The sequence below is a fragment of the Telopea speciosissima genome, chromosome 9 (genome assembly GCF_018873765.1).
Source record: "Telopea speciosissima isolate NSW1024214 ecotype Mountain lineage chromosome 9, Tspe_v1, whole genome shotgun sequence".
Classification (NCBI taxonomy): domain Eukaryota; kingdom Viridiplantae; phylum Streptophyta; class Magnoliopsida; order Proteales; family Proteaceae; genus Telopea; species Telopea speciosissima.
The window spans coordinates 62646018-62790196 of NC_057924.1; the positions used below are offsets into that span (position 1 = coordinate 62646018).

At 38.3% G+C, this 144179-nt stretch overlaps 5 protein-coding genes across 6 annotated transcripts in view; 1 reads left to right on the forward strand and 4 right to left on the reverse strand.

Annotated features, from left to right (window-relative positions):
• Positions 1-14101: 14101 nt before the first annotated feature.
• Positions 14102-20402, reverse strand: LOC122640066 (glycine cleavage system H protein 2, mitochondrial-like). Its single transcript, XM_043833183.1, has 3 exons — positions 20256-20402; positions 15731-15990; positions 14102-14404 (listed from the first exon to the last, which is right to left on the reverse strand). Exons 1-3 carry the CDS (start codon positions 20329-20331, stop codon positions 14276-14278), a joined length of 465 nt encoding a protein of 154 aa, XP_043689118.1. The 5' UTR covers positions 20332-20402; the 3' UTR covers positions 14102-14275.
• A 3132-nt stretch (positions 20403-23534) lies between these two features.
• Positions 23535-29354, reverse strand: LOC122640065 (pentatricopeptide repeat-containing protein At2g35130). The gene is made up of 8 exons (XM_043833182.1): positions 29174-29354; positions 27959-28164; positions 27653-27885; positions 25870-26119; positions 24976-25121; positions 24685-24890; positions 24460-24584; positions 23535-24128 (listed from the first exon to the last, which is right to left on the reverse strand). Coding segments are annotated over exons 1-8 (1752 nt in total). The 5' UTR covers positions 29176-29354; the 3' UTR covers positions 23535-23544.
• Positions 29355-31563: 2209 nt separating this feature from the next.
• LOC122638570 (HEAT repeat-containing protein 6) lies at positions 31564-75732 on the reverse strand. 2 transcript variants are annotated; one of them, XM_043831428.1, is made up of 27 exons: positions 75475-75732; positions 75283-75375; positions 75006-75181; positions 74248-74521; positions 74108-74175; positions 73961-74030; positions 73522-73878; positions 73001-73080; positions 72810-72861; positions 70726-70879; positions 70498-70585; positions 68047-68149; positions 67879-67969; positions 57132-57229; positions 55915-56112; positions 55387-55638; positions 47897-47992; positions 47707-47801; positions 47543-47606; positions 47377-47467; positions 47213-47286; positions 45807-46079; positions 45632-45705; positions 42471-42577; positions 35069-35187; positions 34905-34982; positions 31564-32136 (listed from the first exon to the last, which is right to left on the reverse strand). In XM_043831428.1, exons 1-27 carry the CDS (start codon positions 75637-75639, stop codon positions 31906-31908), a joined length of 3621 nt encoding a protein of 1206 aa, XP_043687363.1. In that variant the 5' UTR covers positions 75640-75732; the 3' UTR covers positions 31564-31905. The 2 variants fall into 2 exon arrangements, 1 of the variants encoding a protein (XP_043687363.1); XR_006329480.1 differs by lacking the exons at positions 31564-32136; positions 34905-34982 and having other exon boundaries at positions 45637-45705.
• Positions 75733-98028: 22296 nt separating this feature from the next.
• On the reverse strand, positions 98029-112315 carry LOC122638571 (transmembrane protein 120 homolog). Its single transcript, XM_043831429.1, has 10 exons — positions 111963-112315; positions 111747-111825; positions 111551-111645; positions 106474-106578; positions 106284-106363; positions 99829-99919; positions 99647-99754; positions 99257-99343; positions 98799-98867; positions 98029-98665 (listed from the first exon to the last, which is right to left on the reverse strand). The coding sequence occupies exons 1-10, from the start codon at positions 112197-112199 to the stop codon at positions 98519-98521; spliced, it is 1098 nt and encodes a 365-aa protein (XP_043687364.1). The 5' UTR covers positions 112200-112315; the 3' UTR covers positions 98029-98518.
• Positions 112316-139035: 26720 nt separating this feature from the next.
• The window catches only part of LOC122639604 (myosin-11-like), an 11097-nt gene continuing 5953 nt past the window's right edge, over positions 139036-144179 (forward strand). The window contains exons 1-3 of the mRNA XM_043832480.1: positions 139036-139098; positions 141587-141727; positions 144133-144179. The exon at positions 144133-144179 is cut by the window's right edge and continues 3232 nt beyond it. Of these exons, the coding sequence (XP_043688415.1) occupies positions 141647-141727; positions 144133-144179 (128 nt within the window). The 5' untranslated portion in view covers positions 139036-139098; positions 141587-141646. The remainder of the gene's footprint in view (positions 139099-141586; positions 141728-144132) is intronic.

Below are 144179 nucleotides of genomic sequence, written 5' to 3' on the forward strand. Positions count from 1 at the left end.
TCATGTTCTCTATGCCACAGCGTAGGCTGCGTCCAGACACATGGGCCTACCATTCAGGGGAGCAGTGTGGTTATTGCACCTACCCCCATGTGTCTGGGCGCAACCTGTGCCCCCGGCACAAAGAACAATCTCCCGTAAAATAAATAGTTATGGTTGAGACAGACAAAACACAAAACAAATCGATTTTGGAACAGAGTAGAACAAAAAAGAGATTCAATATCACCCAAAGAAGAAGACTAGAAATATTTTATACATATTCCTAATGGCTCTACAACCCAAACATGCTTAAAAATAATACAAATTAATCTATAATTCCCCTTTTGGCATGCTTAAAAATAATACAAATTAATCTATAATTCCACCTTCGGCATGACCATCAATAGAATTAATAGAGTAACCAAAGAAAAAACAAAAGAAAACTCAAGTAAATCTATAACGAGGCATCTCTTGCATATCCCATCAAACATCTTCAATGATGAAAGGCAGGGGAGAAAACCAAATGGAGGATGCCCGAGATCAGGTGGCTTTCTTTGCTGACATATCTGCTACCACATGCACCTCCCGATAGCAATGGGATGATTTCCAAGAGATACTCTCAAGATAACTCTTGAAAAACATCCATTTTTGCATTAAAAACCAGGGAATAGAATGTGCCATAACCCAAGTTCCCATTGCACTCGAGTCCTATTCTACCCAGATCTTTGAGAAATTGTACTCCTTCGCAAGGCATAGACCTTCCAAGAGGGCAAAAAATTATGCTACAAAATTAGAAACAACACCAATGTAAGAAGAGAAACCATTTTTTAGACCCCATCGTAACTTCTAAAGGTCCCACCAGCTCCCATATGACCAAGATTACCAATCGAACTCCCATCAATATTAATCTTGATATAGCAAATCTCAGGTTCCTCCATAAAACTTCTCGGATACAAGGCAATTTCGGAGCAGTGGTACAAACTTCTCTTATGATGAGCTGCATGCACAATCTACTTTGAAGTCGCAAGTTTTTGAACAACACCTCCATGCATAAGTTGACGCTCCAGGACTCATCAACCATACAACCACCTTCTGCTGCGAATGTTGCCCAAGACGCACAACCCTCTTCCACCGGTTCACAGCCCTCTTCTAACCGTAGGGGGCGTGGGCGTGGAGGCCGTGAACGTCACAATTCGTTTCAAGGCTGATTTTTTTGTACCAATTATCTTGCCGATAACTATTTTTACTATAACACCAACACCCATAACCAAAAGTCACCACCACCACATTTCCCTCCACCATCCGCCTACCTCTCTCACCCATACCCCCATCTTCTTACCAGTCAGCTCGCCCCCCCCCCCCCCCCCACCACCACCACCACCACCACCACCACCACCTCCACCTTACCCAACCCAGCTGCAGACCTAGTACCCAGACACTATTGCTTCTCATCGTGTTAGACCTTCAATCATTGGCTGCTTTTGATACTTACAATGGTCTGAATCAATTGCAAGTTGTGAATGGTTAGGGTCTCCCAATTACACATTATTGGAAAATTTGGATCCCACTCTCCTAAATAAACCTTGAGTTGATTTTGATGATAACAAACACATGAGAGTGCTTAACATATCTCTTAGATTGTATATTGTAGCCTCAAGTAAAATGACAAGAATCAAGTGAAGGATGGACAATGAAAGCATGGAAAACATCACTTGAAGGCTAAGAGACATTACACATGAAGATTGAAGATTGAAGATTGAAGAACATCAGTTCAAGACAAAGCTCCATCAACAAATGAAAGAAGAAGACTTTGTACTTAGCCTAGAATATGTCACACTTGCATGTTGTAATTTGCATATATATCATAGTCTAGATAGACCTTAGGTAGTGACAAATGACCGACTAAAGTGACCCATACTTAGTGAATATAGGCTGGTGAAAAGGGATCCAAAGTCATATGGCTAAAATAAAGTCTAAGTGTTTGACGGTCGATCATGATGGTCGACCGGGAAAATAGACATGCAACGTCAAAAAGAATTTGCAAGGTGCGTCGATCATGATGGTCACAGGAAAATAGACATTTCAAAGAAAGAATTTGGATCGATACCGTCAAAGGTGACGGTCGACCAGATCCTAATGGTCACGACATGGTCGATCGGACATCAACCGACAGACCTCCAATGGCTCTTTACACCCAACGGTCATATCCGGCCTGTCGGTCGACCGTTAGAGTTAAATTATAGTTGTTAGAGAATTCTCTCCAACAAATTTTTAAGCCAAAAGTTGAGATTATAAAAGGCAATCTTAATTCTCCATTATGCCTATGAACTACCATCCAAACTAGAGCATTATTGTTTAGAGATCAAATCATCCAAAAGTGAATTTTGTCCTTGAACTCATATTAAACAAGGACTCAAGTATTCAAGTCTACAGACTCTCCAACTACTACATCAAAAGAAGAGTACCAAGGAGCTTAAAGTGGATTCATTCTCATATCATCATATTGCACTCACCACAAGGAATTAAGTGACATTCCTTGTTAAATAAATTTAAGTTTTAATTGTAATTGTTCATGCTCTTGAATTTGTGGAAACTCTAGATTGAGCACTATTGCATTGTCTTAGTCTAGACCGTACTTAGACTATTGCAAGGATTCTCTCATCCTTAAGAGATTGTATCGTACTAGTCTAGACCGTACTTAGGCTATTACAAGGACCTCTTATCCTTAGAAGATTGGATACTCTTATCCTTAAAAAATTGTAAAGGATCCTCTTATCCTTGAAAAAGAATTGTAAATGTGATATTTCTCCACCTATTGAATTGAAAGAGAAATAGAAGTGGAATTTTCTCAAGGTTGAGATTAGTGAATGTATGCTTGTTTAGGCAAACCAGTATAATTCTTGGTGTCTCTCTTATTTTATCACAATTGTCTATTTATAAATCGTGAATTACTTCATCGCAATTCCGCATCATAAATTGTAATTCACTAAGTAATTGAAAAATAGGCAAAATCCACTAGTAATAACCTATTCACCCCATCTAAGTTATTCCACACACATGTTGGTCATTCTTCTCTTTCTTCCCCACCCCACCCTTTTCTGTCATCTAATATTTTTAGAGTTCCTTCTCCCACAAAACTTTTACTTTCTGTTCAGCAATTTGCTATAGGTAACAACGTGTTTTTTGAATTCCGTGCTAGTAATTTTATTGTTAAGGATAAGTAGTCCAAGAATAACCTCTTGAGCGGACCGAGCAAGAATGGACTCTACACCCTATCAGTCAATCCTGCACCAACCACCTCCATTGTTGAACACACTTCCCTTGATGTGTGGCATCATCATCTTAGCCACCCCCACTCTCAAGTTCTTCGTTTTGTTTTAAACTCTAATAATTTACCTTGTAACTCTTTTAGTTCAACTAGGTTATGTACTGCCTATCAATTGGGCAAGGCTGATAGACTCACTTTGAAGTTCTCTTCTCTTACTAGGTCTAATCCACTAGATTTGATTTTTAGTGATGTCTAGGGACTGTCTCACATTGTTTCCTCTGAAGGACATCGTTATTTCGTTATTTGTGTTGACGATTGCACCAAATTTATTTGGTTTTATCCTTTAATTCAAAAGTCAGAGGTGTTTGAAACTTTTAGGCAGTTCCAATCCATAGTTGAACGTTTGTTTTCAAGGAAAATCAAATCAATCCAAACAAACTATGGATGAATATAGGACTTTACCCAACTTCTTTACCCCTCTTGGCATTCAAGATCGCCTCTCCAGTTCCCACACATGAGCAACAGGGGATAATTGAACACCTTCATCGACCCTAGTCAAAATTGGCATGAATGATTGCAAACAATTCTCCCACATTTACACCACCACCAAACTATCTGTTGCTGGGGGTGCACCACTTGCTGATTCAACCCAATACCGGTCCGTAGTTGAAGTCCTCCAATATGTGACTCAAACTCGCCCTGACGTTGCATACTCTGTCAACAAAGCATGGCAATTCATGCACGCCCCAACTAATGATCATTGACTGGTCTTCAGTGAAGCGAATTCTCATATATTTGAAGGGCACCTAGAATCATGGTCTTTTTATTCAAAACTGCACAACTATCACCTTACCTGACTTTAGTGATGCTGCCTGGGTTGGCAGTAGCAATGACATAAAATCTACAGGTGGATATACAAAGTTTCTTGGTCCCAATCTAAAATCGTGGAACTCAAAGAAACAACGAACCCATTGCTCATTCATCCACTAAAGTTAAGTACAAGGTCCTTGCAAATGCATGTTCTGAAATAACGTGGCTGCGCTCTCTACTTTACCGAACTTGGAATTGGAATTCTTGGGGCATCAATCTTGTGGTGTGATAATATTGGTGCCACCTATCTATCGGCAAACCCGGTCTTCCACGCTTGTACCATACACTAGAAAGAGACTTCCACTTTGTTCGCGATAAGGTTTTCAGGAAAGAAATTACGGTCCAATTTATTTCCACTAAAGATTGGCTTGCTGACATTTTTACCAAGGGACTCATCTACCAAATTCAATTTTATTGAGGACAAGTTGAAGATTTGCAGCTCCAAATCTTCCACTAGAGGGGGTGTATCAACACAAGATATCATCCAGCCTAGCATGCACACCTTATGCAATCTCAATAGTCACACCTTCGATACCATACACACTTCCATATCGTGAAGTTACCAATACTAAGCTCTCCTATCATGGAGTTACAAATGGTGGAAATATTGTCTTTCCTATTCTACACTGTGTATATTATATTTTTATATCAACTTTGGAGTTTCCTAAACCAAAGAGATCTCTTGTAATCTTCTATGACTTTCTATAAATATACAATAGGCTCTCGGTTGAGTATGCGGATTGATTCCTAAGCTAACAATGATCATTTTCCTTACGTTTTAGAGTGTTGTTTCGTATGTTAGTCTCGATGTTGGTTGGATGACGATAATGATGGTGCTCCAATTGTGGGTTATCCTAGCCTCCAGATGTTCATCCTCCGACAGATGAACTCGTTCTATTGTGTTGGGAGTAAGCTTTATTTTCGAGGCCACGGATGGTCTGAACCTGAACGCTACTACATTCCCTCATGCTGCACTCAGTTCTTTACAGGTGGAAAGCCCCATTTATCCTAGTTGGTAATCCCTCGGAGGATGCCGCAACTATTGTTATGGCCTCATCATTAATTTATTTTGTGTGTTTTATCATTTTATTATGAATAAAATTTTGTTTTGGAATACATAGGGCTGAATTCCACCTATAAGCAATCTGAGATTTTTAACTTAGGAATCAATCCACACTCTCCATAGAGAACTTATAGTATTTATATAGAATGATTGAAGATTAAAAGAGATCTCTCTAGTTTAGAAAACATTAGAGTTAATATGGAAATACAATAAACACAATGTAGAATAAGGAAAGAAAATATTAAAATATTGACAGCATTGGTAGCTCCAAGATAGGAAAGTTCAGGATTGGTAACTCCAGGATAGGAAGGTGTTGAGATTGGAAAGTGTGATCGTCTAGAACATGTGAGATTATGCATGCTAGGCTGGCTGATATCTTTTGTTGATACACCTTGTCAAGTGGAAGATTTGGAGCTATGAATCTTCAACTTGTCTTGGATGAAATTGAACCTGCCAGAAGAGAGTCCCGTGGGAAAAATGTCAACAAGCTGATCTTTGGTTGAAATAAAGTGGACTGTGATCTCCTTCTTCTTGGGAACAAAGTGAAAGTTGATTTCCACATATTTGGTGTGGGCGTGAAAGACGGGGCTCGCAGAGAGATAGCTAGGTGGCATTGATGTTTTGACACCATAGGATCGGTGCTCCTGAAACACTAATGCCAAGTTCAGTAAGTAGGGAACATAGCCATGTAAATTCAGAACACATGTCTACAATGGTTTTGTATTCAGTTTCAGTAGACGAACGGGCTTTGACCCATTTTTTCTTTGAATTTCAGCATATTAGGTTAGGGCCAAGAAAATTGCATATCGGGGCCTTTTTAAGCTTAAGTGAGCCTAATGTCCTGAGCTTTATTTCTATATTTTAATTAATCTTCTTCACCTGCACAAATCTGATTTATGTGATGGGAACTCAACATGATTAATTTAATTTAGGTTAAAAACATTGTCCTCCATTACTTAAATGGAATAACTACAAATAACTACTACTGTTAAGCAACCACTATAATGGTTTTTTTTTTAAACTCCAACAAGGAGAGAGAGAGAACTAGATATTGTTGAAAGTAAACATATTTCATTAACAATAAAATAAAATAAAAAAGTCATAAGAGTACATATTGGCCATTGGAAAAGATGACATGCATTGGGTATGTTTCAAATAATGTACTGCGAAATTCAACTGAGAAGAGGACAACGAAAAGCAGTTATGAGAAGCAAAAAAGGAAGAAAACATACTGTAAAATTCTATTCAATTCTACCTATACCTATGTGGAGACATGAGAAAGTATGGGAGATATCACAAGTTATCATGGTCTCCCGTTTTAATAATAATACTTATCACGCCCCAGATTAAATAAGCTTGTTTTTTTTTTTTTTTTTCTAAAGATCAACAAAAGTATATTAATAAAAGATAATGAATATAGAACAGGAGAATGAGAAAATTTAAAAAAAAAAAGTTCAACAAACACATTATTTGGTTAAAGATCTCAGGAACTATAACCACCAATAATGATTAATATAAGATAACATATTCATCAAAACCATATGTTTTGGTTGCCTGAACATAAAATATTATCTATCACGTTTAAATATCTTGAGTTACCAGCATCAACAATTATTTGTGCAAGCTTATTTACCTCTTATAGCATGAAAAGCAGCTTGTTAGTAACCTCTGTAGATTCTGCACAAGGTCATGGACCAATGACTTCCCCATAACTTCCTCCATCCACAATTTGTTGGATGGGAGATGAGGGTCTACGGTGCACCCCCTCACCCCCATCAGATGGTTGTGTTCTTATGCTCGAAACCGCTCCCCAAAATGTAATACAGGAGACCTTTCTCTGTGGGGGAGCATGGCCCCCGCGTATGCAGGGACAATGAGAGAACTGTAAGCTAGGCTGCACCCATCGATCATGTTTAGCAGCCACATTAAAGAGATCAAGAGAAGTGATGATAGGCACATGGAAGATACTACCTCCTTCCTCACATTGTTTTGGATCTCTGATTCTTCTACCCCTCACTACACCAACCATTCCTTCGAACCCATTTTATAAATTTGGTGACAAGGTCTTGTGTCCTTTTCTAGTGTAGAGTGGTGCCCCCTTTGACAGGTAAGAGCTTAGCAGTTACAAACCCAAGAGAGTCAGGTGATAGACACAACAAATCTTGAGGTTGTTGAACACCAGAACAATAATCAGTATCAGAAAAACAAGCGGTGAGGGCTAGGGCTGCAACAAGGTCGGGTTGGGCCGGGCTTTATAGAATCCTAGCCCAACCCTAAGTCCCCTTAGCTAGGCCCAGGCCCGATCCGACCTTGACACAAGACCAGAAAAATCCAACCCTGACCCACCCTCAGGGTCGGGCCAGGCTGACCCTGGTTGGCCGTAATCATGAGGAGGGGAAAGGAAATGCATGGGCTGGAATGGGCAGGCAAGAAAATTATCAATTTTACGTAAAATAACACTGTAATAAAATGTATTATATCACTTGTTGTCTTCATATATAATATATTATATAACAAAATGTGGATGACTTTTAAAGTTTATATATATATTATATCACTATATATTTTATAGTATAACTTAAAACAGGGTTGGGCCGGGTTGGGTTAGACTTAGCCCGAGGCCTCAACCCTGGCCCTACCCGACCCGACCCTGACTCAAGGCCAGAAATTTTCAGCCCTGACCCGCCCTCAGGGCCAAATATCTCAGCCCAAGCCCTGTTTGGGTTTAGGGTGGGTTTGGGCCGACAGGGTCAAACTTGCACCCCTAGTGAGGGCTTCTTGGAAATATAGGGAGAATTGGTGGCCGATTTGTGCCGTTCTCACACTATTGGCTAATGTTTATACCCTTTAAGGTAAATTACTCAATCATCACTTCAAAACCAGTTTCGAAGAAGATTATGTTACTGACAAGAATCATGCGGATACATTTTGGTCTTTTCCAATAACTGAGTCATTCCTTGAGAGAGATATTGAGACGGCGGCCATCTTGTTGTCATCATCGCCAAGGGTGACAAAATGTGTTGTCTACACCTAACCTTAAGAGGTACTCCAAGTCCAAACTGCATTTGAGGGACACAAGATGATCCAAATGGAGTCAGATTTAAGATATCTAGCATATATCCACTTAACCCAGATGCTATCATTCTTATTTACAATCTTCCAAATAAGGTTCAAAACACCGGTCTTGTTCACATCTTTCACTCTTCTCAGATCCAAACCCTCCTCTTTATTTGTGAAACAAACAGAAGCCCAACTAATAGTGTGCGAAAAGTTGTTGTCGATCACTACCTTTCCACATCACTTGGAGACCCCAGATTCTTACCAAATAATAGTTGTGGTCAGAATCCTTCCCCTTAAATGGTGTTGCTACAGGAGCTCGGGCAAAAGAAATGTTAGAAAGTCATGGCAGAAGGAATGAAGGCTCAACCTTATCAGCAGTTGATAAGAGTCCAAGATTAGATGATGGAGTTGCGACTCCCGTTAATCGATCCAACCTTATGAATCAAGAGAAGAGAAAAAAGTAGATCCGCCACCTTTTTCCAAAAACTTTTCATTGAAAAAATTTATATATTAAGATCCAAGTTTGACAATAAATTTACTGAGTTGCAGGATCCTTGCAAGTCGAGCAAATGCAATGAAATATAGACAAAGAAAGTTGGAGGAACTTGCTACACTTGAGCGAAAAGTGAAAGCTTTACAAGTAAGTTATAATTCTTGTCTAGGCACAAGAAACATGCGACGGGTTAGCATTCTTTTTTTTGACATTATTTTGTCAACTCTATTCTGTAGGAAGATGTGCCTAAGAAAATTCGCCTGGTCTCTATTCACAAACATAAAAACCGTCTACTCATGGCTAGAAATAACATCATCAAAAAGAGAATAGCCACTCTCACAAGAGAACAACTATTCATCGATGGTAAAAGTGTTTAACTCACTCATTCTCGGAAAATTATCTGCTCCATTTCCTGCCCGGTCTATTTCCCCAAGTCCCTCTAATTGGGGGGTTGGACCCTATCCGGGCAAGTTGTTGGGGCAAGGGGTAGGATGATCATTTCCACCCCATATTAGAGGAACTTGGGGAAATGAACCAGGCAGAGAAATGGAGCAGATAATGCTCTCTCTCTCTCTCTCTCATGTAACATAACATAGAAAATTGATGTAATCAATGACTTTTTTGTAGATGAAAATGTGAGGCTGGTGGTCCTCCAAAATCAGCAACAACAGCAACTGCAACAACTCCAAACAGCCTTCAAGGAACCAATAGATTTGGAGCTAAGACTATCATTGCCATAGTATGCACCATGATAACAACAACAAAAATGGTAGAATTTGGTCTTGGAGAAAGAGAAAATGAACCTTAGTTCCTTCAGAATAAATCACTTAATGTGATTAGATAATTGTTCTAAGTACTTATTTGGTGGTGGAGTTCAGTTGTATTCTTATTTTTGGGTACTTAATATGTTTTACTTATTGCATTATCGTATGAATCATTTAAATTAAAGACACAATGGTAGGGGATGTTTCAATTGATAAACCGAATGGGGAAGTGGTGATCACTCCGTCTAATGCATCCGATAGGGCTTTTGACGTCATGATGTCTTTTTGGAAACGGGAGAATTTTTCTTTAGCTTCTAAGAATCAAAACAGGATCTGGGTGATTCCTCTCATTTCTCCCTATAATCATAATGGGAAGAAGGTCAACTTTACATAAAGGTGATTAGTATTTTGGGTTTGATTGTCATTTGTTCCTCTTTGGATTGTCTCCCTTCAGCTTAACTAAGCTGTAGATTAGTCCGTTGTGTTGTGGAGCTTTCTCCTTATTTTCTTTTTTGTTCTTTTTTTTGTTTGTTCATCCAAAAAAAATAAATTTAAGACACAAAATGCATTCTATGCTTTATATTAGACATAATGGAAAAGCGATCTTTTCTTGTAAAGCCCCTTATTTTCCTGTACTTTGTTGAATATATTTGTTTTCCATAAACAAAAAAAAGAAACTTTTTTTTTGGGGGTCAGGTATTCCTCCATGGCTTGACCAAGCAAATTTGCTATTTGGTTAGTGTATCCATGGCAGGGGGAGGAGGGTTGGCACCTTCGTTTTGTACCCCATGCGTTGGTGGAGGATTTTAGGGTGGCTAGATGTCCATTTTCTTCCATGGAGATGGGAATGAAGAGATGGAGATGTGCACTGGTTGGGCATTTCATCAGTAGCAGGCCCCTTTTCCAGTGGTGAAAGCTGGACTCTCGCTAGTGAAACAATGGAAGGTGCATGGAGTATTGGAGTTTTTTCTGTTGGATAATGGCTGCATTGTCTTTATATTCTAGGAGTAGGAGGACAAGAGATGGGTGCTTGAGAATGGTACTTGGGCATTTGCTCGCAAGCCAATCATTCTTAGGCAGTGGGAGAAGAATGTACAGGTCTAGAAGGTCGATCTGTCATCCATTCATGTTTGGATTTCACTGCCAGGACTACCATTTCACCTGTGGAGTGGAGAAGGTTGATGTTTTTTGAAAATAAATTAAGAATATAGAACTTATCTTAACCGCTACCCTTGAATGAAGTGACCACGTATAGTGGGAGAATTTGAAAGATGAACAAAATTTCTAACACTTGATGGGGGCAAAGTCATGCCACTGGTCACTCTCCTCGTTAAGATCGTAGTCACATCCCCTATGGTATAGTACGTGTTATTGTGAATCCATCTCTAAGATGAAATAGCCTCTTAGGCCTTCCAATATCTAGCTGTTACAATCACTTACTGGGCCACATGGGGACACACTCTGGGTGTGCTTAATCACCCTAAGAATGCAACAAAGAGAAATCCCAAAAAAATTAAAAAAAAATCTCAAAACAATAAGCAATTGGTCAAAACCAGAGGAAGAAAGTAAAAGAGTACAAGAGAGAGGTAATAGAAAACTTAGAATTATATTTTTAAGATTTCAAAATGTCCTCTATAAAAATAGAGGAGAGATGCCCCCTTGAAAACACACATGCAAAAGAATCCAAAATATATGTATCTCAAAGAAATAAGACACAAAAAACTAATTGTTAGCAACTTTCGAAGCATTTGGACGGCACGCAATGTAAGATCGCCAACTCTGGTGTTGCGCTCCCAAAAGCGGATTGGCTTCAAAGAAGGAATATTCAGGTTTCCCCATTCTAGTGCATCTATTGGACAGGTTTGGAATCCAAAAATCATCTCGTCTTTTTTAGTTTAGTTTTACACCTCAGATTTAGAGAATTATTCAGAGTCTCTGCTCCACAACCAATCAAACTCGCAGAAGCAATGCAGGAGGAGAAAGAGTTTGATGGAAACTTTATTGGATCCACTTACTTTCCTTAAAAACTGTGAGATTGACTTTCCTTTTCAAAGCTGCCAGCATCCAGAAGCGAAAAGAGTTTAATTTATCTCAAAGTCCAAAAGTAACCCACTTTCGGAACATAGCAAGACGGAAAGGAATTCGTGTCTGATTCGCTTACTAGGAAGGTTGGCATTTTGTTCCACAACCAATCAAAATCGAAAGAAGAGAAATTTAGGCTATTCTGCAACAAAATGAGGCCTAGACCTAGCATTTTCAGATACATTAAACTTGATATTCGAGACCAATGTAGGGCAACCACACTCATGGAGAAGGAATCTGGCTGGAATCTATTTCTGTTTAGGAGTTGGCAGGGAGTGAACGGGATCTTTATCCTCTCAATTACACTGTCCGTACTTGACGTCAAGTACATCTAACAGAGGAGGCAGAAATGACTATCCTACCCCCTGCCCGAACACACTGTCCGAGGTGAGATTCATGTGGGATCCACCTCCTTCTATTAAATGTACTTGACGTCAAGTATAGATGGTGTAATTGAGAGGATAAAAATTCAGAGTGAACGTCTTTTTCGTATTCTCTTGGGGTTGCCCGTTGTTCGTACATAGTCCTTTTTTTCTATTGTTGGTGGGTGCGGGATGATGCTTTCCATTGTATGTCTACTCATTTGCATATTCCCTCACCTCCATTTTCCCCTATTTTGACAATAAGTTGATATTATCTTTCAAAACAAATATTAACTGCTGGTATATATAAATATAATTAGAAACAATTATGAACATCCTATGAAATTTGTAGATGGTAAAAGTTTTCATGCACGGCTGTGCATGTGCACGATCTACATTAAATGCAGTAAGATTGGTATAAATGCCAATCTGAAATAACATAAAAACCTTTGCATCCCTCATTTGATGGAATTGATGGAAGAATCTTCTGTGTATGAATACCTTCCCCTTTATAGATTATAAGTTTTAGTAACGGTTAAAACACCGCCGCCAAAAGAATTAATTATTCTACTAAAGTAAATCAACCCAAGGTATTTGATCCGTACTTATATTCTTTTTGTACGTCTAACTACTCAGGGTGTGGGAGTGGGATTGTGTCTATCTCTCTCCTCCTCAAAACAAGGGACAGATGTGTCTTTTCATATGGGGAGGAGAGAGATAGACTCATGAGAGTGCTGACATAGGCCACACTCCTAGACAGAGAACTTTTTCCCCATTTTTTTTATGAGATCCTTTCGCCTGACTCGGTTCGTCCGTTTGCAGAAACATGGTAATAAGCATGGTATTAGTAATCGGTATTGATGTCAAGATCAGTCAATATCGGTTGGGATCGGATGCAAAGCTTGAAAATGTCACTTTTTTGGAATAGGATACGTACCAGCGTACCACCCCGTATCTATCCATAATTGACACAGTATCAACACATATCGGTCCAGATCAGCCTGCAAGGTTTTTGATGCTTTGATCTGGATCGGCGAAAATAGTGAATGGGTGACGTTCGTTCTGTCTGCCTTCAAATGAACAAGCATCAAACAAGGACGGCATATTCAATTACATTGAGTTACAGAGGCTCGCCATCATGGTGATATAATTCATCAGTGGAAGAGGGTTACCTACACCACCCGAGTGCAGTTTCAGGAGAATGAGGGAACCCCTTTTGGAATCTAACAATAGGAGGAGGAACAAAAATGACATATCACCACCCTTCATCAGTTACCTGAACTGCCTGATCATATCGAAATACTCCTTAAAGAACTGCAAGAAAGTGACGCAGGGCAAGAAGCAACCAGTGCATAGCTTCGATGCAATCTACTGATCAAGAAACTGAAACGATGTGGAAACTTAGGGCAAAGGAGCTTCTAATCAAAAACAGATATTCTTCACGAGTGACGGGGTCAAGGCCAGGATCAACTAACTTCCACAACTGATTATGATCTAAACATATCTAGGCAAGAATACCGGAAGATCAGATTTGAAATCATAGGAATCTAGAACACCATAAACTCTGATTCCTAAACCTGGATCTAATCTCTGAAAGCAAATGACAGCTAGCTCAAAACATGACTAGTGAAAGAAAGCCTCTAATGGAGTTTGCTTCAAAGTCTTAGCAAATGTCTCAAGCCTCAAGATAAGCAAATTAAAAGTAGCCTCCTTCAATATAAGAAATTGAGATTAGTTCTTAATGCACATCAGTTAATGCAGGTTAGAGAATGCAACACTTTATCAGCTGCAGATGATATCCAAAACTGTAACACATGGACTACACCCAAGAATATCTACATTCCTAAGAAAATGTATGGTCACACTGAAAACTAATTTGTTCACAACACAGTTAGCATGCGTCGAATGTACAAGCCAATCCACTGCATGACTTAATTACAACCTATAATTCGATGGACACAATCTTCTCTAGGAATCCCGATCTCGACCATGTGGACACAGAAAGCAATTCAAGGGGGCACCTCATATTTTAAAGTTGGCGGAAAGTGAAAGTAATGGCAGTAATTCTATTTACTCATCCACCCTATTAACCATGAAGGGTAAAACCAATCAAGAACAGAGGAAAAAAATGAACCACAAAATAATCTGGCAGTGAAGCTTGCCTGAAACACAAATCAAATTATTCTCAGCAAGATAGAAAATTCCAACTTAAGATCCCTACAATTCAATATATTAGAAACAAAAAAAAAAAATGACTTCTTCTGTTGGAGATTCGGAAATGAAGCAAAAAATTTGCACTTCGGTAGCTGGCTACCTTAATATCCGTTTCTTAACCAGTCAATGGGCAGCATCTTCTTCTTCACAGAACTTTGAGTACCCATTGGAGTCCATCAAGGAATCCAGTTCACCTGTGTTACTCAGCTCCACCTTCATAATCCATCCATTTTCATATGGGCTTGCATTAACCTAACCAAAATGTTTAATATCACAATTCATGTTAAACAAATATTAAAAAACCAAAAACCATAAAAAACAATGAAATAACCAAGCTTACAAGTGTGTTATAGAAACAGCCATCAAAATCCAGAAAACCTACTTTCATCTTGTTTTAAAGTAGAAAGTGAACAAAGAAGATGACTAAGGAGTTATTTGGCAAAGAACATGCATAGGTAACCACTGAAGTACTCATTTATAATTCCTGCTGCACCAGAAGCCCAGGGTTTGTCTAATTATGTCCAAAAAGGAATGGAATCCACTCTGAATCAACCTGACCATTGGCTACATCACCTTCAACCCTTACAAGTTAAAAGAGCAACCATAGTATATCTCACATCACAATTTACAACGCAGTCTTGCTTTCATGGTTGGCATAGTCCACCAGTTTCAGGTTTTAGTAGTTCACCACTCATTTTCCTATCTTTTTTTTTTTAAATAATCTCAGTGGTTCACAATTCATTATTCACAAATGGACCTGGTTCACTGGGGAGGAACATTATTTATTATTTTTTTTGGGGGATAAACAACAAGCAATATTTTATTGAATCTAAAGCAATAGGCATATCAAATTCAGATTGGATTTTCAAGATGTCCTATACTGATTTGTGATGTATAAAAAAACAACAAAAATTTAATATTAAGAAGTATATTCATCATCGTTTCAACATGCAAATTGCCTTCAAACTCCGACCTATACTTCAATATCTAAAATTCTACAGGCTAGAGAGACCGTGAGAACTGAAATTTATCCAATTCTTAGCAAACCAATATGCAGATTCACTAGATTTGGGATTATATTTTAGAACTTCATGTAGCATAGCATATATCATAATGACATTGTTCTTTCCAAATTCTTGTCATGTTGAACATGCAAATACACCAAGAGTGCTAGTTTCTATAAACACGTAGAGTTACAAGTGCTCTTTTTTGCATGGATTAAATCTGTTGTAGGCTGAAGATCTATGCTCAAAACAATAAAATGGCAGAAACGATCTGCCATGGCCTAATAAAAGACATGCATATGTAAATAATTTTCATAAGACCAAGATATAAATGTTAATCGGTGGTTTATAGTGGATTAAATCCGTAGCAATATTCAGCTTGTGACTGAAACAGAACCCAAATGGGATAATTCACAGTCGAACATTGTCAAACAAGCTAGGTTTCTTTGTATTTTATTTCTAACTACTGGAACGAGCATTGTACAGAACCTTCTCAGTAAGACCTAAAAGAACTCTGGACAGTAAGTATGTAATTACTATTACCATGCCAAAAATATTTAGTGAAATGACTCACCAAACCCGGAGAGCTGTTTAGCTCTTCGTTGACTTCAATCACTTTCCCTGAAACAGGAGAGTTAACATCACTAGTGGCCTTTACACTTTCAACTGCACCAAAGCTGTTTCCCTGTGATACAGAAGCTCCAACTTCAGGCAATTCAACATATACAACATCCCCTAAATGGTCCTGTGCATGGTCAGTTATTCCTATGGTAGCAGAAGTGCCTTCCACTTTGACCCACTCATGGGTGTCAGCATATTTCAGATCCTTGACAACTGCAAAAAGGGACAAAAGTCACTAATAGAATGAAAGCGATTTAGGATGAGTCAGTCCATCCGTAATCAAAAATAATTTCACTATATTTTGCTACCGAAATTAAAATTTTAAAATGCAATGCAGATGCCATACAAATGACAGGACTAAATTTGGCTTATTCAGTTGATGGACGGTCACATGGATAAACAAGGAGCCATATCATCATAGAATATCAGAATATCAGTGGGACGAAGAGAAAAATTAATCCGCAATGGCAAATAAAGATTGCCTCAATACAATTTTTTATTTTGATTCACAACTTTTCAGTGTTAGCTGCTTTTAGAATCAACTCTGAAGTCAGTCAAAGTTATACGTCCAGTTATATGACAAAGGTAAAGTATCTATAGTGATCCAAATGTTTCAGGTAAAAAAAGATCTGTAATTTTAAATAACATCATTTATATTATTTAAAACACTAGAAAATAAAACATAAGTAATTAGAGCCCCACCTTTCAAATTCCTGAAAAATTGAAATGTTTATAGACTATATATTATGATATCTGTTCTCACATGAATTATGTAACCAGTCAGAGATGAGAAAATTTATAAAATAGTTTTGTTTATACTAATAGCCAAAAACAAGATGCAGATCTGAAGGTGTATTCAATAAAGAAAAAGAAAGCTGCTGCCTAGTGGCCACGATTTTAGGCTGCTGCCTAAGCAGCCACGATTTTTGTCTTGGGTTGTCTGAGTTATTTTGTTTTAATTCCTTATGTCCTTGTATGAACCAGTTGGTTAAATTTAAGTAGTGGTCCAGTCCAATTGATCTAGTTGATGTTTTAGTTACTTTCTACTAGTAATTGTCAACAATTAGTTCACATCAGTTTAGAAACTGATTGTGCCTTCATGCCTTGTACTCCAAGCAAATGGGAACCAATTGGAAACTTCCTATTTGGGGAACCTTCTAATTTTGGTCCCTTGCTGCCTCTTTCCATTAATCTATAAAGCAACCCAAGAGGGCACTAGAGAGCCCACGATTTTACTTCAACCTATTGCTGCTGTTTGCATGTTTGCTTGCTCCCGATGGAGATTCCTTAGTGTGTGTGATCTGAGGAGGAAGGGGCTGGTGTTCGATCCGGTCAACTCCTTGCGGTGGGAAGCCCGGAGGCTGATACCAACTTATGTTCTTCATCCCTACGCTGCCCTAAAACTGTTAGAAGGTTGTCTTCAACAATCGGTCTTCACTGCTGCAAGTTCAGACCTAAGTTTTGGTTAGTTTCTAATTCTGTCCCTTTTAATTCCATCACCTCAACCCCCAGCCCAATCCCACCATTAACTTCCTCCCATCTTTTGATCGAGCTTCACCCCTAAACTGCTACCTAACAGCCTGACTTTCTTCTATTCTGTTTCACACCCTCATCCCATCAACCTTACTACAACCTGAGTATCTCTTAAGTGTGATTCATTTCCTGATTTAAGATCCTGTTCTGGGATTGTTTGAAGCTTTTAAATCCGTCCTACATTACAAGAGAACTGATGGAATGGGATATCCAGTAAAGTTGGTAGCACTTGTCTGAAAAAAAAAGAATCAAAATGGTGTCCGATATTGCCAAACTTTCAGGAATTGCATATTCTTCTTACAAGAATGTTCTGACAACGTTGCAGCCTGTCCCCCTTTTTTCTCTTCTCTGGTGTTGTGTCTGTGCAACTGAGCTATTATATTTCCAGTTTTCACAAACTTTTCTCTTACTAATTCATCAAACAAGGGCCCGGTCATTGATTTATTTTGAAGACAACTGCTTGCTCAGTTGGTGGTTGGTGCCTTGCCAGCAGAGTGTAGGCTCTCAGGAGGTCAAGGGTCCGATTCTTCTGTATTCACCTTGTGCCATAAGGCACACAACCCCCCCCCCTTCCCCCTTCTCTCTGTCTTGTAGCTGTAGTCAAAGTCTCATTGGGCAGTTAAATAGGATAGACTAAAAAAAATTTGACAGTTTTTTGGTCAAAATATATTCCCACCACAGAATGAAAGAAAAATACCCAAACAAAAAATATATTTTTGTCATTATATTTCTGTATGATATAGGATATTTCCTTCTAATATTATTGAATATTTGGCCATATCAATAATCTAGCTATGGAGTTCTTCAAACCAATTATTCCAAATTTAAGTTCTAAATGGAAGACCCATGAATTATAGTGGCTCAATTGGTGACATTGGAGGGTGTGTTAGGTTAACTTAACAAATGAAAGAAATGAGGTAACTAATACTCCTAATCATAGGAAATGCAAGACAAAAGGGAGATACATTATTATTATTATTATTTTGGATGAATTGGCATATATTCAAGAAGCGCAAAGAACATCCAGCCCCAAAGAGAAGAGGAAAAGAAATAGGGGGGGGGGGGGGGAGAGAAGAAAATACAAGCAAAAGCTGAAATACAGGGAAAGATGCACAACCCAAATCAAAGAGAATATCTAGGCATGGAACGGAGATCTAAAGATAAGTTCCAAGCAGACACAACATGATGATACTGCACAGAGGAGATAGACTGAGCGGACATCAGACGTGATGGATTCCAAGATCTGATTTTTGTATCTAGAGTTGTCTTTCCAAAACCTGATATTGTGTTGTTTCGAAGTGTGATAAACCGAAGCACCCAAAGCAAGCTTCCCAAGGGAGTCAATGCAAGATTTGCCATTAAAGTGGTCAAGAATCCACTTCTACTTGCTATCAAAGGGTTCAATGCTCCTAGGGTAAGGTCAGCAATGATGGCTAATATGAGACCAAATCCGCATGGGAAGGGGACACTCAAAAAAGAGGTGAGGAAGGTATTCTGGGGCATTTAACAAAGGAAGAAAAGGGGAGGGTATGTGTCTTCGGAAAAGCAAGACACGGGTGGGAAGGAAATGGGTCAAAGCACGCCAAACAATAAAACTATGCCTGAGGGTATGATCTTTAAAACAAACAATAGGGTGCTAAGGAACCTTTGGGGCCTGAGGGCAGATAAGGTTCCAAGTAGGAACGGAGGAGAAAAACCCATTTGAGGATTCTTTCCAAATAATTGTCGCTAGAACCACAAGGCCTCCGGGGGATTCCAGAGAGGATATTTCGAGCATCAATCAGACTGCGAGATGTATTAGGGTTAGGATCCCAATCAGCAACACGAAGGATGGATGAGACTTAGGCAAGCCGATTGCTTACGGAGTTATAAAAATTCTATCCCCATAAACATAGACAAGAACACCGGCCGGATGCCAATTATCAAGCCAAAAAAGGATGGATGATCAGTCATTAATGCGGGACTGAATAGAAGAGGACACAAGATGTCTGTGTTTCAAGATCTTTTTCCAGGTCCAAGATGAGTTTTGAAGAGGGGATACAAGATCCTATGTATTCCGTACTACCAATGCCCTCAAGCAATCTGATTGAAAGCCAGATATCATACTTACATGGTGACAAGCTTTCTGAAAAAAAGAGCTGAACACTTGATCCATAAATGTGTCTAATCTCTTCTTTTTTTCTTTTTTCTTTTTTTGGTGAGAAACTGTCTGAAAGAAAAATCACCATAACTTCATGTTTCAGAGCCTAAAGTATGTCCTTGCCCACATAAACTAAATACTTTATACTGCTGCAAGCAAGGTTTGCACACCCATAATCCTGAAGCAGTATTCTAATAAAAACTAAACGCAACATGAATAATATGATTCAGGATAAAAAATAATTATTGAAACATGATTTCAAAAACCTAATAAACATATTGATTACCATACCAACAACCAGCAACCAGAGTGTCATGGCGACTCAGTTGTCAGGAAAAGTTGGGGTAGGAGGACGAATCAATGAAAAGTTAATATACTCTTTAAAAAAATTATGCAATACATACATAAAGACACAGTACCTATATCAGAATTCCCTGAAGGAGGCTAAAGGGAAAACTAATCTACTCTTTCATAAAATTCCAAACTTGGATTAGTCAAGAATCCAGAGATAATTATACAATACCCTTTTCATAAATTTAAGATCTATACTGAAATTATCATGGATCGAAATTACAAAAACACCTGAACGAGATCTACATGTTTAGTCTTGTCTCTACCCTTCCTTTTCTAATGAGTGTTATTGTTTCAAAAGTACGAAGTTATATATACCAAATCTTAAAAAAAGACAAACAACTTCATTGGCTAGAAACAAAGCCTCTCAAACAGCTATCCTGAGAAAGGAGGAACCCTCGGGAGAAGGATAAATAAAGAAGCGGTTAAGGAAGAGATACCAAAGGTTAATTACCAGAAGCAAAGCCTCTATGACAAACGGAGAGCCTGAGATAAGAAGCAGCCCTTGAAGCCCATAACCTTGACGCCATGAGTGTCTCTGTTACTCTACTTTCCCCCTTCAGAGTATCACTCTCTGTCCAAGAAGTACCTCTCCCTCGTCTTAGGTTTTGCACCAAAATTTATTAATAAATAGGATAACGGCAATTTAAACGACATTAGTGACATTGACAAGTGCCCTCCAACCAACCCGGGAGTTGGTGGCTTGGACCACTTGGTACCTGCTTGCCCTTTTCTATTTGCTTTTAAGTTTTGGCCAATTCTGCACTGAGTACTGGGTGAGGGTGAAAGAGGGCCGGGTTTGGCCGGGTTGTTTAAAAACTTATCACAAGCCTGAATGTTCTTAGCTCAACCCAAGCCCAACCCAGCCTCAGGCCCAACCCTGTTGGGCTCAGCCCGGCCCTAATTGACCTTGATCGAGTGCCCTGATTGATCCTGGTTTTTGCTAGGGCATGGCTGACCCTGATTGACCAGTCTCATGTGATTGGTATTTTTTTGTTTCACATAGACTTTTCTTTAGGTTAAAAAACTTAGTCTAATCTTAAAATTTAAAATACTTTTGTTCAATAGATAATTAGCCTTTTCTTTGTTGGTAAACCAATAAATAATTAGATACTAAACAAAATTTGCAAAATAATCAATAAATTGTAAAACATAATCTAGCACAAGTTCGGGTTGGGCTTAGCCCGAGGTCTCAACACTGGCCTAGCCCAACCCTGACCCCTGGCTTGAAAATTTCAGCCCTAACCCGCCCTCAGGGTTGAAAAATCCAGCCCAGGGGCCCTGTTCAAGCTCAGGGTGGGCTCAACCCGAGAGAGCCAAACTTACACTCCTAGTGTTCGGACTAGTAATGCACTTACTGATCAAACCAATGGTTCTAAACCGGACCAGGTCTTGGAAGGTTCATGTTCAAATGCAACTCAGTCTTTAAGGGGCAGTTTAGTCATGTGTTATATTTTTGTCTTTTTTTTTTTATATAAATTTTTGTCTTATTTTATATCAGTTTTTATATTACTTAATGAATTGCACAAAAAACATATTATTTAATGAAGAATAATATACATATTAGAAACCTTTAAGCAATTTTGCCTAACTTATCAATAAGTTTCAATTTATTTGTTTATCCATGAAATTACTAAACTACTCTTAACTTTGTTTCATGTATGTGTATGGAGGGGGGTCACTACATGGCCCCTAAAGCAGTGTAGGGGCCAATAGAACGTACGCAGGGCATCCAACAAGGATAGGATTTTTCTTTTCACAGTGATGGGGTGGTTATTTTACCCTTCCTATGTCTAGGCACAAGTGCCACGCAGGCAGCCTTCTTTTTCCCTTAAACTTAATATGATATTACTCCCTTGCTAGATTGGAATTCCATGTTAACATAATATGTGCTATTCAATAATGTGATTCCACAGCTGCTTTTCATTCCAACGCCCCCCCCCCCCCCCCCTCCCCTAATTATTAAATTTGAGAAATTTGGAGTGAATTTCTTTGTAACTTTATATTAGTTAGCTTATTTGATATTGGTAATTTTGTATCTTATTAACAATTTATATATCTTGAAATTAAACAATAAATCATCCCCATCTATATTTTTTTTTGTAGCAATATATGTAACTAGAGATGGCAAATAGGTCAGGTTATCTCTCTCCATCCAGCTCTCTCTCAACCACCAAATCCTCTTTCATAGCTGTAGTTTTCTGTACCAGAGGCATTGGGAATTTGGTTAAGTAACTGTCTTGAGTACATGGAAGTAATATGCCGTATATCCAAAGTGGTAAAACAACAATGAAAGACAATATCATCTTGGGTCTTTTCAAATTCTTTTTTTTTTTTGAACGACCAAAATTTCCTCATGGAGGAATGCCTTCATCAATGACCATCATTGGACTTAGATGGGTGTGAGGGAATTATGAAGGGCATTTGTTAGAGTAATAATGACGCTAGATTCGTGGGTGTTTCTTTCACCGTAGACGAATAAAAACTTGCTTCCTTTTTAATATAAAAAAAAAAAAGAAAAAAGAAATTCCCTCACCATAGCCATTGATACTGTCAGATTAACATGAGAAGAGTAGTCTTTTTATTGGACTCGGCTCCTGTCCAGCACCCTGCCATGGCTGCATGTGCAGCGCCGGACACAGTGAGGCATGAAAAGACCACCTCATCCCTGCCCAAGCCCAAGCACCTTGCCTGAGCAGGGGTGAGGCGGTCTTTTCACGCCTCACCAAGTCCGGCGCTGCCCATGCAGCCCGGGCAGGGTGCTGGACAGAATCCTTTTGGCCTTTTTATTTTGGTAAAAAGTAGTCTAGATGTTATAAATTGAAATGGTGAAAAGGGCATGACCACATGAGTGCTTGAGTTGATTAATGGCTGTTATGGCTTTAAATAGAGTAAAATGACCAAAGAGGAGTCCTTTTACTGGCCCCCATTTAGTTGGGATGAGGTTTTGTTGAGTTGAATTGAGGATTAAGCACTTTATTAACTAATTTAGGTAACATGGTCCAGCCAACCCAGTCTGAGACCGACCCGGTTTGGCTTGGGCATCTTTGGAACCAGTGTACCTTATTTCAGTTCTCCCTATCTAGTGTTTCTACCAAAATTGCAGGTGATACTCTTATGAAGACAAATATTCCTTCAGGAGTAGGTGTGGGTTCAATATATTACTGTACAAGCTTAATGGCTTAGAATCCTCAGATCACATCATAAGTAGGAAGAAGGTCAAAGGTCAAAAATCCACCTAATTTGATGTCCATTAACAATCTAGAGCCTAGAGTCTAGACCAACCATGCAATCTTTGTCAAGGAGAGGCCAAATCAGGAAATGGGCCCGCCAGTGGGCTGGGTCCTTCCAATAGGCTTGTGGGCAACCTTTTATTGGGCTCTTCTGTTGGGTAAATGGGCTAGGACTGACCTCAATTGCCAAGAACATTCAAACTTTGATTTAGGTGTGAACTTGACTCTCAGTAACCCTTACCAACCTGATTTCATAAGCAAAGTCAGCATTGCTAGATTGGACTTTCTAATCTGAGGATCTCAGCTAAGGAAGCTAATTTCAATTAAATTATAGATTATCAGAATTAATTTGGGGTTAAAGACTTGCTGAACAGACTTATTTCCTTTAGATTGCCAAAGGGAGTTAAAAACCAACCTATGCTTCTTGGTAAGTAAGCTGGATTTGCAGGACTATGACCAGAGTATTATGACATACCTGTTTGAATGATAGAGCAGTATAACAGGAGAACCTCAGATAGGCAAAAGTGTCCTCATCTCCTTGTGCATTGTTCTAAGTACTGTCGTAACCTGTTCAATCTGATCCTCACTTGAACATGCTGAAAGGAGGACTTTGGCAGTTCCACCATCAGGGTAACAACCAGCATCAATCATTTCTTCAAAGATTTCCATGCATCTTAAATATAGTTTCTTTCTAGAGTAGGCTCCAAGCCTAGAAGTCCATGTGACAACATCAGGTTTTAAGTTTTTTGAGGGAAGTGATTGGAACAACTCTTCCATTCTATCAAAAAAGCCTGCCCGACCATAAATATTGATCAAGATGTTGTATGTGCTGATATCAGCTTCATATGGGCTCTTATCCATTGCACTTAATACTTCTTCCATTTTTTCAAATTGACCCATCCTTCCATATGTGTTGAGCATACTGTTCAAAACGAAGGTGTCTGGCTCGAGGCCAAATTTATGCATCTGGGTCACAATTGCCTCACATTTTGAGACGTTTCCTATTTTTGAGTATGCTGACAAAAGTAGCATGTGGGATTTCATAGTTGGAGTCATCCCCAGCTGTTTTAGTTCCTCAAATACAGCTTGTGCATCTAGAACAAAAAGAGAACAGGAATCAGAGTGTAAGAGACAGATCAAAGAATTCTAGATATGATATTTGCTAATGGTCTCTTTATTTCTAAGTCATTTAAATAAGAAGGAAATTTCTGGGAGTGAGAAAAGTGGATCAAGATGGACTGTGGATAATTTAGGAGAAAGAATGAGAAATTGTTTCTTTCTATTTTTTCATTTGAAACATAATGGCAATTTAAGGACCAATAGCACAAACTTGATCACAAGTTAGCAGTCTAATACTTTAATGCACGACAAGAATGTCGAGATATTCAAGTAACAAATAACTAGTTATCAAGCAGTCAAAATTACCCTCATGTAGACCAGCTCTCCCATACGCATCTACCATAATGTTATATGAAGCTCTATCTGGTTCACAACCCATGTGCTGCATGAGTGAGAATATCTCAGCAGCCCCAAATGGATAACCTGCACGACTGTTTGATTGACAAGATTAGGACAAGGAGCATAACTGGCAATGTTATTTAGCATGATTGTTCAACAGTGATAGAACATCACAATAGAAATGGTATTAACTTGTAGGCCTCCATTAGAGCATTGTAAGCATACACATCAGGCTCGTGCCCAGCTTCTTGCAACTCCTCAAATGCCTCTTCAGCTTTCTCACAAAGCCCTTCCCTTGCAAATGCATTTATGAGTGCAGTGTATGTGCAGATATTAGTCTTGCATTTTTTACTTCTCATTTCATGGAACACCTTTTCAGCCATAAAAGATCTACCTGCCTGCGACAATAGAGATGATACTTTAAAGTCTATCAAGGAGAAACCACAGCAACAAGATCAAAGAGAAAAAAAGAAAATGGACCACCTTTCCATATAAGTTGATCAACATCGTATATGTCTCTGTAGATGGCTGACAGTGATCTTTCTTCATCCTCTCAAAAATCTCCACTGCCTTTGGAGAATTCCTTCCCTTCACTAACCCATCAATATAAGCATTGTACACAACTGCACCTGTGAGAACCAAGGATCTTTCTTGATTAACTCATGACTTCACTAGTACATTGGAAGTTCACATATTTCCAATAAAACATAATAGATTCGTAATCAGGGGATAATACTAAGCATTTGCCTATCAAATATAATCACATTATAATCCTAGAATGCCACCATTAATATTACTTGTTCTGGTTTTATTAACCAAAGGTTGGTGATATGACCTGAGGATATTAAACATGCACCACAGCAGCAAGTCAAAAGAGCTCGACGTGTCTTTTTCATTATCTTTTCCTTATTTGGCAAGTACCATCCAAATTGCTGATGGGGAAACACTCATATCCTTGGCCTTCTTGATTTAAAATTACTGAAAATTCAGGGGCTTTTATTATGAGAAGAGTCCTACACATGATAGGTCATAGGGCTGATGTGGATAGACCCAGAAAAATATGGTCAATTCACAGGATGTCAGAAGGTCCGCATTGGTTCATGATGTAGCTAAAAGGACGAAGGCACCAACCCGCAAGTAGAGAAAGCATCTAAATGACAGTGTAGAGAACCTGTTTTGAGGATTTAATATTTACAATCTAAAAATTTATACATTCTGCCTGTATTCACAACAATAACAATAAAATAGTTTTGGCTTGAGTAAGTAATGATCCAAAAAGTATCTGGGAATCCCAGATTGCAATCAGATTACCAAAAGGATGAAAATTCAATTTACAAAATACCAGAGTCAGAAGAGAGTATAAGATAAGTGACATACTTAAAGGAAGGCCATATTTTCGCATCTCAGAAAAGACTGCCTCTGCCTTCTCCAGCAATCCAGATGTGCAGTAAGTCCATATTAGAAGAGCATAAGTATCTTCTGTAGGAACACATCGAGCTTCCAGAAGTCTTAAGTAAGCAGATTCTGCCTTCTTACACAGAGACTTCCGTCCATAAGCATCTATGAGTAAATTGTAACAAATGACATCAGGTTGGAAGGAACTCCTCTGAAGTATCCATTCACACACCTAAAAAATTGTTTTAAGATTTTACGGTCATGGATCTATAACATTAAATTTCATGTCAACCAAGTTCTGACAGTGTAACTGTATAATACAAGAATGCCTCTTGTATTCAATGCCAGAAGGATAATCAAATAGACTAGGATAACTATCAACATTGCCAAGGATAGAACTGAAGCTCCAAAAAGCTGTAATCAGATAGCATAATCATCACATAAAACTAAGGGAGCCAAGACCAAGAGGTCTCTAGTTCCATTTTCTTCCAATTTTTCTCTTCAGGGAGTGGTTTTGGTTACTTATGTCCATGAGAAGCCATTAGCTTTAAAGTTGTCCTTTTGTCAGTCATTTTAAAGTTGTCCCTTTGGCTCAAATCCACATTGAGCAGGCCTCCCATTCAATCAGTCAGACCATTTGCAGTACATTTCAGGTTGTTCAAGAGAATACAATAGACTGGAGTGTTATAGTCTTGTTGAAACCAGTGGTTTTAATGTTTCTGCTACTAAATCTATTTGCATGGCCCATTCAACAGTGGGTGATCTCCTAGCATCAGCACCATGGGTAATGCGATTTGATATATAATACTTAAACAGAGAGCTTGTACGTCCAGTTTTGAGAAAGTATATTTATCTGACATCCATGAAATTTTGTGTGCTCAATTAAGTTAACTATTAACACAAACACTAAGAAACACGAAGAAACAAAAACAGAGCAAAGATGACACAAAGATTTAATGTGGTTCACACACCAATATGATGTGCTACTTCCACGGGCGAAGCTGCAGATGATTCACTATGTAATGGAAGAAAAGTACAGTGGAGATCTATTAAGAACACCAAAAGTCAGCAGCAAAACTCTCCCCAAAAAACCCTAATTCGAAAACCCCAAAATCTCACTTGTTTCACTTGCTTACACAACAAGACAATAAAACAAATAAATACGAGGAATGCTCTATATACTCGGCTGGGCCACCACAGACTATGTTCAACAGAGTCAAATTACAGCGTCTGGGGACCGTGCTGGCAATATTGCACTAGATTTTGGAGCCTTTCCCCGAATCCGGTCCCAAGGATGACACTGTACCTGAGGATACGCAGCAGTTGGAAAGCCAGAAGCTATGGTTGCAGTACCCAAAACAAATAAATACTCCTCCAATTCAGGTCGAGCTCTCCACTACCATCACAGACCTCACAAAAAATCTCATTCGGTTCATCACAAAAAAATGTCGGAGCAGGGCAAACTTCGAAACGGGTATAAGAATTCGAGACACACATAACGTTTATGATTCATGAACTTTTGAAGTTGACGACGCAAAATAAAAACAAAATGAACAGGGAAACAATATATGCAGTTCTTGAATAAAAAAAGAGTAAGTCATAACCTTTGAATTCAAACAATTTAGGATGTTCAAAAAGATTCAAGCATTTACAGTTCAGAGGAATTCCCAGCAAATAAAACTAACTAGAAGATTACACTCAGGTGCAGGTTTTTATGTCACTAAAATTGGCAAGAAGATAATACAAGTTCAGAAATTCTTCTCACCAACACAATCGAATTCCATTGTTTATTGAGGCGAAGTTGAACAGCGACATTAATGAGGTCATCCCATGTGGTATGTGTAGGAGGAATATTATTGAGATAACCCCAAATTGCAGTAGCATCAATTTCCTTCTCTACTAAGTCCAAAATCTGTTGACCTGCGGGACTCATTACAGGGAAGACACCATCCACGAACCCAGAACCATACTTCCATCCCCGTCCCCTTAGAGCACCACCTACATGCCATTCCAATTCAAGGTGTTAAGCGTTTAAGTGGGGCACTTAGGATAGATATTAATCTATAATTACCCTTTCTCCTAGACAGCTTTTTGGGATTGAAGCTTCTCCATACACCACGCTTGTCAAGAAAAAGGCTATCACGATCACGTTGTTTCTCAGCATTCCCTCTCTTTGAATTCTTGGCAGTCCATCTAAAGCCATTATTACATGCAGAAGGAACAAGCCCACTTCTTGCTTCTATGAATGGCTGGATATATGCACACTCTACCATCAACCTACAACAATCAATGGAATTAATAATAAATAGGAGAGCTTTTCCAGCTAATTTCTGAACTACAAATTGACTCTTCAATTATACCTTTGCAATGTGTAATGTCATCAAGAGCAAAATAAATCACATCGATTATTTCTGAATACACTTTTTTTATCGGATAGGTAGGCCCCAAGGAGAGTTGACCTCATGACCTCATTCATAATTGTGAGGTATTGGTCCTTTGCCAACTGAGCCACCCCTTGGGCTGAATGAGTATTTTCAAACATAATGTTCCCCAATAATAGTAGCAATGCATTGTAAGCAATTAAATTCTGTTTTGCCATAAAACAAAAAATTCCTCATAATGTGTTTCTCCTTTTCACTTTGTTTCGTTAATAGTTCTAAAATAAAAGCTTTTCGAGTGAAGCCAAAGAAATATGTAAGTGTAATATGTAACAGCATATCACAAACACAGAATTTCTGCAATTAAACTTTAGCTACGAATTAATTTTAACAAAATATAATGTATCCACTTCCCACTTATACAAAAAAGCATCCACAATTAAGAAATAAAAACTTGCAGACTACCTTAGTCGGGAACTGCCTCAATCTCATATTACATCACTAATTAACTATGACAAGTTTAATTAGGGGGAGAGGTTAGATAATATTCAAAAATTCCTTGAACCATGAAATTGAAAATAAATAAGAATGTAGCTCTTCCATCATAAACTCCTTTCCCAAACCCTTACAGGAATCAATACAAATACTTAAGATAGAGCAATTGACTAAAGAAGCTATTGGAAGGGTATCTCAATTGCTTCTTTAATATGTTAACTTGTCTTGAACTATAAAGAAAACCCATTTCCTAAAACAGATAGCAATGCTCTTATGAAGAAAATGTAATAAAAATAAAATTTCAAGAGTTAGTTTACCCAACAAAAAACAGAACATGCAAAGGGAAGATACGAGAATGAGAAGATAATACATTACAAAACAGGAACTAGAGAGGAGTGAAAGGAAAACCTTACATGGATATACAGAGGATGAAATCTTCTTACTGACTTTGAAATCCTAACAGGGTATCTGGAGAAGTTTCATTAGAAGAGAAACAACAAAGTGCACCTGAACAATAGTAGTATAGAGGAACTATTCGTAGACCATACAAGCTTAGTTTGGGCCTTATCTTTGAAGATAACAGAGCGGGCAACTGAACCAGAGAACGTTAAAAAATCTAGACTTGTCTATTAGCAAAAATGTTTAAAACGCGGTTGCCATCTGTAGCCGTTTAAAACGCGTTTTGCCGTATGATTCGCAACAATACGGTAAAAGCGCATATGACAAAAATCCGTTTAAACACGTTCCCATTTTCGGCTTTCCCTTCCATTTCCCATTTTCCGTTGCTGGCCGTGCTCTGGAGAACAAATAGATCAAATAGAGAGAGGAGCAGAGGACGAAGGAAGTGAGGACATGCCCAACGGCGCCGGCGTCTAAAGTAGATTATTTCTAATCTATGTAGAATTAGATCTTTTTGAAGACTTAGGGATTACAAGTTGATTACCTTTGAAGATAAACGTGTTCTACTAGTGATATTTCAGTCATGTGGGTTATTAGATTAGCCATGAAGGCCCATGATAATGTTTGTGGTAACCTTCTCCACGTTATACTAATACTGCAAACTTATCAGAATTTTCCGAGGCATTTTAGGAAAAAAAGTTAACTTTCAAATATGATACTAGATGAAAAACCCCACCATACAGCTTATTATGGGAAAATAAGAAAAGTGTTGACCTCTCATATTGTACCAATACTTACCCGTGATGCTTCTACCTGTATCATCATTGAATAACTTTATATATATGTTCAAAGTGGCAAAAATAGGACTCAGATCCAGCTGATTCCAATCTGATTTGGTGGCTTCATTTCATTTTCATGGCATATTATGTCTTGTCTTTGTATATAAATAAAAATTATCTAAATTCATTACAGACATATTGTGTTGACAGGAAACCCCTATGCAAAGTGTAGATTAGGCATCAAAGAACACATATCTAGGTAGGGGTGCAAGTTTGGCCCTGTTGGTCCAAACCTGCCCTAGCTTGCCTTGAGCTCGAACAAGGTCTAGACTGAGATATTTGGCCCTAAGGGCGGGTGAAGGTTGGAAATTTCTAGCCCTGAGTCAAGGTAGGATCGGGTTAGGGTTGAGGTCTCGGGCTAAGCTTGGCCCGGCCCGATTCGACCCTAATTTAAGTTATACTATAAAACACATATTGATATAATATATACATTATAAACTTAAAATGTCACCTACATTTTTTTATATAATATATTATATATGAAGACAATAAGTGTTATAATACATTTTATTATATTGTTATTTTATGTAAAATTGATAATGTTTCTCTCAGTCCATTCCAGCCCATGCATTTCTTTCCCCCTCCCCATGATCATGGCCAATCAAGGTCAGCACGACTCGACCCTGAGGGCGGGTCAAGGTTGGATTTTTCTGGCCCTGAGTCAAAGTCGGGTCGGGCTTGGGCCCAGCTAAGAGGACTTAAGGTTGGGCTAGGGTTCTATAAAGCACGGCCCAACCCAACCCTATTGCAGCCCTAGATCCAGCTGCCAAAATAGGAAAAGTGCCTCAAGAAATGCATTCAAAGTGAAAGTATTACATGAGAAGGCACTAGATTCCACCTAAATGGCATTCTTGTAAATTATAAATCTTACCCAATTTTTAACTGATCCTAGTTTTCCTTCGACACCCCCCCCCCCCCCCCCCCCAAAAAACACAAAAAAAAAAACCAAAGAGTTTTCCTTCTCGCGTGGTGAAGGAGCCAAGGAGTGCCATCGTTACCATTGGATTGCATTAAGGTAGATAATTTTGACCTTTTAAATAGGGGAGGAGAGCAATGATGACACTAGGCTCCAATCATGGATTCACATCTTCCTTATCTACAGGTGAAGGAAAACTTAAAAGTTCTTTTTTAACCACTTCGTTTCTAGTTACAATTTGATATGTGACTATGTGAGATGGTGCAAAATCTTCTATCACATGAACCCACTTCCATCTACTCATGTGCTTCACATGGCAAATGGCGACAATCTAGATGTCACCAACTGTGGTAACCACCCAGATTCTCTTCAAAAGAGGATAAAATACATGGCCAGCTGAATGAATATGAAGATAGGTGAAGTTGATTTACCCGGAATCAGTAAAATGTTTTAATGATATATCACCTCAATTAAAAAGTAAAGGTACACACTAACGTTCACGCACATTGCTGTTTACATAATTTACACCGGTAGGACTGGAAGTCCACCTCCAGAAAAAATATATATTAAGTTGTTTGGACATGATACACAGTACAGCTCCACAGCTGATATACAAGAAACCAGCCCAACAGTCATTTTTGTTTTTTGCCCATATCTTAAAACCATGGGGACCTACTATCCAACTGCCTTCTCCAGTTGCAGTTGTATGCAGGCATTAGCGTTACCGCAGTGGTGAGAAAGGTGACATGCTCCACATCTGATCAAATACTAAGTACTCTTGTTTTGAAGGGTAAACCAGGAAAAACCACACTTCCTGAAACTTTGGTTCTCGGAATGTGAAATTCTGAATGTAGGATGAACCTTACCCCAGGCATTCCAATGAGAAATGGACTCTCAATAACATATAGCTGAGGATAGAAGATTGATGTGTGGAGGTCATTAGCAGAACAGTTGCACCAATAAACAGTAGAAGTGAATTTGGCCTGTGCTGCTAACTCAAGGCATGTGTACGGTTCATCAGATTCTCAAACTTCAGAGCTATTCCTCGGTAATGGTTACCCTCATAGACCTCAAGCAGTGCTCTTATTGCTCCAAATATCATCTCTTTCTTCTGCATGGATCCCTCCTTGTTCTCAGACAAAGAAGCTTCAACCACCCGTTGATTACTATTCTCCAGTGACGAGCACAGTGAAATCAGCCACTCCTCCAAAAAAGAGGCTTTCTATGGAGGGCAAAAAGACAATGAGCAAATATTTGGTTAATGTCAGCATGGAACAGAGAATACACTTGGCATATGAAGTCAAAATTAGGGATAAAATAATATTTAAAATTTTGTGATACTTTCTTTTTGAAGTTGTCCTAATTTGTCGTCTCAGTTGTTTATTGGTTATAATTTTTTGCCAAATATGTTTAGTTGCAGTTCCAGCCAGACTTGAGCCTGCCACAAGTCAAAGGTCTGCAGACTAATCCTGACTTGAGCCTGATTGGAACAGACCAAACTCCATCCACTAGACTTGCAGTGGGACAGGTTACCCATTTACCATGACCTATATAGTAAGTGTGTTTACAGAAAAATAAATCAATATTATAAAACTTCACAAATTACAGAATTCAATACAAAATTTAGCATATATATGATTATACATTAATAACATCTAAAAAAATATGATAAAAATCATGTAGTACATGAACAAATTGCAAAATATGCATATTGTATAATAAAAGTCTAGAATATCCAAGTTCAGTGTCTCTGGAAATTGCCAAATGATCTATATTTAAAAAGTAAAGGTACAAACAACAAATACATATAATTAATTCACAACCATAAATATCCATAGCTGTAGGTTGAGAAATTTAAATACGCGTATTATATGGCTTTGCAGATTTATTTAGTTTCCATGATATGTTATTTCCATTCCCTTATCTTTGATCCTCGTCATAGGCTAGATTTATTGGATCCATCCATAGGGTTGAGCCAAGTGCAAATCTTAAACTCCCACCCCAAGGTTGATACTAAATTAACTTGCAATTGTTATCATGTAGGGACTTACTTGATCATAAACAAATAACCATGATCTATGGACAGAGACAGACAGCATCATGTGTCAAACACAGAACATTCTGACTAACTTAAATCTGAAGATGGGAAGACCTATAGTAAATTAACAAATGAATGACTATTCTATGTGTGTGTGTGTGTGTGTGTGTGTGTGTGTGTGCGTGGATTAATTAACTATATGCATGTCTAGAAACATTTTAATTTGTTTCCAATCTTAAAGAATTGAAGTAATTTTTCAATAGTGAAATCAATGTAATTATTATGTATTGTAATATAAAGGTGCCATTTCAGGTAATAAATTAAAGGCTATGAATGCAACCAAGACAAGTGGGGACATTAATGCAGAAAGATTCTGAATTCTAAAATTAACAAGTTCAAACGAGAGCAAAACTAGGACTTTCATGTCTAAAAGACAGGAATGTGCCCAGAATTGCAGAGGGAGAGAGGGATTAGGTAACTACCTGGTCACCCGACAAACTTACTCACAATGGAGCAACCTTACTTGACTTCTTTTTATGTCTATCAAAACTAGGACTTTCATGTCTATTTGTTTATGACCAAGTAAGTCCCTACATAATAACAGCTGCTTATGTCTATCAAAACTAGGACTTTCATGTCTATTTAGTATCAACCTTGCAAGTCCCGCGACCACTTACTCACAATGGAGCAACCTTACTTGACTTCTTATTTATTTATTTATTTGTTTAATTGTTCAGATTTCATGTTTTAGATCAGTTGATTAAGATAAGCCACCAACCAGATCTTATAAAGATCCTTTTTTCTAGATCAACAGATTAAGGTCCGCCACCAATTGATCCTCTAAAGAACCATCACTGTTGTTATTTCCATCTAACTATGCTTCTTTCTTCATTATTAGTATTGTTTTTTCTGACAATAAAGCTAACCTGGCCTACTTGCTGAAACTTTGAAATGATGGGTTTCCAGTTTTGTAATGTCAACTTGTGGGGTTGTGTCTGTGTGTTGGTTCTTTAAGTTAAGGGTAGTATCGTCATTGTCTTTATTTATTATATTCTTAAGTTCTTAAGTAGGTTCTGGGGTGTGGACCCAGGTTTAGGTTGTAATTGCTTCATTGTTTGTTATAAATAGATCCCCCCACCCCATGGTTTGTGTATTCCGCTCATTACTCAAAACGTGGGATGTGTTCTCTCGTCTTTCATCTTCTTCTCTTCAACTTCTCTCTTCTCCTCTCTTCTCTTCTCACTTCCTCTTGTCCAGGTGCTGATTCAGGTTCTGTTATCGTCACAATGGGGAAAGGAACACAACTTGCTGCCAATGCATTTATGGTGCACTAACAAATGATTCACATAAACCAGGAAACCCAAAACATGTCAAAATGCCACTGCTCTAGAACAAATGACAAACCTCTGCAATTTTACGTAGTCAACTTTATTTGTTCCCCCCCCCCCCCCGCCCCAAAAAAAAAAAAGAGATGTTTGTCAACTTCAAAAGAGATAGCTGGTCGTAGTTGTTCGGAATAAACTGAAAGAATAATTTGCTGTGACATATGAATTCAAAATTTTAGATAATAAGAGGGTGGCTGCATTGAGGCACTTCAATACTGTGGAACGTTAAAAAAACAGTAAACATATTTTTTGGTTGACATTCACAAGCACTTTGGTGTTTCTTGGTTTTTACTATTTTACTGACAGATGGAGAAAGACTTGCCATTATTTACACATCATGAGTACATGATACTAACCTTAAGCTTATATATGAAGCAAAGTTTACACAAACAACTAGACAGGAAAATTCTTAAGGGTTGTCCAAACTCCAGATTCCATAAATATATTTTGAGAGGACAAGAAGAGAAGGTACTTTTAACAGGCTGTGCCTTACAGTTTACATCCAGATATCAGAGCATTATTATGCATATAGGCTTTGATTTTCAAATGCAAATATAGAATACTTACTTTGACAAGGAAGTCTCTAAGAGGTTGATGACAGAAGCAAGAAACAAGGCCCAGCACAAGCAAGGTGGTTGAGGTTAGCTGTAGAAGAAGATAAATTGGATACAAAGTTAAAAATTAATAAATCAACGTTATAGGTGGTTGTAACTAGCTTTCAGGAACCTGACCTGCTTCTCAAGTGCAGCTTTATATTTAAAACTTGATGGTGTTGAAATCAGGTCTGAACCTAGACCCTCAAGTGTATGCACCAGACCTTGAACAACATCAGTAAATGATGTCCCATAATCTGTAGAATGTAAGACCATGAGAACAAAGAAACAACATTATGATAGGTTTTCAAGGAAAAGTGAACCATGATTCAGGATTTCAAAATTGTTGCAAGGCAACTGATGCAATCTGCAAAAGCATGCATACGGAATTACAGATACTACATGATTTCTGCCAAGGTAATCAAAGAATATTTCTTCAGATGCAACTAGTGGAAGGCACAAATGTTAATTTTTTCACAAAACAAAGTCATAGGAGCATATGCATATCTCCTCCTCATCAGAAACAGTAAGTCAGTAACTGGCTAAATAACCAAGAAAATAAAGACAAAACCACAAGCTACCCAGGCCTGTACCAGCAGTCAGGTAGCCGAGAAACCTGCCATTTGTTACAACTTACAAGCATCTGCCCAGATTCATATTCTAAATATTTCTAGTTCTTGAATCAATGTGTTCATTCATGATCAGAAATCCACCAAGAATTTGGATATCAATCCAGAAGAGGCCCTTTAAAGGAGGAAAAGATGGGGCTAATAAATTTTAAACATCTTGAGGGTATGACCTTTACCAAAGCATCACCTAAGCACCCGGGCAGATTTCTTGAGGTCTAGGTGACTGTCACCTTAGTGGTATCAAACGCCTTAGTGGTATCTGTAAACAGCCTTGAGAATGAATGCTTGAATGATCAAAATCGATCATCCAGGCCCTTTATTTATAATAAACTGAATTACAACTAATCAAAGTAGGAATAGGAATGCCACCTCAGCCTAATCCTATTAGGAATTCCTAATCCAACTAGGAATACCAAAAATAGAGATCGGCTGAGGGAATAAACAGAAAATAAAAGAAAAAATAAAAGGAGGACAAAACATACTATAACTAGGACTAATTACCCCAATCGGGTAAGTAGCCTATTTCAACACTACCCCTCAAGTTGGAGCATAAATATCAACCATGCCCAACTTGACCAGAATAGGATGAAAAACCTTTCCACTTAAACCTTTAGTGAACACATCAGCAAGCTGGTCAACAGATTGTACAAAAGGAACACACACCAACTCGCCTTCCAACTTTTCTTTAATAAAATGCCTGTCAACCTCCACATGCTTGGTACGATCATGCTAAACAGGGTTGTGAGCAATGCTATTAACAGCCTTGTTGTCGCAATATAACATCATGGGAAGATGAACAGGAGTACCAATATCTTGTAATAAACCTTTGAGCCATAACATTTCACAAATACCTTGTGCTATAGCACGAAACTCAACTTCAGCACTAGACCTTGCCACTACGTTCTGCTTTTTACTACACCACGTAACAAGGTTGCCACCAACAAAAGAGCAATAGCCAGAAATGGACTTTCTATCAGAGGAACCAGCCCAATCTGCATTAGTATATGCTTCAACACGAAGATGACCATTCAGAGACAAAAGAATACCTTTTCCCAGTGCGGACTTTAAATACCAAAGAATCCGGATAACAGCATCCATGTGAGAGGAATGCGGATCATGCATGAACTGACTGATCATACTCACAAATATTGCTATGTCAAATCTTGTATGAGACAGATAAATGAGCTTACCAACCAATCTTTGATAACGACCTCTGTCGACAGGAGTTCCCTCCTTTTCTTTAAGTCTGGTAGTAGCATCCATAAGTGTATCAGAAGGATGACACCCTAGCATCCCAGCCTCTGTCAATAAATCTAGGATGTACTTCCTTTGAGAAAGAAAGATGCCTTTAGAAGACCGAGCAACTTCTATCCCTAGAAAGTACTTTAGTTTTCCCAGATCATTTATTTCAAATCCTTGCCCAAGGTAAGTCTTCAACTGGGTGATTTCATGATTGTCATTCCCGGTCACCACAATATCATCCACATAAACTATTAAGAGGGTTACCTTTTCACCATTTTTCTTGATAAGCAAGGTATGATCAGCATTGCTCTGCTTATAACCCTCAGAGGCCATTGCCTTGTGAAATCATCCAAACCAAGCACGGGGGGACTGTTTCAGCCCATATAAAACATGTTTCAATTTACAAACTTTCCCGCTAGTTTTATCATAAGAGAAACCAGGTGGAATGTCCATATACACTTCCTCGTCAATATCTCCATGGAGGAAGGCATTCTTCACATCTAATTGTTGTAACTCCCAGCCCAGATTCACTGCACAAGAAAGTAGCACTCTGACGGTGTTTAATTTCGCAACTGGTGCAAAAGTCTCCTGATAATCGATCCCATAGGTCTAAGTAAATCCCTTTGCAACCAAACGTGCTTTGTATCGATCCACAGTGTCATCTACCTTCTGTTTCACCACAAACACCCACTTACATCCAACTGGTTTCTTTCCTGGAGGAAGAACCACAAGTTCCCATGTATCATTCTTTTTTAAGGCTAGCATTTCTTCCATCATTACTGCTTTCCACTTTCCATCTGTAAAAGCTTCCTGCCAATTTTGGGGAATACGAACAGAAGAAAGAGAAGAGAAAAATGTACGAAATGATAGAGAAAGGGAGTCATAAAAGACTACATGAGAAATGGGGTACCGGGTACAAGCCCGAATACCTTTACGGTGAGCAATAGGTAAATCAGGAAAAGAAGGAGAAGATATGTTACCTGGAGATTGATCTGGTTCCAGGACCGACAACTGTGGTGGTGCTGGTGCTACAGTGGATGGGAACTGCTTGTATTTGAAAAGTCCCCTGTGATAGGTTTTGAGATTAGAGTCGTTAATTTTCTTCTGAAATTCCCTAATGGTTTGTTGGACTGGAGTCATCTCCCCCTGAAGGGAATTGTCACCAATAGGATTTTCAGCATCTCCTAAGTTCTCCCCCTGAGGAAAATCCTGTGGGGGACCATCAGAGGGAAGAGGGGTGGAAGTAACAGTCGGTTGAGGGGTGGGATAAACAGGTGGTTGGACCCGGGTCTTGGTTTGTACGGGAAGGTCCACCATCACATCTTCACTGAAAGTCTCCCCCTGAAGAGGTGTGGATTGATAATAGGAGAGAGTTTTATGAAAGATAACATCCATACTGGTGAAGGTACGACGTGTAGGAGGATGGTAACACTTATATCCTTTTTGGGAGGGAGAGTATCCCAAAACAATACAACGGACCCCACGGGGCTCGAGCTTGCCCGAAGATCGGGTATCACGAACATAACAGACACAGCCAAAAACTTTAGGTGGGACGACAAAGGAGGAAGAACCCTGCAATAAAGAAGCAAGGGTGGCAAAGTCAAGGACTCGAATAGGGAGCCTATTGATGAGGTAGGCAGCAATCAGGACAGCATCTCCCCAATATTGGGAAGGGACAGAATGGGCAAACATAAGAGCCCGAGTCACCTCAAGGAGGTGGCGGTTTTTCCTTTCAGCCACACCATTTTGGGCTGGGGTATCAACACAACTTGTTTTATGGAGTATACCATAGGCAACAAGGTATTGTTGGAACTGACCATCCATGTATTCTTTAACATTGTCACTTTGCAATATCTTGAGAGTAGCAGTGTATTGGGTTTGAATCATCTTATGAAAATTTTGAAAGAAAGAAAAAACTTCACTTTTGTTGTACATTAAATAAACCCATGTACTCCTCGAATAGCAATCAATGAAAGAAACAAACCAACGATGGCCTTTGAGAGATGGTTTCCAGCTAGGCCCCCAAACATCAGAATGAATAAGAGTAAAAGGAGAAGAACTTCTCTTATTAGAAATAGAGTAAGTAGAACGATGTTGTTTAGCCAAAACACAGGCCTCACCAAAAAAATCATCTTTATGACATTCTTTAGCTAATGCTGGAAATAAAAGAGATAATGTTCCTAAAGGGGAGTGACCTAGTCTGTTATGCCATTGTTGAAGTTCAGAAGAAACTAACGCGCTTTGATGTATGGGAAAAGACAAAGGTGGTGGTGAAGTAGGGCTCCCATTATCAAGTAGGTACAATCCACCATGCATCTTACCACATCCAATCGTCGCCCCCGTTGCCAGATCTTGAAACACACAGTGGGAAGGAAAAAAAGTTACTTTACAATTTAAATCACGGGTAAGACTACTGATGGAAAGAAGATTAGTGGTAAATTTAGGAATATGTAAAACAGAGGATAACTGTAAGCTAGTAGTACAACTGATAGAACCCTTCCCAGAGATAGAGGAGAGCGAGCCATCAGCCACCCGCACTTTATCTTTACCAGATGTAGGAGAGTAACGAGTAAAGAGGCTGGAGGATCCAGTCATATGATCAGTGGCACCGGAGTCTATGATCCAGGGAGAGGAGACTACCGATGCACAGTGACCAGCAAAAGAAATACCTGAGTGGGCTAAATGTGAACCTGGAGGAGTGGAAGAACTGGCAGGTGTTGATGTAGTAGAAGCAGCAAAAGGCTGTAACATATGATGGAAAGCCCGAAGTTCATCCTTGGATAGTCCAGTGTCAGTAGGAGGAGCAGGAGTGACAGCCTCAATATGATTAGCTTTGTTTTTCGATTTTCAAGCAGCACGTTTAGCCTCAAAGTCGGCTGGTTTGCCATGTATCTTCCAACAGGTGGCCTTAGTGTGCCACAACTTGCCACAATGCTCACATTTAACAGCTGTTTTCTCAGATTTAGAAGTATCAGCAATGCTAGGAGTAGAACCAGCCCCAGTGTGCAAGGCTGATCAATCAGGAAGAGTAGTGTTAAGCATAGCAGCTCTTCGGCGATCTTCACTATTAACCAAGGCATAGGACTGTTCCAATGTAGGGAAAGGATCTTTGCCAAGAATCTGAACCCTAATTGGGTCGTATTCCACATTAAGGCCAGCCAAAAAATCATACACCCTAATTTTATCGACATGCTTTCTGTAGGCAGCAATGTTAGTGGCATTAGTGGGGTGATAATCAGAGTAATGATCAAGTTCTTGCCAACACTTGCGGAGCTCAGCATAGTATTGAGGGATGGATAAATCATTATGCTTGGTGTCATGGATTTTCTTCCTTAATTCATAAACCTGAGCATCATTCCCTACCTATGAATAGGTGTCTCTGGCAGCCTTCCATATCTGGGCAGCAGTGTCTAGGAGAAGGTAGTCCGGTGCAATTGAAGGATGCATAGAATGAATAAGATATGACATGACCATGGAGTCAGTAGATAACCATTTAGTCTAGGCAGCTCCCTCTTCAGTAGGGATAGGAGTAGTGCCTGTAAGGTGTCCTGTGTAGCCATGGCCAGCAATCGTAAGGTAAGTGGATCTGGACCACATTAAATAATTTGTTCCATCTAGTTTGGTGGGAGAAGCAAAAGGAAGATACTCTGGTCGAGAAGATCCATCAGAGTCAGCTGAAGTGATGTCAGACATCATGTAAGTGTAGAAGATACGGGTTTTAGGATTCCCACAAATTTAGCCGTCAAAAATAGCTCAAACTAGGATCGAAATCTCTGCAGGTGGTAGGGAATATGTCTTCAAAAATTCAGAACCTTCTGATGATGGAAAAAGAAACCCTAAATTTGAAAAAATTTAGGAAAAGCTGAATGAAAATCAATTGCAGGTTTGAATCTGATGTAGTGGGATTCAAAGCTGCAATCTGAAAGTAAAGGAGGTGTAGATCAACAGAGACAGGGATCAATCTCCAAAGAAACACAGAAATCCAGCTTGAGAAGAAGCAGCTCGATCTGTTGGAGGAAACCTGCGGCAGATCTTATCACACCCAAGGTTGTATAGTCTTCAGTGAGGTGTCATTAAGGGCAGCAGCTAAACCTTCATTGGATCACCTCAAAGTTGCTGCCCTGAGTGAGATAGAGAGTCCAAGAGTGGTGGAGAAAACCAGAGGCCGAGAGAGTTTAGAGAGAGAGAAAACCTAAAAAAACTCGAGGGGCTGCTCTTTAGATCAAAGGAGGCTCTAATACCATGTAAACAGCCTTGAGAATGAATGCTTGAATGATCAAAATCGATCATCCAGGCCCTTTATTTAAAATAAACAGAATTACAACTAATCAAAGTAGGAATAGGAATGCCACCTCAGCCTAATCCTATTAAGAATTCCTAATCCAACTAGGAATACCAAAAATAGAGATCGGCTGAGGGAATAAACAGAAAAAAAGAGAAAATAAAAGGACAAAACATACTATTACTAGGACTAAATACCCCAATCGGGTAAGTAGCCTATTTCTACAGTATCAAACCAGGTTTAGCCCTTATTTACGTCAAATATCATTTAAGTAAATATTTTACACTTTTTATAATATTATTCATAAATAAGCAAATACCCCCTTATTTGAATCCAATAAAAATAGTTAATAAACAAATTTATGAATAAAAAGTCAACCCCAAAAGGGCAAAATGAGACCACGTTAAAGTTTAAAAGGTGGAATCTTCTTTAATTTTCTAGAATCCCTCATTCTTTGCCTTCACTGTTCAAACTCAACAAAGACCCACCCCTTCCCAATCAAACATACTAAGTATGAGGTCTGACCTCCAAAATCAAAGATTCAGAGCACCAGACAGCACTAGTTTGTCTTCTCCATTATTTTCACATCTCTCTTCAACTAACCAAGACCGAACCCTTCCCAATCAAACATGCTAAGTATGAGGTCCGACCTCCAAAATCAAAGATTCAGAGCACCAGCCAGCACTAGTTTGTCTTCTCCATTATTTTCGCATCTCTCTTCAACTAACCAAAACCCAAACTTCCTGAACCATAGAAAGAGAAGTCATAGTTTCTGATTCAAATGCTCAATGACATGGAGCAGCAGTCGTTCAGTAGTTCATGTCCCTACACTTGAAGGGTCAAAGTTACAGACATGCAAGCTTCTTCATATTGGCCATTGGCGGTCTACAGCACCCTGGAGATTCCTAATACTAAAGAGGCTTGACCGAAGTTGAGTTCCTTCTCTACTGATCTGTGTTGTGAACTAGTGAAGAAGAGCATCTTTTCTTCTTTCTTTTTCTTTTTTCAATCAGTCATAAGTTTAACTATATCTACTCAATTTTTTTTTCTTAACCAGATATCCAATATCCGGATGTCTTATCAGATATGGGTATGTTCAGATGTTTCATATCTGAAAAAATATTTGATCGGATATCAGATATCCAATTAAATAAACGGATCAAATATGGATATCTGAAATTAACCAATGTGTGATGAAGTGAACATGTCAACTGAAATTGAGCCCTAACGGAACTGCCATGTGGTGATGGTGCTAGATTGGCTTCTGCCCTCATCTGTGCCGGAAAAAACAACCCATTAAGGAAACTTTCACCTAAGGCAGGCAAAACAAACATCATATTGTAAAATAATGACATTGGGAAACAGGACCCAAACATTGCACTCTTACCCAATCTTGATGCTGGCACAGCCAACGCTGCAGCAGCATGTATCCTGATTTTAAAATTAGAAGAATCACGAAGAAGAAGTAGAAGAATACTGAAAACAGAAGGAGCCCTGCCATCAAAAGTTAAGATATAGATTAGTAACAAAAATTAGTCACATATTTGACTTTTACAGAGAAAGACAAGCATTTCATGCATGCACTTTGCAGACAAATGTGCATAGTTCTCTTGGCATCTAGATGACCCAGGGCATTGGAGGGGGCGTGGACGTCAAGGCGACACGAACAAGACGCCTAGGCAATGCTTGACAAGTATGCAAATGAACATGCGGTAATCATTTTCATGTATCTGTATGCCATTATTCCTGATTGCCATCAACTGAGAGAGAGAGAGAGAGAGAGTATAAGCCAGCTTTGATCCTGCCTGCCAGAAACCACCAAGGTTCTGGCACATTCACATGTCTTTTAGGTTCATAATTATGCTTTGGCTCTTCATAAATGGGAAACTTTTGTGTGAAATTTTATAGTGTAGTTTTTTAAATTTTTTAGTTGGAAAGGACAACTTTATTGAAAGAAGAAAGTGAATACAAAAATTATCCCAGTCCTGCTGCATAGAGCTGTAAACAAAGCTCCCAACAACATTGATTCTCAATACTTAGTCAACAGTTAAACCATCATAACTGAATTTCAGGCCTTCAGCAGCAAAAGACTCGAGAATATTTTGCCTTTATACTCTATGAAACTAAGTCAAATGTTGGCTCGAGATGCCACTACAGTTTTTAAGGATGGTCCCCCCGGAACGGAACAAAAAAAAGTACACCCCATCATGGTGAACCTCTCCTTGTGATCGGGATGAGATAGATGCCTTCCCCCCGGGGGGCAGATCGAATCGGAGTTTCCTTTTCGTATCTCTTTTCTCTTTAGATCACTGTTCGGGGTGAGTAGCAGAAAATATAAGAAAAAGCTTAATGGAAAGCTGTTCTCCGCACCCCAAAAGTCCACATCGGCAGGAGACAGCATGCACTCACTGATTGTATTTATATTATGCAAAAAGAAGTTCAGTAAAGACTAAAATATCTACTGATTCCAGTTTGAACTAGTTGTCCTGATTTTGATCATCAAAATTGTTTGGCAAAAAGCTACGAAAAATTATTAGGAAAATGAAAAAGAAAAAGTCATACCAATAAGAAAACTGATAATAAAAAAAAAAATCTGTCCGTAATCGATTGGTCAGGCTCGACTCTGACTCCCATTCAAATTTTGGCTCTAAAATACAGTGACGTGCTAGCACCATTTTAACCTCGTTCAATCAATTCTGGTTTGGTCCAATTATAAAACTATAGAAGCCAAATTTTTGGTCAATGAAATATTAAAATAAATGATGCCATCCCTAGTTTAGGGAATACTAAAATAAATGATGCCATCCTCAAGACCCAAAAAATTTGCCGCAAAGGGGTGGAATAAGATGTCCACAGTTTGGGTTCAGTAAAAGATTTGGGTAACTTGTGTAGGGCATGGAAAAAGTTACTAAATAGAAGAAATCAAAACAGATTAATGGTCAAAGTTTAGCACAACCCAAACCTGACCGAAGTGCCCAGGGGTTCAGCGAATGAAACTGGATGCTGACACAAAACCTACCAACTCACACCATTAGGGACAGGGTGAGTACTCCAGTCACTCATCTAACCTACACCAGTGCCTAGGGGTAAATAATACTAAAAAACCATGTATCATAGCTACAATACATTTGAGAAAGAATAAAAAAAATTCAGTACAATGGGTTAACCACGTATAATTAAATTACAGAATGTGTCAGTATCAACAAAAAAAAAAAAAATGTCTCCTGAATTAATTTCATTTTTTGGTTTTAGACTTTTAATCTATAGAAATTTACAAATTTGTACAAGCAAATAACAAATATTAGAAGTATGATTGTTACCCTGGTATATGAGTTTATTTTTATAAATTATTTACCAAAAGGAAAAGTTTATTGGTGGAATGCAGAAAGGTTAGAGCACAAGGTGCATAATCTAAAAGCAAGGGGTTTTCCCAGATTTCAGTTGCCCACATCATTAATGTGGATTTTTGTCACTTGAGTCCATATTTCTGATTCAAATCTTTGCATGTGTGTGTGTGTTTGTGTTTTGTGTGCATACATGTATAATACATATCCAAATAAATAAATATCTAATATACACCCAACCAACCAGGATTCCTAAAGAACGTCCATCAACATTCAAATTTCCCCTTCCAGTGGAGCCCACCACAATTGAACTACATCACTTCCGCCCAAGAATCGATCAGAGAATTCCAATCCCTAGTCACAGATGAAAACTGATCGTATGCTTCTAAATAAGCTATTTGCCACGGCTGCATGTGATATTGTAATTGTTATTTTATTAGCAACCCCGCGAACATCACTACATCAAACCATCAATCCTCCAACAATATTGCATTTTTTTTCCTCCTATCAGGACAATAATAATGCAGAAACAATGATTCAGTTTTTGTTCAACTTATCAAGGCCTTATAACACTAAATTGTTTTTTCCATAGTTCTAATTTGGACTCATCCTTGCTCTCTCGTTCATGATTCTGCAAATAGCAAATACAAAGGGGTAAGTTCCGAAAATGAATATCCATTTTAATAGCAAATTCCAGGGGGGTAAACAAGGGGTTCTTTTATGTAGTACTTCAATTGTTTTAGTAGGCAGACTGGTCATATTGTAGCTGGCTGATGATTTGTACTCTCTTTATCTCATTAAAAAAAGTTATTATTTGTCCCCAAAAAGAGAGAGGGGAGAGAGCGCAATTTATTAATCTATGTTTTATACGAGTTGAAATTTCTCATTCGAGCTTAATTATATTATTTTGAACAGTCCTCAAACTATTGATCCTTGAGCATATATTAGCCATAGCATTATTCAAATTTTCCCAAACATATACTTGCAATTCCTAACAGATATTTTGAGGCCCCCTTAAAGTTCAGTAGATTTTGCTTAACTTACATTTCATGGTCTCTGTCTTTACCTAATTATCAATACATCATTATCAAGGATATTAAATTTGCACCACGCATATCAAGAATAGAAACATACAAATGAAAATTCCATTTTGAATCTTAAGAGTATTCCAACCATGCAAGTAGATAAATTAATTTCTACTTACCAGACCATATCTTGCAGCCTCAATGTCTCATTCAGAAATAAATTGCTTAAAGCATGACAAACATTCCACTGTACCTGTTGAACATGTCATGAAGCCAAAATAGAATCCAATAAGTTTTTCAAACAAATATCATAGAGAGAAGTCAACATTGCAATGCAGCATGAGACAATAATACCTTCACATTTCCAGTTGTTACACAAGAAAGAAACGCCTGCACCATTCTCTCCAGCCAAAAGGAATCTCTCAGAGAAGCTGTCTCAATGATGCTTCTTGAAGTATGTGCACCGTGACTAGATTTAGAATCATTGTTTGCTGGCAACAATCCAATGTTGTGCATTGTTGGAGATACACCCATATGATCAACTGACTCATCATGAATACTAGATACACTTGTAAATTGGACAAATCTAGAAAGATTCCCAAGAGCCCTCACAGCATTTGATTTGACCTAATCATTTCATTGAACAAACAAGAGTTCATAAGCTACAACCAAAGGTACTTAATGAATTTTTCGTGAAGTACAGATGCCATTGACTTGGTGATGCTTTTCAATGAGGAAAAAAGTAATGTTACACAATAAAAAAATCAAAAGTAAATAAGCAAACAATACAGCCCCGAACTCAAAGAACCTAACAGCAATAGATAATAAAATTCAAAGAATTACTTCTTCAGATTTTTGTTTCATTGATGCCTAAGGATGAGGACTAATGTCATTGCCATTTCTTCGCAATGATAAGGAAAACTCAATCACATGCTGCTTCATAATTATGCTTAAATTAAAAAAACAATCAATTGATATAATTGGGAAGATGGAAGTATGACAACTGTCGTGCTAGACCATTGCTGCCACATGGCAGCCTGCCTAGCACTCAAATTTAGTGCACAGTTAGGCCCATACATCCCCTATCTACCTGTAATATTTCAGCCCAATCAGAGTTTCACGTGGAACAAAAGAGAGTGAAAAAAAAAAGTTAAAAGGTTGAAGGTAGGCATTAAACAGCAAGGAAAAAACCAACATAAGGGGGCCATAAGGTTGACATGTACCACAAAAATTGACACATGGCTAATCCGTTGAGACCCTACCTATCCAATGGCAGGAATTTGCCACATCATCACCCATGTGGCTGTGCAAAGCCAGCACAACCATACTGAAGAAAGCTAGGGTGAATTAAACGTTCCCTGCAAGCCCAACACTCAATATGAAATGTCCTTAAAAAACATGGCACCAAAGGCAGGAGACAGGAGAAAGTCTGGTAAGCAAAAGCCACTAATTAGGTTGTTAGCATGTGCTCATTTTATCTTGTTGGTGAGGTATGTTTATCGAGATAAGAAATGGATTTCTTTTGGGTTTGTTGGGCACACTTCTGCTGTTCTCTTGTTCTAATTATTGAGGTGGGACAGATGTGTGGATGGAGACTTATTTTTCTTTTTCTTTTTCTTTTTGTTTTTTTTTTTTGGGGGGGGGGGGACACTCTTCCCCTCCACCTGTATGTTTGAAACTTTTGTTGGTAATAAAGAAAAGAAAAAGAAATAACATGAGCTAATGACACAATTACGTTCCAGCAGTTAAGACCACTTTACCTTGTCACCATCTTTTGTTAACCTCAAAGCACACTCAGCCAAAAGCGCAATTGAGTGGGAATCAGTCTTTGGATCTACACTACAAAACAACGAAGAATCATGAAATCTAGATTATAGGATGCTAACTATGCACAATTTAAATGGTCTCAAACCCCTAAACCCACCTGCAGCTTGCCCCTCCAAGATTGAATCATTTGCTCTATGACGGAGAGAATCACAAATGTTAGCCAAAGCCCAAGAGGCTGTTATTCGCACCTGAAGCAACAAATAATCAAGGGAAATGCCTTCAATCTTCTACACTAAAATTCTTCAAAAGTTGACAAAACTTACCGAGACCAAGGGATCATGCGTGTTAAACTCAGCAGCATGTATAAACTTCTTGAGGATCTCTGGCCTACAATATTGAAATTACTCATAAATAATCTGATCCAAGTTTTTAAGTAAATGGAATGGCAAAACTTTCTGAGATCACACAAAAAGGACATCTGAATCACCTGTATGACATTTGTGGAAAACATGCCATGACACCAATGGCTCGACAAGCAACTGATCTGACTGAAGCAATCTCATCAGTTAAGGCTGCACTGATCTACAACCATTTTGCAGGAACCAAAAACATAACTCCTTTTATCCAGTAAACTAGAAAACAATAAACGAGCAAGTAAATGTTCTATCATGACTTACAGAAGAGGAAAGAACGTAATCCTGCTTTTCCTTTGTGAGAGAGAAGAAAATGGAGGAAGTTATACCCGCAAAACAAGTAAGTGATGCAGCTCTTACCTGCCAATAAAAAGTTAGAGAACCTCCACAAATGAAAAAGAATTGCCCAGCCTGCATCCAGTAGATCAAATAGAAGCTAGCCTTGCAATTCACATGCAATAAATGGTTTCGTCTGTTTTCAACTGAGAAAACACTTTATCAACAAAAGAATTTCAATCCCAGAAAACAGGGTGCAAGTGAATTGCATGTCTGCCAGTTATGGAAGAAATGGTAAGCAATTGCATGTAGTGGATGGAGAAAAAGAACAAACCAACTGGGTCTGATCAAATTCCACAAGATGCCACAAGAAATTTGGAAAACATTCGAAAACTTGAATGAGTTTAAGTTTAGCCAAATCAAATTAACAAGTAGACATGACTTTTCATGTCTGTAGGCATTAAACCATTCTTCATAACTAAAAACTATATTTTGATTCAAGCAGGCATAGATTATTTCAAATACCTAGGCAGCAGAAAACTAGTATCAAGCAGCATACACATGAACAAGATAAAGTGGGTTACATAGAAAGGAAATAATACTGCATACCCATAATGCATAAATGAATGAACGCAATATCATATTTACTAAAGCCATTCAAATAATGGAAGATGAAGAAATATAAATCAGTATCAGTCATTAAAGTATCCCCATCGATAAGACTGTTGATACACAGTTGTGTACACTTCCTAACAGCTCGAGCTTTTGGGATAATCAGCCGTAACATGGTGTTAGAGTTAGACTTTAGGTTATGTAAGAAAGAAGGAGAGAAGAAGAAGAAGGAGACAAGAAGGAAGAGAGGTGAAGAAATGGAAGAGAGAAGAAGAAGGAGACAAGAAGGAAGAGAGGAGAGACGAGACCGATTGTAATGTGTTGTGTTGGAGATTATTCTCTCCACACCTATATTACTCAAATAACAACTCTTAACATATTACATCCAACATCCCTAGGGAGGTAAAAGGTAAAAAGAAAAAAAAGAAGAAATTACATAATAAGGGAATTAGATAGAGTCCAGTACCTAAAGTACCCCTAGGGCATAAATTTTAATAACTCTAACACTCCCCCTCAAGCTGGAGAATAAGAATCATGCATTCCCAGCTTGCATAGGAGAGTACCAAACTGAAGAGAGGCAAGTGCCTTGGTGAAGATGTCTGCCAGTTGATCACCAGTCTTTAGAAAAGGAGTACAAATGCACCCAGAGTCTATCTTCTCCTTGATGAAGTGTCGATCAACTTCAATGTGCTTGGTTCTGTCACGTTGTACTGGATTGTGGGCAATACTGATAGCAGTCTTGTTGTCACAGTAGAGTCTCATAGGGCCTTCAGTGTCAAACCCCAGTTCCTGCACTAGTCTTTTCAACCATATGAGTTCACACACTCCATGAGCCATAGCTCTAAATTCTGCCTCGGCACTGGATCTAGCTATAACAGACTGTTTTTTGCTTCTCCATGTAACCAAGTTACCTCCCACAGAGGTACAATAGCCGGAGGTAGACCTCCTGTCTATGATGGATCCAGCCCAATCAGCACCAATAAAACCTTCCACTCTTAAGTGGTTGTGCCTGGCATACAACAGTCCTTTCCCTGGGCACGACTTCAAATATCTAAGAATGCGATACACAGCATCTAAATGGCCACTCTTGGGGGCATGCATAAATTAGCTCACTACTCTCATTGCATAGGAAATATCTGGGCATGTCATAGAAAGGTAAATAAGCTTCCCAAGTAGCCTCTGGTACTTTCCCTCATCAACTAAACAAGGACCACAATCTTCTCCTAGTTTGTGATTCTGCTCAATAGGAGAACTTGTTGGTTTGAAGCCAAACATCCCTGTCTCTATCAGCAAATCAAGCACAAACTTTCGTTGACATATGTTGATTCCTCTCTTGGTCCTTGATACTTCAATGCCTAAGAAATACTTCAAGGGACCCAGATCTTTGATTTCAAACTGTTTAGCCAAGTAGATTTTCAGTTTATTTATCTCAGCCATATCATCTCCAGTGACTACAATATCATCAACATAGACAATGAGGGCTGAGATGGTACCATTGCTCCACTTGGTAAAGAGAGTGTGATCAATTTGTCTCTGGGAATATCCATTCTTTAGCCTGTCGGAAGCGCTCAAACCATGCCTTTGGTGACTGTTTGAGTCCATATAGTGCCTTCTTAAGGACACACACCTTCCCTTCAGCTGAAGGTATTTCGAAGCCTGGTGGGGGTTGTATGTACACTTCCTCTTTCAAGTCACCATGAAGAAAGGCATTCTTCACATCTAACTGATATAATGGCCAATCTTTATTGGCAGCCAATGATAAAAGAACTCTTATAGAGTTGTGCTTAGCCACAGGAGAAAATGTCTCCTGATAGTCAATCCCATGGACTTGACTGTACCCCTTGACTACCAACCTTGCTTTGTATCGCTCAACAGTACCATCAGATTTATACTTGATTGTATAGACCCATCTGCATCCAACTGGGACACGTCCCTTGGGAAGATCCACCAATTGCCAAGTACCATTCTTTTGAAGAGCCATCATCTCCTCAGACATAGCTTGTCTTTACTTTGGGTCAGACATAGCATCAGTAACATTCCTGGGAATAGAAGCTATAGAGAGAGCAACAATAAAGGCAAGACCTGTAGGAGAAAGAGCATCATAGGAAACAAATTGGGCTATAGGATTAGTACAAGCTCTTTTTCCCCTTCTAATAGCAATAGGAAGGTCTAAATCAGATGGAGGAAAAGGGATATCACCTTATTGAGGAGAATGAATCTCAGGATGTGGATCTGGATGCAAAGAGGATTCTTGGTAGGTCTTCTTTCCTTTATTATGCAAGCCTTCACCTCTCTTGTATTTAATGTAGTAATCCTTCTCCTTACCAAAATCCTGTCAACAACCAAATCTGTATTCACATCCACATCCACAGCCCTGTGCTTTCTAATGTCAAGCATAAAGGGAGAGATAGATAGAGGATAATAAAGGAAATCAACAACCTGTTCACTTCCACAATTCTCCCATTGAAGAGGATGCTAAGATGGTGCAAAAAAGGGACATACTCAAGGAAAGTCACATCTTTGGAGGTGAGGCACCTGCGAGAAAATGGGTGATAGCACTTGTAATCTTTGGTAGTAGAAGAGTACCCAAAAAAGAGACACTTGAGAGCTTTGGGATCAATTTTAGTATAATGTGATTTGTTAACATACACATAACAAACACAACTAAAGACTTTAGGAGGAAGAGAGAAAGCAGAAACCTGTGGAGATAAGATTTCGAAGGGAGATTTGAAATCAAGAAGTTTGGCAGGCATGCAATTAATGAGAAAGGAAACAGTGAGAAGAGCTGCAGACCAGAAGGTCTTCGGAACATGCATGCCAAAGAAGAGACTACGGGTGACCTCCAACAAATGGCGATTTTTCCTCTCCACAACCCCATTTTGTTGGGGGGTGTCAACACACGCGAACTGATGGATAATGCCATTATTAGTAAAGAAGGCTTGGAGGCCACCAAACATGTATTCTCCTCCTTTATCAGACCGAACAATTTTGATACGAGTATCAAACTAAGTAAGAATCATCTGATAAAAATTCTGAAATACATCACAAACATCACTTTTATGTTTCATAAGAATAATCCAAGTAGCACGAGAAAAATCATCAACAAATGACACAAAGTAAAGATAGCCAAATAATTAGGTAGTAGGGGAAGGTCCCCAAACATCAGTATGCACAATATGGAAAGGAACAGCAGTTCTATTACCATGATATGGACAAGAAGAACGACAATGTTTGGCAAACATACATGGTTCACATTGAAAAACATGAAAAGAAGCAATAGAAGAAAATAAGTGAGGCAACTGTTTCCTCATTACAACAAAAGATGGATGGTTAAGACGACGATGCCATAACATAACAGACTCCACAGAACTGTCATTACGTCCACACACATAGGACTGAGCTGTGAGCAAAAAAGGGTCAAAAAGGTAAAGGCCTTGCTCCTTATGTCCACTACCAATAATCCTCTTCGTCACCAAATCCCAAAAAAGACGGTGAGAATGAAAAAAAGTGACACAGCAGTTCAGAGATTTAGTCAAGTGACTCACACATAAAAGATTAAGTGTAACGTTAGGGACATGAAGAAAGGAAATAAGGGAAATAGATGATGAAACAGGGATACTACCCTTACCAGATATGGAGGAAAGGGAGCTGTCAGCTACCCTAACCTTATCCTTACCAGAGCAAATGGTGTAGGAATCATAATAATGGGATGTACCAGTCATGTGATCAGTGGCACCAGAGTCAATGACCCAAGACTGGGCTGCAGTAGAAGCGAAGGTAGAGACCTGCAAAGCTGAGGATGGAGAAGAGCTGGCCACTGTGGGAGCAGGAGATATGCTCAGTTGTGACATGAACCTGCGAAACACTGCATCTGCCAAAGTGGAGTCATCCTGTGTAGCATCTACCTCAGTCATCACAAAGTGTGCTCTAGCTCCCCCTCTACGGCCACCACGACCTCGTGTGCCAGGATGACCATGAAGAGACCAACACCTATCCTTGGTGTGTCTAGTTCTCCCACAATGATCACATTTAAACCTGTCTCTCCCAACTCCACTGGCACCAACTGTCTCCACTGCTCTGTATTCCTCACGGTTAGGCCCTTGGCCTCTACCACCTCCACGGGTGTCTCGAAAAGAACTAGAATTGAGGGCTGACCTCTCAAGAGATGATGTTGGTATTGGTTCCATAGTAACACGCCAAGTCTCCTCACTCTATAAGTAACTACAGACCTCACTAAGAGATGGAAGGGGAGACTGACCTAAAATCTGGAGCCTGATTAGCTCATAATCAGGGTTCAGGCCACCAAGTAAAGTGAAGACACGCTCCTATTCAAGAGTCCGATACACCTTTGCTTCATCCTCTGGGTTGGTCAAGTGAAGATCCCTGTAGTGGTCTTACTCTAAAAGTCTAAGAAAAGCATTGTAGTACGCAGAAATGGTCCTATCACCTTGCCTCATTGAGTTAATTTTTTGGTGAAGCTGATAGACCTTGGCAGAGTCACCCACTCTATCAAAAGTCTGGGAGACACTATCCCAGATTGCCTTGACAGTTTCTTTTCTTATAAACCTTCTCCCAATCTCAGGTGTCGTGGAAAAAATTAACCAAGTCATGACTGTAGAGTTTTCGGTCTCCCATTTATCATAGGTAGGTGAACCAGGCTCTGGAGCTTTAATAGTACCAGTAATGTACCCAAGTTTCCATTTGCTCCTAAGGGAAAGCTTCACAGAGTATGACCAGTCCAAGTAGTTAGTGCCATCAAGCTTCACAAAGGAAATCTGTGTATGCGTGCTCTCATAAACCAACCGAGGGGCAGCTAGAGTGGCCTGTGAATCAACCGAACCAAGTCCAGATGTACCCGAATCAACCATATTGTAGGGGAAACAATACTTAACCATAAACCAGATTGCCAACAGCAAGTGGGGAGTACACACTCAACCCAAATAAAGGATTCCAATACAAAACAGAAATTTCAGCAAGGAGGAAACAGGAAAAAAATGGGCAGAACTTCACCCTAACACTTCCCAAGAAGAAGAATCCACTTAAACAAGCTCCAAGACCTCAACTAGAGGTGTCCATAATCATTCCACAATCAAGAAGGAAGCCCATATTATATAAAAGGCAAGAACAAGCAACTAGTAGCAGTCTCGGTTTTACCTGGGCAGAAAAAGGGAGCTCCACGAGAATGTGTTATGCTCACATAAGGCACTCAGCCATCAAGAGAGAACACATGTGGCATAAAAAGAGTCTTGTATGATCCTAGTAAGCTGCTCCAAGGACCAAACACAAAACAAGATGAAGAGATATGGGGGCTGCAACCTGAAGCTGGCGGAAACCCTAGAGTGAGCTTGATGGGCTGCAAAACTTCATAGAGGCTTCCATGCAGCTCAAATAACACTTTCGGACACTTGAATAGGTTGTTATAACCTATCTCATACCATTTCAGCAAGCTGATTACATGGGAGCCTCTTCCTTGGAATCCCTTGTGTTTTAGGATTCCAAAGAGAGGAAAAAAAATAGGAACAACTGAACTGATTCGACTCTCAAACCAGATGCTCTGATACCCAGTTAGATTTTAGGTTATGTAAGTAAGAAGGAGAGAAGAAGAAGAAGGAGACAAGAGGGAAGAGAGGAGAAGCTAGATCAATTGTAATGTGTTGTGTTGGAGATTATTCTCTCCACACCTATATTACTCAAATAACAACCCTTAACATATTACATCCAACCTCCCTAGGGAGGTAAAAGGTAAAAAGAAGAAAAAGAAGAAATTACATAATAATGTAACTAGATAAGGTCCAGTTCCCAAAGTACCCCTAGGACATAAATTCTAATAACTCTAACAGTTAGAGCCAGGTTGTCTGATGTTTGATCCATGGTAGGTGCGAGGAGTGTGTAGTGCTCTCATGCTCTGTAACCTGGGGAAGTGTGTTGTGCCCCATGCCCTGTACCCTTGGTGCCACATGTTGGTGTCTCGTGCAGAGACGTGTGTGTCAAACTGCACGTGTTGTTATACATTGTTCTATGTACTTCCTAACAACTCAAGTTTTTGGGATAAGCAGATGTAAGGACAGTTTGCATCAAGAAACTATTTGTAAATCAACTTATGAACATGCATGCATATGCTGGAAAATTGCAACACAAAAAATACAAGGAAACAAAAACACAAGAAAATTTAAAAAGGGCAAAAGATCGCTGCATGGTCATGTGGCCTCTACGCCAGCGTCTAGGCCAATGGGGAAGCAAGTCTGAGTATCCACCTAGGGGGCAGGGCCGTCAGTTCACAGTGCCCAGTGAGAGAGTGTTGGGGGCACGACCAAGCAGGGATCTTTTTACCTTTAAAAATAAATGCTTGTTAAAGGAGCACCATTGATATTTTGCCCTCCCTACCAATTTACCTACTCGGTAAAGGGACTTTTTACCCTGACCCATAGTGTGAAGGTAAAGAACACCAACCTACCCTCCCCATTGCCACCTAAAATTAGACCACGTTGTCACATGGACTTGAGACACTCTTAGAACCCTACTAGTCAGAGATCCATTCCACAAACGCATAATCCAGAAGGAATTGAAAATATTTGCTCAAAAACAACTAAGATAGAAAGTAAAACCACACTCTCCCACCTGAACAATATCTCATAGACACACGATAACTTTCCATAGCCCACTGCTACAGCCTTTGCTTGATTTGAAACAATAGGTAAATACTCTCAAAATTCAAAAGCAAACTGTTACAGGAAAAAGGAAGTAATGATACAATACTAATATTTACAATTGATAACTGGTTAACAGATAAATTAAGTAAACATGACAGGCAGTTGGATTAATGAAATATAGTACAAAAAGTAACTGTCATGTAACAATTTGCCAACCATTGGGGAATTGTGGAATAGAATCAGTGGTAGATGCTTCTCAATTGCCTCAGTCCACTGCCTGCTTCCGGAGGGATATACTGTTTGGTCACCCTCTGAGACTTCTGGACCATCAACCTCATGTGATGGAGCTGATGAAATTCTTTTCGTCCTCATGATATCAGACATAAATGGTGTATCAAGTAATTTATCATCTAAAAGGTCCTCAGTTCCTTTAAATCCAGATATTGCACGAAGACATTCATCCAAAACCTGAACCATAATTCAGATTTGAAAGTTAAACTAGGATATAATATGTTTGTAATGAAAATACAGATTATGTAACCAAAAACAAGAATCACATGCAAACATTTAGAACAATTGTCGATGGAGGAGTTACTTTCAATGAATTATATGATTTTCATTGCATAAAGTCAGCATAGAATGTATAGCCCACCATAACCATGCAATCACAACCACAACATAGCAGTATAAATTAAATGACACTATGAATCGGGAACTAAGGGATCATAAGCCAACAATATTCACCTTAATAGCAGCCGTAATAAACTTCTCTCCACTAGATCCTACAGAGTTTCCAAAATCTCCCTTTAATGACCGTATAGAAACTTCAGAATTGGGAGCTTCAAGAGTAGTCAGTCTCAACAACCTATAAACAATAGCAGAGACTTGTTCCCAATAAGAAGCCATGATGGTTGGATAGTTGTGTGACACAACCCTAAGGACCTGCAACAAAGTAAATATGAGACAATATCCATGAAGATAATTATCAGGAGCATACTTCCTGAGTATTGAAAATGCATACAATTAATACTTCCTGAGAATTGAAAATGCATACAATTAATGACAGGTAGGAAAATGATAGGGAAGCATGAATGACGGTAGTTTAACAGTAATAAATAAATGCAAAATTCTCACTCAGAAAAGAATGCTAAAATAGTAAATTCACCAAGTCAAAAGAACTATATGTTGTCAACCCCTATCCAAATATTGGACCAAATTTTATGGAGTCACACCTGAATAATCACAACTTAAAAGCAAGAGTAAGGAAGAGAATTGAGGTTACAACTGCCTCGTGAGTATGTTATTTCCTTAAGCCTCTTAAGTCTTAAAATAATTAATGACTTAATGAAGGAGACAAACAGCAAGAGAGAAAACATAGAAACACAGACCAACCAATAAAAAAAAACCTGCAACCTTAACTGTGGACAAAATTACTAATTTTTAATAAAAAATACAACATTCAGATGTTATCATTTAAATTGCTTCACGTGATCCACCATCCTCCTATTCTTTCATGCATATGTTTGGCAACTGATCCATTGAGCTTAAGAATGGCCAGAGTCTTCAGATGCACAGGTCTGATATGGAGCATTCCACTTGCAAAGTCAGTGCAGAAGACTTGAAACGTAGAGCATCAACCTCACAATCATGGTTTTTAATAATAAGCATACATATATAGAGAAAAATAAAGAAGTCTGATTTTAATAGGGACAGAAAGAAGAAGAAATACAGAGGGCGGGCCTTGGTGCAATGGTAAGGTTGCTCCATTGTGACCAAGTGGACACAGGTTTGAGTCTGGAAACAGCCTCTCTGCGAAAACAGGGGTAAGGCTGCGTACATTATGACCCTTCCCAGACCCCACAGTGGCGGGAGCCTCGTGCACTGGGTATGCCTTTTTTTTAGAAAGAAGAAGAAATAAATCCAGCATACTTCAAATGCATCTAGTTTTGCAACAAAATTACCTGGAAAGCCTCAAAGCTTATTGTTGGATTTGCAACACGTTCAGAAAACTTAAGTAAAGCCAAAAGAATGCCATTATCCCCTGAAGTCTCAACAAAACCTGAAAAGCGAACAAAGCCACAGCTTGAGGTAATGTAGATAAAAAAAAAAGGGGGAAATTGCCTAGATCTACTAGGTTATAAAAAGATTTACAAAAATAGTAGGTATAAATTATGTTTTACCATCACAAGTTACAATGTTGAAAAGATTTACTGAATCAGCCTATGAGTTAAAATAGCTAAAGGAATAACCTAAAATACCCCCAACTTCCGTCTCTCTCTCCTTTTTCTTCCTCCTTCGATTAAGGAATACTTATGCACTCCCTCTTCGTCTTCCCTCCCTCTCCCTGCAAATCTGCCTGGCACCACCACCTCCACTGCCACCGCCTACCACCCCCTCTCTCCCTCTCCCGCTCTCCTCCCCATACCTCCTCCTTCCCCTGCAAACCCGCCCCACCATGTTCCCCTTCCTTAATAAATCATTCAATAAAAGGGGAAAAACCAGACAGCTAGGAATATCATAAATTAAGAAACCACAATCTCTTTCTCCCTCTCTTCACGGATTTAGTTTCCTTCCCTGGGAAGGTGCCTTTATTGAGATCATGGTTTCTATTTGTGAAGTTTTAAAGCCAACCGACCCTTCTAAGAGCGTCCTTTTTAAGCCAAGGGAATTCTGTATTTTGGGTTCAAAATTTCGACCATTGAAAATGAAGAATCACAGTGTTGTGATTAAGTTGTCGAAACTGATGGATTTCACAATCACAGCTTCAAAGTCATCATTCAAATCAACAACAAGAGATAACCCCCCCCCCTCCCCCAATTATAGAAAAAAAGAGGAATATCTTATCGAAATCCTTTCTAGCAGGGAAGAAATCTTTACCAACTCTCTAATGCCTTCAAGCAATTAAGAGGAAGACCTATAAACACTAATCATCAAAATTTCATTATTATGGGCGAAATGTACAGAGGAAACGATTCATTTAAAGTATGGTGGGGCGGGGTTGCAGGGGAGGGAGGAGGTGGCAGTGGTGGTGGAGGTGTGCGGGCAGATTTCAGAGAGGAAGGTGGGGTGGTGTTTCAGGGAGGAGGGAGTGCGGTGGTGTTCCTTTATTGGAGGAGGAAGAGGGGGAGAAGAAGAATGAAGTAGAGAGAAAGAAGAAGTTGGGGGCATGTAAGGTTATTCCTTTAGCTATTTTTACTCATATGGGAATTTGGTAAATCTTTTCAAAATTGCAACTTGAGTTTGTGGAACATAATTTATAGCTACCATTCTTGTAAATCTTTTTTAAATTTAGTAGATCTAAGAAATTCCCCCTAAAAAAATCAAAATCATTTTTGCATATGTAACCATGTAAGCATAATGTTTGAAGTTCTACAAAGTACAAACTCTCAACTTAAATACCAATTTGATTTTTATTATATCTTTTGTAAGTAATAAAGATTCATATTGGTAAATAAACTGAAAATAGCAAACCCTGTACAAGCTGGACATCAAAAAGTGAGAGAAAAACTATTGCAGCAAAAGCTCAAAGCATACATTTTCTTTCAGGATTTTCCATATTACTTATGCTTGAGAGACTACAGATCATGACTGATAATTGCTCGACCAAATTTGATAGAAGAGTTTCCACTTTCTAAAGTACAATATGGTCCTTACAATCACTGGACAGTTAGTACGGAAGAATAGGAAATGTTTAATCTCAAACCGATGTGAACAAGGTGTGGAGCAAGAGCATGTCAAATTGGGAAAGATCCAAATGTTTGGACTTTGGGAGCCTTAAGAACGCATGCTAGTTCGTAATTTTGTATGCTTTGGCCTATTTCTCAGAGAGACTAGGAAGAAAGAGAAAAAATTAAGGAGTGGCACTTAGAAACATTTTCTTTTGTGAGCCATGAGGTCCAGAATTAGAGGAAAGAGCAAAAGTAAGGAGTGGCACTTAGAAACATGTTCTTTGGGAGCCATAAGACCCTTGACTTATTCTCTTGCACTCCAGCCAACCAAACATGGAATACAAAACGAAGAAAAAAAAGTTCAATTCCTTTCTTCCTTGTCTAGGTTCTTCTTTAAAGAAAGAACTATTCAACTGTCTAATTCCTTATTTCCATACCTGCTTTTGAATTCGTTGGATAGTGTAACTACTAACTACTAAATAGGAGAAAGAATTTCAGTATCTCTCTTTAATGCACAACATGATTCTGGAATCTCTGGCCACCGAAAAATAGGAAAGTGTGAAAATGACAAAGTGGGTGCACCTTACTATATTCATCATCCAACACCTTAGGTTTCAGGATTTTCCACTGTTGGAGGAGCCCTCAAAGCAGAGGGAGGAATGTACAGAAGGGTTTATAGATATAACAAGAATTAGGACACAAGAAGACTAATGAAGTTGGGGTTTTAAAGATCAATCTGGAAGCAGACCATCTTACATTGGATCCTCAAAAAATTATCCCCTTTATCATGGATGAAGGACTTGATATTGTTAAATCTTTTAGTTTCTACAGCTATAATTTATTCTCAAAGAAGTAGAAAGGAAGTTGATAGTAGATTTAACCATGAGCTAATTAACTGAACTAAGGCCACTGGGTGTTGATTGACCTCAAAAGGGTAGTAAAGATACTGTTGGTTATCAGTAATGAGGTGACCGTAAAAAATGAGAGCATTAGTGATCAGCCAGTTTTTAGGGTATGAATGTATTGGTGAAGTGGGTACATGGTAAAGGCAGGTCAAATAAGTATATCGGGCTATGTGGTTGAATAAAGCTATTCTAAAGGTTCCAAATGACTCCCCTGGAATACCAGTCCATAAAGGAACAAGCATGGAAGAAGAACTCTGTCAAAACTCAAAACTGCAGTTTTCGATCGAGTTGTCTCGGTTTCACAGCCTACACAGATGAGATAAGGGTTGAATTTATATTCTACCAGGTTTTGATCAGTTTAGATGGGTTTCGCAGTTTCGACCTAAAAACCTATATAAGTTCACTTATCCCCATCGAAGCTTGAGGAAACCTGGCTCGAAACCAAGACAGACACTTACTTATGCCAAATATCATTTAAGCAAATGTTGTTATCTTTGTTATTTTATTTACCTAAGATATTATTCATAAATAAGAAAATACCCCCTATTTGAATCCAATAAAAATAGTTAAAAATCATTCTAAAATGATAAAAAGTCATCCCCCAGTTCAAGAACAAAAATCTAGATTTTCGATGGTAGGTGCAATTTTCAACTTTTAAATGCTGAGCTTTTTCTCAAATCAAAAAATTCCATAAATCTTAATATGATAAAACATTGTTAAAAACAAAAAAAAAAACACGGTAAAATATTCATTTGTTTTGATGTCTAAAATTTTGTTTCCATTCAAAACGATTTTAACCAGGTTTCGTGCACACCAAATTAAGTTTGACCAAAACATAACTTCTTCAATATAAATCAGATTTAAGCAATCTTGGATTTGTTTGAAAGCTTTCCAACACATCCAAGGTTGCTTAAATCTGATTTATATTGAAGGAGTTATGTTCCGATCAAACCTTATTCGAGACCATGTCCAAGAACAATATACACTATCAAACTTGGGCAAAACCACAAGTAATATTTTGAGTATTCTCTATGTGAAACTAATGAATGGATTGGGTTCAAAATGCCAACAATAGGCAGCACAACAACAATCAGGGCTAAAAAAAACTTCTAGGTCTCGAAACAGAGGTTTCGAGTTAGCTAGAGAAAGTACCAGGTTTTGATTGAGATTGGCGAGATATGGTTGAAACCTAAAAATTTTTGGTTTCGGGACGGTCGAAACGAGTGTCGGCACAGAGTTCTTGATCCCCGGGAACAAGCACGAAAATTTTGCATCCAAAGTTCTACAACACCATCCTTGTAACATCAACTACGTACCCTTAAAGCGAAATTTAAACAAAAAGAAAAAAGAAAAAGCTCTAGCATTGTGGCATCTGATTCCCTATGGTATCATTCGAGCTATATGGAAGGAAAGGAATTGATGGAATATTTGGGGAATTGAACTTGTGTCAATGAGACACAGGCCCTCTCAATTTATAATATTATAATGGAGAACAAGATTACAATAATACCCTTAGGGCAACGCTGACTTAACCCTACTGGACTACTATACCCTTGTACCCATATTACAACATTCCCCCTCAAGTTGGTGCATAAATATCAACCATGCCCAACTTGCTAACAACAGAAACAAAGGTTTTACTAGGTAAACCCTTAGTAAGTACATCAGCCAACTGATCCCTTGAAGGAACAAAGGAAATACAAACAAGACCCTATTCGAGTTTTTCCTTGATGAAGTGTCAATCAATCTCCACATGCTTGGTGCGGTCATGTTGAACAGGGATCTGGGCAATGCTGATCGCAGATTTACTATCAGAGTAGAGATGCATAGGCAGTTCAAGTGAAATTCCAAGGTCCTGAAGTAGCCCTTTCAACCAAAGTAACTCACAAATGCCATGAGTCATGGCTCTAAATTCTGCTTCGGCACTAGAACAAGCCATGACTGACTGCTTCTTGCTCCGCCAAGTGGAAAGATTTCCACCCACATAGGTGCAGTACCCGAAGGTAGACCTCCTATCATTAGGACAGCCTGCCCAATCAGCATCTGTATAAGACTCTATGCGAAAATGATTGTGAAATGAAATGAGAACACCTTTTCCAGGGGCAGCCTTCAAATAGCGCAAAATCCGATACATAGAATCCAAATGAGTAGAATAGAGATCCTGCATATATTGACTCACCATACTCACAGCAAACGCAATGTCTGGACGAGTATGAGACAAATAAATGAGTCTTCCAACAAGTCTCTGATAGCTGGTCTTTTCAACCGGTTCTCCTTCCTTGCTTCGAAGATGAGAATTGGGCTCTACAAGGGTATCAACAGGCTTGCAGCCCAACATTCCTGTATCAGTCAACAGATCAATGGTGTATTAGAGAGAGATACCCTTTACAGAGTAAGAAACTTCAATACCTAGGAAATATCTCAATTTTCCTAAGTCTTTGATTTCAAATTGCTTTCCCAAGAATTGTTTTAAGGAGGAGATTTCTTCAAGACTGCTCCCTGTGATAACGATGTCATCAACATAAACTATCAAAACAGTGACATGTGTAGGAATTCTCTTGATAAAGAGAGTGTCATTAGCATTGCTTTGCTTGAATCCAATCTACACCATTGCCTTATGGAACCTTCCAAACCACGCCCTTGGAGATTGCTTCAAGCCATACAAGGCACAATTAAGTTTGCATACCTTTCCCTGAGTATGTGGAGAAGCAAAGCCTGGAGGAATATCTATGTAGGCCTCTTCTTCTAGTTCACCATGCAGGAATGCATTTTTAACATCAAGTTACTGAAGGTCCCATCCTTGATTCACAGCATAAGACAAAATCACTCTCATAGCGTTCATCTTGGCCACAGGTGCAAACATTTTCTGGTAGTCAATCCCATAAGTTCGGGTACATCCTCTAGCAACCAACCAGGCTTTGTATCTATCCACAGTCCCATCAACTTTGTGGTTTACAACGAATACCCATTTGCACCCTACTGCTTTCTTTCCTGAAGGAAGAGGAACCAGAGTCCATGTATTATTTTTTCCAAGTGCTTGCATCACTTCATTCATAGCATCTTTCCACTTCGAATAGGCCAGTGCTTCCTGCCACATGTTAGGGATAGAAACAAACGACAGAGAAGAAATAAAGGCATGAAAGTAAGGAGACAAAGAGTCATAGGACACAGCATTAGAGATAGGATGTTGAGTGCAAGACCTTTTTGATTTTCTAATAGCAATGGGTAAATCAAGGGACGGATCGCTAGGAGGAGTTGACTTACCAGTCATATTTGGAACAGATGGTTGACATGAATTTAGAGAGTCCGATTGGTGAGGAGAGATGGTGGTGGTCTTAGTATGCTGCTCTATATTTTTTCTTTTTTTACTACGGACAAACACCTTCAATGGAGAGAGAACCATGGGCTAGGATGTCTCCCCCTGAACCGTTGGATAAAGAGGTGAAGATTCTTTGTCAACTCTTGGTTGCTGCTCTTGACTAGTAATGCCATCAGATATTTCAACATCATCTTTTATTATGGGCACCTCCATGGGAGCATTAACAAATGGCACGTCTTCACTTGAAGACTCCCCCTGAAGAGATGTGTTGTAGTATGGGACAGCTTCTTGAAAGATCACATCCATGGTAACAAACAACCGCCGGGATGGAGGATGATAGCACTTGTAACCTTTCTGTGTGGCAAAGTAGCCCAAGAAAATGCATCTAATTCCCCTTGGAACCAGCTTACCATGGATATGGTGATTACGAGCAAAGGCCACACATCCAAACACCTTTGGGGGAACAACAAAGGAGGAAGACCACATAAGAACATCAAGAGGGCAGCAACCATCCAACATACGAGATGGTAATCGATTAATCAGATAAGCAACCATCAAAACTGCATCAGCCAAGAACCATGGAGGAATATTCATAGCAAACATCACGGACCAAGCCACTTACAGTAGATCTCGATTCTTCCTTTCGGTAAGACCATTCTGGGCTGGGGTATCAACACAGCTGGTCTGGTGTATAATCCCTTCAGCAGAAATATAGGATTGAAGATCACCAACCATGTATTCTCGCCCATTATCAGTGCGAAGAATTTTTATCTTGACATCAAACTGGATTTGCACCATCTTATGGACAGTCTTGAAACATTGAGCGACATCACTCTTTTGATGGAGTACATATACCCAAGTAGTTCGACTAAAACAATCAATAAATGTCACAAACCAGCGAAATCCAGAAACAAACACACAACGGGCAAGGCCCCATACATCAGAATGAATGACACCAAAAGGAATTAAACTTCGATTATCAGAAATAGGAAATGAATGTCTAGTTTGCTTTGCAAAGTGCAAGCATCACAAATAAAGTTGTCTGGATTACACTATTTAAATAAAGAAGGAAAAAACTTAGATAAAACTCCTAATGGAGGGTAACCCAGCCGACGATGCCACATGCGAAGCTCAGAAAAAGCATGAGTAGAAGCATCAGGGAGAGAAGCCACGGTAGATAAAGCTGAAGGACTGTCCAGCAAATAAAGACCACCAATCATCTTACCACCCCCAATTGTACTTCCGATGTCCAGGTCCTGAAACACACAATGAGAAGGATAGAAAATTACTTTGCAGTTTAAATCCCTAGTGATGCTACTAATAGATAAGAGATTAGTAGAAAAGTTAGGGACATGGAGAACTGAAGAAAGAGAAAAATTACGAGAACATTTAATGGACCCTTGTCTTGAAACAAAGGATAGGGATCCATCAGCAACACGAACCCTGTAAGTACCTAACAATGGAGAATAGTGGAAAAAATTGGAGGAAGAGCCGGTCATGTGATCAGTGCACCCGGAATCAATTATCCAAGAATGAGGAAATTTATCCGAGGAGCACTGGCCACCGAAAGAAATACCTAGGGAGTCATTGGACGATGGAAGAACAGTAGCAGAGACAGCACTGGCATTAGAAGAAGCTCCAGAGGTAGTAGTTTCCAGCATGGTCATCAATTGACGAAGGTAAAGAAGCTTATCAGAAGAGAGAGGAGTATCACCAGTGGACTCTTCAAAAGCCGTGATATGAGCTGCAGCTGTAGAATTTCCTCCACCACGACCACGGGCAGGAGGAGGTTTACCAAGTGGCATCTCTAGTTAACCAAGTAACTCCCAGCAACGATCCCGAGTATGCCTTTCCTTTCCACAGTAGTCGCATTTCAAAGGAGGCTTAGTAGAAGAGGATCCATCATTCATCCAAACAGATGAACCCTGGGCAGGTGTCCCACGGCCTGGAGAGGTGTAAAGAGCTGATTTCTCCATAGGAACAGTGTGAACCATGGCATTATGGCGGCTATCCTCAGAAGCAACTATAGCATACGCCCGCTCAAGAGAAGGAAAGGGATCACGATTGAGCACATGGGCCCGAATCTGATCAAACTCCATATTCAGCCCAGCCAAAAAATCATAGACCTATAGTTTATCTTCCCATTTGCGAAATGCAACAGTATCAGTCTCACAGGTGGCTATAAATTTCCCATAAAAATCCAAGGTCTACCAATAACCACACATGGTGTTGTAGTACTTTGATAGAGACAGATCTTTCTGTTGCAGGTTATGGATCTAATATCATAGCATTGAGCATCATTGTCCACTTGAGAATATGTAGTTTTGGCAACTCTCCATATAGCAGCAGCAGAATCAAGAAGAAGATAGGTCTGGGCAATATTTTGATCAATGGATTGAAGAAGGTAATACATTACCAGGCATTCATCAGTTTTCCTTCGAAAGAGCAGGACCATCAACAGTGGGCTTCACAACAGTGCCCGTACAATGGCCCTAAAGACCACAAGAACCAACAGCCAAAGAGCAGGACCTGGACCACATCAGATAGTTACTGCTATCAAGTTTGACAGAATTGGAATGGAATGAAGGACAATAACGGTCACGCTGATGGACTACTCCTCCCTGTCTAGTGGATATGGTAGACTCGTCCTGGTCCGACATAATATTTGGCTCTCAAAAAAATATGGGAAAAAAATCACCACATATACTAATGTAGTCCTCGATAGGTAGGAGACCTACTAGGAGCCAGGTTAAAATCAGGTTCTGGTCGGGTCTGCTGTTTGGGGCAGATTTGGGGCTGTTCAAGGCTAATTTAGGGTTTAGGCTAGGGTTAGGGGTGAATATGATATATGGCAATGATCAGCAGGTCTGGGGATTATTTTGCTATAAAAATATTGAGATTTGGATGAGTTTAAAATTCCTACAGAATTAGGGTTAGGGTTTCGGTGTTAGGTTTCATGTTCTAGGGTGAAACTTAGGGTTTTGGATGGGGGTTTGAAGTTGGGTTTTAGATGATCAGATTGGGTTCAAACTAGGATCGAGTATAGGGCCTGGGATAGGGATGATATGCCTGAAATCTGAGAGGAATTGGGTGAGGGGATAGGGCTGGACAGAACTTAGATTGAACTAGGGTTTATGAAATTAAAACAGAAATTAAAGGGGGATCGAATGGGGAAGGAGAAGGAATGGAAAACAGAATTTAAATTCAAACTTACCACAGGATTCCACCGGCAGCAGCTTGATAAAAGAAGGATGAAACCACCTTCACAAAGAGAGAACCTCCCAGCCGTCACGGGGTAAGGAGTCACAGGAAGTCCACTCGTCCTGCTTCCTACAAGACAACACTCCAAGGAGCAGGAGCAGCAGTAGCAGCAATCGGCAGCCAGTAACAGTCTTTTTTTTCGAAAATTCAATTGTGGGGAGCCCTCCACGATTTTGTTTATTTATAATAAGGCCATAGGCCAATTCCTACTACAAATTAAATACCTCTCCTTCACAAAATCGTGGAAGGGAGACGTCTAAGTCTAATTACTTACTTAAAACAGTGTAATGACCTAACTACCCTTACTAACTTAAAATAAAAGAATCTAACTTAAAACTACTGATTTAAAAGAAGAATCCTTACTGGCCAATAGGATTTAAGAACCTAGCCAATATGAGCACTTCACTTAAATCAGACCAACTGAACCAATTGGATGCAACCAATTTAAACCAGTTCGATTTAAAAAGCAGAAAATAAACTAAGTATGAAAAATGAAAGCAAAATAAACCTAACCTATGGCTCCCTACTTAAGCCCTAAGTTCAGGACTTTTTCTTCTTCTTCTTCTTCCTACTTGGAGCTGCATCATATACTCTTCAAAGAACGAGAAGAATACTAGGTCATCAGGTAGCAACAAGAACCCTTGGTGGGAGAAAAAAATATACCTCACCACCAAGGGAAGAGAAAAGGGAAAAATAACGCGGCGAAAAAAGGAGCCGAGAAAGAGAGGCAGAAGAGAGTAGCAGTGGTGTGAGGCTGGCGTGAGAAAAGAAGGGAGGCAGAGGCAAGGTGGAGTGGCGGTGTTGTCGCGGGAGAGAGGGAGAGAGAGAGAGAGAGAGAGACGGCGGAAGAGAGGTGTAGTGGTGTGGTGTGGTGCTACCGCGAGAGAGAGAGAGAGAGGATGGAGAGACAGCAATGGCGGCAGTGGTGGTGCTAGGCGGAAAAAACCAGAGAGGGAAAGAGGAGGTGGCGGCGGAATTTTTTTTTAGGATTTCATAGGGAGGGCACAATTCCCAAGGATGATTCTTCTCCTTGCTCCGATACCATGATGGAATATTTGGGGAATTGAACTTGTGTTAATGAGACACAGGCCCTCTCAATTTATAATATTATGATGGAGAACAAGATTACAATAATACCCTTAGGGCAACAATGACTTAACCCTACTGGACTATTATACCCTTGATACCCATATTACAATAGGAATAAATATATTTTTTGAAGATAAGATTCGAAACTGGAACGCAATTTTAATCATAGGAACTCTCATCATCACGTGGGTTAGAGCTAAAAAAGAATTTCGATATGTTAGATGGTTTTACAAAGATCTTTCAGTGGACAATTTTTTTCCTTTTTTTGATACGAAATTCAATGGAGACATATTATTCACCAGTTATTTTTCATGGGAGATAAGTCCTTCCTTTCTGTGGCTATGAACAGTTTCTTTTGGAGCTTGTGTGGCAATTTATATGCAAATGCTACCATAAGTGTACATTTTTCTCTTCAATTTTAATAAAATCTTTTTGCTCACTGCCCAAAAAAAAGAAAAAGGCAAACCTGTTGAGTTTTCTTCGTGAAGCATTTCTTTGACCTGAGGAGATGGAGGTGAGGTAGACAGTGCAGACCCCAAGCAACTAAGAGCAATGGCCTGTCGATAAAGCTCCATATTTAATACAAACATCATAAATAACTATAGAGTAGAAATCAAAGAAAAGCAGGACTAACCAGGAGAGCAGTCTGATCAGTTTTAAATTGGAACCCATCTAAAATCCTCATTCTCAGAGATGAGATAACAGTTGGCAACAACTCACTAGGCATCCGAGGATACCTGCTTAGTGATCATAACCAAAGAAAATGATTAAAGACCTTGTACTGAGAAAGGAAAAGAAGCACCAAAAGGCAAGAATGAGACATATTTAAAAAGGGCAAAACAGTAGCAACACCATGAATTGAGTTGATGTGGAAATATCTGAAAAAATGGGAGGGCTTGTTTTAGTGGAAGTAAGCCTATGGTTGGGTTATACATCTGTTAGGCCTTTGGTCCAGGCCACTTTAATGGGCATAAGGAATTAGGAATACATGATTTACTATATTAGTTAGTATAAGTTGGATTCCTAGTTACTTAGTTAAAATAGGATTTGTTTAAAGTATTTTACTAGTTAATTTCAGCCCAACAGTAAGGTTGCTCCATTGCGACCTAGTAGTCACAGATTCGAGTCGGAAAACAGCCTCTTCATAAAGCAGGGTAAGGCTGCGTACTTTGACCCTCTCCAGACCCCGCAGAGGCAGGAGCCTTATGCACTGGGTACGTCCTTTTACTAGTCAATTAAGTGGTTAGTTTGATTACTACTTGGTTTAAGCAATTTTTAGCCATATTATGATGCAGCCCATGGACATATAATTGACAAGCTTTACAAGCACTTGGACCACCCCAAAGGCATAAGAAGATCCACAAGGCTCCAAGCAAAAAGGGCCCAAGCCCTTTCTTGGACCAACACATAGCTGGTCCATACTTTTGACCAGCCCAAGTGACTTGAATAGTCACTCACAAAATTTATAAGTGAAGGTGACTCTTCACTTCCTTTGTCTTCTAGTCTTATAGGAAGTCCAAAATAGGTAGATATCTATTTCCCTTTGAGATGTATTCTCCCCCCCCCCCCAATCGAGTGGAATAGAAAAAAGAATTGTTTTTTGAAAAATGAGATTGTGATCTCTCCCCACAGTTCTGTTTCTTTTCTACTTTTTTCTCTCAACGATCTCTTCTATTCATTTCTCCCTCATCCATGCAGCAGGTACTGCTGGCAGAATTCTTCCCTTTTCTCCTTCCTCTTTTTCTCTTCTATTCTCCCCTGCGATATCCTGTGATGTAGATAACAGGTCCATGTCCCCAAAAACAGCCCAGTGTAGTTGTGGGATTGAGGGATTCAACTGCTGTGAGAGGCAGTCTGGTGTGATGATATGGCAGGTTTTTGTTGGTTCGATGGAGCATCACATAAGGCAGCCCCAGTCCAGATGGAAGCATGAAGAAGACCAAAACAGATTTTTTATTTTTTTATTTTAGTGTTCATGTGAACAGTACCACGATTTACTGTTCACGTGAATAGTGTTGTATGGTATATGGACAGCTGGCTTGGAAGATTAGATGCTGCCAATATCAAATCCCTAGTTTCTATTTTGGCATAGATCTAATTTCTATTTCGTTAGTTATTTGTTTGTTTCTAAGTTAGAGTTTTTACTTTAGTTACCTTCTAATTTTGTTACTTAGCAAAGTTCAATTACTTGTAACTCAAGTCACAGCTCTTCTAGAGACTTTCTATTTTTATTGTATCTATTTTGGGCTCACCGTTGAGTCTATATAATGTAATGCCCTTAGAGGCCTCCACACAATGAATGAAGTTATGTTGCTGTTTTGCAATGCATTGTCCTGAGAGAGGCTGAGAAGGGTGAGATACCCAGGCTGAGACAGCCAAGATCATTGTTTCAACAGCTGAGAGACTGAGATAGCCATCTATCCCCAACCCCCTCCTCCTATCCTTCTATTCCTTCTTCTTCCCCTTCTCTATTTTTCTGTTTTGTTCTTACTTTCTATTAGATTGTGCTGTCAGTTAATCTTCATCTGAGAAACAATCGAAGCTTCATTGTTGCTGCTAGTTAGAAGATTTATAAACAGGAAAATACTGATTTGTTCAACATTCAACTAGACATCATTGTTGCTGGAACCTAATGTTGGCCTATCATCGATCCTACTGTTGAATGGTTCTTAGTTGAACTTCTTCTACATTAGCCTGTTCTTCCTTTTCTCTGCTAGGTTATTATCGGTAATGGAAGGGCTATTCTACTGTCAAGACTTCTCTGAACAGCACTGAAGAGTTTTTTTGTGCTACTGATTAACAGGTCAGTTTATTAAACCTATATTCTATTAGCAGAACTTGTGGATACCGATCTGATATTCTGCATCAATCTGAGATCTGTTTCCACCTATCCTTGGGCTTGTGAGAAGATTGGAATCCGATATTCTTTAACAGAGAACATTTAGATCTCATCCTGCATCAGTAGACACTAGGTGTGATAAAAAATAAAAAAAAAAGGGGGGGGAGAGAATGTAAGAATGAATCAAATTCAGCAAAAACTGGAAATAGTAAAAAAAGGCAGTCACTTTCAAAGAAGGAACCATACGGAGTAGCTGAAATTAGAAGCTTCAGAATTTTGAAACTAGAAGCTAGCAACCCACTATGAGTTTCATGTTGAATCAAGTAAAGTATACCTGCAACATGAATGAATAATAAAGACTGAGATAACTTGACCACATCATCAATGATTGAAAATTTTAAGATTTCACTACTAAAAAGTGGGTATTACTTTGCACTCGGAGAATAACACTAATATAAAATGTCTGCCATATACCAGTATGAAGTTGCATTAATATTTGACCAAGAGAGCTTGAAAATGCGGTAAATGATCCCCGTTTACTGGACTCTTTATATTCTGCTGCCTGTAGAAAATTAGATGAAGGCCCATCCAACATGGCAGCTAAAGTTGAAGCAGATGCAAGCCGTGCCTAACACCAGAAAGGTAGGATCTGTTAAGAAAAGAAGTACCAGAAAGACTAACATCATTAATATTGTTAAAGAAGTAAAAGTAAGAAATATTGTCAGATCCATCTCAGAAATAATAATTTTGCCACCATCTACCTCATTACAAAGATGTGTACCTCTCACCACCTAAAGATTGTGAAATGACTTAACACTTCCTTATGTTTTTGTGATTAATAGATCAAATGTCCAACATCCTCTTAGCCTCCACTATTTTATGTTCAAACTAGCTCATGACATAAGGTAACTTTTCCACCAAACCTGTACGGTTGTACTACGAATCCTGTCCATACAGGCATATACCTGCCACTTCTCAGTCACATGGAAAGATGATTTGTTAGGCTGGCCATTAGATAGATTTCACACTCCCTTGATAAACCACCTGTCAAATTTGGTGTCTATCTCAACCATGTGGCCCACCATGTATGGGCCTTCGCCCTTGATTTTTCAACATTACCTGTTAAGTTCATGTTCAACTCAATTCCTAGACCCTATAAACTTCTTCCAAACCTCTATAAAAGCAGACAAGTGTATAAAATTGGTACGGAATTTTGACCATTGAAAGATAATGATGTGGATAACTTGTCCACTAAATTTGAGGCCCAAGTGCCCAACATGAACTGCCACATGGCAGTTGTTTATGAGCATGATGGAATGGGTGTGCTCCAAGAATGGGTGTACTGGAACTCATGACCCAAAATCAAAAGGGGCTTATAATTCATGAATGTTAGCGAACATATAAAATAAATCAATACAGCCTGTCTTCTACTTCTCAAGATAAACCACACTTTGAGTCTCCGATGGTAAGGTGAGAAACCAAATGAAGCATCATAGGACATCTTGGAATGATATTTTGTCACATTACATGAAAGTTAAATGAAGTATTACAGAACATCTGAGAGTTCTCGCAGCAACATCTGTCTACGATACTTCTTTCAGTCAGAAGATGGCCAGTCCAACTTCCAGTCCTCAATTTTCATCTTCTCTGTTGCAGGAAACAATCCCCATTTCGGGAAATCCTTCAGATCATACACAACCAAGCCCTTCATCAACATCCAATGAAACCCAAATATTTCCATGAAAGAAGAACTATTTCAAACCCATTCTTGATTTACTCATTTACAGGCCAAAGTGGGATTGTAGGACAAAGAAAAAGGACCCAGAAAGAAGTCTGTGCAAAGAATTGTACCACAGAAAAACATGCAGGGAGTGGTTAGGAGTGGAAGTAGGGTTGGTGTAGGTGAAACCAAATCTAAGTGTTCTCTCTCCTAATAATCTTCTCCCTAGCTCAACTCTGGCCCAAATGTTGACCAGAACGAGTTGATATCATCCACTTCCGTCAAATTCTGAAACCCCAGGAAGAACATTTGGACCAGGTTTAGAGAAGAAGAAGAATAAGATCCCAAAATACACTGACATGACTCGTAGGTTCCATTGCTCTCATCCAGGGTGCAATGGTGACAGAGGAGGGAAGAATCTAACAAGAAGACTGAACTTTCCATTTTCCAAGCACGCTTCTTATCCTCCAAATTTGCTCATCAATCCCTTGCCTCGCATTTAGGAGGGGGAAAATGGACTTTTGGGAAGGGCGGTATATGTCATGTGGAATGGACATACATTATCACCAACAAAAATTGTTTAAAGATTAAACTATGTTGGAGGGGGTAATATTGTGCAGTGGACGGACAAAAAATATCATAACTTTACGAGCATCAATCTTCCCCAAAATAAGAACCATAGGTGACAGTTGCAAAACTTTTTGGCAGTGAGAAATCAACGGGTTCATAAAGAGGCAGCATAATTGTAGTTCTCTTTGCAAGAAAAAACAGGATGCTGCAAGGCACAGGAAGGGGGGAATAAAAAAAAATAAGAAGACCAAACAAAAGACAGAAATACCTTTAAAACTGGATCAAAAAGCAAGCATGTCATTAGAGTTGCCTCATACTTCCTGCAGAATGAACAAGTAACATTGAAGAAACAAGAGATCATTGGCACAAGGGGACAAAAATTTAGGCCAAATAAAGAAAGGAGAACAATTAAGTAGAAGAAAAGGAAGAAAATCACCAGCAACAAACAGCATATTTTACCTTGGTTGTAGCACATCACTGGTTGGCAAAAGCACTATCCAATAAGTAGTGAACAATTTTGGATCGGCTTGACAAAGATCCTTCCAATTAAATGCAGAAGATAAATTAAATCAGTTTCAAGTTTCAAAATTGACACATCCCCCTCCAAAAACAAAATCAATTTCAATATCGCATCTGCTATTAAATAAGAGCAATCCCATAAAATTATTGAGAAGAAAAGTGCTAGTTTTGTAAATATTTGCCATCATTAAGATTTAAAATTTTACCATTGTGGACATATTACAGAAATTAAACTGCAAAGGCCAAATTAACAAACATAAAAGTCCAGTGGCAAGCCTATGCCAGAGTCCATAGGGATGTATTGTAAGGTGGAATATCTACAAGTAAATTTCAGCTTGCAGATAAATATAATCATAAGCTAAACCTTTATCCCATAAACAGGCATCAGCGGCATACATGTACGAGTGTAAGAAACCCCAACCATCCCAACCCCCCCCCCCCCCAAAAAAATTTAACCCTACCTGTACACAAAGCATTGCAGCTATTCTAGCCTTAGAGCTGCGAAAGTAGTCCACTTCTTTTAAAGATCCATCGGTATCACTATGCTCTGAATCTGAGGACGTAAAATCAACTCCAGAAGATTCCTGATCTGATGAACTTTGAAAATCCCACACTCTCCGTGGCTGCATTTTAATGATTTCCCTTTTCCGCAGGTGGGGGGGCCTATATGGACCATGTTCTATTTTTGCAGATCCTGAAAATTTTGGCTTCAGTGTCTGAGAACCCAACTCCTTTTTCCTATCTGGACAAACTGACAGGGATCTATTGGAGAGGCCATATAGGAAGAACACCCGCAATGCAGCTACAATACTTGCCACCTGCAATATTGTGAACTCAAAAGTTCAGACAACTGCGGACACATTAAGGAACTTGATAAAAAAAAATAAGTTATGAACTTACATGCTCTGAGAAAGAACCTTTTGGATCAGAAAGAACTAAATGCAAACAATGCAAAACAGAGGTATAAAACCTGCCAAAGGGAAGTAAAACAGAATCACAGAAGGTCCTGGTCGTCATTTATTGTCTGGCCTATGTAAAGAACAGTACCTGTTCATGGCATGGTCTTCCACAGGTAAACCCTTAGATGCTAAGGCATCCATCACTTTTCTCAGAATCTAGTTGACAACAGATACTTGCGTCATTTCCCTTAATTAAATATCATTAAAGAAACAGAATGGTACACACACCTCAATTGTTGATTGCCACATCTCAACTGGAACAAAAGATCCAACCCTTGAGAATGCTTCACCAATCATAGTCAAGGCAACTGTCTGAGTTTCCCACAAATTGCTGTATTTGAAGATTATTGTTCCAGTATCAGCAGAAAACTGCTTATTGACACTCGAATAAGATGACCTAACCAACTCATCATGAGAGCATGTAACAATATGGAGGAGGAGTTTGACTAAGACTGCAGTATCAGATGGTAAACAGTTTCTTCCGTATCCATTGGAAAAATGTCTGTAGAGAGTTTCAGGAAAGATGTTTAGAAGAAATGATAGACATCAGCAAAACTAGAGACAGTCTGTTTATAACCACCAATGATAGACAGGTCAACTAGAGTAGAAATTGATGAATACATATCAAACTAAACAAATAGAAGGACTTTAGCAAATCATTTTTACAAGGAAGATCTTATAATCAGTATGGTATGCTAATCCAGTGCCAGCAAACAGGCCAGGTAGATTGTATAGCAACTATCTTGCATGAATTTGGATAGAAAAAGATTTGAAGTCCATACAGCACAAATTTTCTTCTTTTTTTTAATTTATAAATAACTATCTAGAATTGATTATCCAAAGTTACCATTTACTTTTAGAAAGATAACCACAAGTCATAACAAGTATGTAGTAGTCCTACAACAAAGGAGACTGCCCCATTAAGAAAAGAACCATAATTCACACATAGCATTGACACAATCGATAAATCAATGTCAAAAGGTGACCTTAGTATCTCTAAAATCTCCATTATGGGTTTAAGACTAGCCGAATTCCCTGTAAAGGCCTTCCTTTTATCAGCTTTGCCAAGGTAGAACTCCACAACCTTTCCAAGAAAGGTCATCATAGTAGCCCAAGAAGACGAATTCATTTCCAGAGAAACATGCCGACTCACTTCATGGATCTGTACCAACATGTATCTCAGTTATACACTTATAAACACCCATTATGGACTCGACCATACAGTAAACAATCATAAGAACCGAAGCATGAACAAGCTAATACCAAGTGGGATATGTGAACAAAAGTTGTGCCAGCATCTTCACCCTCTGAACTAGTCCCGACCAATTCCACCAGAAACATCACATCCGACATAACCTAAGACATTAAGCATCGCAATTTAACTAATACATCCCATAAATGAATTGACAGAAATGGAGAAATCCAAGTGTAATGGATAAAACTTAGGTTTTTTACCTCGTGAGGAGGGAGGTCAGGAGAGGCAGAGATAAGAGTCCCGGATTGAGAGAAGATGAGGTGTTGAAGGAGGGAAGAGAGGGAAGTCCGAGGGGGAGAAGTTAGGGTTTCGTCTCTCAAGGTGAGGAAGGCTGTCCTCCATGATCGAACAGAAGATGAAGCCATAGATACTTTGGTCTCAGAGGTGAGAGAGATCAGAAAGAGGAGGAACACAAGCAACGGCCATTACCGGTCGATGCACGGTGGCGGCAGATTTGATGTCACATGTAGACAGGAGTACAGGACTAGTTCTAGTGGGATCAGGGAGGATCAACTGCCGCATTGCTGATGGTAAAGTTCAAATTGGTTATAGGGTAAATCCGGATTCCGGGTGTTTGGAATTGATTGAAGTTTTGAAATTTGAAACTTAATGTTTGGGGTGCTTGCCACCGTATTCCGCTCTCTTCCAGATGTGGCGGAAGCTGGAGGATCCAGCGCAGGGGGTGTTTGGTCATTTAAGGGGACCTGGAAATGACCCAAACACCCCTTGTTTTTGTTGGGTTGGATCCTCCAACTCAAATAAAAAAGGGGGGTTTTGGTCATTTCACAGGTGGGACCCACTCCCAAGTGGGTCCCTTTGAAATGAACTTCCCCCTGTTTTTGCTGGGCTAGACCCTCCAGCTTCCGCCACGATTGAAGGAGAGCCAGATCCCGTCCAAATCACCTATTAACGGAATCGGATCAGGGTGAAACCGAATCTCATGATTCGAATTGGAATTGGTGTCACCCGATTTGATCCGGAATCCAAATCCAAATCTTGGTGATTCTCAAAACTCTATGTTAGTTTGGGCGGATTTTTTTCCTCTAAGGTTCCCTCACCCATACTGTTGTGAGGTTCTCTTTAGGGATGTTCGACACGTGTCAGAGAGAAATCCAACGGCACAATGGTGATTCCCAAACAACGAGTGACTCTCTTCTCTCTCCCCTCTCTCCACTCTTTCCTCAAAACCACTCTCTTCTCTCTCCTCTCTCCACGTTTGCTGCAACTCTCACGTCTCTCTCCTCTCGTCCCTCTCCTCTCTCTCGTCCCTCTCCTCTCTCTCTGCTCTTCCTGTTCATTTTTCAAGATTACCTCATTTTTGGTTCTGTTTCGACTTTCAACTTCAGTCAATCGGTAATTTATCTTTGTGCTCTTTTTCTATGTATTTTTTTGTTCGTTTCTTTATACTCTCTTTTTGGTTAGTGTTCATGCATGTCTAATCTACCTTCTGAAATGGGTAGAAGTGTAGAACAGTTTCAGAAATTTTCTTCTGCTCTGCTTTTCTGTTTCTTTGTTGAGGAGAGTGGAGAGAGGAGAGAGACGTGAGAGTTGCAGCAAACGTGGAGAGAGGAGAGAGAAGAGATTGGTTTTGAGGATAGAGTGGAGAGAGAAGAGACTGGTTTTGAGGAAAGAGTGGAGAGAGGAGAGAGAGAGAGTCACTCGTTGTTTGGGAATCACCATCGTGCCGTTGGATTTCTCTCTGACACGTGTCGAACATCCCTAAAGAGAACCTCACAACCGTATCGATGAGGGAACCTTAGAGGACAAAAATCCGACGGAATTGAGGGTAAAGATGGAGGTGGAATAAAGGGGTAATCATGGGTGAAAAATGTCAACAATATTTCAAATAGAAAATTGTTCACAGATGATTTTGATGAAAGTAAGGGTTTCAAAACTCTTTATTAGGGCTCTTCGTTGTTGATCTCTTGTGTCAAAGGCAGGCACTTGCATTCTATAATCAAAAAATCAATAGAATTCAAAACAAGTAAGTAAATTGAAAGCTATCTTTGTTGTCTCAAGCAAGGCATTTTATCGTAATTAAATAAGTCCTTAGTCTGGTTCCAATCTACCTGATGTCTTGCTTTTTTGTTCCCTAAAACCATCTGCTCTAAATTAGATGCTATCATAGTCAATTTTGATTATGAGAGTCTCAGGAGAGCAGAAAAACCTCTCTAATTTATTAATTTGATAGTTGTAAACCTAAAAAGGAAGGGGGATTAGGTTTTAGATTAAATATTGTATACAATCAAGCTTTATTACTCTGTTTTGGATGGCGATTGCTTAATAGGAAAGAGGGTAAAGGAAAGCTCGATTGGGGTTCAGCGAACCAGCTTCCTCCAAAAAAGGGCATACCAGACGAATAGGAACCATGGAAATTCAGAAAACCAGGTAAAGCAAAGTAAAAAGAAAAGAGAGTAAACCAGTCCAGAAGAGGAGAGAAGAAAGTCGATGAGATTGAAGATTGAGAAGTAGACAGAGCCAAAATCGGCATAGCAACAAAATGAGGGAACATCTCCACAAAAAACACCAAACATCAAAGTATAATTATCCCAATATCCGAACCAAGCAGCAAAACGATGAAACATTTCCACAAATTTCACCAAATTACCGCCTTTACCACCAGACACAGGGGTACAACCAGAGGGAGAAAACATCCAGCAGAGGTTTAGAAAAAAGAGGAGTGACAACAACAACAATAAAAAAGGCCTAGAGAATAAAAAAGATGCCCTAAATGGTCCAACAAGGATAAGCAAAGGGTTGTGTCAAGAGCAAATACGAGTAAGAAGAAAGAAACGAAGACTTGATTCGACGCAGAACCAAGACTACGAATGTCCAACAAAAATAAGACAAACAGTGTCAAAATAAAATAAAAAAATTTCCTTCGTCTTTGTCAAAACAAGTAAATTGGAAGCTATCTTTGTTGTCTCAAGCAAGGTATTTTATCATAATTAAATAATCCTTAGTCCGGTTACAATTTACCTAGGGCCTGCATGATAACACTTTTGTTTCTGTGACATGATTTTATTTCAGAAGTGACTTTTTTGTATTTCTATTACTGGGCCATATTTCTGGGCAAAAATACATGTTTGATAATGCCTAATAATTTATATTTCTTGGCTAGAAAAGAAACAGAACCGTGTTTGTTATGCACAATCATTTATGTTTCTAGAACTTATGTAAAATTTAAAAAATACCAAAAAAATTCGTGGCGGTGTTAGTGGATGTGGTAGCAGTGGCGATACTGGTGAAGGTGGTGGTGGAGGTGGTGGTGGTAGTGGTGGCGGTGGAGGAGGTGGTGGCGGCGGCAACGGTGGAGGTAGTGGCAGTGGTGTCGATGGCGGTGGTGGTGGTACAGGTGGCGATGCCGGTGTTGGAGGTGGTGGTAGTGGTGATTGAAATTGCATTGAAGGTGGTGTTTTATTTTGAACATGAAATTACTGCTTTGCCCATCAAATTAATCATGTGCTCATTAAAGAGCAACTCCCCCCTTATTTCTTCTTTTTATTTTTTGGACAGAGAAGCATCAAATTGGAGTTTCTTTTTTTCCATTTCTCAGTAACTTTTTTGTCCCGGTTCATTTCCAAGAACAAAAAAACAGAGAAACAGAAAAACAAAAGTGTTATCATGCAAGCCCTTGATGTCTTACTTTTTGGTTCCCAAAAACCATATGCTCCAAATTAGATGCTATCAGTCATTTGGACTATGGGAGTCTCAGGAGTGCAAAAAAATCTCTCTAATTTCTTCATTTGATATTTGTAAACCAAAAAAGGAAGGGGGATTAGGTTTTAGATTAAATATTGTATATAATCAAGCCTTATTACTCCGTTTTGGATGACGATTGTTTCCATGCTTCTTTTATGGTGTCGAAATCTTAAAACTAAGTACTTTCCTAATTCCAACCCTCTCACTTTGAATACTAAGCTCAAGAAGGGCTCTTGGGTGTAGAATATTATTTCTCATATTATTCCAAAACTAAAAGAATCGGTTTGTTGGAAGATGGGTTCTAGAACTTCCATTGACATCTGAAATGACCCTTGGATTCCTCGATTGGCTACAATATATATTGGTAGCAATATGCGTCTTATTCCTTCATTGGAGAGGGTGGCAACTTGATTGTGGGAAGGAACAAGAATATTTCTTTAATTAACTCCATTTTCTCTCAAATTGTTAAGATTTCTTTAGCCTTGACTTCTCATGATGATTTTCTATTTTGTTCATTTACCAAGAATGGAGTCTTGAGTCTTAACTATTAAGACTCGCTTGTCTTCTCTCCATGCAACCTTGGAATAATTCTAGAGAGCATCTAGTGGTGCCCTCTCTGAGAGGTCCTTCAAGTATTTGATCATCCTATGGAAGTCCAAAATGCATTCAAAATTTAAATTATTTATATGAAATTTATTTAAGGATGGCCTATCTACTAAAAATAAGCTGTCACTTTCCTAATGTTGATGCTAAATGTGTTTTTCCCCTTAAAAAAAGATTGGCACCTTTTTTTTGTTGTCTTTTTTTCCAAGAGAATCTAGGCAACAGGATTACTGGGTATAAGAACTGAATTCCTCCAAGCAACATCTCTCCAAAATTTGTTTGAAAACTTGATCTCTTCATCAATTCTGCCAAAGAAAGATCGTATGTTATTTTTTTCTACTGTTCCCATGACATGCTACTTCTTATGGACTATTAGGAACCACTATTTAAAGATCTAAATGTTGTCCTAATCCTTATTGGATTATGAATAATGTTAATAGATGGATTGCTCACTTGAATTTGCTTTAAACATACGTTGACCTCCTTATTCCCATTTTTCAACCCTTAAGCATTATTGAATACCATGAGCTACCTGCTTGACCTTGGTGCTTACATAGTAATATGTGATGGAAACTTTATTGAAGAAACATATGAAACATGATGGGCTTCGATTATTGTTTGTGAGAAAACTTGTGTAAATATTATTACGGACTTTGGTTGAGCAGGGAGCGCTCAAGAAGCTGAAGCTAAGGGAACGCTCCTACGGCTTCAAAAAGCAAGAGAATTGGGGGCCACAAATGTTGTTCTTTGGATTGATTGCGAGGCTTTGATTGAATGGATGGGCGAATGTATAGGAGCTTGGTCATGGAAGCTTTTTACTATTCTCTTGGACAGTAAATTTGGACTTAAGCTATTTTCTAAGGTGTCTGTGATTAAACAGAGTAGGTATAGGATAAGTGTAGCTCATAATATGGCTAAATGTGCGAGAGTAGAGCATCTTAATACTTGCGTTTTAGACAATCTTTTATCCCTTTTATTTTGTTCATAGATTTTCTTCTCCATAAAAAACCTTCTTAGAAACGCATAAACAGTTTTGTCTTCGTGAATGATGTAGCCATTCAATCCATTGAATGTATTAGTTGCTAATAAGCAAGCTGAAGGATCCCTTTTCATACAATCAGTTATTTCGATCAATTTCTTCCTTCATCATCAGTTGGACATGGTTGCTCTATTGGTGAGGGAGAAAGCAACCGAAGTATCAGATAAGACACAAGAAAGACTCCACACACAAAACAAAAAAATACCTGAAAAAAATGCAGAAAGGATTGAGAAGATAGACAGAAGTACAGAGAAGAGAAAAAACACACTTAAGATTTTTTACGGGGATGGAAAGAATTGAGCAAGGCTTTAGTAAGTAAAAATAAAACAGACAGAGCAGAAGAAAGGATAAAAATAAAAAATGCACAGGAGAAAAAAGAGACTAATAGGAAAGAGGGTAAAGGAAAGCTCGATTGGGGTTCAGTGAACCAGTTTCCTCCAAAAAAAGGCATACCAGACGAATAGGAACCGTGGAAATCCAGAAAACTAGGTAAAGCAAAGTAAAAAGAAAATAGAGTAAACCAGTCCAGAAGAGGAGAGAAGAAAATCGATGAGATTGAAGATTGAGAAGTCGACAGAGCCAAAATCGACATAGCAACAAAACAAGGGAACATCTCCACAAAAAACACCAAACATCAAAGTATATTTATCCCAATATCCGAACCAAGCAGCAAAACGAGGAAACATTTCCACAAATTTCACCAAATTACCGCCTTTACCACCAAACACAGGTGTACAACCAGAGGGAGAAAACATCCAGCAGAGGTTTAGACAAAAGAGGAGTGGCAACAACAACAATAAAAAAGGCCTAGAGAATAAAAAAGAGTCCCTAAATGATCCAACAAGGATAAGCAAAGGGTTGTGTCAAGAGCAAATACGAGTAAGAAGAAAGAAACGAAGACTTGATTCGACGCAGAGCCAAGACTGCGAATGTCCGACAAAAATAAGACAAACAGTGGCAAAATAAAAAATAAAAATTCCTTCGTCTTCGTCAAAACAAGTAAATTGGAAGCTATCTTTGTTGTCTCAAGCAAGGTATTTTATCGTAATTAAATAATCCTTAGTCCGATTTCAATTTACCTGGGGCCTACATGATAACACTTTTGCTTCTGTGACATGATTTTATTTCAGAAGTGACTTTTTTGTATTTCTATTACTGGGCCATATTTCTGGGCAAAAATACATGTTTGATAATGCCTAATAATTTCTATTTCTTGGCTAGAAAAGAAATAGAAATGCGTTTGTTATGCAAAATCATTTTTGTTTCTAGAACTTATGTAGAATTCTAAAAATACCAAAAAATTTCGCGGCGGCGTTAGTGGAAGTGGTAGCAGTGGCGATAGTGGTGAAAGGTGGTGGTGGTAGTGGTGGCGGTGGCAAAGGTGGAAGTGTTGGCGGTGGAGGAGGTGGTGGTGGCGGCGGCGATGGAGGTAGTGGTGGCGGTGGTAGTGGCAGTGGTGTCGATGGCGGTGGTGATGGTACAAGTGGCGATGCCGGTGTTGGAGGTGGTGGTACTAGGGCTGCAACAGGGTCGGGTTGTGTTGGGCTTTTTGAAACCCCAACCCAACCCAGAGTCCCCTTATCTAGGCCCAAACCCGCCCTCCTGACCCTAACCTTGACCCTGATAGGGCCAAGCCCAACTCAAGCCCGCCCTGATTGACCCTGATTGGGCAGGGTCGGGCCAGGTTGGCCCTGATTGGCCCTAACCCTGTTTCGCCGTCCAGGGCCGGGCTGACCCTGACCCTGACCCTGTCTATGTCTATAGATTAAGACTGTAACCTGATTCAATTATTATTACCAAAAAAAACTTGATAAACAAACAGAAAGGAGAACAAGGAGTTTCCATCAGTTTAGAAAAAATTATTCAGTCTTGTGGAGAAGCACAACACTCTAAAATTATGAACTATGAACTAAAAGACAGGGAAAAACTTATGCCAGAAGCACAACACCTGAAAATTATGAACTAAAAGACAGGGAAGACAGAAATGAACTTATGCTAAAAAAATCCAATTCCAAAACATTCTCAGACCTCCAATGCATCACTAACCCCTCCAATGCATCACTAAAGTAGCTAATACAGCTCCCCAAAGATATCTCAACCAAATGCTTTCCTATCCACAGTTAATAAACTAATAACCATAATTCTAAAATAATCAAAGCATTCACCACAAATCTAACTAATATCAAATTTACTTGTCCACAGTAAATAAAACAAAAGTAAAAAAAAAACTGCTCTTTGTGATCTAGTTTTCACATATTAAAAAAGTTCCATAAAGGTAATATCTCCAACAATAAAACTATATTTCTAGGTAGATTGCATACAAAAGATGTCAAACTTGACTCAAAACAATTCTTCTTCAAATGGGAAAGAGTACTCCCTTGGTCTTCACAAGCCCCCAACCCCATTGAAAAAAAATATCATTCTTTTCATCCATCAAAAGAGAATGCATGGGAAGGGGATACATCTTCAAAAGTCATTCAACATCTTGAAGCCAACATTCAACCACAAACCCGCAACTAGAAACAAAAAACAGTCCACCTATACAAAACCCAACAAAAGTAAGTTAAAGAAAAGCAACAAGCAAGTATTGGTGGTCACCCACTCAAAGATGAAAGGCTTAGTAATAAAACTCCTACTCATGCCTTACCTGAAAATGTAAAATAGGAAAGCATGCAACACCATGCTTTAAATGAAACCTGTAATAGCATTATCTTCAATATGATCTGAATATATAATTAATACAATTTAAAAATTAGTAAGACAATCCAATTCATAATACATGTAATTAGATGAAAATTGACAATTTGAAAGCTTGTTACCTAGTACAATATTCTCAAGGTCATCCAAGCTTTCTTCGACATCAATAGGTGTTGGTGCCTGTCGTAGCCAATCCTGTGCACACACTAAGGACTCTACAATCCGTGGTGTCAATGAACTACGGAATTGGTCTAGAATCCGACCACTAGTGCTAAATGCTGACTCTGAAGCTACAGTGGAAATAGGAATTGGTAAAATATCTCGAGCCATCTTACTAAGAATGACAAATCTTGAGCTATTAACCTTCCACCAATTCAAGATGTCGAACTTAGCTCCGTTATTTTCATCTACAACACTTTCCAACAAATAACGATCTAACTCCGTTCCAATTTCTAAACCCACCTTGGTTTTCATTTTTTGACGCATTTTGCTTTCAATATCTATACCAGAAGTTTTTGATGAGGAATCAGAAGGTGTTGAAGTTGAAACATTTTCCACTGCACTAGGAGATGACTCACATGATTGGTAGTACTTAAAGAGCTGGTTCATGACATTCCTAACATTTCCAATCTTCATTTCAACCTCAGATTGAGAATATATTTCAGAATAACAAATTTCCAAAAATAATAACTTAGAACGAGGATCAAGAACAACAGCAATAATCAAGAAGATATTAACTTTATCAGTGCTATCCCAATACTTTTTAAACTTTTCCATCATGGCCAATGCCATTACATGACACATGGGATCTTCACTTCCTGACCACTCCAGCAACAATGATTCAATTGCATAAACTTCTGAGAAATAAGCATTTGATGTGATATAAAGAGACCCAGACATTCTATTAGTGGCATTGTAAAAAACCACTAATAAACGGCATAGACCTTTTGCCTTTTCCCAGTCTTGTTCACTTGGAACCATATCCTTGCAATCCATTACAAAGCTAGAGTCTCTATCTTCTAAGCATTCAAAAGCCTTTTGAAACTCTAAAGCCGTTTGTAACATGAGATATGTAGAGTGCCAACGAGTAGGAACATCTAAACATAAGGTTTTCTTAGATTGAATCTTTTCTTGCTCACAACACAACTTAAACTGTTGTGATCTTGCAGGTGAGCTCCTTACATATCTCACTACAGAACGGACTTTACTTATGGAATCCCCACAAAATTTCAGACCTTCCTTAACAATTAAATTCAACACATGCGCACAACATCTCACATGAAAGTAATCCCCATTTAACAACAACCCATTTTTCTTGGTCAATCTCCTCTTCAAATTCCTAATAGCCACATCATTGTTACATGCATTATCCACAGTAATAGTACATAATTTCTCTAGACCCCAATCTAACAGACATAATTCAAGAACATTGCCAATGACTTCACCAGTGTGAGGTGATGGGACAACACAAAAGCTAATAACCCTCTTTTGTAACTTCCAATCTTGGTCAATGTAATGGGCTGTTATGCACATGTAACCAAGGTTTTGGATTGAGGTCCACATGTCTGTAGTAATGCAAACCCGTTGATTACTTACCCTGAACATATTCTTCAACTTCTTTTTCTCCTCTACATACAATGCATAACAATCTTTTGCCACAGTGGTATGTGACAAAAGATTGAACCTTGGTTGCACAGCCTGTAAAAATCTTTTAAAACCATCCCGCTCTACAAATTTAAAAGGAAGTTCATCCACAATAATCATACGGGCAAGCTGCTTTCTACAAAATTCTTGGTCAAACTTCCAAGATGTTAAAGTGGTGATGTTCTTACCATTACTGTCATCAACTCCAAAAGTCAATAGCCTTTGTTTCTTGTCCTTTTGACTATATGGATATATAACACATCTATCCAAGTGGCGTTTCAATGCACTTGTACCATGTTCAGAAGCACATCCAAATTCTTTGTGACAATAATTGCAAGCACATTTTTTAACTCTTGAACCAGCAGGAGGTATAATTTTACTAAAATGATTCCAAACACTGGTTGGTCCTCCTTTTGGATTAGATGATACCTCAGACGAAACAGGAACTGACTCATTGGGCTGAGTTATTGGATTTGAGCTTGGCTGAGTTGTTGGATTTGAGCCGACGTTTTCTTCCATCATCGACATCTGTACAAATTTAAAAGAATATACATTTGTAAGTACTTTGATATATGGTGTTGAGCTTGAGATGTTCATAAATATACTTAACCTATAACCTGATCCAGTGCAATAGATTTTCATTGAGTGTTGCAATCAAAAGAAAGAATGTAGCAGAATACAACAAAAACAAAAGCAAATTATGTGTTAGGAGTTTCTAAACTTTTTCAATCTCAACAACAATCACATGCACTTGCATTTCACTTTAGGTTTATCCCTTGAGTTTTTTCTCTCATAATAAATCCACTCTTTCAATACCTGATTTACAACTTTGGTTGGTTGTCAATATAATCTTAAGATGCAAACATCTCTCTTAGATACTTAGAATATGAATCTTGTAGACTAACAATTTTATAACTTAAATGCATGAAAACGGAAGTTTGATAAACGTAATTTCTTTAGTTATAACAACAACTGTTAGGACATAACCAATGTAACATTCAAAGAAGAATGACAAGCAATTAGGGAATGACAATAAAACCAGAAGTTTAAATTAAATTAGGTCATGCTTTAACGTGAATCCTTTCAGTTTATACTTTATTCAACAAGTCTAAATTTTCACCAGAAGGGAAAAGAAAATTCCATACATCCTTGAAATCATTCCCATAAGATTAGTAATCTGTTTGAGCTTCAATGGCTGAACAGTAATTTTTTGAGTCAATCCTCAAAAAATCAGACCACAGGTGACAGCAGTGGCTTCTTCAGAAAGTGAGCCTTCAAATTTGCAATCACAAGGTCAGCCAAGTCTTTATCAGTCTCCCAAGTACCTACTACCTAGTGACCAAAAACAGGAAAAGCATTGGGGCTGGTGTGTGTGAGTACACTTCACTTTGATGTTGTTTCATAAAAAAAAAGGCAAATTTCACGGACACCCCTTGTAACTATTCGAAATGGCAAGCACACCCTAAATTTTGTCAAAATGGCAACCTTCCCCCTGACGTTAAGCAAGATTACCCCTAAAGATAAAATGACAGTTTTACCCTCTTAGTAATTTAAATAAAAATTACTAAGATTCCATCATCTTCCCAAATCGAACTTCCTCATTACCGGCCACCATTGTCTCTCCAACCGCCACTGATTTCAGATTTCTACAATTATTACTCCAGCGTTGATTGTTGAGAAGATCGATTAGAGCTTAAAAGACTATTTTTCTTCCGAGTTCAATTCTCTCAGTGGAATCCACGGTTGATTTCACGGTGCTTCAGACTCCATCGGTCCCTTCTTCTCTGCGACGGTGAATACGACTGGGGATTTTGGAGCGGTTGCGATGGTTCAGAACGTCGAAGGAAGAAGACTGGGATTTGTTAAGGTTACAGTTCAAATCGATTTTGAATATAACCATTTTAGGTTTTATGTCTGAAAACCAAACAATTTTGGGTTGCAGAACGACGATGGAACAGGTCTTTGAGTTGCAGAGAGGGATTTGGGTTGCAAGTCGACGATGGATTTGAGTTGGAAAAGAGAGGAGAGGAAGAAAACGATGAAACGAAGGGAAAAAGTTGGAAATTTTCATATTTCTTTGGGCTCTGGAGAAGCTGAGAAAGATAAAGCTACAGCACTACTACTTTTTCATTTTTTCCCCCTTTTTTATGTCATTGTGATGTGTTGGTGGGTTCCTCCGTTACAATGATTCTGACTCAAAACCCGTGAACATTTTCTGAGTTCCAGATAACTTGGAGTTGGATATTTTCAAGCTTGGGATTTTCCTCACGGTGGTGTGTGGTTGCGCCCTATTAGACCGATTAATGAATCTTTTCCATTGGATTCACTCTGTTTCTTTAGTGATTTTTTCTTCAGCCTTCGATAAGGGTTTTGCCAAATTTTTTTTAATGGAATCAGCCATGAATAGTTTTGCCCGTAATAAACTTAAAAGCATGATATAATCTGGAAATTTTCTTTGATCTCGAACGCTGCGAGAAAGTCTGCTCCCACCACCGATGTTGCTGATTTGTATTTGGGATATTGGGGATTTAACCTTAAGGGTATAATAGGAAGTTCATCCTATGGTAAAGGTAATTTCACCATTATAAAAGAATTAACAGTCACTTAATTGCACAGACCTAACGGAGTGGACTAAATTGAAATAAAAATATAATATAAGGGGAATCTGTGCTTTTCGAATAGTTATAGGGGGTGTCCGTTAAATTTGCCCAAAAAAAAAAAAAAAAACTAGAAAAGCAGAGCTACAGAGAAACCAAAAGAAGAAGTTCAACAAGAAACACGATATCATGTGAGGAAGAAGAGGGGCAGAGTGACGAAGAGGAGCCTTACCTTTGGCTGAAGACACTTGCACGCCTCTTGCAAACACCAGTGACGGACAGCGGGAGCTTCACCGTGGGTTGAAAAGAAGGGAAATGGGAGCGGGAGCTTCACCGTGGGTTGAGGAGAAGGGAAATGGGAGCGGGAGCTTCACCGTGGGTTGAGAAGAAGGGAAATGGGCTAGGGTTCGTAGTTCCTCCGTTCCTATTTTCCAAGTGTGGGATTTAGGATTAGGGATTTGAGACTTTGAGTCATCTAACGACCTCTATTTTTTCATTTTTTCATGTGAGATGTGAGTTGAGTTGTGTTTATTTATTTCTTTTTATTTTTATTTTTTATTATGGGTAAGAGAGTTGTGTTTATTTCACCTTTTTAGTTTAGTGAGTTGTGACTCACTGAGTTTCTCACAAAAATAAATTCAAAGAATGAGTGAGTTGTATATTGATTTATTTCTTTATTTTCTTTTTCTTTCCTTTTTTTTTTTTTTTTGTGAAAAAGTTTTCTGTCCGGAGTGCGGCCTATGCCAGCACTCCCATGAGTCTATCTCTCTCCTCCCCATGTGAAAAGACATCTCTGGCCCCTTATATTGAGGAAGAGAGAGATAGACACATGGGAGTGCTGACGTAGGCCACACTCCCAGACAGAGAACTACTTCCCTTTTTCTTTTTTTTGTACATTTAAATTTTAAAGCATAATGTTATTTATGATTGCAGGCCTTGTCAACTAGTACTGACTACTGAGTGACTAGGTTTTGACTTGGACCCGGTGTAGGGTTAGTCTAATTCCCTTGAATTGGTGATTTTGTTCGAGCCCAACATAAATTACCGAGTTAGGTCACTTATAATTGGTTCATTGGTGGATAATTGGATATGGTGAGCTTGTCAAGTGTCAACCATTATTGAACCAACAGAGAAGACTAGAAGTTACGTTCTATCTTACTCTCGCTCTTTGCTTCTATAACATCTATATCTTACTTTCCCTGTAGTCCCCTGATGTAGCAGCCCTAGTTGATGCCTTGATGGGGTATAGCCCTATAATAGAGCACTAGAGTTAAACCAAAATATGGTTATGAATTGACCTTAGACGAGGTTGTTGTCTAGGTGTCGTCGTGTAGACTAAAGATCTCGATTCTCAGCTTCTCGTACTTATGTGTTTTCCTTTTTGTATTGTTTTTTTACATATAGTTGGAAAATTGAGTCTTATTTAACTCAACTCGTCTTTTGGGAAAAACCTTGTGACTCGGCCTTGTCAAACCCAGTCAAGATGAGTTTAACTCAACTCGTCTTTTGGAAAAAACCTTGTGACTCGTCTTTTGAAAAAAACCTTGTGACTCGGCCTTGTCAAACCCAGTCAAGATCTCGATTCTTGGCTTCTCGTACTTATGTGTTTTCTTTTTTGTATTGTTTTTTAACATATAGTTGGAAAATTGAGTCTTATTTAACTCAACTCGTCTTTTGGAAAAAACCTTGTGACTCGGCCTTGTCAAACCTAGTCAAGATGAGTTTAAGTTTTATTTTTTATTTTTTAATGCTATATGCTTATAAATATGACTCGAAAAATTGATGACCCTCGTTGTCGTTGGTCTCTCATTCGCTCGTTGTTATTGATATTTGGTCGAGTTTATCATGACTTGAATAAAAATACCGAGCCTTATTTAACTCGGATAATTTATGATCCAATCTTGTCAAGTTGTCATTTTTGCAATCTACATGGCCCTTGACCAGGTTTTCCAATTTTTTGACTCGACTCGGATGACTCGCCTCCAGTAAAAACCCGGTTTTTCAACTATGTTTTAAAATTTAAATAACTACAATTTTTTTTTTCATGGGTTATTCCTAATTGGTGAAGTGCAGGTTTTATAAATGTGTGAGATTCATGGGATCATCAAGAGTCAAGACATCAAGTCTTTAATTAACCCCCAAAAAAATAACTATCTTGAAACAAAAAAAGAGGAAATGAGAATTCTGAAGGTTTTTGGAATTCTTGGAACTTGGAAGGCTCCAAGCCTCCAACGGCTCAACCTCTACTTAGGGTTGTGGTCCTTTTGGAATTCGTCTATCTGGTGTGTACTTCTTCCTCTTCAAAGCTCCACTCTCTCTGAGGGGAGATTCTCTTCCTCCTCCGGCTGAAGCTCTACTCAACCTTAGTCTCGGACTTCCTCCTCCAGTGGTCTCAGATTCTCATGGTAGGTGTGTCTTCTTCTTCTTCTTCATCTCTCCCACGAATTTTTTCCCCTTTCTTCTTCTGCTCTTCACAGTGAAGTAATCCCTTTTTTTTCCCATGTTGCTCGTTGCTACTTGCTATTATTTATGCTGGATTTTGGCTATACAATCTTATTATGTCTGAGAAGGCAATAATAATATCATTACTTCAGTTCTGTTTATCACTTTATTTGTTTCTCTGTTTCCCTAGTTATGTCATCCTTAGAAATGAGGAAGATGCAGTACATAATATCCAATCCCTTTGCTTGGTTGCTCCAAAAGAATAACAACTTAGATTGCGACTTTGAATCTCGAAGATTAGAACTTCACCAGCAAGCTAAAGAAGGGGGGAAAGTGTGAGGCCCAAGATGCCTTGAATGTGGAGAAGAAAAAGGTAAATATGCTAGTTGGGCTATTTTTTATATTTAAATTAAAATTTCCAGCCATTATTCACTACTATGAAATCTTAAGTTTGGAATTTTCAGCTGATGTTGTTCTATGGGAAGTCCTTACTTCATTGCCGTGATTCCTAATGTTGTGGAGGTAACAAGATGAAGGAATTCAGACTTATCGGTCTCTGTAACTCAAAAGGGAGTGATAATGCCTAGTGGCTAGTGTAAAAAGGAAACAACTTATAGAATGCTGCAGACATTAAACCATGATATTGCTGAGAAAGAAAATGAAATAGATAAAAAGCCAAAAATTTGTAGGGTAATGGACTAATGGGTAAAAAACCATGTAAGAGTCTCTGTTTCTTTATTTATTTTTATCGTCCATCCAAAAGAGATGAGCAGAGAAACTAATATTTGTGAAGAAGAGAACTAAGTGGTATAGATGAATGTTGGTTGGATTTCTTGAGAGTTTCATGTATGGTTTTGAACAATGTTGCATGAATGCTGCTGGTTTATGTGTTATTGTGTTTAATCTCTCTAATACCTTTGTCAGGAGAGCAATATCTTTTATAAACTAACCTGCTTACTATAGCTACAATAACATAATTTATTTAATTAGTTGTTTGTAGGAAAGTGATTCCATTCAACAGCTTATATTTTACTATAGATGTTAACTGGGATCAGATCTCAAAAACCATTGGGGGACTGACTGACAAAAATGGAGTTCAGGGAATAGGACTATTAAACTTCAATGACAGTGAGATTGATCACTGCAAGCAATTCTTACCTTGGGCTGAGCATGTTGTTGTAAGCCTGAATTATGTCAAGAAGAATGTCACTTGGGAGATCTTATACCCGGAGTGGATAGATGAAGAAGAAGAATCAGAAGTTCCCATTTGTCCCTCTACCTGAACCCAAGGTTCCTAAAAAGCCACGGCTTGATCTCATTGCTGTCAAGCTTCCCTGCCGCAGGTTGGGGAACTGGTCAAGAGATGTTGCTCGATTGCATTTGCAGCCTCTGCTAAAGCCTACCATCCTGTGTATGTGCTCTTTGTGACTGAATGCTTCCCAATCCCAAACCTCTTCAGTTGCAAGGAGCTTGTAGTACGTGAAGGGAATGCATGGCTATATAAGCCAAACTTGGGTACATTGAGAGAGAAGCTTCAGCTCCCTGTTGGGTCATGCGAACTTGCAGTTCCACGCAAGGTCAAAGGGCGGGTTTACACAGGAACAAAGCATCAGGAAGCATATGCTACAATTTTGCATTCAGCTCATGTTTATGTCTGTGGTGCCATTGCTGCAGCCCAGAGTATTCGCATGGTCGGTTCAACCAGGGACTTGGTGATACTTGTCGATGGAACAATCAATGAGTATCATAGGAGGGGCCTTGAGGCTGCAGGCTGGAAGATCCGGACAATCCAGAGGATCAGGAATCCAAAAGCAGAACCTGAAGCCTACAATGAGTGGAATTACGGCAAGTTTCGTCTTTGTTCTCCTTGTCTTTTCCTCTTATAGATAAGCCATTTCAGTTTCAGTTAATAAAACTTTTATCAAATATATGGTCATTCTTCTATTTTTTGTTTTTTACATTGCTTTGTGGGTCTGTGCAGGGGGTTGTTGGGCTTGTCTTTGGGAATGAAAGTTCTGCTTCCAGTGAGGATAGGTAAGCTGTACTCCTTTTTGTATTTTTTTGGGTTTTTCCCTCACATGAGAACAGTTCTGATTAAAGAAAAATTTTCATGTGCTAATTGACGTGGGTTTTCTTTGATTATTTTGATACCTTTGTATTTTTAATTGCTACAAATTGTTGCATGGCATCCACCCTTTCTATTGCAAGTGTGTTATTCTTCAACTAACTTTTACTTATTTGCCAACCTTAGTTTTCTATGAGGGGCTTTTTAGACGTCCATTTATAAATCCAAGAAGAAAAAGGATTCTATTCACATGTACATCTACCCCTGGACGGGTCCTTTGGGAGTAAACACTATTGTAGTAGCCATTGGTTCTGGAAATACTTTTGTTGTGCTTTTTGGGTAGGTTTTCTATCTTCAGGGAATAAAGAAAACCTCAAAAACTATAACACAGTCATTCAGTGTTGCATCATTCGTGCAATTTTTACCCAGGCAAAATAGATTCCAGAAGTTGGTGGTGTAACGGTGTTTAAGTTTAATATGGGGTGGGCAATTCTGATTGAGGTGACGCACATGCAAAATTGTTCCATTATTTACAGCACTTGTTTTAAAATTAATCGTATTGTATATTTGGATTGGTTTAGAAATTCTTTTGCCGGTGTTCTGTTTAGTATGCAAATTTTAGTGGGGGGATAATGAGAGAAGTAGTTGTAACAGCCATTTGCGTTGTTTATCAGGCTTCAATAGATCTTACATTGCTACTGCTGCTCAGGAGTAGATCCTAAATGAAACAGCTCAGCTGCTCAGGAGTAGATACTTAAGGGTGCAGATGTGTGTTTCCTAGTAGGTGATGAGGAGGAGAAAAACAAATGAAGACCAGTCTCTTTGGGGCTGATCCTCCAATCCTGTACGTCCTCCACTATTTGGGTCTTAAGCCATGGCTATGCTTTCAAGACTATGACTGCAACTGGAATGTGGACATACTACAGGAGTTTGCTAGCGATGTTGCACATAGACAGTGGTGGAAGGTGCACGATGCAATGCCTGAGAACTTGCAGAAATTTTGCGTGTTGAGATCAAAGCAAAAGGCAGGACTGGAGTGGGACTGGAGGCAAGCTGAGAAGGCCAACTACATTGATGGGCATTGGAAAATTAAGATACGGGATCCACGTTTAAATATATGCTTTGAGAATCTTTGCTGCTGGGAGAGTATGTTAGGGCACTGGGGTGAGAAAAATTGGACAGACGATGATATTATCATCCCTACTAGGCTACTACACCTGCAATTACCACTGCATCCCTCCCCAGTAAGTCATAGTGTCTCTGTACACTTACTTTACTTTTACTTTTTGGATTTCTAGATGATGCAGAGTTCAGATATTCTCAATTTTCTCAGCCTATTACATAGACCAGATTTGCCAAAAAAATAAAAAAAATAAAAAAAATGCATGTTTAGTGAGTTATGGTTTATGTATTTATCGGTGTGTATAGCTGTTTTATTGGTTATCATGTCAAATGGTTCTTACTTCTTAGCATTCAAGGGATTACAAGCAAATCATGCTTAAAATTTCAAGTGCACATATAGATGGAGAAAAAAAATCATCTTGAAACGAGAGTCAAGCTGTGGCGCATGCTGCCTGTAATTGGACAAGTGTACATGGGTGTCTTGCAAACTTTTTAAACAGTTTCTTTTGGGGTCAAAATCAGGGTCTAGATTAGGGCCCAAATTAGGGTCAAAATTAGGGCCAAGATCAAGGTTACATCAGGGCCAAAACAAGGGTCAAAATTAGGGCCAAAATCAAGGTAAAAAATCAGGGCCGAAATCGTCAAAATCAGGGTCGGGTTTACCCGAGGTCTCAACCCTGACCCGACCCGACCCTAACTCAGGGTCAGGAATTTCTGACCCTAACCCTCCCTCAGGGCCAGAAATCTTTAGCCTAGGCCATGTTCGGGCTCAGGGCAGGTTCGGGCCGACAGGGCCAAACTTGCACCCCTAGGTGGTAGTGGTGATTGAAGTTGCATTGAAGGTGGTGTTTTATTTTGAACATGAAATTACTGCTTTGCCCATCAAATTAATCATGTGCTTAATAAAGAACAACTCCCCCCTTATTTCTTCTTTTTATTTCTGGGACAGAGAAGCTTCAAATTGGAGTTTCTTTTTTTCTATTTCTCAATAATTTTTTTGTCCCGATTCATTCCCAAGAACAAAAAAATGAACTGGTGTTAGCAAATGAATTTTTCTTATTTTTTTTGTTCCGAAAAACCAAAAAATAGATAAACAAAAGTGTTATCATGCAAGCCCTTGATGTCTTGCTTTTTGGTTCCCAAAAACCATTTGCTCCAAATTAGATGCTATCAAAGTCAATTTGGACTATGGGAGTCTCAGGATTACAAAAACATCTCTCTAATTTCTTCATTTGATATTTGTAAACCAAAAAAGGAAGGGGGATTAGGTTTTAGATTAAATATTGTATATAATCAAGCCTTATTACTCTGTTTTGGATGACGATTGTTTAATAACCATGCTTCTTTTATGGTGTCGAAGTCTTAAAACTAAGTACTTTCCTAATTCCAACCTTCTCACTTTGAATACTAAGCTCAAGAAGGGCTCTTGGGTGTAGAATATTATTTCTCATATTATTCCAAAACTAAGAGAATTGGTTTGTTGGAAGGTGGGATCTGGAACTTCCATTGACATCTGAAATGACTCTTGGATTCCTCGATGGGCTACAATAAATATTGGTAGCAATATGCGTCTTATTCCTTCATTGGAGAAGGTAGCAACTTGATTGTGGGAAGGACCTAGAATCTTTCTTTAATTAACAGATTTTCTCTCAAATTGTTAGGATTTCTTTAGCCTTGACTGCTCATGATGATTTTCTATTTTGTTCATTTACCAAGAATGGAGTCTTGAGTCTTAACTATTAAGATTGTCGCTTATCTTCTTTCCATGCAACCTTGGAATAATTCTAGAGAGCATCTATTCGTGCCCTCTCTGAGAGGTCCTTCAAGTATTTGATCCATCCTATGGAAGTCCAAAATGCATCCAAAATTTAAATTATTTATATAAAATTTATTTAAGGGTGGCCTATCTACTAAAAATAAGCTGTCACTTTCCTAATGTTGATGCTAAATGTGTTTTTCCCCTTAAAAAAAAGATTGGCACCTTTTTTTTTGTTGTCTTTTTTTCCAAGAGAATCTAGGCAACAGGATTACTGGGTATAAGAACTGAATTCCTCCAAGCAACATCTCTCCAAAATTTGTTTGAAAACTTGATCTCTTCATCAATTCTGCCAAAGAAAGATCGTATGTTATTTTTTTCTACTGTTCCCATGACATGCTACTTCTTATGGACTATTAGGAACCACTATTTAAAGATCTAAATGATGTCCTAATCCTTATTGGATTATGAACAATGTTAATAGATGGATTGCTAACTTGAATTTGCTTTAAACATACATTGACCTCCTTATTCCCATTTTTCAACCCTTAAGCATTATTGAATACCATGAGCTAGCTGCTTGACCTTGGTGCTTACATAGTTATATGTGATGGAAACTTTATTGAAGAAACATATGAAACATGATGGGCCTCGGTTATTGTTTGTGAGAAAACTTGTGTAAATATTATTATGGACTTTGGTTAAGCAGGGAGCGCTCAAGAAGCTGAAGCTAAGGGAACGCTCCAAGGGCTTCAAAAAGCAAGAGAATTGGGGGCCACAAATGTTGTTCTTTGGATTGATTGCGAGGCTTTGATTGAATGGATGGGCGAATGTATAGGAACTTGGTCATGGAAGCTTTTTACTATTCTCTTGGACAGTAAATTTGTACTTAAGCTATTTTCTAAGGTGTCTGTGATTAAACAGAGTAGGGATAGGATAAGTGTAGCTCATAATATGGCTAAATGTGCGAGAGTAGAGCCTCTTAATACTTGCGTTTCAGACAATCTTTTATCCCTTTTATTTTGTTCATAGATTTTCTTCTCCATAAAAAAACCTTCTTAGAAACGCATAAACAGTGTTGTCATCGTGAATGATGTAACCATTCAATCCATTGAATGTATTAGTTGCTAATAAGCAAGCTGAAGGATCCCTTTTCATACAATCAGTTATTTCGATCAATTTCTTCCTTCATCATCAGTTGGACATGGTTGCTCTATTGGTGAGGGAGAGAGCAACCGAAGTATCAGATAAGACACAAGGAAGACGTGGTTACACTACACGATGATCTTGTCGCCTAAATCTTAATATTGATACCACCATGGTGTCTCTTTAGCAAAGGTCGACAGAGAAGTTTGCCGGAAAATGAAGAAATTCAATGCCAAAAGAGGATTGTTAATAACAAAGGAAGAACAAGAGGAAGACAATGTTGGGGGTACGATGTCTCGTATTCCATCACTTGGAATTATGATTGATTCTATAGGGCCATTAAAAGGCCGTAGGGCCCAAGCCCTAGATATATCAATCATTATATTAATACTTTTAAGACGATAGTGGTGACAGAAATGACTGAACTAGGTATGTAACAGTATTCCTTCTTATTCTTCTTTTATTTTTTTTCTTTAGGGAGAAAGTTACCGACATTGCTAGTGTGCGGAGCAATCTACACACTACACCAATGGTTTTCTGAAAAAGGTATCATCCATATAGGGTTTGCATTTTCAAAACATATGAAAAAATAATAATAATTCATGTGAGAGGAAAATTGCACAGGAACGTCGTGACAATCTTTTCCATGTTTTAGTCTACCCCCCCCCCCCCCCTCTCTTTTTTTTGCCTCGGACGCCTAGACACAAAAGTGACTGGTAGCCTAGGGTGTCACTTCGTTCACCTAAGCGTGCCCCTTGAGAACACTTGTATATCATTAAAATTTTGTGCATTAAACTAGGAGAAAGTTTTTCTTCACCACACCACCCTAGGGTTCACAAACCTCTATAGGGTTTCAGTATATTCCCTAAAATACTCTCCCGCATGCATCCGAATTCTGAAGTGACATGGTGAATGGATCCCCATTCATCATGGTTGAAGGAAAACTCAGTCCTTTTAACTATGTAGTACATTATAATAAGTTGTAATCCAAGGGTTGGCCACATGATCCACTTCATAGACTCTTTGCTAGATGTAAGGGTGTCAATTTAGAATCGATATGAAAACCCAAAATAAAAACTAACCGTCTAAAACCGAACCGAATCTAACAAAGCAATTGGTTCGCTGCTTGTGGGAATTGAAATTTCATTCGACTCGGTTCAGTTTTGATTTTAGACTAAAAACCATTGATAAAAACATACCGAAAAAATGTAACCCGTAAAAATCGAATCAGAACCAAACTTAAATCATACTATGCCCTAAAAGGCTAATACACAATTTCTAAGATCTCAGATTTCACTATGGCTCTTCCACCTCCGTCTTTGATCATTGACTCGCATCATTTTTTTCTACAGTTCTGCACTTCTACTTGTTTTGAAGGGCTTAAGTGCCTCACTAAGTTTTGATCAGCTAAGAAGTATTTTGAAAGACATTTTTACAATTTAGAATATTTAATGATGTCTTTAATTTGACTATTGTGGACCTCAATCGTAATGAACTTAATTTCCTTCCAAAACTTTGATTCGGCTCGGTTTCAATTTGAGGTAATGAAACGATTGGATTATGATTTGTACATATTGTATCCTGAACCAAATCGAAATCAAACCGATTGCCACCGTTAGAAGCACACACAATTGTGCCATGCTGCAACTCTGTAGTAAAGGATCGAGATGAAATGAATGGAACTGATCAGATAAGTAATCAAACGAAAAATAAAAATAATTAGTTTAGACCCTTAGGCCCTATGCAGAACGTTCAGCTTATAACAAAATAATCCCAAATTATATCCTGATGGCTGATATAATACCAAACAAACTCATATCTGATCAACAAATGCACTTTAACTAAGGAACTAAGAAGACTGGACAATTGGATCCTTAGGAACTGCAATTAGAATCTTGCATTGGCCTAAGAAAGAAAAAAAAAATATAATGGAAAATTAACTGTTGCAAAAATAGGGTTTTGAAATTTAGACACGAGTTTCTTCGATGATACAGAAAAATCAGAGAATAAGTAAGCAACCAACTAAACCAGAAGACTTAAAAAACCAACCGTGATAAATCGAAAAGCCCTACCTCTCATCAATCCCTCTTCTTCCAAGGACAGAATATATGTCAAAGGAAAGATCAAGATTTGCTATTACAGCCAACATGAATAAACTCAAAACTGGCTGACATTTACTTTTGAGCTTCAAAGACTCATTATAATACTTGTGCATCTGCTAGGCCTGCCAAAGAAAGTGCGCACAGAGACCATGAGTGACCATCAGCTAATTAGCCATCCCGAGTAACTTTCACTTCCCCGACCCCGATGCCTGATTGATAAAACAGATCTGTTAAGAAACCCCGTACACATTTTCAACAAGAACACAAGAATGAATATCCCCCACATAACTTGGCATAACATCGAGGCTTCAGAAAATCTCTGCCTTATCTCACAATCTCTTAGCCTGATCTAATTCCAGCCTGCTCTTTGTTCTTCTCATTTTTGCTTTAACCTTTGACTTTGACATGAGTGTCTGTACTGTGTTTGTGAAGTTCCCAACTGCCATCACAACCAGAAGGATCCCACAAACAACTACCTGCTAGAAGAACAGCTTGTGTCAATTAAATTTTATTCTAGAAGGATTACAAGTGTGACAGATAACTCATTCAAATCCTGCTACAAGGAAGCATGTTGCATGAAATTTATTTAGTATGACACTAATTTCTTGCCTGCCATTCAGAAACAACACCAGCCCGAACGGTCCTCAGGAGCAATAGTCCAACATATGCTTCAAAACCCTGAAACCAGAAACAGATCTGCTGAAAATAAATACATGCTTCAACTAATATATTAGAAGCAAATTAAACAATATTTTTACTATTTTTATTATGGTTTCCAGATAGATACATGTTGAGTGGCTGATGCCTTCTATACTATATCCAAATTTTCTTCCTGCAGTAAATAAATAATATTACTTGTGTGAATATACAATCCAAGAGATGTTCTCGACACAGGTGCTATTAGATAAGGTTTACATAAAAGATATATAGGAATTGGAAATAACAATATTAGGCTTTTGACTTCATTGTCATCAACATATCCTCGCAAGAAAACATTAGTAGTGGTCAATGATTACACTTATGTCAAGATTCTAAGAAGCCAACTGCTAAGGCATAGGTTGCATCACCTGTAAAATGAACAGTAGGGGGCATAACAACCACAATTGACCTTCTACACCGGCAGTTTCTCCCCACACAACATCCATCCTCCTTGCCTGCAAATAACAAGAGAAATTAATTAAAACTCCCATCTGTTTACATATATGAAACAATCCACTTTGTGATATCTACCAAAAGACAGCAGCTATAGAATGTCTGGTTATAAATCCCAGAAATCCATTCCATAACAGAATCAGCTGGACCAGAAAGGCCAGGAGAGCAAAGAATTGCTTCCTATTGATCGGTGCATGGCTGCATCATATTAGTTCAATCATGCATGCGAAGGATGAACAAAAAAAAAACAATGCTTTCAGTATGTTAGAGATTCATGGCTATGGCAAGTGACTGTGAAACGTCACCTTTCCCAATGCAATACGAGTATACAGTCTCTGCCGTTGATATCTATTTTGCAGAATCATAGCAAAACCTTGCATTACAGCCCATATCAGGAAAAGTTTTACACCTCTCTGCATTAAGAATTAAGAATTGAGAATCAAGATGAAAATACAAATATAACTTAAAAAAATAAAAAGGGAATGACCTGCTTGTTGGCGCAGTCAGGTTGCCCTTTTATCTCCCATGTGAGACTGATAAGTGCCATCAACATAGCACAGTAGTGGTGGTATACCCACCTGCAAAATCCAGAAAAGGAAAGTTTTGAATGTTACAGACTAAGTGCAACCCTGACATCATCAGAAAGATAGGAGTAATTAATCAATTGTTGATCAAAATGAAATCGTACAAGCATTAGAATGAAAATATCCTTCAAAACAAAATGTCAGTGGCATCATTCCTTTCATGTAGTTAAGTAAACAATCTATCTATAAGATTTGAAGACAAGAAAATCCAGTCTTAGCTTAAAAATCAGAGGCTTAAAGAGTTCTAGGTTTGAATCATGTTCATGCATTTGAGAAATTGCTAAAACACATCATCAATACAGTGATCAAGCGAAATTAGCAAGAATATCTCTAATGAACAGCATTACAGTGTAACCTTCGACAACAAAATCTAGCATGTAGGTTCTTATGACCTAAATCATGATAATTCCCCTCAAGTTTTTGTTGCCCCTTAACACTGACAGACAGCACACCAGATACCCAATTACAGGTAAAAATCATATCTTTAGGATCATATGAAGCAGGTACTTTGACTATTGCTGTTGTTTTCCGCCACCCTTAATCTTTTATGCAAAAAGTTGGGACATGCTCGAAGTACTTGGATACATGTACAAGGTAGTGGCAATAAGTGGTATGCATTTGGAGCTTGGGGCTGACTCTAGCATCTTATTTGCAAACAGCATAGACCACATGGCCATGGGAAACACTGACAAGCTAGAAAAGGAGGTTAAAGATGTATCGAGTTAGATGAAAGAGAGACTAACATTAGACCTGTGTTTGTGCGTGTGTTTTTTCAGGTCCATAGTTTGTTTCATGGCAGAGGATCATTTAACATAGCAAACTGAGTTCCTCAGTGACAAGCTAGCTAGGGATGGACATTTGCTTGCTAGTATATACCTTTTGTTCCTTAATGTATTAAAATCAAAATAAAAATGAGATTTCTATTAAGCTTGTCAACAAATTCCAAACTTCACCAGTTAATATAAATTCAGGTTCTTTGACAAGCTTAAAAAAACATATTCCAAAGGATCTCCAGCTGTAACCGGAGGATCTTTATTATTTTTAATTGTTTGGATTTGTGGAATATTAATTTCATCACAAGCGCCTCTCATAGTTGGAAATTTCGCCGATCGCTGAAATTTCACTAGTTTCAACATTCCCGAGACAAAACATGAGGCGAAACCCAAAAGCAGCATAATTTGAGTCAAAATATTGCTAATTTCAATCACAAAAATGCACTGTTTCGTCGAAATTTCGATCATTTCAGTTGAAAATTTTGGACATTTCAGCTGTTCACCCCCCGAAATGGCCAAGCAAAACTCACAGAAAAAATGAACTGTTTCGGTCGAAATTTTGCTAATTTTGGTCTGACCGAAATACGAGTTAACAACGGCACCTCTCTTGTAAAGAGCTATTACCTCTTTGTGTTGTAACCTATGATGCAACCAACTAGAACCAAGGAGGTCTTTACGCTCAGCAAGAGATGGTTGCATATGTTAACCATTAGTCCAGAGATGCAATGGCCTCATAATCCATTTCCATGCTTGATTTAGTTATCATTTACTTCTCAACTATTTCCGATAACCTAGATGCCTCACACAAGTTGCAAAGTGCTGTAAGCTGAAGCCAATTGTTTGTGAACAAGTAAACTTCCCACTTAATATCACAGGAAGTGCAGGACCCCAAACATCCTTTTTTTTTCCATCCTGGGATAAATAACAATAAAGAAATGGAGAAACGACATAATAAAAGTATAGGCAGCTCCATGGGACTATAAATAAAAAGACATATGGGCGTGGCACGACACCACAAATCCCCAACATATATTAGACAGCCTCCTTAAAATCAACCCTGCCAGCTTGCTGCTAAGGCAATGCCTAATCTTACGCTCCACATGAACAAAATGTTCACAAGGGAAGTCATTACTAGACTGATGAAGCGAGGGAGCCTTCAGAATCTCAGATGCTTCTAGATGCTGCAGCCCTAAAACATCAAAACAAACGTTGAAATACCCTTGTCCATAAGAAGGCAAAAACCTATAGAGAAGCAATTCTGAATCCAAACAGAGCATGGACATCCTAAAACACCTGTTGGAAAGATTAAGAACTACCACGAAGGCTCTCCCAGTGCTACAAAGTACCAGGTTTCCCAAGGAACAGCTATCAAAGTCTATCCGATGATATCGAGGAGACAACGCAGGAAAGTAAAATAAAAATTGGTGGTAGTAGGAGAGGAGAAGATGTCTTCGGTCTTCCCAGTCATGAACAACAGAATCAACATAGATACCTCTGAGTAAACTCATTAGTATATGTTAAGTGGATGACTCTAATCCTAGTTAGGTCTAGAATCGGCTTTACACAATTGAGACTGATCCAGCAATTACCTACATTCTCTCCCCCCAAATGCTCCAAACAGCAGCCACTGAACAAGCCTCCATCTTTAGCAAATGAGACATCCAAAACAAGTGAAAAAAATCAGTTAGAATTCACCATTTCAGCCCGATGAGGTTCTGGAAATAGCGCCAAATCCCTGAAGCAAATACACAGTGGATGAATAAGTGATCAGCAGATTCTTCCACACAATTCACACACAAGGAAGAAGGTAAAGTTCCAGCATCTCAACTCTAATATGATGTAACTATAAATGTTTTTGGTAGGCGACCTCCTGCATAAGAGCCCTACACACTTACGATAGGTTGGAGAGTGGAGAGTGGAAACTTCTAAACAACCTTGAACAAGAGTTATGAGGTGTGAGTATTTTGACTGAAGTAGGGGAATGGATGGAGAAACTCACAAAAAGTACCATTGCATTCAAGTAACAATGCCGTATTTATCCTCAGGAGTCAGGAATAAGAAAACCTCCAGAACAGAAACAGAGATCAGTTTTCTCCATAGAATAGGAATTGAGAAAGGAAAATGCAAACACTAACGGAACTGTAGCTTTGAAGTTGGTATTACCCCACCAATATCCCCCCATAACCGATAAAATTCTCACCTTTACTAGTCCCCATCCTAATAAATCAGGATAAAATTAATAAAATTCCCTTGATGTTCTCAACAATTTATATCGCTAAATCTCACACAAGGCTTCTGTCTTTATACAGAGCAAGCATATAATTACAGTAGAACATCTAACAACTAACAATGGAGGAGAACAACCTATCAGTTGATTGTGATGTTAAATTGTCTGTCTTCAATTAACAGTCAACAGATATACACTTCTTACAGTTGGATCATTTAAGGGAAAATTACGTCTACCAACCTTGAGATTTCAAACAATTACTTCTACCACCCTTGGGATTTCATCTATTTCATAAACTTCCCCTGTATTTTGAAAGATTCTTACAAACATACCCTTACCGTTAGATGAGAACAGTTAAGTAATGATGTCATCGCCCAAATATTAACTAAATGCCCATAATACCCTTAATGAAGGTGTTTTTGCATATTTACCCCATTTGTTTGTAGCCCTAACTGCTAGTTAATTTATCTCTCCTCTCTCACTCCTTCCTCTCGCTGCCAGAGTCCCCTGCTATTGCCGGCTACCGAGACCCCTTAAGCAGCTAATGTTCATTATGCCTGAGTCTCAAGTACTTAATCTCAGGATTTTCAGAGGAAGCTCGATCGGATTACGGGAACCTGATCAAACAGGTGCCTTAAATTAAGTCTTCATGGAAGGCTCTACGGGGGAACTCTCTGCTAATAATAAAAAACACGTATCTCCTGCAGCTGGTTCAATCTGATAATGGTTTTTCTCACTCAGATCTAGGGATCTGGGGTTTTGATACTGATACTGTTTAGAAGTCAGGTTTTGTTCATTCGGGCTTCTATTGCAATGAAAAACTTATCATTTTTAAAGTATCACTGCACTCGGTTATGAATACTACGAAGTTCCACTGATTTATTGTTCAAGAGACAATTGCAGACTCCAAATTTAATGGGCTTTACAAGGTGGGGAAAAGAAAAGCGTTGGGGTTGGGAGGGTGGTGGCCCTGGTGGGGGGAGGGAAGGAATTCACCAGCAAAGCCCAAAAGAAACAAATAACAAATCAATCCAAGCAGACCAGAACCAGGGGTGAGGGGGATACTATCAGATACACTCCAATCAGATGGAAGCTCTTAAAAGAAATGCACCTGTTTCTCTATATTTGTTTTCTTTTAATTTTCTTTTCTCCTTTTGCAGGTTTCGGGCACGCAAGGATTCTGAGTTTGCTTTACGCCATTGAATGAATGCAAAGTTGCAGAGAGTACAACCTGCAAATCTAATCAATTTCCCACCTCACCCTGTCACTAAAAATCTGTGGCGGTGATCTTCTTCGAAGGATCGGCCTGTGCAGTCACAGAAAAGGATAATGGAAAGAAGTGGTGGCAGGGTTTTGAGTAGGGGAAAAAAATAAAGTGAGGAAGATGGGTTTCGTTTTTGGGGGTTTTGGAAAGGGAGTGGGTCACATTGGTGATGATGGAATTTTGGATAATGGAAGGGAAAGAGATGGGTTTTTAAGTTGCAGAGGGTGGAGATGGGAAGCGGGACCAGCAGCAGGGGTGGGGGTGGAGTTGCAGGAAAGGGGTTGGAAGAGGAAGAAGAAGAAGAAGAGAGAAAGGGCAAAATTGTCATTTCTTCCAAAACTAACAGAGTTAGTACTTTGGGGTACGGAAGTAATTTTTTAAATTCCAACGGTGGTAGACATAATTGTTTGAAACCCTAGGGGTAGTAGACGTAAATTTCCTTAATTTAAAAGCAATATTTAGAGGACTGTATGGCAACTGGGTGACTGATCCTTGATGGCATTGATTATATTTACTCTAGAGCACCAGCCAACTACTTTACCAGGAAAAATTGTTTCTTTTTTTTTTTTTTTTTTGATGGGTCATATCAATATATTAAGAAAAGAGAAGAAAACTATACAGGAAAGTAGGGCCCTAACCTGAGGAAGGAAAGGGACCTACATACAGGGGCCCTAAGAAAAAGGGATACAACTAAAGACATAGAAGGGAATATCCCAATTCCCAAAATACAAGCAAAAGGTAATTCAATGTGTCATATGTATCATAGAAACACCCCATTGATCCATAAGTCTGCTATTGCGGGGAGATGGTTTCCCTTTGAAGGTGATTGAATGACACTTGTCCAAAATGTCAGATTTGATGTCTCGAACAATGTTCGGCCTCGGTCTCATCGTATTACAAATCAGTCTACCATTTTACTCCCTCCAAATGTGATACACAGAATCACAAAACGCAAGCTTACCAATGTCACCAATATTACCACACACCCCATAGGTTTTGGCTACCCAAGGAGCAACCAACATAATGTTATTACTTAGGGGTTGAGAGGAGGAACACAACCTAAGCACGCCCTCCCAAATCTGGGCTGTAAAGGGGCACTCAAAGAACAAATGAGTCCGGCTCTCAAGTCCAGCCCAACAGAAGCAACAATAAGGCCTTACTTGGATGTTTCTTTTGAGGAGCTGATCCGTAGTAGGGAGTGCAACCCTTAAGCATCTCCCAGCATCCAAAATCAAGAAATATTTCTTTTCATCAGAGGTTCTTGTTAATATGTGATTTCTGATTTGATTTTCCATTACTTTAATAGAATTGATTCTTTATTTCCTAAAAACATGTTTCAATCCACTTCAACTTGCCTGGAACCTACATGACCAGAAAAGTTCCTCTGATTGATGGACCATGTCAATATGTGTCACTAATGAGAGGTCAAGTAGCTCATTTTATCCTCAAACTTGTCATGAACATCTTAATTTGCTTCTTAGTTCCTACCACCATTCTTCGCACAAGAAGCCTATCCCAACTGTCTACAACATAGTCAAGCTCCTCCCAAAACTCACTAGTCTCCAAACATAATGTAGTAATGTACCAGGATCATCAATTAAAGTAAACTTCATCAGTATGTAAGAGTTGAATCATAGTGAGTTAGAGACTCTCTTGTTCATAAATATTAGAAGCACTTAATTGCTCCCTAAATGACCAAGTTTTCTCATCACAAATTAATATTTCCCAACGCACAGTCATATGTAACATATCAGTCCTGTATTAAGTTGTCTTTTTCTCCATCTAACAGGGGATAAAGTTAACCATCATTGATGAATACAATTTTGCATCCCCTTTTATAGAATTCTGACAAAGCTGCACATTAGTACATAAATTGGCTTCAGCCAGATGGATTTTTTCATTTCAACCTTCTAGTTCAAATCTTGATTTGGAAAGCATCAATATAGAACGCAAGTTCATACACCCACATATGAGGACATTGTCAAAGATGAGAGAAGAAAAAAGAACAATGATTGACAAAAAGTACAGAGGCACAGGGGGGAAACAACAGGGAATTTGACAAGATTTCAACAACAAAAAATTATGTCCAATTACCATGGGCGAATATCACTTCCATTTGCTCTCAATATATTCTCTCGCAAAGCCAAACTTGTGTAAAGAAACAATAGCCAAGCCTGAAAAAGGGTATATTCAATACAAATTGCACAAATAAACCATCACAAAACAATCAAGTCAAATAGAATATTTCATTTCCAATGCAAGACCTGGATTAAGAATTTGGTACCTGGTAAAGCTGAACTGGCAATGCCGGCATGCATCCATTCCATAATTTGGACCCCAAGAAAAGTAGTGCTGATGGGAAAAGAAGAAACAGCAAAGCAGTTCTATCCTGTGCATGAGGGACAATATCAATGGTCAAGCTCAACAAATTTCCAGCTTGATGACAACAATTCACAGTGGATGAGTGGGAACAGGCTGAAGTGTTCAATATTGATTTATATAGTAAATTGTAGCTTGCAAATTAAGCACTCATGCATGATAGAACAGTAAGACTAGCAATTGTATTTTTAGTGGAAGACAATATTTAAAACAGTGTGGTTTCATCTACAATATATCCATTCAAAAAAAGGCAGTTTCATTAGTATCAGCTGAAAAATATGGAAAATATAATGGGATATTACAATAACCAGTTGGATTGAATTTAAAAGATTCATAGCTGACTACATACATAAGGATCCACATAATGTTAGTGTTCCAACAATCCAAGCAGAAAAGTTTCAAAGCACACCTAATACTATAGGGGACATAGCTTGAGCACATAAATCCATCTGGCATCCCTTTGAATATGCTCATTGTTTTTAATTTCATGAAAATGTTTCATCCATGAAAGGTCATGGAACTGCAAACAATGAACGAGGGAGACTTTGTTGTCACGGCTGGAACAAACATTAATACCGTATTGCTATATCGGTTCTTCTAAATCTTTTAGACTTTGCTATGGTAATCACAATAGTAGACAGCCAAAAATGGCAATAGAAAAAAATCAAAAGCTTCCATGGTGGGGAAGGGGGGAAATATATATGCAGGGCTAACTGCAACCAGCAAACAATGACCTAAAAGCTCCAGAAAAATGTGGATGCATTCAATTCATGGATAAGCATTACCAAACTATCTAAACCCTATGCATAAAAGATTAGTTAAAAACGCTAAGTATAAAGAAGAATTACTGTTTAGACTTTGACATGGTATATAGCATTCAATGGAAGATGACCAGATCTGATAATGGTTTACAAGGACTGGTGATGCAGGTTCATTATAGAAATTGGCTTATTTCTTTAGAAATAGGCCTAGGGTTGGGTTATATACATGTTGGGCCTTTGTTCCCAAGGGCTTTCTATGTAATAGGCCACTTTAATGAGCCTAAACTAGGGGGTATATAGGTTGCATACGGGATTAGTCCAATACTTAGTTTATTTTTATGTTTTTTTAATTGAACCGGTTCAAATTGGTTGTATCCAATTGGTTCAATTTAAGTGATCATGTGACTTGGTTAAGTGGTCATGTGATGTAAATTGGGCTGAATTAAGACTCTATAAGTCCAGCCATGTTTTGAGTCTATTTCCTTTAGTATTCTAGTTTCCTAGTCAGTTTAAGTTACCTAATAGGTTAGGGATAGGGTTAGGCCTTTCCTTTTTAGTGTCTAAGTCTATTTTTGAGTCTTCTATATAAGTTTGTAAGGGAGGCCAGCATTGAATACGAATTTTTATTAATAAAAACTCAGCTTTATGCTTGCTGCCTTTGTTGCTGCCTTTGCTCCATCGTGAGCGTGCCTTGTGAGTAATATCAAGGTGAAGGGATTGGTGGATCTCCAATCGACTCCTTGCATCGTGAAGATCGGGAGGGCTGCTACTTATCTCCTTGCATCTTGTAGATTGGGAGACCCCATTGTTCATCTTCAAAGCTGTTGCCATTAAAGATCTCTTCAAATCCAGTGAGTTTGAATCTGAACTTTGTTTAAACCTTCTTCTTCTCACCCCTACCCTAATTAGGATTCCTCCATAATTTCAAATCTATCCATTAGTTTCAAACCAAACTTTCAGCATACATCCCTCACATCATTATTGACACTCGATCCAAGTTTCATCAAACCCCCACCACCCGAAACCTTAGAATCCCCCTACTCCTACCTCCATTAGGAATTGTCTCCAATAACCTTATCTTGCTGTCCAACTTATCTAACCTACTTCCATTCACTCAAACATCATAAAACCTATACCATTAGACTTCCCTACACCTGCCTATCATTATCATATAAGGCAACCCTAACCTAAACCTAACTTAACCCTAATTTTGACCTAAAATTCAATTCTGCCCAAAATTGCAGAATTTCAAAACTCATCCAAACCCCTAACCTTTTTATACCATAATAGCCCTCTAGACCTGCCCATTGATACCCTATAAACCCCTTTCCCAATATCCAACCCTAATCCTAGTTTTACCCTAAATAGCCCACATCTGTAAACAGTTACAGAATTCTGATCTTACCTGGCTCCTATTAGGCCTTGCCTATATAGAACTACATTAACTGGAGGTCACTGGATTAATAGTCTGCTGCTCCTTCAGTCAAGGTTGTAATTTATGGTTTACAATTGGCAATAAAGAAGAATTACTGTTACCTTGATTTTCTGTGACATGGCAGCATGTGTGTATGTTATGATATTGTACTTCATACAAATTTATTTAGGCAAGAATCACAACCAGGCACGAGGTCTTGCCGAGATCTTGGTAAAAATCTCATTTTTTCCACTACCGAGTCAAAATCATACGTGAAACAGCCAAAGAGCAATGTCTCGAACAAAATTTCAGTATCTTGCCAACTGAAATTTCCTATCGGACAAAATGTTACAAACTGCCTTCTACAAAAACCATGACTCAACTATTCTCGGTCGAAAACTTTTGGGATGGAGGGCTGGGTCAGAAGCACCGAGAGTTATCTCAGATTGTTGGTCAGTAGAGTTTCGATTCTGATATCCAATTTGGGGTCCCACGTTGCTAAATGCATGAATTAATGGTGCTATATCCACCTGGAGTATACCATACGATTTATACCGGGCAATGAATGGAAAGGAGATTTGTTTGTTCAGCTAAAGATGACAGCTCTGCCTGTGAAAGAATGTCAATACCGGGTATTTCAATCTGATCTCGATGGACTCGACTGGTTTCGTCAGTTTTGAAGAACCTCCCCTCTCCCCCCCCCCCCCCCAAAAAAAAAAAAAAAACTCCTATTTGCTCCAAATCTTACCCAAACAAGCTTAGAACAAGAGGATTTGTTGCTCAACAACAACATTTAGAGGGAGAGGGGTGACTTGGTAGTTATTGGCTTGTATTGTTGAATCATGAATGTTGACTCAAAATATATTTGATTCTAACAAACAAACAATGTTAGATGTATGATTTATGAAATGGTTTATAATTTGATGCCTTTTCATTCCTATTGCTTATTTAGGTTGTTACTTGAATTATATGTGTTCTAACACTAAAGATTGTGTTGGATATGCCATATCAGTAATTCAGTATATATAAATAAATATATATATATATACACACACACATAAACAGAGTACAATACCAATCTAGGGCCCTAAGTCAAACTACCATTTTGGGTGTATTTTTAAAAAACTAAGGGTTCCACTATGTTTATAGGGCCTAAAATAGGCTGTCTTGCAAGTTTCATGACCTAATTAGGTCATATGGCCCCCCGAAACCAAGGGCCAAAATATTAAATAAAATAAAAAAAACATGAACTCGTCCGAGATCTCGGTATCTCGCCAAGACAACTCGGTTTTTGGGCTGACCGAAACCATGCCCGAGACTGAGACCTTGAACTATGCTAGAGAAGGTATATAGGCATATATTACAAGCATTAAAACACCATGAAACAATGTATAAAAGGCAAATGGAAAAATGACCTGTGTGTGCTAGGAAGGCATTCCTTAGTGGCCCTTCCAACTGTTGCATAAACAGGACATGGTCTGGACATGTGTCAAAAATTTGAAGCCTAATTCAATCAAATACCTTTCTCCTATGTATTGGCATGCATCCTCTTGATAATCCATGCATTAGTATGCAACCTCTCGGTAATCCTGGATTTTTAGACTTTTATTTTGCCACATCGCCAACTCTATATCGGCTGAACTTTGACATGAGCAGGGGACCTTGAGGTCTACCCTCACAAAATTTGGGCCTCATCTAAGATGCCACCTGACAGATATTTGGACTGCATAGGAAGCCCTTCCTAGATGGGCCAAGCAGGAAACCATAGCTCAAAGAATAAATCATAAATAGAGGAAAAAATACAATAAATACAATATGACCATATCATTTCACAATTGTATAAACATAACCAATAACTTAAGCTCTTGGCCTAACCAATGCACAAAATTCTAGAGCCGGCAGTATTTTCTCAACTAGACCACTCCCTTAGGTCCCAATTGCAAAATAAATAAAGCTTATACTTTGTTTCCTTGAACAGAGCTTCTAGTTTATAAAGGCGCATAAAGCTGCAAAAGAGCACAGAAGGCAATTCAAGGTGTGCACTCTAGTGTGATATCCTGTGTTTGCTTGAGGCACATGCCTTATAAACCCAAGTTTCAACACTGTAGAACTTATGGTGCAAGTGCCTCACATGGCAGTGAAACTGCATCTATCTGTACATGATTAGAAATGTGAATTCTGTATAGGAGAGATTAACCACTTAAATTTCAATTTAGGGTCTGTATAGGACAGAGTCTAAAACAAATATTTGGCAATACTGATTGAATCTTGTAATGTTTACAGGAGTTCGAATGATCTTGAATAAAAGAATGAAACAGTTCTGTGATTTTGACCAAAATTGTTTACACTTATGACCATGATTTTGTTTTACAAAGAGAAAATAATTTGCATCACAATTTGAAGCTAACCTGACCAATTAATATATATTTTCTTTCTTATGGAAATTGACAAGAGTGTTGTGGACACTTCTCTACCATCTGACCAGTTAGGTCAAACTTTATCACCACAAAATTAGGTTTATCAGTTCAACTATTGGCAAGGGTAGGATGCCAAACCCATAACTTTAATGATGTCAACACAGCCATTGAGAAAAAATGCCATAATTACCACCCCACCCCTTCTAAAATAAGTAAATAATAAATAAAAGAAAAGAAAAATGTACGCAAGATTAATTTTGTAAAAGTTTACAAACTTTAACTGTTTGTCTCCCCAATCAAGAAAAGTGAAGTGCCTAATGCAAAGATAAGCAATTCGACTATTTAAAAATAAGAAATGGAAAAAGTAAAGAGGAACGAAAAAATAGATACCCTGTAACTGTTGTACTCCTCTTTTACTTTCAATTGGATGTCTTTCCTATTAGCACGTACGTTGATAGGACCAAGAAACATCTTCAGAAAACTACCTGCATATAATTCAATAATCACTCAAAATGCTAACCAAAACCGGCATAAATAGAAAGACGCACACAACGAAACAATTGAGCTAACAGAAGAGTAAAAGCACCATTATATTTGCTTGGAAGGTACGAAGATGCGTCTCCATCACTTAGAATGCATTTCGCTTTGTATAGTTCTTCATCCAGCTGAATTAACACACAAAAACCCACAAACAAAGAAACAATAAAAATTATGAAATCAATCCACTGTATTCAATACCAATTAATCAAGAACCCTAAACAAAGCAGATTCGAAGCAATCCCCGTCGCATTCAGAAACTTACCTTCTCAGCTTCCTTGCGATCTAAAGTTGATTTCTTGATGGCGGAATCGATCGAGGACCGGAGTTTCTGAATACTAGAATCAAGAGCAACAACTCGTAGTCGTAAAGCTTGTTCTTCGCTGGAAGCCTTTGTGATCAGAGATGAAGCCGAATCCTGCAATTCCTTGGCGAACTCAACCACTCTGGAAACCTCTTCTGTTATCTTGTTCTGCGAGTACTCACTCGCTGAATCCCCCATATCTTTGAATCCGATTCACTGTCGATCGATTCCTAAATTAATCGTACAAACTGCAAAATCAATTCTTGTTTCTTTCAGAAATTACAGAACAAGTGGTGAGAACTTGAGAATATAATCCATTGCTTCTTCTGTCTCTTTCTCTCTCTGTCGCTTGCTCCTCCTGGCCCTTCTCACGCCGAACACAAAAATTCGTAAAATTTTATACGTCTGTGATTATGTATTGTTTATAGTTATTTCAATGTCTGCTTCGATTTTATTACTCTGCAAGTATTCACAGCAGCCGCTTATCTGGAGAGCCACGTGTTCGTGTATAAGAGACGGAGATCTTCGTCTACCATTCGATTAGTTCGTGCTATTTATTCGAGTGACCCACCAATTGTCACAGCTGGAGGTGCCATTGTTCGGCTGTGTTGATTTGGCTTGAAAACGGATGACCTGAAAGCCAACAACCACTTTGTTGGTGGAGAGTAGAGACCCTGTTTGAGTCGTTGTAAAATCTTTTAAACCACGGTGAATAAGAATCCATTCACCCTAAGGTTTTAGATGCGCGTGAGAAGGTATTTTAGGAAACATACTAAAATCTTATAGGGATTTGTAAAATGTCAGAATGCTCAACCATTACCACATGGTGAAGGAAAACTTTCTCCATAATATTTTAGGCAGGGGTTTGAAGATTTGGAGGTATGAGAGGAGAATAAAATGGGTATTTTTGACCATTCGTCTAATTGTGGGATATATTTGATTTGAATGGTTTGGTGTTTTAGATCGTACTGTCAGTTATTTGGTCGAGACTATAAAACTTTTCTCCTAATATTTAGGGAAGAAAGTTTTCTGATTTGTTGACACTCCTGACACCGTGATCTAGAGTATCAAACCTCAAAAATGAAATAAAAATTGCCCTCCTATTTGAGGAATCATCGATAATATCCTCCTTTTTAGTTTTCTTTTTCTATTAGACCCTAAACAGTGCATGGTTAGTTGAGTTCGACTAACGAATCCCTTCCCATAATCAATATGAAAAATTATTTTTATCATATTTTTTTACTTAATCCCTTAAAACAAACAGTGGAAACCCTAATTTGCAGAATAATTTTTCTTTCTGCATTTTCACATGAAAACAAATGGAATTGTAGGGGAAAAGAAAAGGGAGTGGTTATTCTGGACGGGCGTAACTCATCTCAAGCATACTCTTAGGGATCCAGATCCTCTACTGCCAAGCTCCCTGGCAGGACCGTGCAATCGAGACACAACAAGGTGGGGAATGACCGCCTCGCTGTGTCTCAACAGCACGGTCCTATCGAGCAGTTCGGCAGTAGAAGATCCAAATTGTTTACTCTTAGCCAATATATTGGTTTTATATAAAGCATATCCTCATTTTTTTGGGAGGATAGGGGGTCTATCCTATTTAACTGCCTAATGCGACTTAAACTTCAACTACAAGAAGGGGGAGGGGGAGGGGAGGTGCTTATGGCACAAGGTGAAGACAATTGAATTGAACCTCTAACCTTCTGGGTGCACAACTAATTGGCAAGCAATTGTCTTCAATAGAAGGGGATTGTGTGCATGTACTTTCACTCTTAGAATATGAATTTGGGGATTGAAATATTCAATAAAACTGTGGTAGCATGGTTTTAGGGATCGGGTTTGTATTGCAGGAGCCGAATCCTAAGTTGATATGGATCAGCCAATACAATAATTTTGTGTAACAAAAATGTGATCATTTGATGTGAAATCTGATAGATACGGCTGATCCATACCGATAACGATATTGGTACTAGGTCGATTGCTATTGTTACCAATACGATATCGGTATGTATCAGACCATATTGGTTTGAATCGACTAAAAATTCCACACAAAAAAAAACAGTTTTTTTTTACTAATACTAATAGTACATATAAATATTGTATTGATGTCTTTCACAATCGATAGTAATATGGCCAATCATATATCATTACCTAAAACAGTCATCGACCAATATCGATACAAAAGGTCATTTGAAGTGGCTTGACCATGTTCAATAGAGGTCTTTAGATGCTCCAGTTCAAATTGAAGAAACGAAAACAATTAAGGATAGACATACAATGATCTTAGAATAAGTGGTGAGAAAAGACATGTATAGTTTAGTCCTTGTATCAAATATGACCACGAATAGCTTCGAATAAAGCTAATTAAAGGGATAGGATCCATGTTGCAGGCTCCATTTAATTGAATAAGGTAGAGAGTGGGTGATCCGACCTGTGAGTTTTTTAAATAATAATGTAAAAAAGTCCTATCAAGGATTAAGACACCAACAAGGGAAGGGAGTTGGATATTAATGTGCCGATGTGAAATTGGATCTGTTGATGTAACATTTAGGCTTGCATTATGTTTGATAATGATACCTTCAACCATCCTACGGTTTGCATAATTTTAGGGATTGGGAATTGGGATTGTTTCCGCCATCGCCGACTGGGATTGACTCACAATTCCCTTAATACTTGGTTGACTAAGCCCAGGAAATCCTCCTATTGGAGACAAATTTGACTCATTAGAATGAATATCATCAAAATTGACTCGGGATTGACGAGTTCGGTTCTTCTATACGTATCAATAGGTGAACGTACATGTGAGAGCCAACTACTTGTCCTATTTTTATCATTTACAAGGGGAAGAGGGGTTTTTCTGAAAACAAAATTAAAATATGATTGGCTCTGAGATATACGTTCACCTATTGGTACGTGCAGATGATCTATTCTCGGATTAACAGTGGGTGATTTGATCCCTAAGCTCAAGTACTATAATTTTGTTTAGGGAAGCAGTTTTCCATCCCACTCCCATGTAGGGGTGTCAATCGGTCGGGTTCGGTCGGGCCAAGCTGGGCCTCATTAATTTAATAGGTTGCACCGTGTCTGATCGTTTAGGCATTCGGGCTTGTCTTGGAGGGGTATGGTACGGTTTCATTTCAATCGATCGGTGTTCGGTCTTTAATCGGGGCAGTCTTATTCGGGCTAAACGGGCCTAAACTGGGTCTAAAATTGGTTAATGAGCCGTTTAACTCTAAACGGTGTGGGCTTATTAATTGACATGTAACTAGAATTTTAAGTTCTAACCATCACACCGTTGGGCACTCACTGTACACCTCAACTCAAAATTAAATAAAACTTATCCCAATTAAAATAGCAGTAGAACATCGAATAGAAGCACATCTAACAAAGCCAGTAGAGGAAAAAATAATAGCAGCACAACACTAAATAGAAATACTTCTAACAAACTAATTAGAGGGTAATAAAAAAATAGCAACACAACACCAAATTGAAGCACATCTAATAAAGTAAGATCTAAAAACCAAAACTAAGTCTCATCTCACCTACGTTAAGTGTATCTAAATTTAACTAATAAATGTCAAAGACGAACAAAAAACACAAACAACAAAAAAAAGAAATTTGGAGGGAAGGGGAGAGGAAGTTTATAAGTTAATGGATCGGGCTGCAACAGGGTGGTCTAGGTCGGGCTTGGAATCGATCGGTTCGATCGGGCGTCCGATGGGCTAGGACACCACACCGGGACCGCCCGATTACTAAACATATCGGGCTTAAGCCCGACACGTTTAGTAATCGGGCCAGGCTGGGCCGGGCCAAGCTTTAACCGGTTGGGTTCGATCGGGCCTGACGGGTCAGGCCTAGAATTGACACCCCTATTCCCATGTGTCTATCTCTCTCCTTAAAACAAGGGGGTAGAGATGTCTTTTCACAAGGGGAGGAGAAAGATAGACTCATGGGAGTGCTGGCATAGGCCACACTCCCAGACAGAGATCTTTTTCCCTTTTGTTTATTAGAACTTGTTCTTAGTTGTAAGTTGTAACCCTATTATTGGACCTAAATAGGTGTCAATTTTCAGCCCGAATTGGTTGGACCGATCAAAGCTTATTGATTCATTCTGAATCACATTGAACCAAACCAAACCATTATCAATTTGATTTTGATTTGGGGTTTTATGAAGCCGGTTCTACAGAAACAGGATCGTAACGACTGAACAACACCCCTAGCCCTCAGCAATGATGATTATATCAACTAATACTAGAGTATGAAAATTACATCCACAATAAAATGGAAAAAGTTTATTCTCCAGGTCATAATTATTATTCTTGTAATACGAAGTATTTGAAATACTCTTGAGGCTATTCAAGAGTCCTTTCTAACCTCGATAAAGATGGTGGGTGAAAACTCTTTCTCCAAATAAAATTAAGAGAGAGGGATCATTATGATGCTAGAATGCAGTTTCCCACCAAAGAGGGGGTGGGTGATCAAATCGTTCAATACAGAATGGTTAATGAGGAGAGATAATGTAGGGTCCACAAGTGGGATGTGAAAGTACATGTGTGAGAATCTACACATCCACGTCATGGGCTCCTCCCCCCTCCGTCTCTGACATATTGATATAGAAAATTGAAAACAACATATTCACTAATTAACATTTTGTCCAACTTGCTTTGTGGAATTCAAGAAAAAGACAACTTGACACCAAAGTCAAGTTGAATTCCAATCGAGGACTCAAGGTAAAAAAATAGAATATTATACTAGAATATTATACTTATCTACGAACAAGAAAATTCTCGATTGTTAGTAGCATTACTTGGATTAGAATTGAATGACTTCAGAATCTCAAAAACAGGTTGGCCAAGAATTAAGGTCACCTTAGCTATCAACCCGGCCTTGCATCCAGTATTTCACTATGTATTTTTTTTTGTTTGTTTTTGGAAACAAATCATTGCATGGGCCTCTAGAGCATACACATGCGTGCTAGTCAATGGTAGAACGTGTGCAAGCATTGTCCTAAGCGGGATTTCCATCTTTCCATAGTGGTAGTGCGATATTTTCACGTGTTTTTGTGTTTAGACACAAAATCCAAGTGGATTATTGTTGGATCCTACCTTTTCGGCCAAGGGAAGGTTGGGAGATGAAGTGCAAGGAGGCTATGATCGAGGCCAAGGACACGTGGTAGCCGTGGGCCGTCGTTCTATGGGTGTAACGATCATGGTAAAATTGTTAGAGAGCCCTCGAGGATTCCATTTTGTTGAGTCCTACTTCTTAGCCAAGTGAGGGCTAGGAAAGGGGGCCACGAGGTAGAACAAAGGAAGAACTCGAACGGGATTCAAGCCCATGGAAAGGCATTCAGTTGGTTGGGACCCACCACGTCCAGGGATAGCACAGAAAGAGAAACGCACCCTGTGGTGAGTTGCTCCACCAAGGAACCTGGAAAGGACACATGGCGACGAGAGAAGTGGGTCATAGAGGAGATGGCGGTTATGACAACTGCCATATAGGAGCCTTGGGTGGGACTCTATCTACAAAAGACAAGAGGACTCTCTCACAAAGGACAACAACTCAACACTTTTATCTTTTAAGCATTTTGTCTTTTATTCAATCTCTTTAGTTTATTACATTTTGGGAGATGTATTCTTCAGTCATTGGGTTATTTGTCGAAAGGAGTCAGGAGTTTATTCGTCTCTGTGTAACGGTATGACCTAATGCTTATCATTTTTTGTATTTAAGTTGAGTTGTTTATGTTTCTGCATTTATCTTTTCTGCTATTTTGCATATTTCTCTGTTTTGTTCTTGTTGTTTTCAAGCTCCATTGAGACCTACGTCCTTTAGTCTAAAAGGTCCTTAGAGTTATTCAGACACAAGGGAACCCAATTCCCTAGTTGAAAGTTAGATAACACAATTTTAACCTCGCTTGAGCCTGCGTCAAAGGTTCTAGCATGCTCGCACCTACACCATTTCTACGCCATTTTGTTAAAGTGTTGAAAAAGCACCAACAACTACGCAACCAAATAGTGTTCTTTTACTCTTTTTTTTTTTTTTTTTGGATAAAACTATTTCATTATGTAACGCAACCCCCCCCCTCCCCTCTTTTGTGTATGAATGCTACGCAACTCCTTTACATCTACCATGAGAGTGGCATTTTATCTGATTAGTTTTTTTTTTTTTTTTGGTGAAAATTTTATCTGATTAGTTTACAGGTCATTGAATAGTGCACACCTAAGCATAACCTTTCTTCTTACCCTCCCTCCTTTCACTCCACTTTATGGCTAGCCCAGGGTTTGAAAAACCGGATTGGATCGGCTGATTTGGGTCAATTCGTATCAGAGTCGGCCAAGGCCAATCTTAATTCCAACCGATCCTCTACGAAAATTAGGTTTTAAAGGTTTTTAATCCGATTTCCACAGATATCTGGATCAGAATGAACCAAGACCAATGATCCCAATTCTAGGTTATCAAACCCTAGGCTAACTCGAGTTAGTACGTGTGTTGTTGCTTTCCACGTCTCAATGAAGGGACATATCATGAGAAGAATAATAAAAGTTTCAGGTATTAGTTGAACTACACTTATCCTCTCTCTCTCTCTCTCTCTCTAAAATCGTTTTAAATCTCCAAGCTACCAGTCTTTATTGCAAATAACAGATGGTACTATCTATAAATAGGACTTAAGGCCCTCACTCTTTCTCAACGTTTTCATATCGATACCATCATTGAGAAACATTAACATAAAAGAAGATGGAGAAACCTAGAAGCTCCAATCGTTATTGACGAGAATGAAAAACCGTGATCAGTTCGAATCACGCGGTTGCTCCTCTTACATCGGTGAACGTTATGTACTGTTCCTCCTCCTTTATGTTAGTCATTCATGAACACAAAGTGAAGATCCAATTTTATTGTTTGTGTGATTGAAGATTTACATCCTACATGATATACACATGTATATGTGCCTCCATAATTATTACATTATATACATAAGAATAGACTAATTAGATGACCTTCAACTGCATAATCTAAGATGTGTTATTTAAAATTTGAGTCATATTTGAATGTTTCTTGACTATCCTTTTTCTTCTTCTTTGGTATGGTCTTAACTATTCAAATGAAAGATTTAAAAAAAATAATAATAACATATTCATGCTGAATTTTTGCAATTATATTGATTTGAAGCTTATTTTAGTTGCAAAGAAAAAATATGGGAATGGAAATCAAATCAAATCAAATTCAAAATGAATTTTTTAATAAGAATTATCTTACATAATTTTGTAACTAACTCCAAAACATTATTCTGGTCATTAACTTCACTATATATTGCTCCCAAATTTTTTGGTTTTAATTAGGAATATAAAGAATAGGGAAAAGAAACGTTAACCGGTAGCATTCTAGGCGTGGCTCCAACACCTAGACACATAACCGCCTAGCTGCCTTGTCCCATGGAAGGCAAGGCGATCATTTCCAAGGCATTTAGGCAGTTACTCTGTGAAAGCGTTGGAGCCACGCCTAGAGCACGACCGGTTAGTGTTCTTTATCCCTAGAGAATATTTTATTTGAAAAATATGATTACCATATGGGAGATGGATCTTCCCACTCCCACTTATATTGGCATCTTAAACATCAAACTAATAGCAAATAATGAAATAAGATATTTAATGAGAGGAGAGAGACTATGAAAGGTTGCCTTTATCATCATATTTAATGAGAGTTTAAAGTAGTTACAATCATGATTATAAAAGGGTTTTTTTTTTATTTTTTGGAAAAAAAATCTCTGCCAAGCTATGTGAAACCTGCACCCAGACACAAGAGCATGTGCAAGTACTACCCTATCCTTGTGAAATAAAAGATCCCACCTATATTGATGTCCCTGTGCATGCTCTCATTGGCCCCCAAGTTGATGTAAGGGTTATGCAACCTGGCAACAATCTTTGGCCCTTTATTTTTATATCGATTTCACTTCCATTCCCGTCTCTTTGCTTAATGAAAATCCTCTAACAAAACAAGCAACTGAGAAAGCTAAAGAAACAACCCTTCTTTTAGCAAACAAAAAAAAAAACTTGTGAGAACCAGAAGAGAGGAGGGAAAATTTGGTTTTACTTATGAAAATTGAACATATGTTTGTTCTTATTAGAATGTAAACCACATCCTTCAATTTCATTTTTTTCCACTTTTAGCACTGTCTTTATTGTGGTGCAATGCTTTATTTTCTTTTGTCATTATGAAAAATTATCCTTTTTTTTTCTCATCCTACACACATTAATTATTGGACTAAGTTTTCCACCACCCATAGAGGACGGTTCATCCATCATCCTAGGGTTCACAAACCTCTCTTAGGATTCAAGTATGTTCTAAAATACCCTCTTGATACCCTTACCCACCCATTCACCGTGGGTGGAGGGAAACTCAGTCCTTAATTTATTGTTAAAATTAAGGGAAAAGGAACGCTTTCTGGTCGTATCGCATGCATAGCTTGTGCCCAGACACAACCCCCTTGAAATGACTTCCTACCCCCTATAAAATGATAAATCCCCGTAGCCGATGCCCTTGCACGTCCCCTCATTAGCCTCCATACTGGTTTAAGGACCACACAGCCGGGCACCGTTTTTCTTCCCTAGAATTAAATATCAATTAATTGTACAGATCAGACAATTGATGCAGTTGGTTGGAAACTTGTCCAAAAAGTGCAGGCATCTCGGAAACCAGATGCTCTCTCTCTCTCTCTCTCTCTCTCGTAGTTGAAGTTGAAGTCAAAATAGTATGGAAGCACAATAGATCCCATTTGAACTTTGAACCAGTAAAAGGATTGAGCAACCAAAGCCCTAAAAAAAATTTCACTTCCTAGTTCCTATATAACCCAAAACATAACATGTGAAACGTCAGATACCTAATCTACAATTCGTCAAAACGTTACGTATCGTAGATGCATGTCATTTAACAAAGAAAAAAAAATCAATCCAAACTTTTTGGATAATGTATTACACACGGAACACATGATGCTAAAAAGTCAACATTTTTGTGGTGTACAATACGATAAAGCACAGGAAATTTTCATGGTTTTAGTGCATGGTATGGGAGTCGGTCAACTCAGAAACATATACAGTATTGGATCGGTATCAAAACGGGTATTGATTGTATTGGACAAATTGTTGAACTAATGATATAGATTAAGTTGTTAATTAATTGTTATGTTAAACTATCATGTACAAAAAAAAAGTTGTCATGGTAGACCACACCTCTGTACTAGTGCTTTGCCTAATCCAAATACATCACTCACTCATTCACAATGTTATATTGTCATTTCTCTTCTTTCCCCTTGGGATCAGTGCATCATATTCCTTAGATGCTATAGCTATGTTAATTAACAAGTTTTAGATATGTCTATGAATTCCATTTTTATTATTTAATCAGATATTAAGGTTGTGTTTGGCATGCATTCTTGGAAGAGAGCCCAAAAGGACTGGTTGGCCAAACAAGGTTGGAGAAAAAACACCATACAAAAAAAAAAAACAGACTCAATTTCTCTCTTTACCCTCGTAATTTGATTCTTTGATGGGATTAGAGAAGGGTATTTTCGACCTCTGTACTAGAGGTGAGAGTTAATGATGACATTTATATTATTCCAAGAATCCAATCACAAGGTCAAATTACCATGGGTGAAGGAAAACTTAATTAAATAAAAGGAGATAGTTTGCCTTCACTCACAATCTACCGTCATAATTACCTCCTTCCCCCCATATGTTGGATGTCTGAAATGTTATTTACTCACAGGATTCCAGATAATAACTCACTCTTCATGCATGACTAGCTTCAACATTGGCTTAAGTTGGCCTCCCACGATAAGGTTGCAACCTGTAAAAGCTTCAGCCTCTGCTTCTTTCTTTGTTGGCTCATTTGGTTTGCCAAATACGACTTCGTCTTCTCAAAGACTTACAAGACTCCTGAAGAAGTCATCACTACTGCTAAAGCTGCCTTGAACTGATCAACATTCTTTCAAAATCTTACCGCCGCCCTTTAGAGATCTTAGCTATTATTAATGATATTAGGATGATTTGTGCTCCCCCTATCCATGTTTTTTTTCTCTCATATCCAAAGAGTTGCTAACCAAATAGAAGACGCCTTGGCAAGGAAGGGCATGTCCCATCGGTGTAGGACATTATGGCCCAATTCCACTCCTTGGTTTACTTGTCTTGTTGACAAGGATGTCTGGGCTTGTAACAGATCCTTTTCTAAATAAAGTCTTCTTCTACTAAAAAACAAAATGTTCTTTACTGTTCCTCGACACTCCTCAAAATGCAATGATGACAATCCACAATGGTATTCTTTCTTCAATGTGGGTGAAGGAAAATTCGATGAAAAAAATATTAAAGAAAAAATGACAAAGTTTTCCTCCATCCATAGAGGACGGTTCACCCACCATCCCATCCTAAGATTCACAAACCCCTCCTAGGGTTTTGGTATGTTCCAAAATACCCTAACGATACCCATTCTCGCCTTCTCCCACCCCTCGGTGTTTTGAATGAGATCCCATTCACCGAGGGTGGAGGGAAACTCAGTCCAAAATTCTCCCTCTTTTTTCTCCTTTTGTATCACATTTCTCCCTAATGCTTCCCTTTGTCATTTAGTTCAGAATTCAGAAGCCATTTAACTCCCCAAATTATGATTGTACGATTCTAGAAGGAGCCTGAAGTTTTTCTCCGAAATTAAATTCAAGTGGACCCTTCCTTTTGAAGATTTTCAATATCATTCTTTAAAGAGTACATCTTAGTGTGACTAAAGTGGTGAACTGAGAATTGTTGCCTTCTTTTGAAACGTTCTTTGTCTTACTCTCAAAAGTTCTTTAAGTCAAGGGTAACCAAAAGGTTTTCAAAATAAGAGAAGGATCTATACCTTAGCCTCACATTGACATCATATATGCTAGAGAGGGGAACTTTCCTGAGGATGGGCGCTGGAGAATAAAATAGGGGACTTAAAGTATTGATGATAAGAATGATAAGAAAGGAGAAAGATTATGTGAGAGGACGTATATTATAGCGCCCATGTTCAATTCTTTTTTTTTCCCTCAAAATAATTTGAAAATGACTTACTGTTTGTCATTCTGAGCCATCATTGTCTTGCACTATTTTCAGAGTACATATGTGAAATGAAAGGATTTTACATCATTAAGAGAAGTATCTAGTCTGGTATACTAAAAGGACAAAAAAAAAGTAAGATTACAATTTATGTCGGGCACATAGTAAAAAATCTTTTACTTAAATATATGAGAGAGAGAGAGAGAGTACTTGAGCAAGCGACAAAGAAGAACGCACCAATGAGATGTGAAGGAACGATTTCGTACTTCTCTCACTACAAGAAATTGGTGCAACGGCGGCACTTTGGGTTGAGCTATTGCGGCATTTTTTACAAATGTCGTCATATATGAAGATATATCGACATTTTCTTAAAAATGCCGTGATATATAAAGGTCTAACGGCGATAGATGCAAACGCCGTCATATATGAGTATATAGCGGCGTTTGTGTACAATTGCCGTTAAACAAATTAGTTTCCGCGCGTTTTTCTTTAACAAGTGCCACCGTAGCTCACCGCTTAAGGGTGATTTAATATTCTTATTAACGGCATTTTCAAAGAAATGTCGTTGTTTGTTAGAATACAACGGCGTTTTAAACAAACGCCGTATAAAATAATAGATTTCCAAACCCAAAACTGTTTTCACTTCCCGCTTCCCGTCTCTTTCTCTAAAACCTTTTTGTTTCCCCGCCTCTCTACATCTCTCTCTCAAAGTTTTCTAAAAATCTTTTCAAACTCAGCAGCGCTCTTTTTCCTCTATCAAGCGACGAGCAATCACAACTCTCTCACTATTCCGACTTCTTCTCGCCGCGATCTCCTCTTTGCCTACGGCGACCGGACTCGCCATGCGTGATCTCGTCTCTCACGCTCCCGACAAATACGTAGGTGGGAGTGAGATTTAGGGCAAATATAAAGTGGGAAAGAAGGTAAATCGAGCAGGTGGGAGAGAAAAGAAGAGAGAAAGAGGGAAATGGAGAGAGAACGTGAGTGAGAGAGAAAGAAAAGGATAGAGAACGTGAGAGAGTAGAAAGAAAAGGAGTTTGAGGCTTTCTTCTTCAAGGTTTTTTGATTGGAATGATCGAGGTTTTGCTCGATTCAAACCAGATCCTGGGAACCGATCTGGAAATGCTTAAGTCGTTGATTCAATAGAGATTCACTGCGGGATGCCCTTGGAGCTTCCATTCACGAGTGTTTGGTCGCCGAATTATCTTTTAGTGAACATCCAACCTATTTTCCCTTGATTTTCTTCATTCCTAAGTAAGATTCTTCCTCAAATTACATTTTAGTTGATTAAATTCTTGGGCCTTCTCATCCTATTTGATTATGAGATTCGCTTGGAGAAAATTTTGGAAATTCATGTTTAGGGTATTAGCTATGGGAGACGATTCATGTGTTTTTACCTAGTTCTCCATTTTCTTCTCATCTAATTGAATTTTTGTGGACAATGGAACTGAATTTGGTCCGGCATGGCAAATGCCGCGAGACCATCGAATGGCTATTCCTTGAAGGAATTCGACTTGTTGATTCATAGTTACTTTTGTTGAATGTATAATCTCAAGTCTTCATTTCTCATGCAATTCGAGTTCATTTTGACCAATATTTTCTCGATTGATATGAGCAATATGATTCATGCTCTCTTTTCTTTTTTCCATTTTATTTCCATAATGAACCTCTGTCAGAATGATTGAACCGAGACCGAATCTGGTCATTCTCAAGCAACATGTGGCCTTTCTTGTGGTCCATCTACCTTTGCCACATGCTATCGTATTCTTTTGGAAACCTCGACTATAAAACCTCATGGTAATATGCTTCGAATCAAAGGGCTATAATCAGCCCTGGTTAAATTCCTAGATCGTGGGGCTGAGGAGCTTGGCGGCCAGCACAGAGAGAGACCGATAGCGTGTGTGGGTTGTGTAAGTCCAGGTGCATGTGTGTTGCTGCCCAAGTGGTTGCGAGAGTGTGTGTGTCTTTGGGTGTTTATGTGGCTGCCCATTAGGTCTGTATGTATGAGTGTGTGAGTGTGTGTGTTTGTGGTGTTTGGGTGCTTGGTTGAGGTTCAAGTGGCCTCACCACAGCTACTAACGAAAAGAAAAGTAAGAAAGAAGAGAAAAGAAGAGAAAAGAAGAGAAAAGAATGAAAATAATAAGGAGAAGAGGAGGCGATCCTATTACTTGTGTTTATGTTTGCATGTGTGTGCATGTGTGTTCTTGTGTGTATGTGTGTGGTTGCCATGTCCTAGTAAGTTGTGAGTGTGGTTGTGTGCATGTTTGGGATCTCAACCACTGGTATTGGAAAGAAAAGAAAAGAAAAAAAAAGAAAGAGAGAAAGAAAGGAAGAAGATGAACCATTAAGGTGAGATGCTGCATCTTACTTTGGAAAACCTGCTGTAAGAGCTAAAATATTAGTTTATTCTTAATAGTTTAACCCTTGAGATTTAATCTAGGAGGGTAATTTTTTATAATCCATGAACAGGTGCTTGGGTTTTGGAATTGGTCATTCAACTTGTACATTGGGGAGTTCATAAAAATATTAGTTAATAAGTCAATTCTTGGAAATCTTTTCCATGTTGTGGAATTTGTTTAAATCAAAATCTCTATTATAGTGTAGTATGCATGTCCTTGAATTCATTTTTAGCCACTCTTTGAATATAATAATAATGTTGCATTCCACCCCTAGATATTTCTGTTTTAGTCTGTGTCTTCTCTAGAATTCGTTACATGTCTTAGGCTCCACTTATTCCAATGGCAAATATTTTGTGGGAATTGCTTGAAATGCAACACCGTGAGGGACTCTACAAAGTAAAAAGATATACAAAATAATACTGCAATATTTCTTTCGACCTTATTAGTAGCAAAGTCCTATCAAATAGGAGACATGTATTAGAAAATGTCTGCAATAGAAAGATTTTTAGATACTTTAAGAGATTCTTCTTTAAGCTAGACAAATGCAGGAACCTTCTTCAAATGCTTAGGCATCTTGAGCCACCAACTCTTCTTATCCCCGCATTCAATGAGCACAACAGCCCAGTAAATATCAAGCAATGTTTCACATGCTAATCAAATTCAACTAAAGGAAACTCTGACATCCTTAGTCCTCCCAAAAGGTTTAAACACAAACGCCAATATTGGCACAGTGCTTTCAACCCTGGAATATTTATCATTCTCGTATCACCGATCCCTTTCACCGTATTCCTTGTATGTCGGGGTTACGTTTTTGAGGTAGAGAAATAGCATATTAGTATTCCCCTGTATGTCGGGGTTTTGTTTTGAGGTAGAGAAATAGCATATCATGTTTCTTCTATGGCTTTCGAATGAAGAAAATGTTTCGATTTTGGATGAGTTGAGAAAACCACAACCAACAAGTGATGGACTCTCAAAGGTCAATCCCTATTATTGTAGGCTAGGTTCTTTCAATGTTGAGAGCTTTGTAAGAAAGGTAAAGAAGTGAAAGACTTGAGTAGATACTAGAGGGGTTAAGGAGTTTATTTGTCTTGAAAATTAAGCATGCCATATAATGCGGTGATCCACATTGAAACGGTGCTTTCGATCCTATAATGGGTGGTCATTTTTATCGCACGATTTATGTTCGAACATTCCTTGTGATAAGTTAGACCATAAAATTAAAGACATATTTGGCAAGGTTTTAGTTTGATATTTTCTAGCATTCTTCTTGGAATGTGACATTAAACTTCATTATTATTGAGTGATATTTTGCGAGTACTCATCTTTTTCGTCGTAGCAATTAAGTTTGGTGTAGAATGTTATACACTCATCTTGTTTGTTCCTAGAGTGTTGTCCTACAACACATTTATTGACATTGGATGCTCCTATTGGTGGGTGTTATGCAACCTGATCGGATTGTGATAAGGAGTTCTCGCTAATAGCTAAGCAAGTGGAAGGGTATCTCGATGCCGATGTTATGATAGATTGATAGTTAATGGTTCTTAATGTTATATTACAAAGTATAAATTATTGAAAGGTAGAGTATGCACTTCAAATTTTAGAAGCAAGCAAATAAGAGATATGAAGAGAGAAGATGCTCTCAAAATTTATATGAGCTAATGTGTATATCTAATATTATATTCTACATACATGTATTCCTTTTCCATGTACAAAGTGAAATCCTAAGGCAATTCCCTAGAATAAAAAAAATGTGGGTGCTTATGGAAGACAAAGTGTGTTAATGGTTGAGGATATTGAGGAGGGTGACTCTAGTATTGATCAAACTTCAATGATAGTGATGGGTCATCCCTCATTTAGAACGAGCATGACGTGAAGCTTTAGGATGGAAAGGAGAGGTATGCTAAAGCCAAGGTAGACAAGGACGATGCACTCGAGGCAGCAGCGGCAAGGAAGAAAACCGAAACCGCGGCAACGAAGGAAAGTAAGAATTGAGGCACTAAGGCAAAGATCGCGGAGGAAGCATAGCTACGCTTCTCAAAAATTGAGCTAATCCAAGGTAGGCGAGGCGCAGCAAAGACCGCTTGGAAGAAAACTTAACGGTTAAACAAAGGTAACCTCCACACCTTCTATGGATATTGCACTCTTCCGCATTCGTTTTCAAATAATGTTTCATTGAGTAGTTGATCGAGTCCTACTTGAGTAGGATTACACTTTTAAGACCTAAAACCCTGAATTCGGTACATGCTATTGTATGTTCTGTTGGTTCTCAAATTAATAGTGTACACCGATCTCCTATTGGGTTTATAAATTTTGGACTGTTCTTTAATCTGAGTTTTAGTTGACTGATTTTCCCTTTCCAAGTGTCACTATGAATCCTTTATATTACATTGCAACTTGTAAAAGAGTCGTCATCACCGATCCTTGTGATCTATTTGGATGTTTAGGATCCCATCTTCTTCATCCACAACTAATTAACACTCTCTCATATATACTGTCATTTTGTCAAGCAAGGAAGGGTTCCCATTGATTAACCATCATGAATGAAACTATTCCCCTTCTTTGGTTATAGAGGGATTTCATATAACTCATCCAATTAGTTTGGTTCTCTATTTGATTTTATCCCTATTATGTGGCTTCATATATTAATTAGTCTCTATTTGCTTGTATTTTATTTCATTGAGTTCTAAGAGCTAGATTCATCTTATGTTCTATTTGTTTCCAAAACCAAAGTCAATTTGATTGGTTGATTAGTTCATAATGTCATTTGTTTAAGTTCAACTTAGCATTGAAGTTTCATTGTTGGTCGTTGATACCCACCATTCAGACTTTCCTCTTTCTTTTTCTTTTTCATGTTTTACATAGTGAACAATCAATGGGAAGCTTACTTGTTTTTTGTTTTGGGTAAGGGGAATTTTACTTGATACTTTATAGGTTATGATAGTCTACATATGAAAATATTGAAAAAGGCTAAACAGATCAACCCTCCCTTTTAAACTCATTTAAACATTATTAGGAAACTTAGGAAGAACAGACTAAGATTTAATTAGAAGAAGTAATCAACCAAAATCTGAAAAATAGGGCTGAATAGAGAAAACGTTTGATACCCACACAGAATAATAGAAGTAGAAGAGCAATAGTGGGCAAAGGAGCCAAGACTCGAGTTTGAGCAGCCCTCTTAAAGGGTGGCATAAAACCCCAAAATCTTGTACATGTAACGTAACTTAGGAGAGACACCAATAGAGGATCGATTTTTAAAAACCCGTGTTATAGCAGGGCTCGAGTGGATCAAAGTGGAGTTTGGAGCTTGAACTTCAAAGAAGACAGATGGAGGTCTTCTTGCGTAATAGCGGTTTGGCAAGCAGTTAACTTGATGGGGGAAACAGCCTTCAATTAACAAAGAAGAGAACACAACACAAGAAAGAACTCGCTAGCTTGAGAATTTATGCAATCAAATTTTCCCCAAAATCTCATCGAAACAATCTCCACTCTCTACCATGAGTTCATTGAAAAAAAAAAGGAAACCCATTCAAGCAATTTATGCAACCAAACTACATACGTAAGAGCACTTATCGCTTTGGCCAGATCCGAGATATAATATTAACCTAAGACAAAAGATGTATCAAAGGGGTGTTGATCCATACCTTTTCGCTTGTAGGGTGCTGATTAAAGGGGTGCTAATCCACTTCTTGAGACAAAATGGGAAACAAATTGGATCAATCTTCAAAGAAATATCCACACAGAGATATTTGTTGGTTTTTTATTTTAATTTTTATCTGAAGTACTATATATATTGATTTTACTTACCCATTCATTTGAACAGTGATAATTGAGGCCATTGCATTAGTTGGCTTTTTTTGTCCGTCTATCTCGCAGGGTATGCTTTCAAGATTTCAAGATTTGAGTTTCATTTGAACTCTTGCATGGATTAGTTTTGAGTTTGATTTGGGTTCTTTTGATGATCTTCTTCCTACTCTTTAATCGCTTTCCTACTCTTTAACAAACCCCAACTTTGAACAACAGCGCATGTGAAAACAAACCCCAAACCCCGGCACCGGCTTAAGCCAATTTGCCTAAATAGTGAGCTAAATATGTTTTCACCTTGCATTAATTTTTCTCTTGTATGTTGTACCTCAACACTTTCCACAATTTAAATCCTTGATAACATAGTATCCAAAGATCAATTCTTCCAAGAAACCTTAGACTAATGGCAATTCAAGATTCATATTCCCGCAACCATAAGTAATTGTATTGTAGTGAAAGCTCTATTTGATGATAGATTAGGTCTTTAATTTGGAACATATCTTAGAAATAGTCAAACTTGCATTTGTTATTCTTTTTCTTACATATAAAAATAGACAGTCTTGAAGTTCAATGGTGTGTGTTTGAGGGGAGGGGGTCAATCTTGCTTCTAATAGAAAAAAATTAGAAGTAAAAATAAAATGAAACTTCAATCAAGATTAACTAGAGCTCCTAAAAGCATAACATACCCGTGTTACCATCTTGTTTGCCGGTGGAGGCGAGGAAAGAGGAGGAGGAGTTGAAGGAGGTGATGGAGGTGTTGGAGCAGCTATTGATTCATAGAAAGGATCATTGAGCTCAAACCTCAAATTACAGCTTGGGCATGAGAACTCTCCACATTGCTTTGCATTGCAACAATTTGGGATATGAGCAACAACTTCAACTAAGCATCTATTGCAGTCATTCGAGATATATCAGAGTACACGAATTAACCCATGAGTCTTCTCAAAGTTTGTATAATTCACCCATGCAAACATTCGAGTGGAAGAACCAAAGACGACTTGGTTCACAAGGTCATTCATTAAATTTGCCAAAGTCGATTAAATTGAACTGGGTTTGACACGTTATTCACATTCCACAAATACCAAGTTGGATTTTCTTGCATAGTTGAGAAGATGAACTGATCGGAGTACCTTAACATGCATAAATCATACCATACTATTGCACTGTTTGATTGGGACAACGTTGTGTGATATCTTTACTTGCTATGTTAACACAATTTTGACATTCTTGGGAAGTAATATCGCTTCGCACGTGAAGAGACCATAGATCGTGTTGGAATTCTGGGTAATTGTTGTGTTGTAAAATCCAGTACTGTTGATAGCATTAGAGGATCGAGAAGATAGAAGATGGTTGAAATTGTATGATCTGTGTTAGATTTGTTTTTTTGGACCTCCGGTTCAGCTTTCTCTGTGTATTTCAGTATTTGTGTGCATGTGTGTGCATGTGTATGTAAATGCATTTATTTCCTTGATTTTCATTGAATCTAAAATCGCTAGGCATTTGGGTATTCTCAGCATTTTCTGATTGAAGCATGATTCTTGTCTCTATGTAAGCAATTCCAAGGTTTCAGTAGGAAGTAATGCTACTTTTTAATGCTTACTTCTCCTTGAGACAAGCTTTAATTATCCAGTTAAGAACATCTAGGAAAGTTGCACAATTCAAGGCTTTGAGTGTGGGCTTGAGTGTGAAGATCTGTGAAGAGGTTTTATTTATACAAGCCAGTGAAGGATGGTTGATTGGATTGTTTATCTGTCCCTATAATTTTTTGTTTACTTTGTTATTGGTACTTGTGCATACCTCTTGTCACCTTCAGTCTTACTAATTAGTTTATATTGCTATTTGATGGTTTTGTGTAGGATGGAGATGGTGTTCAGGTCTTGGAATTTCACTTTTGGGCTTGGTTTCCTCACTGGGAGTATAACTTTGGTGGCTTAGAGATCCATGAACTAATATTATTTTACTTGCTAATTGGGTTATGAATTTTTATAGAAGGGGTCTCTTTGTGGTCTTTTGCGATCGAACCTTAGTACTATGGATTTTGTGTAGGAGGGATCTTTTATCTTTTTGTAGTATTGGAACCTTAGAACTATGGATTCTGTGTAGGAGGGGATCTTGTCTTTTTGCAGATGAACCTTAGTACTTTAGACTCTGTTTTTATTTTATGTTTAATGGATATTTTACATAGTTCAATATATCTTGGCATTAGTAAAATCATTATTTTGTGGGATTTATGTGTTCTATATGAAACAAGTGGTCGAAAAGATTAATATGGATAAATGCATTATATATGAAATAGGTGGTGAATGAATCTATTATATTTGAAACAGTTAATGGAATAGACACGAAGCTATTCTTAAATTTTAAAAAAAAATAGCACCTATAGCGGCGTTTTTAAAAACGTCGGCAAAAACAAAAACCAGGCCTCATTTACCGGCGTTTATTAACAAATGCCTCAATATTATTGCCTACAAGGCGCTTTTATAAACGCTCGTTTTAGTGTACTAAGCCCCGGCATTTGCTACAAACGTCGCAACAATTAGGAATTCAATGCCTACCTCGGCACTTTTAAAACGTCGTTGTAGGACATTTTCCACCACGTTTATTAAAAAACGCCGCGGTAAAGGCACTTACAGTCACTCTCAAAAACGCGTTGTAAAAAACGGCGGTCCTTCGCCGACGCTTTCTACGGCACAAAGTAGAAACGTCGTTGAATGATACGACAGCCGCTTTTGGGATCTATAGCGGCGTTTAAAAACGCCGTCGTGAGACCCAATTTCTTGTAGTGTCTATGGGTGAAGAAAAACTTTCACCATTCAACATTGAACTGATGATCCGAAGGGGCGCTTGTTCTGCTAGGCGGCTAAAGGAAGGCAATCACGACAAGGCCAGGGGCCGGGGAGAAAAAAACCGACTCCCATTTCATTATATATAGGTAAAAATCATATTATTATATATATGATCAAGATCTAGAAGCAAGGTTCTACCCCAAAAAAAGGAAAAAAGAAAAAAGGATCTAATTAAAAGCAAGGTGCAAGGTTTTTGTTCAAAGTCAACAAAAGAATAAGGGTCAAAAGTCATTGGGAATGAATTTTGTGTAATTGTGTGATTGCTTTTGAAAATAGACCAAGCACCAGATTCTAAGTCCTACTGCAAATAGTCTAATTAGCACCATATTGAAAAAATAAAACTATCAAGACTTGCACTTGATTTCTCTTAGATGCCTCTTCTTCTTTTAGTTTGAACTTTGCTTCTAGAAATGTGGTTAATTAAGCTCTCATGGTGGCAGCTTTCAAATTCCAATTTGATAACGACTTCTATTGGGATGAGAGATTCTTCCTATGGTTGTTAATTTGATATGTTTTCATTTAAAGAGGAGAAAATTTTGAAAAAAAACAAAAACGACATCCTGACCAAACATGAATTTAACCAGGGAAGGTTCCCTGCTTAGTAAGTTGATGTCCCACACCAATCAATGTCTTGAAAAAGGTATTCTCAATATGAAGCCTATATTTTCAAAGCATGTGAGAGAAAATGATAACAAAAAAAATCATGTTAGAAAGAAACTGTATATTGGCGGCTTGACATTTTTTTTGCCATAAATTGATGGGAAATGGTTTTCGTGGGAATGTGGCACTTGCGCCAAGACACATGAGGGAGGGATGAAATGACTTCCCAAACTCCAATGAAATGCTAGATGATATCCCTGTTGATATTTCCACGCACTCTCATTGGCCCCACACATGCACAGGGACAACGCTCCCTCATAGGAAACACTTCCCCAATATTTATTATGGACAAGAGGCTCCAAAGATCTATTAATCCAAGTTTAGTAGCATGAGAACCATATATGCGTGTTGTTATAGAATGAAATCCTTAAGGCTTTGTTTGGCTGGAAGAAAAATTAAAAGAAAGGAAAGTGAAAATTTCAAATATAAAAAAGAATTTTTTTTTAATCATTACCCCTTAAAAGAATGAAAAAAATTCTTTCCTTTTTTTTGGGTTTATGTTGACATTTTTATTGGATACTTATGCTTACGTAATTTGGACCAATGATATAAGAGTTAAGAGGAAGAGCTAGAATGCTAGATACCTTATGGGCCAGTAAAATTCATTTGGACCAATGCAACAGGAGAAAGATGGGCTGCTTATGGGGTTTTTTTTTTTTAATGAAAACAAAGCTAATGCCCAACTCAATTCTCCTTACTTGGCGCAATTGATCATGGCAATGGGTGATGATCTTCCTGTAAAGGGTCAGTGAATTATTAAATTACCCAATTTGTCCTTTCTATGATTTTGATATATAAATACTAATTCATCAATTATTTTTATGTTAGGGAAAGATTCTCTGAGCAAGAACGGGCTTCGGCTTGCCTGTAACTTGACTTGGCTACCGGACGCCTGCTTACCGCCAGCGAGCGTCCATTATGTCTGTCTCTCTTCCCCTTTTGAAATGACCCCTGCCCCTCTTGTATATGCCCCCTCTCACATCCCCATTGGTGCCACCTACTAGTTTACTACAGATGGGCTGTCTATTCCTGTCTGTCTACAAAAATGTAAACAACTAGAGAATAAAAAACAGGGAAAGGGTTTCTCTGAGCAGTCTCAGAAAGGTACACTAGCACTTCTGTGTCTCTCTCACACCTATAGTAAAAATGGTTGCCCGAGCCCAACCCATAGGGCTTGGAACTAGCGTGGAAGTCCAATACTGAAACAAAAAAAGTTAAACCCATTTCTATTGCCCTAGACCAAAAGATGATGGGCTATATAATTTGGGCTTAAGATTTTACCCAATCAGCAATACCACTTTTTTCTTTCTTGGTCTGGAATCAAACCAACCCACATTGGGCCCAGCCATTAGTGAACCAATCCAACCAGCTAATTGGTCCAAGTTGTTAAATACTCTTAAAATGGTATAAAACTAGTTTCATGTCATGTGACTCCTGCCATGCCCACTTGAACAGCAGGGGCCACACTCCTGCTGGATGAATATGCATGCAGGAGTGAGGAGTAGCAGCACTGTAAAGACAATTTGTCTTTCTAAGAAAAATATATAAAAAAATTTTAATTCATGATATAAGAACCATGGCCATATGCATGGCATGTGTGATATCTATTTCTCTTAAGAAAAATATAATTAAATGACGACCATATTGCCAGTATCATGCATCCTCTCATATTTTGTTTCCCTTTTTTTTTTTATGGGACATGTGGATCCTCTCATACATCGCCTTCTTTCATGCTCCCATTGGTTTGGAGAGGGAGATTCCATCCCACACCGATAATATATCAATCCTTTACATATTTTTAATTATAGATATTATATCTACGAGTATCAATATCTTCCCTGATACAGTATTAGTGAAATGACTATGAATTCACTTACCCCCAAAAAAAAAAAAAAAATGACTGAATTCTAGATTTTGGTAAAAAAAAAGACTTATGATCGGAAAACCAAGTTTTTCTAGAAAGACGAAGTCTTATCAAACCTGATCAAGGTGAGTCAAATTTTTTTTAAATTCTTAGTGCAATAAATATATATAAATTAGTAAAAGTAAAAAAAATGCGGGGAAACTAAAAAAAAAAAAAGAAAAAAAAAATCAAGGAATCATATATCAATACATTTTGAATAACAGAAAGGAGTCGAGAAATTGAGGGTTTCTTATTATTTTAGAATAAAGATTTACTATTTTACTCAACTCAGTTTTTAAGTGAATCAATCTGCTTTATGAATTTTTTACAAATGACTAAACTCGGATAAAATACTTAGTCTTATTTGACTCCAAAGATTTATTATCGAATCTCCTCATTTTTCATCATAGCCTAATCTACATGACATTTGACAAGATTTTCCAAAATTTTAATAAAACTCGGACAACTCGTTCTAGTCAAAACCTAGTTTTAATTCAAATATACTTATAATTCCATATCAATCCAATATAGGCGAAATGTATCTTTTTTTTTTTTTTTGGGTAAAACAAAATGTATCAATATCGATACCAATAGAGATTGATACCAATATCAATACCATATACTATAACTATTATCCCCAATCCAAATAATAAAACCATACTTGAATCACAACTTGCATGGCATTTTCTTGTGAATCCATGGTTTTTTTGTTTTTAAAAAGATTAAGTTTTCATTTATTAGGACCAATGTTTGGTCTCATCCCTTATTGTTTCAAGGCGAAAAAAACTCTTATCTAATCGAATCAGAAGATTAAATGAAGTGGATGAAAATATTCTCTCTTCACCATGTGTGGGTGGGACTCGTCCTTTCAAAAATCCACTAGACAGGTAGATGAAAAGATTCTCTCTTCACCAAGGGTGGGTGGAGACGAGAGAGACTAGTCCTTTAAAAAATCTACTCTTCAAAACAAACGGTCAAATACGATTCAGCCGGCCAGAATTGTCAAGAGGACGGTTATAGCTTACAGGTCTGAGCAAACTGTGCTTGTCAGTTAGTGAGTTCAAGTTGAGACTTTGTCGACCTTTTCTATTTTAAAAACCACAAAAGAAAAATGAGAAAATCGAAAAGTAGTTTTATCCTCCGGTGGCAAAGTCGGTTTGGTCGGTCGGCGGTGGGGTTCCACTAATGAGACCAAAAAGTGTTTTTGGCCCAATTTGGATATAATTACCAAACAAGCCTTAACCAACTCTCTAAATAACGATGCGTTGTTGTAACTCTAAGTTCAAGTAAGTTCAAGGCTTACACGCCATTATGTGTTTGGGATCTTCATTAAGTTGCATACTTCAATCAAGGGAGTGGCAACCCATTCCTTCAATTAAATGAGGAAGTCACCCCTTCTTTTTTTTGTTCACTCAAAATTAAAGGTTGCTTTTATATGAAGAAGTTTCCACTACGGCAGTATACAGAGGAATCTATATGCCATATCAATGGTTGTTCTAAAATAGATACTATTAAAATGGGATCCATATGTTATGAGTAGAAGAGAGAAAATAATAACAAGAAACTTATGTGAGAGGGAATTGCACGCTAACATTGTGAGAAAATTTTCCCCTTTTATATTTATTTTTATAGAAATAGAGTTCCCTCCCATCTGAGGCACTATCACAATCAGATTTACAGACAAAATGTGATGGTCAACTAAGATAAGCAAGTAAAGAGGGATTTTCCACTACTACCCCCCCCCTCCCAAAAACCCGCACATATATTCTTGAAGGAAAAGGCTAACTTTCTTTTTAGAGGTTTTTTCTTTTTGATTATAAAAACAAAAGTCTAACCTCTGTTTATGTTTTTTTTTTCTCCCGTAACAATCAAAGTATAACTACATCATACAATAGGAAACATATCATATAAATAACTGTTACTTTCATTCATGTATTTTCAGTTCTAAGCCAATTAATCATACATTGGATAATTAATTTTTCAAATGGAGTCTTACTCTAATGCAAAAAAGAAACATTTTTAGAAATAGTCATTTCTAGAATATAGTTTAATTGAAGCTCAATTTGTACTTTGTTTTTAAGATTTGTGTTCTAAGTCCAAAATTGTATTATCTTTGCAATTAATTCACGGTTTACTAAGAAATTATTTTAAATTAATGTTTTGTTTCTTGTAGGAATAAAATTTTTTAAACCATATATTTACATTCTTGTTTTTTAATGAATGTTAGGTTAGAATCTTTCAATGTTTTCAATTTCTTTTTTAAATCTATATGACGCCAATTGCATGTCTGAGTATTCTCTCTTATCTTAGAGTTTATGACAAGTTTACACATAAGAAGTGTATTTTTTTGAATTACTTTCTTTACAAACATTATAGAAGTTTGATTAAGAAAAATAAGTTTAATTATAATTTTGATTTACCCACAAAAAAAAAGAAATTTAACTATAATTTTGGTCAATCAATAATTTCTTAACAAGTTAAAGGCACCAATGTGGAATTAACCCCAAAGAAAAGTTTTATATGTTAAGGCAATATGCATAAGCCTGACAGGGTTGAAATGATTTTTCATTTTTTTTTAAGGGGGGAAGGGGGATTCAACGCTTAAGTTTGATTCTAAATATGTAGTTGTTTTGTAGCAATCCCCCCCAAAAGAAAAGTTGTTTTGATTCCTCACTTGTGGTGCTTAAGTAGTTGAAAGATAATAAAATCTAGTTTAACTTTTATCCTTACTTTCAACTAAATCATGCGATGCCATTAAGAGCATTTAATTATAATGAACTACTACACCAAACCAGTAGTTCTCAATCTTAAAATATGATGCATTTCACCAATTCAATTCAAAGTTCACATGATCAATTTAAGAATTTAGAATTTTTAATTATCAATATTTTACCCAACTCCCTCTTAGCACCTTCACTCCAAAAGAGAGAGAGAGAGAGAGAGAGAGAGAGAGAGAGAGAGAGAGAGAGAGGGGGGGGAGGAAATAGGGTACCCTTTCTTTTTAACATTTTATTCCCTATTTATTTTGTTTTATTTTTATTTTTTCCTACAATAAAAAAGAGATTAAAAAAAGAACCAATAGAGAGTTCCAATTCCATATTCTATTTGTTGGATGGTTCACAAGCTAGTGGACCAAATGTTCTAAGGTAGGGAAGGATAACGTCATTTTTGAATATTTTAAAATGTATAGAAAATATTAAGGAAAATGATCAATTTAATGGATTACATGGCACCAAATAGAAGTGTAATGAGTGCATGATACTTGAAATTGGGAGAAATGACCCCTTATTTAAAATAATTTTTCAAATTTACAAAAAAAAAAAAAAAACATAATTTTCCTAATCAGAAAGCTTGGACAAATATGTAATTAAAGAAGATTTTGTTGCTAAGCTTCAAAGAGAGAGAGTAGGGTTTAAACATCTCGGGATCCAGATCGGTATCAGCTGAGCTCCTTTCCAGGAGTCCAATGCCCAGGGAGTAGGGAGTGCCCAGGGGATCCAACCATTGGGTTTTGCCGCACACATCTTGATGTCTGATTGGACATGCACCGAGATGTGTGCGGCCCAACCAAACCCTTACTGGACACTCCCTGGGCGCTACAAGGAACCAGATCCGTAGATTCCAATCCGATCTGGATTAGATCAGCCTGAATCAATCCCAAAATCGGTATATTTCAGGTGTATAGGATTTTTCCATTCAGGGCCGACCCGAGCCAAACCTGGAAAATCTGGATCGGTCCAATTTTTTTAACTTTGGGAGGGAGAGAGAGAGAGAGGTGTAAGGTAGGCCTGTAAACGGATCGGATTCGGCTCGAATACGGATCGGATGTAATCGGATTCGGATATTTCCTGGTCGAATACGGATACTTCTAAACGGATTCGGATGGATTCGTTTACACCTCTGCCTTGTGTAACCCGAACCTTCCTCCCCCTAGTGGATACAATTCACTCTGAATCCATAGTTTTAGATCATGATTCTTTTATCCTCATATTCTAGAACCTGTTGAATCTTCAAAAACCCTCAAGATCATTATTTACTTAATTTTTTATAATTAAGTATTCGGATTCGGATATTTATCGAAGTATTCGAATTTTTTTTTGGATATCTCTAATCAAATACGGATGCCCCTAAACGGATACGAATGGGGATCGAATTCGGATTTTCGGTTATCCATTTACAGCTCTGGTGTAAGGATAAATTTGGTAATTTGGAGCAAATTTAGAGGTGAAAATGGCCGTCTCCTACCCGCGTGTTCGAACCCGACCCTCCCGTTGAGTTAGCTGCTCCAGTGGGTCCACTTGACAGCAATCCTTATTCCTTAAAATGAAGAATCTTTTCATTCTCTCTCAATCTCTCTCTCTCATCAAGCCCATCGATTTGTTGAAGAAGAAGAAACCTTAAAACAGAGTTCCGTCTCTCGATCTTCAGGCAAGAATTTCCGTTCGCTTCTCCTTATTTTGACTCTGATTTCGATATTTTATTTCTTCTTTTGTGATTCTATGTATCTTCTCTGTGATTATCTTTTTCGTCGTCGAAGAATTTAAGCTACTCAAAAGCGATTCCTCGACTGAGGTTAGTGCCTGAGATCAGAATCATAGTATTTGTTTGCCAAAAACCTGGATTGAAAAGGTCTTATTTTTTGTTTCCATAGACTGTAAAGTGTGATGAGAATCTTCGTTGTTTATTCTTTTCAGTTTTCCTATTTATAATCTAAGGATGTGTGGGAAGTTCAGCTCGCTCTGTTAAAATAAAATCTGCTATTTTTAGTCTCTTTTTTTAATTGATTTTCATCGGAATCACTGTTCAATACATCCACGATTCAGTAGTGTTATGATTTTCTTTCTTCTTCAACTGTGAAACCGTCTTGTATAGTGTTATCTATGTGTGTTCTCATGTATCTTCGATCGATTTGATGAAATTGGCATGATCACTTTTAATTTTGATTTAATGGAAAAAGTGAAGAAAATCATGGTTGTCGATCTGTTTTGCGCCTTTTCGATTTGATTCTCGTCGGAAATGTTATGATTATGAATCGATGATCATTTTGTTTAGAAAATTTTTGTTGAAAGGAATCTATCTCGAAAACTCCTCTGTCCTCTGTTTCTGAAATCTGAGCAATTCGACTTTCCTTTTCTCCGTGAAATTTCGATAATCTTCGAAGAAATAAAATATATTTTTTATTGTTGTTGTTGTTCTTCTCTTTTTTTATTATTTGAATGTAGATCTGAATGCTTAGATATTAGGGTACCGTTTTTCACTCTGTTGCGATGCATTACTCTTGCCGTTTTACTTGTACTAATTGAATTTTAAGTAGAATTAATAGTATTATTAAGATTTTAATCTCTAGATCTTAAGATTTTACTTACCGTTTCCCCTTTTTTTTTATATTTTTTTATTATTACTTTCCCAAACTTGAAAAGAAGGCAATATTTTGAGTGATTTTCCTTAATTCTGATTCCTAATTAGCCCTTGGGACTCTCTGCAAGTGATGAAAGAGAGGTATATATAATCATTGACGTGCGAACCATGCTTTTGGTTATACTCACGTAGGTTGGCTATTAACATATTAACTCTATGCACTAAATCTTTGCCGTTCATTTTTCGTTCTTATGTAATCGTCTGGTTGAGTTTGATGCATTAGACCTTGGTGGGACCTTATTTTGATGTTGGATATGGTGAATTATAGTCCGTTGGATGACCAACTTAAAGAAGGGCCAACGTCGGTGGTTCTATTGTGACATTTCGACTTTTTGGTACTTTTGCCACCATTTCCCTTTGAGAAAGGGCCTGGTCGGTCATCCATACGGGTTTTGGGCCCACTTGATGTGGAAATGATGATATTAACCGTCTGATTGTCATCTTTGAAAGTGAAAAAATTTGTTTATTGAATCGAAATATTCAGTTTTAATGGTGTAGATCTGAACAGTTTTTTCCTATCACGCGAGGTTATGATCCTACGCATGCCTGGAACCTATCCCGTGTTTTATGATTTTGGGGTGTTAGATCCATTGACCTTTTTTGACTATTCAACGAATCAGTCCCGTGAATACTTCGGCAGGAATCACTGTTGACCAAATGATCGTAGTCATCTCAATGGACGGCAAGCAAGTAAGACTGGTTTCATCGATGTACAAGGATCCCAATAATTGGACGGTCTGGATCATGGTTTTAGTGCAAGGTAACAGGTATCGGTCAACCCAGAAACCAATACGGTATTGGATTGATATCGACATAAATTGGCCGTATTGGATAAATTTATCCCTTATTCTCCTTTAATTATGGGTTTTCTGACTATTTTACCCTTTGTTTGTATCGTGTCACTGATATGGTATCGATACGATATCAAGATTGATCACTTGCAAAACCTGTTTGTATCGCCTCATACAGGTGATACGATACCGATACCTCAAACCATGGTCTGAATCGATTAATTCGTATCACATGAACTTCAAAATTGAACTCTCGGGATTTTTTTCTTCTTCTGTAGAGTCCAGAGGCCCAGGCTGGCAATGGGTTGACTCAGATGCCGGTCAGATTTGATGGTAACGGCCTATTAATGAGCTCGAAATGGGTGAGCCCGTTATGTGGTGGTTGAATAGGGGCAGTCAACGTAAGAGTGAATCGAGACATTGACCCAACTCGAACCGGGATCAAGTGTTTGCCAGACCAGTCTTGGTTTGATATTATGTTTTGCCCGTCATTTTCCACTTACGAGTTAATAACGCCCACAGAATTCAAAGTAGGGCCCTCTAGGGTCCCCGTCCCTATACCATGGGCTGATGATGATGGGCATTTCTTACTTGGGTCCACGTTCACCAACTTTTTTTCTAGTTTCCCCTGTATGTACTATGTACTTGCGTTATTGCCTTCTAGTATCATTGGATTCTGACAAAGTGTGCGTTTAATGGCTTTCCAGGTTTGAGAGGAACGGTGGTTGCTGGCCAAAAAACGCAGTTTTTCCTAGAACGCGATACCCATGGAAGGGGAGGTTCAAACAAGTTCGGAAGTTCAAGCGAAGGTGGCTGAGAGCAAGCCCGAGGGCGATGTCCAGGTTAAGGTAATCTTGGTTGCTTTGATTTCTCAGATTTGTTTAAATTTACTCAATTTAGGATGAAATGATGGAATGCTCTCCTCGCTTATTATATAAGCCAAGGCTGCTAGGAATAGGGCCCACTTGATCAGTTGATCGTGATATCATATCGGTGTGGTGGTTGTTTAGGTGCCACTCTCTGAAATGCAAGTTAAAAACTAAATTTGCCTAGTAAACGGCGAAAGATTAATTGTTAGGAACTTGTCTGTTGGCACATTTTTGTTGTTTTAATTGTTTTGTTTTTTTCGGTCTTTAAGTTCATTTTACTCTACCTGTAATGTGACGCAGTTAAAATAAGACTTTGAAAATTCTCAGCCACAGGATTAGTATAGCAACATTATAGGAACATGCCTCCACTTAGGAATTGGCTAGCCATGTCATGCTCACCCGGCCTATCTATATAAAGGCCCCATTTTTTAGGCGCCCATAAGTTAACGAAGTTGGGTTGGGCTTATCCTCAGTTTTAGTTAAAATCTTAAGCCGAAGCTTGGTAACTTGCCTCATTTTCCTGTCCAAGCCCAGTCCGTGTCCAACTTGGACTGGGAGCAGTAACACATTGGGCAGGAGGAGCATGACCAGACAATGCACACACATAGTCGCAGCTCATAAGTCAAGAAGAACAAAACAGATGGGATGCTCCTACCAGACTTTTATTTGATGATCGATTGACCAAATCTGTTATCTTTACTAGCAGAAGGCACATTGCAGTGTTGCATGTGTTTCGTTTCAGTATTTGAAACTCTTGTTTTCTGAACTCGGTCCACATGAAGTAAATGACTTTTAGACAGAAATACATAAAAGCATAAATTGATTTATTAAAAATGTTTCCGAGTGTTTAATGTATTGAAATGTTTAATATTTTTACACCATTGAATACATATGTAAACTATGAATAATTTTGATTCAGAGAAAAAAGGGGAAACTATGATATGTTTTTATGTTTTTGTTGTTGATACTTTATTTCATTTATGCTGATATATTTAAACATTTGTTGTGGCAATGTATAAAGGAGTAGTGGACATTGTTATTTCCAAAAATCAAGTCCTTTATTTTCCATAATACATTGTCACTGGTTTGATAACTTGATCACCAGGTCAATCTCTAAAACCTGAATGGTTCAATCAGTATTCTCCATGTTCTAGAGCACTTTTGGTCAATATTTTAATTGACTAATTCAAGGTTACAGTTTACTAGTCCTGCCACAAGATCTTAAACATGACCAACTCAGTCATCACCCCTCCCCCATGGATCACTGTGTAAAAAATTTCAACCATTTATTGATTAAATAGATAACAAATAATCGGACGAATGGAGGGTGGGATTGCAATACTTCATGTGCAGTACTTACAATCAATATTTGTTTTTTGCATTTCATTTTGATAGTTCAGGTTATCTAACAGCATACTACAAGGAGTAGACTCACCATACCTTCCCTTGAATTTTCTTTTGCAACTCTGAGTTCGCTTACAGTTTCTAGCATAAGCTTTTGGCTACTGCATGAAAATGTGTGTGTGGGGTGGCGGCAGGTTGGTTGGGTGGGTGGGGGAGAGAGAGAGGGAGTTAGGTATACAAAGCATAGAGAAGTTGAAATTGTCCCCCCCTCCCCTCTTTGGAATGTTAACATTTATGGGGGCAGATAGTGTCACAAGTGGTTGTAACTTATGATTGTTAGAACATAAAAGAGAGAACAGATAGAATTGTTGGGAATCATTTCCACTTTATGGATGCATCCTTTTTAGGGGCGGCATGAACTATTTACCTAGTTACCCGACTTTAAGAAGGGTAAGTATAATTTTTGATTAGTTGCTGCATCATCTTTTTGTATATTTGTACATCTCCCTGTGATGCACACACTTTGCAGATCTTTTAGAGTAGTTAATTACTGGGCAAAATTGTGGACTTACACCAACTTTGTGTAAAAAGAGATATATTTAAGTGAAAAGATATTTCAGGCCAAGAGTAGAAATCCACACTGTATGAACCCCACTTTCCTTTACAAAATACTTGAGACTATCTTCTTCCATCACAAATATTTAGCTGCCCACACAAGGTCGACTGGTTTGTGCTGCTGCTTTAATGTGATTGCAAACCAACCCAGATGCATAGGTGTACCCACTCCAAAGTCGTTCTGTAGTTCAAACACATTGTTATAATATATAATATAAGAGGAAATTGCTCATGATTGTCAAGTTATCCAACTCCAAAAGCTTAAGCTTTTAGGTTGAGAGGCCCAAATGGCATATGAAGTCATCCAATAGCATAGAGTTAGTTAATGTGGGACTATTCCCAACAATGACTTAGTGAAACAATCAATATATGACGATTCAATCCATCACTTGATGATTGATAGCTGTAATGATTTCATATTGTAGGTGGAAAGAGGTGAAGAAGATATTCTAGCGAATGGGCTATTAGAGAA

Excerpts from the sequence above, each read along its gene's own strand:
- LOC122638571 (XM_043831429.1), bottom strand. The coding sequence starts at position 112,199 with ATGGGGGATTCAGCGAGTGAGTACTCGCAGAACAAGATAACAGAAGAG. Across the intron at positions 106,364-106,473 it reads TGCCAGTTCAGCTTTACCAG|GCTTGGCTATTGTTTCTTTA; the intron begins GTACCAAATTCT and ends ACCCTTTTTCAG. Across the intron at positions 98,868-99,256 it reads CCCTACTGTTCATTTTACAG|GGTTTTGAAGCATATGTTGG; the intron begins GTGATGCAACCT and ends TTCTGGTTTCAG.
- LOC122640065 (XM_043833182.1), bottom strand. Across the intron at positions 26,120-27,652 it reads AATGGAATTCGATTGTGTTG|GTGTGTGAATGGATACTTCA; the intron begins GTGAGAAGAATT and ends ACAATTTTTTAG. Across the intron at positions 24,585-24,684 it reads GCTCTAATGGAGGCCTACAA|TCGTGCAGGTTATCCATTTG; the intron begins GTTAATACCATT and ends TCAATCAAACAG.
- LOC122640066 (XM_043833183.1), bottom strand. The coding sequence starts at position 20,331 with ATGGCGTCAAGGTTATGGGCTTCAAGGGCTGCTTCTTATCTCAGGCTC. Across the intron at positions 15,991-20,255 it reads TCATAGAGGCTTTGCTTCTG|TTGTCAAGGATCTGAAATAT; the intron begins GTAATTAACCTT and ends CCCTTTTTGCAG. Across the intron at positions 14,405-15,730 it reads TAAACAGCTCTCCGGGTTTG|GTTAATGCAAGCCCATATGA; the intron begins GTGAGTCATTTC and ends CATTTTGGTTAG.
- LOC122638570 (XM_043831428.1), bottom strand. The coding sequence starts at position 75,639 with ATGGCTTCATCTTCTGTTCGATCATGGAGGACAGCCTTCCTCACCTTG. Across the intron at positions 68,150-70,497 it reads CTTCTAATTTCAGCTACTCC|GTATCCTCGGATGCCTAGTG; the intron begins GTATGGTTCCTT and ends ATCACTAAGCAG. Across the intron at positions 45,706-45,806 it reads TAACAACTGGAAATGTGAAG|GTACAGTGGAATGTTTGTCA; the intron begins GTATTATTGTCT and ends CATGTTCAACAG.